Source organism: Emydura macquarii, unplaced genomic scaffold (assembly GCF_026122565.2).
Source record: "Emydura macquarii macquarii isolate MOO-44397 ecotype Brisbane River unplaced genomic scaffold, CSIRO-AGI_Emac_v2 contig_2988, whole genome shotgun sequence".
NCBI lineage: Eukaryota > Metazoa > Chordata > Testudines > Chelidae > Emydura > Emydura macquarii.
Window position 1 is genome coordinate 5,910,137 of NW_027133125.1, and position 136,124 is coordinate 6,046,260.

The 136,124-nt window shown below is 64.2% G+C and overlaps 5 protein-coding genes across 6 annotated transcripts; 3 read left to right on the forward strand and 2 right to left on the reverse strand.

Moving 5' to 3' along the window:
• The first annotated feature begins 10,695 nt into the window (after positions 1–10,695).
• Positions 10,696–24,147, forward strand: LOC137167825 (dnaJ homolog subfamily B member 2-like). The gene is made up of 8 exons (XM_067570127.1): positions 10,696–10,760; positions 14,326–14,435; positions 17,445–17,498; positions 18,134–18,250; positions 21,337–21,447; positions 21,862–21,967; positions 22,828–22,898; positions 23,544–24,147. The coding sequence occupies exons 1-8, from the start codon at positions 10,696–10,698 to the stop codon at positions 24,059–24,061; spliced, it is 1,152 nt and encodes a 383-aa protein (XP_067426228.1). The 3' UTR covers positions 24,062–24,147.
• Positions 24,148–29,538: 5,391 nt separating this feature from the next.
• On the forward strand, positions 29,539–43,231 carry LOC137140793 (dnaJ homolog subfamily B member 2-like). The gene is made up of 11 exons (XM_067529426.1): positions 29,539–29,636; positions 32,093–32,208; positions 32,745–32,850; positions 34,034–34,037; positions 35,137–35,190; positions 35,970–36,086; positions 36,926–37,012; positions 37,388–37,493; positions 39,742–39,812; positions 40,494–40,715; positions 42,457–43,231. The coding sequence occupies exons 2-11, from the start codon at positions 32,144–32,146 to the stop codon at positions 42,465–42,467; spliced, it is 843 nt and encodes a 280-aa protein (XP_067385527.1). The 5' UTR covers positions 29,539–29,636; positions 32,093–32,143; the 3' UTR covers positions 42,468–43,231.
• A 798-nt stretch (positions 43,232–44,029) lies between these two features.
• Positions 44,030–86,834, reverse strand: PTPRN (protein tyrosine phosphatase receptor type N). The gene is given in 24 exon segments (XM_067570126.1): positions 44,030–44,979; positions 45,351–45,424; positions 45,671–45,735; positions 46,158–46,211; positions 49,311–49,477; positions 49,653–49,772; positions 50,217–50,294; positions 50,556–50,629; positions 50,964–51,111; positions 51,867–52,076; positions 52,795–53,007; positions 61,479–61,543; positions 62,127–62,206; positions 62,413–62,499; positions 63,207–63,529; positions 67,686–67,720; positions 67,999–68,115; positions 72,500–72,697; positions 72,700–72,847; positions 73,306–73,549; positions 75,238–75,337; positions 75,553–75,666; positions 76,149–76,199; positions 86,673–86,834. Coding segments are annotated over 24 exon segments (2,928 nt in total). The 5' UTR covers positions 86,764–86,834; the 3' UTR covers positions 44,030–44,907.
• Positions 86,835–93,661: 6,827 nt separating this feature from the next.
• DNPEP (aspartyl aminopeptidase) lies at positions 93,662–105,979 on the reverse strand. 2 transcript variants are annotated; one of them, XM_067570118.1, is made up of 15 exons: positions 105,883–105,979; positions 105,440–105,530; positions 104,435–104,523; positions 104,143–104,256; positions 103,461–103,586; positions 102,853–102,983; positions 102,282–102,366; positions 101,903–102,007; positions 100,534–100,611; positions 100,196–100,279; positions 98,667–98,827; positions 98,423–98,462; positions 97,842–97,943; positions 94,346–94,513; positions 93,662–93,784 (listed from the first exon to the last, which is right to left on the reverse strand). In XM_067570118.1, exons 1-15 carry the CDS (start codon positions 105,940–105,942, stop codon positions 93,734–93,736), a joined length of 1,485 nt encoding a protein of 494 aa, XP_067426219.1. In that variant the 5' UTR covers positions 105,943–105,979; the 3' UTR covers positions 93,662–93,733. The 2 variants fall into 2 exon arrangements, with proteins under 2 accessions (XP_067426219.1, XP_067426218.1); XM_067570117.1 differs by having other exon boundaries at positions 101,903–102,010.
• Positions 105,980–121,664: 15,685 nt separating this feature from the next.
• On the forward strand, positions 121,665–130,703 carry DES (desmin). The gene is made up of 9 exons (XM_067570069.1): positions 121,665–122,297; positions 125,475–125,535; positions 126,112–126,207; positions 126,569–126,730; positions 127,132–127,257; positions 128,051–128,271; positions 128,503–128,546; positions 129,022–129,104; positions 129,681–130,703. The coding sequence occupies exons 1-9, from the start codon at positions 121,756–121,758 to the stop codon at positions 129,720–129,722; spliced, it is 1,377 nt and encodes a 458-aa protein (XP_067426170.1). The 5' UTR covers positions 121,665–121,755; the 3' UTR covers positions 129,723–130,703.
• The last annotated feature ends 5,421 nt before the right edge of the window (positions 130,704–136,124 follow it).

Here is a 136,124-nt window from a genome sequence, read left to right on the forward strand (position 1 = left end):
CCAACCCAGGGACCCTGTAAGCAGCAACCATATGCTGCTTCCCTGAATAGTTGCTGCTGTGTTTCCTGGGCCTCTGCCCCCCTGGCCTCTCTAACTGTGCATCACCTTGGATTGCGCAGATGTTCAAACTATGACTGTGCATATCTCAGCGCTCTCTGCAGCTGGCTCCCCCGTGGAGGGAGCTGAATAGACCCAGAGGCTCTGCCAGGCTTTTCCTTGACCAGGGAAAAAGGAAGTGGTGGCATCTGCCCAAGTTCCCAACATCATGCATGTCTGACATTACCATGTGACCCTGCCCTACTTGGGATGAAATAGTTAATGGTGACATTTAAATCATCACAGTTCATGCCTGGCATTGGAGCTAGCACTCCCCTCAGATGAACAGGACCGTTGACACTTCTCAGAGCTATTGGCGCAGGCTCATCTGCATTGCACACACTCAATCACAGTTTTGAAGTTTTCTGCCCAACCATCACTAGAGACTTAATTCTTTTTACAGACAGCTCAGGTCCTGGAGACCAAGACAGCAGCTGGGGAGAGGTGCTGCTGTGTTGGACCGACACATACTAGCTCAGGCCAAGGCTTGGGAGACAGGCTCACAGGATGGAATAGAGGAGTTAAGAGAGAAGTCAGGAAAGAATGGCAGCAATGAGGTTCAGGGTGGAAAACGGGGGGCGGAAAGGAAGGTGAATGTTACAGTGGAACGGAGCGAAGGACATGGTGATGGAGGAGACTGTGAAAGTGGAGATTTTTGGAAGGCAGGTGAGGGCAAAGATGCAGTGAGGAGGACAGGAACTGCCATGCCAGATCTATGTAGCCTAGTCTCCTGTCTCTGACAGTGGCCGTTAGAGACTCCTAGTGGCCAGCTATGGTATAAGATGCCCATAAGGGAAGTTTCAGCCTGAACTCACCCATCACTTAGGCTCTGTCTACACTACCGCAGCTATAGTGGGGCGGCTGCACCAATGCACCTGTGCCGCTGTAGTGCTTCTGGTGAAGACGCTCTAAGCTGATGGGGGAGAGCACACCCCAGAGCAACATAAATTATACCAAAGTAATTTGTAGTGTAGACATAGCCTTAGTGGTTGGCTTATGTTCCGATGCAGGGCAGTTGTTGCCGCTGTTGTTTTAATCCTGTCTGCATGTAACTCTTGATGTTCTCATGATCCAGATAAATATCTCATCCTTTTTAAATCCAATGTAAGTAATCCTCTCAGTGATTGCTGTGGCAGGGCGTTTTGCAGGTTACTTGGGCAGCAGACATTTGTAGTTTTTATCTTTGGCTGTCATTTTTTCTGGACGTGGCAATTTGCCGTTGAGGAAGCAGAAGTTGAGCAAGGTAAATCTGGCAGGAGCTGCATGTTTATGAATTAAGAATATTTACTAGATTATGACCTGCATTTCTAATGTACCCTTCACACTAGAATCTGGATGGACACTGAATATATTAACTAGACATCAGATTCCCCTAAAGTCCAATTTTCAATGTAGGTTTCCCCAAAAGAAAGTGAGTCCCCTGAAGTCACTTGAAGGTGAATTTAAGGAGATGGGCCCAGTGGACAAGTGAACTCGGGGTCCCAGTAGTAGGGCCCAGGGTTCAATTCATGTGGAAGAGCTGGAATGGGCAGAAAGGCAGCTGGATGGGCAGGAAAAAAACAGATGGGACAGCTGGACCTGTAGGCCAGTCCCAGTGACAACACGCAGCCTCTCTCTCAGGCTGCACCACAATCAGGGCTGAACAGAATCTCTTCTTCACTCATTTGTGGAAGGAAGAGTCTCTCCAGCTCAAATATCTCCCCACAAGCCTAGGACTAGATGATCAAAGTAGCCCTTGCGATGACTTCTGAGCAGCCCACAAAATTCATACACTGCTTCCTATAACTCATCCATAGATGTTAAGGTCAGAAGGGACCATCATGATAATCCAGTCTGACCTACTGCAAACACAGGCCAGAGATTCTCTCCCAGTAATTTCTGCATCAAGCCCATAACTTCTCGTTGAGTCATAGCAGATCTTTTTAGAAGACATCCAGTCTTCATTTAAAGACTTCAGGGGATCCACCATGTCCCCAAGTAAATTATTCTAGGGCTTAATAACCCCCAGCATTAAACAATCATTTTCTAGTTTACATTGTTCTAGTGTCAGCCCGGGACCGCAGGATTTTTTTCTGCTAGATTAAAGAGCCAATTACTATAAGAAATCTCTTTCCCAGGTGGGTTACTTATAGACCATGATCGAGTCAGCTCTGAACAGTCTCCTGGATAAAGTCAGTACGTTTCATTAGTTTCTCTCACTAAAAGTCATGTTTTCCAGACGTAGACCATTCCTGCTGCCCTTTTCCAAACTCTTTCTAATTTATCAACATCCTTTGTGAAGAGTCAACACCAGAACCAAACTCAATATCCAGTAATGGTCTCACTAATGCTGTATTAGACTCAGTACCATCTCCCTGCTTCTACTTGATGGTCTCCTGTTTACACATCCAAGGATCAGAGAATCATAGAGTTGGAAGGGACCTCAGGAGGTGTCTAGTCCAACCCCCAGCTCAAAGCAGGACCAACCTCAGCTAAATCATCCCAGCCAGGGCTTTGTCAAGCCACAGCTTAAAAGCCTCTAAAGGATGGAGATTCCACCACCTCCCCAGGTAACCCATTCCAGTGCTTCACCATCCTCCTAGTGAAAAACTTTTTCCTAATGTCCAACCTAGACCTCCCCCCTGCAACTTGAGACCGTTGCTCCTTGTTCTGTCATCTGCCACCACTGAGAACAGCCTAGCCCCATCCTCCATGGAGCCCCCTTTCAGGTAGTTAAAGGCTGCTATCAAATCCCCCCTCACTCTTCTCTTCTGCAGACTAAACAAGCCTAGCTCTTTAAGCCTCTCCTCATAAGTCTTGTGCTCCAATCCCCTAATCATTTTTGTTGCTCTCCGCTGGACTCTATCCAATTTGTCCACATCCTCCCTGTAGTGGGGGGCCCAGAACTGGACACAAGACTCCAAATGTGGCCTCCCCAGGGCCGAATAGAGGGGAATAATCACTTCCCATGATCTGCTGGCAATGCTCCTACTAATGCAGCCCAATATGCTATTAGCCTTCTTGGCAACCAGGGCACACTGCTGACTCATATCCAGCTTTTTATCCACTGTTACCCCCAGGTCCTTTTCTGCAGAACTGCTGCCTAGCCTGTCGGTCCCCAGTCTATAGCTGTGCATGGGATTCTTCTGTCCTAGGTGCAGGACTCTGCACTTGTCCTTGTTGAACCTCATCAGATTTCTTTTGGCCCAATCCTCCAATTTTTCTAGGTCACTCTGTATCCTAACCCTGCCCTCCAGCGTACCTACCACTGCCCCCAGCTTAGTGTCATCTGCAAACTTGCTGAGGGTGCAATCTACCCCATCCTCCAGATCATTGATGAAGATGTTGAACAAAACTGACCCCTGGGGCAGTCCATTTCTTACCGGCTGCCAGTTAGACATCGAGCCATTGATCACTACCCATTGAGCCCGATGATCTAGCCAGCTTTCTATCCATTTTATAGTCCATTCATCCAACCCATACGTCTGTAACTTGCTGATAAGAATACTGTGGGAGACCGTATCAAAAGCTTTGCTAAAGTCGAGGTATATCAAGTCCACCACCTTCCCTACATCCACAGAGCCAGCCACTTCTTCATAGAAGGTAATCAGGTTGGTCAGGCATGACTTGCCATTGGTGAATCCATGTTGACTGTTCCTGATCACCTTCCTCTCTTCCAAGTGCCTTAAAATGGATTCTTAACTAGACTTGCACTGGCACTCATGTTCAGTTGGTTATCTACCATGACCTCTACATCCTTTTCCATCACTGCCTTCCAGGATACAGTCTCTCATCTTATAAGTCTGACCTACCTTCTGTGTTCCTAGACGTCTGGGCTTGCATTTGACTGTGTTGAAGTGCACTTTGTTCAAATGAACCTACCTGACTAAATGGTCCAGATCAGTCTGCATAGTTGACCTGTGCCCATCATTATTCACCACTCCACCATTTTCTGTGCTAGCTGCAAATTTTACCCGCAGTGACTTTCTGTTTTCTGCCAGATCCCTGCTGCTGACTAGCACTGGGCCCAGAACTAAGCACTGAGGACCCTCCTAGAAATGTCCTCACTCGATCATGATCCCCCACTTGCAATTACTTTTAGTGATCTATCAGAACTTCGGCAGAATCACGAGGGCTTGGTTTTACACATGCACACACGCAAAAGTTGGAGTCCAATTTGATCGCTTCCTCATAAGCTCTTGTAATGCTAAAATCAACCTTAGCCATTGACTGTCCAATCACTGCGAACCGCTGAGACTGAACATCAACATCAGTCAGTCTATCCGGGTCACTCACTCTGTCTCCTGGGTGCGCCTCTTCCTGTCTCTCTCCAGGTTCTGTTCCTCTCTTCTCTTGTTCTGGAATCCTGGTCTCTGTCCCGCTCTCTGTTTCAGCATCACTTTCACTCCCGGGGAGTTTCCCTCTCGCCCCTTAGTCCTTTCTTTCCGCTTGTTATTTCTCTCCCTGCCTTCAAAACTCCCTTCCCCCATGCCAAATTTCTCCCTCATTCTTTTTTTTTTAAATCATCCCCCCATCTCTTCCTCCTTCCGCCCCCAGTCTCTCCTTCCTTCCTCACTGCTTGTCACACACTAACACACACCCAGGTACTCACCCACCTGCCTAATCCAGCCTCTGATGTAGCCACACGTACTCCCTGCCCCTCCGTTCACACCCACGGCTTCCTGCGTTTCCTCTCTCTCTCTCTCATGCACCCAGCCACCCCACTGTCTCTCTCCCCCCTGCGCTCCGGGCTTGTCGTCACTGCAGAAAGGTGTGTCTTTACCGCAGGCTGGCTTTGGGAGCGGGAGCGCTAAGGGGGCAGTTATCCTGCAGGAAGAGCACCGGGGAGACAAGGCACTTCTCTCTGGCCACGGGGCGAATCGGCCCCAGGTGGGGGGCGGAGGCGATAGAGCTGGGGCCTCGCCTAGCTACACCTGTCTCCCACGCCACACATGCCTCCCTCACATGCCCCTTCCTCCCTCCCGGCCCTCACCCCAGCCCTCCTCAGGCTTTCCCTGGGCCCACCCCCTAGGCCTCCCCCATCCTGTGGGTTCCCCCCAAAGCCCCTGTGTTGGGGCGGGGGGCCAGACAGAGGCTGTCCTCCCCCCGCACCCACAGCACCATGGCAGGCCAGGGCCACGGTGCAGCACTTCCCCTCAGCTGCAGGGGGCGCCGCTCCACCAGGCCCCGGCTGCAGGGAGCGATGGGTAGAGCGGTGCTATGCTGGGTGGCGCTCTAGCCACATCTCTATGGCCATGGGTGGGGTGGCGATGGCACTCTAGCCAGCGTCTCTATGCTCCTGGTGGTTGCTAGGTGGGGCAGTTGCTAGGTGGGGCGGTTGCTAGGTGGGGCGGGAGGGGCCTGTTGGTCAGACAGTCTAAAGCAAAGGTCCCATGGGGTGGAGGGGCAGGTCCGTAGGGTCACACAGCTGCCACCATGCTGAGCTTGTGAGCAGGGCACTGGCCTGGGGCACAGGACTCCTGGGTCCTTTGTGCCTGCCTGCCCCTGCCCTGCCTGACAGTCAGTCAGTCCTAGGTGCTCCGGCCAGGGGGATTAAACTAACCCCGAAGACAATCTTCATTCCAGGCCAGGAGCTGTCACACACGGAGCGATTCCAAAACTGCTGTTCCGCTTTCAGTTTACACTCTCCCTTAGTGCGAACTACATCTCGGGGTCACCAAGACCTAAGTCGTGGAGAATCCCCCCCTCCCCCCCCCCCGTTACTGGGAAGCTAGGTCAACAGCTAATTAGCCTGACGCTCATTTGCACCTGGAATGTATCTAGCTTCAACTGTGCTCTGTCTGGGGAAGAGCCCTGTACAGCAGAGGTACCGATAGACTGTGATCAAGGCACTTCACCTTTTCTTCCATAAGCCAAAGAGCTGGAGTTTCTTTAGTCTCTCCCTGAAGAGCAGGTTCCCCCGACCTCAGATTGTTCCGGCGGCTCTTTTCTAAACCTTTCCCCCTTTCCCAACCAGCTTTTTAAGTGCTGACACCAGAACTGGCCGAGCTGTGAGGCTCAGCAGTGGCATTGGTAGGGGCCATAGGAATACCTCGATAGATATTCTAGGGCAGGGAGTCTCAAGCTTTTCCACTTGGGACCACAAGATCCCCTTCGCGGCGACCCCATGCCCATTAGCGATATGGAAAGGGCAGGGTGGTTTCATTCCTCACCCAGTTGGAGATTCCCCTTTCTAGGCCACTGGCAGGGTGAAGGGACAACGCTCGATGTCAGGTCAGAGTTGGGACCTGCTGGGCCCTAGGCTGGCTTATGGCTACATCAAATGCTAGGTGGTGTCGCTTCCACATTTTCAGATAGAAGAAGCTCCCCAGCTTCACTGCTGGTTATGCTGCCTGGATTCTGTGCTCTGCTCCCCAGTGGTGCGTCCCAGGCTGCCAACAGGGGATCCCACAGCAGGGGACAGCAGGAGTCTTCCACGTCTTCAAGTTTTGTTTCAATCTTTAAGGTGCCCGTGCTTTGCAAAGTATCCCTGGGCTTGTTATTATTTAGTTGTGTTACCACAGTGCCCCTTGCTGAACAAACCCGCAGTGAAAGAGTCCCTGTGTGTTAATGCTCAGAAGAGAGGCAGAGCTGAAGTCCACCACTTTACTGCCTTCTGGCTCTGATTTTAAGCATGGGGAGGCATTTCACATTCTCTGCCCAGGATTCCTTGGGCTACATCGAAGAGCACATTACCTAGTGGTTAGAACAGGTCCCAGCATGGGTAGTTATTACATTTTCCATGTGGATAAGAGCTGGCTTCTCCTCTCAGCACAGTTCCCTTTTATGGGCTTGGCAAGGGCTGCAGAACAGGAGGGAGTCTGGCTTTGGGACTCCTCAGGAAGTCTGCAGGAATGGAGATTTTCTCCTCTGAGGGCATGCAGGTGTGCTGCACCCAGTAAAAGACAAAGAACAGGGAAATGCCTCAACTCTTTTCTTTTGAAGTATTACAGTCAAAAGTGCGTTTCAGTGGGGTCCAGCACATAGCCCTGAGAATACCAACTTCCCTTAGAAAAATTCTACCCCTTCAACAAATAGCCCCTGCTATTAAGAAGTCTGAAATGAACTGCAGGGATGCAGCCAGCCCCCTGGTGTGTAATCTCCCTCCCTCTGTTCCCCCCTGCATTTGCTAGTAGTGGAAGGTCTTTGTGCAGGGATCTGTCTGCTCTAGGACACGGCCCCTTCACACTCAGACGCTACAAGCTGAGAAATGGTCATGGGCAGAGATCACAAGCATCTCCTGAGGAAAGCAGTGTGCTACGGCTTAAGGAGTGCCAGAGTGATGCTCCATAACCCACAGCTGGGGTTAGGATCACTAAGGGGGAAGCTAGCAGAGAGGAAAGTGGCAAATCTGCCTCCGCACAGAGCCAGGCTTTCTAGAAGGGGCTGGGATGCTGAACAATTGGGAGCAGAGGAGAAGGAAGTTATCCCAACCCTCCACAGTGATACATGCCCTTAACCGAATTCCCCTCTCCCACCACAACTTTAATACCCCAGTACCACCTCCCAGACCAGCAGTGGGCTGAGACTGGTGTTTGCAGCCTCATAAATGCAGAGCCTTGACATCACAATCAGCCTGAGCTTTCCATTGGCTTCAGCAGCTGTTAATCAGCAATGGAGGAAGGTGATGGGCTGCCGATGGACTCCTGCCCGCCCCTCCTCCTCCAAGCCGGCAGCAGGTGTGAAGTGAAATAGGAGCGATTGGATGACTGGGACCATGGTGCAGTGGAGGCTGTCTCTCCTGCAGCAATAAGGTACGGCTGAGGCTTTGGTAGCGGGGCAAAGCCCCTAGGCAGGTGGTGAAGAGGAGCATGATGGCGAGACCCTCGCTCAGAGCAAGCAGAAGCAGAAAGACACTCACAGTTAGGTTCCTTCGGCTGTCTCTTTCATTGGGGTACCCCCTGCACAAGAAGGACAACTGAGCATTTGAAATGTTAAAACGAAAGCCTTATTTTACAACATCCCTACTTGCCTGTAGCTGGAGAGAGATCCCTGTGTTTGACAGTCTTTTAGATGGTATCACAGATGGTAACAATTGTTCCTCGGGGGAAGAAGTTAGCCGAGATGGGCATGAGGTGGAGCAGCGTGTTGCTGTTAAAATCTGATTCTGTTTCCGAGAAGCCAAAACACACACGAGAGAGGAAAATCAAGGAGAGTTCTGTGGCACTTTAAAGACTAACAAATTTAATTTTAGCAGGCATGAGCTTTCGTGAGGCTCAGCTCACTTCCTCAGATGCGAGAGAGGAAGGAAACGAACAGCAAAGATGAACAATGCAGCTTCTGTGTCTGGCCGTGGTGGTCACTTGCACCCTTACTGCTGGAAAAACACAGGCCTGGCGCGCGCCATATCAGCCGTGCCAAGACCTGGCAAACGCGTATCATTGGGTTATTAGGGCATTGCTTTTAGCTGCCTCCTTCTGGCCACAGGCTCACAGCACTGCTGCAGAATATGCAGTCTTGGCCAGCTAAGCCAGACTCTTATTAGACAGAAGGAAAAAGGAAAGGGAGAGAGAAGAAATAATTGGGAGGAAGAAAAGACACATAACGGGTGTGGGGGGGGGGAAAGACATCTGCCAGCTCTGGCTCAATCCCAGTGGGTCCCTTGTTTTGGTCTGGTTTGGTCAGGACATCCCTCAACCCCAGGATGAAGATGACCAGGGTCCCAGGAGACAGTGCGGGTGGCAGTCCTGGTGGTGAAGTGCTCTGCAGCAGAGAATTTTTTCCCTGCAAATTCTCTAAGGACCCCAAAAGTGAGCAATGGATGGAACAGCCCAGCCTCTCGCTTTGTCCCCCAGTTGAGTCTAACCTCTGACACACCAGTTCTGGTTCATTAATTTCCAGTTCCACGTTTCCTTGTTCACCAGGCCTGATCTTAACACCAGCCTTGAGTTAGATCAGGAGGCCTCTGATTCACGGTCTCCCTTTCATAGCTCGTCCCAAGGTTTATTATTGTTATTGTGATGTTCCACATCCCTTTGACAGCTGAGCGCACAGTTAGGGTAAATTTGTAGGCCCCATTATTACTACAGGGCAACCCCAAAAAGAGAGCACCCAGAATCCTGAGACCAACACTCCTGATCCTTCCACTCACCGTCCCGGCTTGGGAATAGCTGTTAGCTCTGCCTCGCTTGGGGGGCGGGGGTGAGATAGGCCTGGAGGGTCTGTGGATAGCACTGCTGCAATGGGGCCTGGAGGGAGAGGAAGGGAGGCTGAGCCAAGCACCCCCATCCTTTGGGCAGGAACCAGAGCGGCCTGCATTTTCAGTAATGAACCTGTCATTGACTCACCATCGGGGAGCACCTCACTGTGCTGAGAGCCAGCATCACAGTCCCTCTAACTCCAGCTCCCTCCAGACCCTGCAGTGAGTTGCCCTCCAGCCAGGCCATCCAAAGGGTCTGCCTACCCCACAGCTGGGAGCGCGCTGCCCAGCCCAGACAGACAGGCACACGTGAGTTTGGCTGATGCTAGCGTGCTAAAGATAGCAGGGGAGCCAGGGGGAGCCCAGGCAGCCACTCAGGTTTGCTGCCTGGGCACATTCCCAGGCTCAATCCTCCAAACCCTCCTCGCCCAGGCTCTACAAACCGCCTCCTCGCTCCGTCACCCAGCACTGCCTCCCCAGGCTCTCTGCCCTCTCGCGCCCTGACCCTCGGGCAGTGGTGTAGCTACGGGTGGGCCTGGGGAAAGCAGGAAAGCAGGCCCACCTGATCGGATTTTAAGCAATTCATCCCACGTTTTTATCAGCCTCTGTTTCGCTTGTGCCCACCCAGGTCAACCACAGGCCCTGCCAAAAAATCAGTTCCGGCTACGCCTCAGGGTTTCTCCTGCTTTAGGGGTCTCTTCCCTGCAGAGACAGTCCCAGGGTGCAGCCACCTTCCCAGACACCCCTACGGGCTCCTGTCCCAGTGAGCGGACGAGGACTCAGCTCCACTCCCCATAGCCCTCAGGCCTTCCCTAATAGCAGGGGTAGACAAAGGTACCGACTCTCCACTCCACTGGGCAGGATCCTTTAGCCCCCTACCCTGCTGCAGGCCAGAGCATCGAGCTCCCCCCCCCAGTCTGGGTGGTGGGATAAGGGGCTCCACGAGCCACACCTTAACTCTAAAAGATCCATGCAGCTGTCCATCCCTCCCTTATAGGAACCTCCAGGCTGGTTCTTCGCAGCTGGAGCTAACCCTTAATTAAGGGCTAATGGGACTTCCCCTTTAACCTCTCCCTGCCCGTGTGGGTGGGGTTCACACACCCCCTCGCAGTGTCTAGGACACGCTGGTTTTCTCTCACATACGACACTAACGATGCAGAGGACAGGGGACGCACCCGTGAGAGAGATGCGGCACAGGGGCTGCGCCGAGCGGCAGGGGGGTGAGAGAGAGTCAGGTGTGGATTTCTGAACAGTGGCTGAGTTGAGGTCAAAACCTGTGTGAGCTGGACAAATGGACAATGATTTGGGACAGACAGACTGTGTTAGGATGGTGTGGGGAAGGTCGTCTGCTGGTAGTGAGGTACAGGACTGAGAGAGGTGGGTGCCTCTCTCCGAGACCTGCAGGCTGGCCGCTCTCACTGCCTTTCATTGCCTTTCCCCCCAGATTCCCTGCTGGCCTCGGCACAGGACCCACACCCGCCATGGTGGAGTACTATGAAGCACTGGGCATTCCCCGCAGCGCCTCCTCAGATGACATAAAAAAGGCGTAAGTCCCGCTTCCTCGGAGCAGCTGCAGCCACATCCCCACACATCCCGATTGCCCCGTTCCTCTGCCTCTCTCTGGGTTTGCCAGCACTGTCCCGCAGGGCTCCGGACACAGGGTATCTAGCGATCTCCATGGCCCACCCCAAGGAAGAAGGCAGCGTTGACTCCCACCGTCCTGTAACAGGACCGGGGACAAACACGCTTTGCCGCAGGGACCATGCTGACCTCTCGGGAAAGGAGCAGTTCTCGGGCTTGTGCTATGCAGGGCTCAGACTAGATGGTCCCAATGGGCCTTGGGATCTAGGAATCGATGCTAAGGTGGCTCAGGCCAGGATGGTGGGGTCGGTGGAGAGGGGTCGTCTGCCAGGAGCTATCTGTAGTGTGAGCTGGGACACATGTGAGGGGGTGGCTAGAAGCTGGCTCATCAGTCATGCCCTGTGCTGTGCATAAACGTCCCATCAGGGGCCGCCCTTTCCCCACTAAGCTGTGATAGAGACGGGGAGGGAGATGGGAGGGCAAAGGTGACCAGACGCGGCGCAGCTGGAGTTACTGTGCCAGCCCTGCCTTTGATCCGAGCCTGCTCCTCCTGAAATCAGTGTCAGAACACCCATCAGCAACAGGCGCGGCCCTGCGCAGCAGCAGGGCTGTGGCTCCATCTCACCACCGTTCACTCACGGCCATGCTGGACCCTGAGAGACTAGCAGCACACGGGGGAGGTGAGGGGACCGGCAGGTGTTTGAGGGGAGAAGGTCCTCCTTCCTGGGTAGGTCCTGCCGTGGTGTCCGGCACTAACCACGGCTGGGGTGGCACCATGGAAGGTGCTGGGGTGTGGCATAGTTATCGCCATTCCTTAAAGCAGAGGTTCTCAAACTGGAGGTCAGCCCCCCCTAGGGAGGGCATGGAATGGATGGGGGGAGAGGGGAGGAGATGCTTTAGAGAAAAAACCTCACTGCACACATTTTACCCACAGCGATGAATAGGCGTCTACTTACATCACAGAGAAATTGCACATTTTTTGCAAGCTGGTTAGAGCATAAAAAGCAAATGTCACGGCTGGGTTCGTACAGTTGAATACTGCATGCCCCCTGCACTTCTGTGCTGCTGCTGACAGCGGCGCTGCCTTCACAGCTGGGCGCCCAGCTCTGAAGGCAGCGCAGAAGTAAGGGTGGCAATACCGTGACCCCCTTACAATAGGCTTGCGACCAGTTTGAGACGTGCTGCTCCAGACGGCACTGTGCATTTTGACGGATTTCTGTTAAGTCTGCCTAGCATTATACAAAGTCATTGCCCTCTCTACGTTAATCCGTTTGCTCCGACGCGGTGTCATTTAATGGTAAGCATTGACCAGTGGCAGTTTTGCTTTTGCTGTTGTTACGTTGGATTGTTGGCTCATTCGTGCAACAGAAAAAAAAACCACTGAAGTGAAAAACAAAGAAGCCGAAACTGACTCAAGTGAAGCACCGCCACCGACAGGAGATATTGAGAAGCAAGCCACACAGACAGTGAAAGGTGGTACTGATAAGGCCGTAACACAGCATAAAATCAAGCAGAGGAAATATCGAGGGGAATACACACAAAATACACTGACAATATGGAGCACCCACAGTGCGCTTTATGCTCAGAAGTGCTGCACAAGCTAGCTTAAAACCCGTAAAACTGAAGAGGCATCTCATCTGCAGAGCAAACCTGCCATGCATGCTGATCAGCCAGCAGAGTATTTCCAGCAGAAAGAATGAGAACTTAAAGGTCAATGGCATGTTATGAATAAACAAACAACCCGGCAAAAGCACTAATGGTTTCCTACCACGTTTCCTACCTAACTGCTAAATGTAAAAAGCCACACACAGTGGGTGAAAGGCTCATTCTCCCTGCAGCGCTGGCAATGTGTTGCATTATGCAGGGTGACAAATTTGCAACTCCACTTCAAGCCATTCTGTTGTCCAATGCTGCAGTTGCCCCATGCAATGATGATATTGCCAGTGACATAAAGGTTCAGCTGATGGAATATGTTAAACAGAACCCCAAATACGCCTTACAACTCGATGTGTCTAAAGACGTAGTTCATTCAGCTCAGCTACTTGTGTACGTGAGGTACGGTTAGGACAGGAAGCTGCAAGAAGATTTATTTTTTTGCAATTCACTTCAAGGAAAGACAACAGGATAAGAAATATTGTGCAATCCTGACATCTTCATGCATGAAGAAGGGCTGGAGTGGTCATGCTGTGTATATACGGATGGGGCCAGAGCTAGGGTGGGAAAAGAGTTGGACTGAAAGCAAAAGTTCTTGAAGTGACTCTGCATGTTGTTTTCATACATTGTGTTATACATAGGGAAGCTCTGGCTTCCAAGACATTTGAACCGGAACTTAACTTGTCCTGCTCACTACCCTCCAACTAGTGAACTTTGTTAAGTCTCCTCCTTGGAATTTGAAATTGTTTTCAAGGTTATGTCGAGAGATGGGATGAGAACGGCCGTCGCTGTTTTTACATACAGAAGTCCGGTGGCTATCTCAAAGAAAAATCCTGATGCATTTATCTGAGCTGAAAGATGGACTCTGCTTGTTCCAGCTTGACACCGGATCACCTTATGAAGAATATCCTGTGATTCAAAATGGCTTTTGAACCTAGCCTATTTAGCTGACATTTTTGAGACGCTGAATGAGCTGAATGTTTCACTTCAAGGTCCCAACGCCATCAATCTGCTGTTAAACTGATGGCTTCAGGAAGAAACTTAATCACTGAAAGGAACAAGTGGAAGGTGGGATTGTAGAAACGTTTCCAGTGTTTGCAGGGTTTTTTGAGGATAACGAGCTTGAACTTGAAAAGATAAAACCAATAATTGCTTGTCATCTCACAGGCCTCGATAGCTACAGTATCAGTAGCTCACTTAAAACTGACATGACTACGTACCGGAATGGCTCTGTTTGAGTCACTGCCTTACAGGTTTTAATATTTAGTGAGAGTTGCACATTGATTGATTTTTTTATCGGGATACATACTTGTTTGGCAGGGTGGAGGGCGTAAATTACTACAGGCATGTGGGGGGGAGGCGCAATCAAAGAAGTTTGAGAACCACTGCCTTAAAGGAGGCGTGTGCCCCTCCTGGCACTTCAGTGAAAACCCCACAACCACCATCAAAGGAGAAGCTCGTCCAGATAAACCCCAGAGCAGGAAACAGGCCCAGAGCAGGGAAGGCCCTGAACCAGGAAGCGCCCCTGCGCAGGCTGCAGAGTCTGTCATGGATGGACCTGCGTCCGGCCATGTCTGAACGTAGCAGAGGTGATGTCTATGTCGGACACACGGGTCAGCTGGGCAAGGCCTGGCTGGAGACATGGGGCAGCTTAAGGGATGGGGGTGGTGCTGTGCTTGTCGAGGCTTCCCTGAAGCGGACAGCTCTCGAGGAAGATCATCCCTGCTTCCCAGGGCTCTGGGAAAGTGTGAAGTAGCGCTCGGGGCAGGCGTCCCTCTCTTTGGGGAAGGAGGGGACAAGTGGAAGGGGGTAGCCCCCGGTGACGGGCACAGTCAGGGATCGCTGCGTACACTGTCTTTCATTTGGGGTCTCTGCAGGTACAGGAAGGCGGCGCTGAAATGGCACCCAGACAAAAACCCGGGGAACAAGGAACACGCCGAGCGGAAGTTCAAAGAGATCGCGGAGGCGTATGAAGTGCTGTCGGACAGTAAGGGGCTGGCATCTCCCCTCCCCGGCCCTGCCTCCCTCTGGCTCCGTGTGGGCCCCGGCAGTGGGTGCGCACTCGTGCACAGGGTGGGGTGGCTGTGGGTCAGAGCAGGCTCTCATCTCCTCTTCCTGCACTTTGAGACGTGTCAGCGGCTCCTAAACTCATGCCCTCTCGGTTGCCCGCTGGGTCCCTCCCAGCGCTGTGTGTCTCACCAGTAGACAGGGGACAGCTTGTTACTGCCTGGCCCTGTGTGCCACCCTCCTCTCATCAGCCTCGTGGGAGTGGACCCTGTCGCTGGCCCCATGTGCTTCCATTTCTAGCCATGGCTCCATGGGGCACACGCCTGGGCTCAGAGCTCTTCCCACCCATCCAGCCATCCTAGACCTCGAACAGTCTCGGAGACCTCCTGAGCCCCCTGTGTGCTCACCCACCCTCCCTCCCTCACCTGGGCATCCCATTCAGCCCCTTCGGGGACAAGGTGGCAGGAAAGCAAAGAACGCAGGCGGCGCAAGGGAGTTTATAACCCACTGGGGAGAGTCACAGATCCTTGGAAATGACAAAAGTCCTGAGACACTCACTCCCCCAGGCTGAGCTCAGCCCTGTGGATCCAAGGTTCATCAGCATTTCCAGCAGGACCGAGTCCCTCCCCTCCCCTCTCTCTGCAAGCCCGTCCCTGCTGGGGTGACGGTCACCCCCCTGCACAGAGCCGGACCCACAGCGGCCCCTTGGCTCTGCACCATGGGCTCAGACTGGAAAGGTCCAGCTCCACTAAGCAGGCAGGCCCTCCGTTTGCAGCCCGTGTAGGAAGGCCAGGGTCCTCTGGAGGTGGGCCAGGCTCTGGCCCCCCTGAATGCGGCAGCTGCACTGCTGTCGTGTAGACACTCCATTGCTGTGGTAATCCACTCCCCGAGAGATGCGTGCTAGTGTAAGCGGGGCAATGGGCCCGCTACTGTGGGGAACTTTCCTTGCTTATACACTACCCCGCTGCAGTTGGCTAGCAGAAGGATCTGAGTCCCTGTTCCCTTTACCCAGAGCCCCACCTGACCTCGAGGGCTCCCCTCCCACTCTCCTGTGTGGTGGGGTGCCTGTAAGCCCGACAAGGCTGGGCCCAGGATTCCTGGGGCTCAACCCCCAATCTTGTCATGGTCCCTTAGGGCAGGGGCTGGGGTGTCCCCACTCTGGGGTCTAACTCTGCACTAGGCGCGTCCCTGACCCACTGATCATTGCACACAGTGCAAAGCAACACAACGTGTTACACAAACAGCAACCAAACATCAAATACAAAATAAGAAAAGAGGAGAAAGGAGAAAGGAAAACACCCAGCACTGACTGCCCCTGGCCCGGGGCACCACACACAGTGTCTCTGGGGTTCACAGTCTGTGTCACACGTTGCAGGCCCGCTGTCCAGGCCCTGGCTATGCTGCAGGGATGCAGAGAGTCAGACACGTGCTCTGCCAGTAGCCACACGCCCCAGGGTCCCCCTCGCTCTCCCCAGCTGCTCACCACACCCGGCTCCAGATGGCTCCAGCCACAGCTCCTGCTCTGCTCTGCTCTGCTCTGCTCTGCTCAGTACAGCTGCACTTGGCTCGGCTCGGCTCGGCTCGGCTCGGCTCAGTTCTCTGGGATGTCCCCTGGCTCTGCTGCTGTGGGCCAGCTCAGCTCAGCTTTCTGTGCCCCTCTTCTAGCCTCCTGGCCACCAGCTGCTCTGTCCTTAGCTCTGCCCACTCTGCCCAGGCAGCTCCAGCTCACAGGCAGGGCGGGGCTCCCCCCACCCTCCTGGCTCCCTCACTGGCCGGCCCGCCCTGTCAATCAGGCTGACCTGAGTTGGCCTCTCCCCACTGGCCCTGGGGGCTGTGTCTGTCTCAGGGTCCTGCTTCCTCCAGAGATGCCGACCCCAAAGACCTGCCCGGTCCCAGTGAGGGGCTAACAGACCCTGACACTAGATTACTGGGATAATTCTACCCTGGGCCTCGTGGTGTCTGTGTCGGGGCTTTGGTCGGCTTAACTACGGCTCTGGCTCTTTCACTCCCCCAAGGACAGAGCTGGGTTGACTGAGGCTCTAGGTGCGGACCGGTCAGCCAGAGTTGAGGCAGCGTGAGGCTGACAGGGAAGGCCCTTCAGTGAGCAGCCAATGCCTGTCCCGGGCCGGGCAGCTGTCTGCAATGCAGAACCACAGGCTGCTCCTGCACCAGCCCAGCTCCTGGGGCCACCCTGCCCACATTTCAACCCCGGCACAAACCAGAGACTTGTTACCCGCTGCCCGTCTGTCCCCTGCCCCTCCAGCTCGCTCTCTGCCGTCGCCCCCACTCTGTCACCGCTGCAGCCCCCCAGGGATGTGGCAAGGTGCTGGGATGGTGAAGGGAAAGACCAGCAATGCCCCGGCACAGGAATCCCTGAGTGTGACAGCACCCCCCGACTGGACCGCGGTACCCTGATCCCAGGCAGCTACTGAGCAGGGCGGGGGAGCCGGGAGCCCTGTGACGACCCTAGCCCATCTCCTGGAGATGCAGGATTGCTCCCCTCTCAACATGCCCAAGTGTAGTGCCCCAAAGGGGACAGCCCAGATCCCAGCCCCACGCTCAGACAGGAGAGCCACCATCCATCTTCGTACCTTGTGCCTCCCAGTCACAGCCCTGGGACACCCTAACCCCTGCCTGCCTCTCCCCAGCATTTGCCCTCCATATACCTGTCGAGAACTGATCACTGCTGCCCTACCCCCTTGGGGTCCCTTCCACGGGAGACCTGCTCTCCCGTCTCTGACTGGGCGGGCAGGGAGCCTTGAGGTAGGCGCTGGCCCAGGAGAGCCTGTAGCAGTCCCATGTCTGTCCTTCTGGCTGCTTCCCCAGTTGCAGTGAGGGCTGAAGCCCCTATGGGCCCCTGAGGCCCCCTATGCCTCAGCCCTATGGGCTGGGGTGGGGTGAGCCTGGTGGAAAGGCCGCTGTGTCTGCTGTGAGACCCGGACCCGGCTGGAGATGGGCTGGGTGACTTCTCCCTCCTTCTCCCCTCCAGAGAGCAAGCGCGACCTCTACGACCGCTACGGCAAGGACGGGCTCACGGGGTCCGGTGAGTGACCCACCCTGGGGAAAGGCCTTGCCCAGCAGACTGGCACTGGGTTCAAAGGGACCCCGTCTATTGGGGGTGCGGTTTGCCAGCCCGGGGGCTGTAGCAGATCAGACTGGATGATCACAGCCGCCTTGGAATCTGTGCCCAGCAAGCCCTGGCATAAGGCAACCGCCTTCCCAGCTGGGCGTGGAGCACCCGTAGTGCCCAACCCCAGCCACTCCGCTGCAAAACCCTCCCGAGGGACAGGACGGTCCTGGGACTGTGACCACCATTTTAGTGGGGCACACCAGAAAACCAGGCGCTCTCCCTCGCGCGGTGCTGAGGACACTGTGAATTGAGGGGAGTTGCCCAATACATCCTGGCGTGGGCCCATCCCCCCCACAGACAGCGGCGCGTAGGGGGCGGGGCGGGTGGCTCCAGACCCTCAGGAGGATTCTCCCCGCCAGCGTTAAGGGCTGGTTAGAGGTGTGGGGAAGCTCTCCCAACCAGGGCCCTCTGGGGACCACCTAGGAGACGCACAGGCTCCCATGCATTGCATCCTGAGATCTGGGTGTCTTTTCTCCGGGCTGCAGCGCTCTGGGCACCCCAGCCCCCGGGAGGCAGGTTTGTAATGGCCATCTCTGGTTTTCCCCCAGGAACCGGGGATCCCCGGGGCGGTGCTGGAGCTCCGGGCTTCACGTTCACCTTCCGGGGCGCGGATGAGGTCTTCAGAGAGTTCTTTGGGGGACGAGATCCTTTTGCCGACTTCTTCGGTGAGCGTTTGCCCCGTCTGGAGTCCTCCTGAGGCAAGGCGAGCCCAGTCATCCCCACGGCTCATGTGCTGCTCTGGGGGCGTGCGCCTGGGGGGCCTGACCCCCTGTCTGGGCAGGTCCAGTCAGCTGGATTACAGCCAGAGGGAGAAGGAGAGCCCATCCCTTCAGCCCCGATGGGAACTCCTTGGCCCAGCCCCCAGCGTCACAGCCCCTTGGGAGAGCCTGGGGGGGGCTGGGATCCCACCCTGTCAGGCTCCAGGGGACTGATGGCTTGGGTCCCGCAGCAAGCCAGGCCTCACGTTACCAAGGCAAACCAGCACAGAGGCAGAAAGGCCTGGCCTGTAACTCCTCCGCCCGGCTGTGCTGTGGGCCAGGGCTGAGCCCCTGCCAGTAACCGTTTGCTGTGGGTTGTTGTGACACAGGAGAGATCAGGCTCTGCTCCTGAGGTGGGAAACGGGACTCCTTTCCTCCACCACGGAGCTGTGCCGCAGCCCGTCCCACGCCACCGCCCTGCTCACCTGCCCCAGCTGGGGTTGTCACGTTCATTACAGCCCCGGTGGGATGCTAGCGGCCTGTGGGCGCCCCCCACGACCCTCAGACAGGAAACACAACACCAACATTTTGCCACTGCCCCTTGTTTCACCCTCAGCCCTGTTTTGTGCCCTCCCCCCGCAGCCAATACTCTTTGCTTTTTGTGCAGGTAACATTAGAAGCGCCTCAGGGCAGGGACCTTGCTTTGTCCTGTCTGTGCTTCTCTGTGTGTAGCCCTAGACACATGCTATCATGCTGGGAAGAATTAGCCAGCAAATGATTGCGAGCTGAGAGACTATGCAGCCAAACCACTCCACCTCGAAGCCATCAGTCGGTGGCCATCTCCTTCTCTGCCCCTAGTCCCTGCTCAGGGGCAGACACCTTCTCCCTGTCCCTAGCCAGCAATCACAGGAACACCTCTCAGGATTCCCTAAACCTGCCCCTTAGACATGTCTCAGAGACGCAAACAAACGCAGCTTCGGCATCCAGCTATCAGCACATGCCCTGCGAGACTCCCAGGCTCCGTCCGGTCGGAGTCCTCCCAGAGCAGGGTCACATCCTGCCCTAAGCACCTCCATGGAATACGCTCCACGAGGGAGCGCTGGCACACACCGGCCCCACGCCTCATCTGAGCCATTCACAGCCGTCTGTGTGCACAGGTTTCTGACTCTGCAGCGCTGTGCCCGTCAGGACCGTTTTACCGTCTCTGCCCCGGGACAGAGAGCTGGGAGTCAGTATCAGCTCCTGGCCCTACAGTGCAGGGTGTGTCTTCAATCATCTGCCTTCTCAGCTCCTCTTCCTGCGGGCTATCTCCGGGATGCAGGCCCACAGCTGCCTCATCAAATGTCTGCAAAGCAGCCCTTGAATGTGCAGACGAGAGATCTGCGAAACAGACCAGCTTGGAGCGAAGTAGAGAGGAGGAGGAGAAGGCTCTGACAGCCCCAGCTCCCTGCTAGCTTGGATTGTAAGTGGAGGGGAAAGAGGCCAAGCTTCCCTGGGAATTCGCACCAGACAGGAAAACATCTGATGGTCTTGGATGACCAGAATGGACCTTTGCCTGCCCTCCTAGTTATCACGCCCATCAGTGCTGCCCTGCACAGCCCCGTGGAGTCACGGGTAGGTCAGCACCGAGATGGGAACGGGAGTTCAGCTAGCTGAGACCTCTGTGATCCTGCCCACGAAGGCGGAGTGAGATCATAGAACCATACAGTTGGACGGGAACTCAGGAGGTATCTAGTCCACCCCCCTGCTCAGAGCAGGACCAACCTCAGCTAAATCATCCCAGCCAGGGCTTTGTCAAGCCGCAGCTTAAAAACCTCTAAGGACGGAGATTCCACCACCTCCCTAGGTAACCCATTCCAGTGCTTCACCACCCTCCTAGGGAAAAACTTTTTCCTAATGTCCAACCTAGACCTCCCCCCCTGCAACTTGAGACCGTTGCTCCTTGTTCTGTCATCTGCCACCACCGAGAACAGCCTAACCCTATCCTCCCTGGAACCCCCTTTCACGTAGTTAAAGGCTGCTATCAAATCCCCCCTCACTCTTCTCTTTTGCAGACTGAACAAGGCCAGTTCCCTCAGCCTCTCCTCATAAGTCCTGTGCTCCAGCCCCCGATCATGTTTGTTGCCCCATGGACTTGTGCATGTCCAGCCTTTCTAAATAGTCCTGACCCTGTTCCTTCAGCACTGCGGGATGTTCACCTCCTCCCCATTCTGTGCTGCCCAGTGCAGCAGTCTGGGAGCTGACCTTGTCTGTGAAGACAGAGGCAAAATAAGCACCGAGTGCTTCAGTTTTTTCCACATCAGGTTGTCTCTCCCATTCAGTTAGGGGCCCAAACTTTCCCTGACCTTCTTCTTGTTGCTAATATCCTCTGGCTGAGGTGAAGCGAGACAAATTCGGAGGAGAAGAAAGATGCAAACGTTTCACAGTGCGGGGAATTCACCCTGGGGCCAGCTCGGGCTCACCCAGGGATGTCATTTGAAGTCTTTAATACAAGCCTGGGCCTCTCCAGGAGATAGGCTGCAGCTCAGCGAGGAGTGATGGGCATGACACAGGAATCTCTGGGCTCTGCAGGAGGTTGGAGTACGTGATCAGAATGGTCCCGTCTAGCCTTGACATTTACGAATGAAATGACACGCTCCGCCAACCAGCTCAGCCCTTCCCCTCGCCGACAGGACTGAGGTGCGTGGCCATCTCCCGGTTGGCTCTCAGCAGCGGCTTGTCCCTACCTGGCTGATGCCCTGTCGGAGGGTGGTATTAGCATTGATTCAGCACCACAAACCTTACAAAGCCCAGAGGCCAGGCCCCCGGCCCACAGAGTCGATGGATGAGGGGTGAGGAAAGGGGGGCAGGAACCCAAGGGCTGGAGCGGTGGCCTGCAGCAGGCATCTCAGCAGCTCTGTGCTACGTGTTTGGATGGATATGTTCTTGGCAGGGCGGGAGCCGAGTTCCAGGCTGGGCTCCTGTCACGGCCCCCGCACAGAGCTCACCCTCTCCCACTGCCACTTCCCGCTAGCTGCCGGGCTGCACTTAACCACCCACCTCCTGCTTTCCAGATGACGTGGGCCTCTTCTCAGATCTGCATGCAGGAGGCCCCCGGGGCCATGGACGGGGAGCCCCCTCCGTTGCCTACTCCTTCTGCTCCTACGCCTTCCCAGAGCAGTCAGGTAAGGGGCGAGGGGCAGCCGGCACACCAGCGTGCGGCTCCCCATCACCCAGGAGCCACGGATTCTCCCTCTGGCTCCAACTTGCAACCCAGCGCCATTGTCCTCCATTGCACCCCACCCTGTCCTTCTTCCGAGTCCTGGCCCTGTTTGAGCCCTGAACATCTAGATCCGTTCCCAGCCCAGCCCAAACCTCCCCCCGTCGGCTCCTGTGACCCAGGAACTGTCTCGCCCTGCGATCCCGGACAAACGTTTCCTCTCCGAGTTTCACACCCGCCCTGTGGTGCATCCCCGGCTGACCCATGGCCACCCCGTCACCCGCTCCCGCCCGGCCACGGGAACCGCTGCGATCCCGCGGGGCTCCCTGGGTCTGGGCTGGAGGAGGTTCTGCAGTGAGGCTGCCGCCCTGTTTTTCAGATTTCTTCTCCTCGTCCTTCAGCCCCGGCGCTGAGCCAGGAATCGGCTTCCGCTCGGTTTCCACCTCCACCACCTTCGTCAACGGCAAACGCATCACCACAAAGAGGTAGGGGGGCTGGCGCTGACTGGCCAAGCCAGCCTGTCTCCCAGCACCACGGCAGCTGCTCCAGACATGGGCGTAGTTTGGAGGAGCGGGGAGGAGGTTACCCCCCCAAACTGCAACCCTTGGGCAGGCGTGGAATTTCCCCCCCATGCGCAGCCCCATTGGCCTCACTGTAACTGCTCTCCCCAGTGTAGAAATCAAACTGTGTCTATGGCCCCAGGGGCCCGGATCAAGGGGCCAGCCAGTCCCATGTCCCATCACCTGCCACTCCAGACCTCTCCGTGGGGCCAGCCAGTCCCGTGTCCCACCACCCCAGAGCCCTCCGGGGGATCAGCCAATCCAGTATCCTGCTTTCAGCAGTGGCTCCCCGCCCCCTTTCAGGAGCGAACCTGAGCGGAGCTCCTGCACGGCCAGGGGGAGCCCAGCATCCCCTCCGAGTCACACAATTGACTGATTCTGGATCCATTCCCAGCCCCAGTCTCACTCTCAGGAGGGCTGCGGGGAGGGAGGGTCCAGCAGCTTCCCGGTGCGTGGAACCAGGGGTGAGCTACTGGGTCAGGGCACAGCCCTGAGAACAAGGGTGCGCTGGACACCCACAGCTGCACACTCTGAACGTCCCAGCAGGCTGAGTGGGGCCAGACCTGGCTGGCTTTCCGTTCCTTGCGGCTCAGGTCAGGGCCTCCCACTGCACATGGCTCGGACGAGCCTTCCAAGCAAGCAGCTCACGGGCCGGGAGAATGCGGGGTGTGTGGCACTGTGCAGGGGAGGGTGTTTGTGCGAGGGGGATGGGGAGGGAAGGGGTGCACGTGCGTGGGAAATGGGGGGCGGAGGGGTGCGCTGGACCCACACGCTCTGTCTCCCAGGATCATCGAGAACGGCCAGGAGCGGGTGGAGATCGAGGAGGACGGCGAGCTGAAAGCTACAGAGGTGAATGGTGAGGAGCGGCGCTTCGAGGCCTCTGGACGGGGGGCGCGTGCGAGCGGTGCCCGTTGGGAGGTGACGCTGTGCGCGCGCCCTGTCCAGGGAGATCTGGGGGAGGTCTGAGAGGAGAGGGAATCGGCCCAGCCGCCCGGGGCCCGGAACGTAGACTCTGCATGGTGCAGCTAACGGGAACCCGAGCTGTTCGTTCAGGAGCCGTGGCTGGCGTCCTGCCGTGCTGGGCGAGCAGAGGGGTGTCGTGAGCGCCTGGGCAGAGGGGAGCGTCCAGCTGCATAGACGGGGCTCCTGGGACACGGCCCCTGCACCCCACTCTGACGCTGACGGACAGGCAACCCCCCTGGCCATTGGCCACTGGCTGAGCTGGGGCTCGGGCCCAGTGACCCTCACAACGGGGCTGACTGGCCCCTTATTGGCAGTGCCAGCAGAGAGGCCTGAGGGAAATCTCCCGGCTGGAGGTGGGGGCTGTGGGGTTCGCCACGTGCCCCCACTGCGCCTGTCTGAGCACAGAGGGATTCACCGCGGATCCCTCCGACCAGCACAGCTGCTGCAATCCCGCGATCCAGGCCGAGCCTCATCTGGAGTCTGAACCTGGGCCCTGCTTCCCTGCCATCACTCGGGTTTGGGGGGCTCTTTCTTACAGACATAGCCAACGATGCGGAGCCCCAGGTGGGGCTGAGCCGCCAGGAACAGCACGACATCCTGAGCTCTGCGTCCGACTCCCCCAGCCCGCAGCGCCCCCAGAGCGCGGCCTCCTCCTACGCGCTCCCCGAAGAGGAGGACAAAGATCTGCACCGGGCCATGGCCTACAGCCTGTCGGAGCTGGAAGATGGGGGCCAGCACCGGGCAGACTCCCGCGGCTCCAAGAAGAGACGGGGCAGCACGCGGCGGACCCGCAAGGGGGCCAGCGAGGAGACGGGCGCTGCTCTGGCGCCTCAGAGTAGGGCCAAGGGAGCGGAGAGTCCAGGGGGAGGAGACAGCGTGAAGGAGGGCGAGGAGAGGCTGGCCGAGGGGCAGAAGGTGGGGAGCAATCCCGGAGCCACAGGAGGCGGGCTGCTGCCGGACGAGGGCGAGTTCACGCTCAGCGACCTCACGTCGGCGCTGGCTGAGATCGAGTCTGCGCCCGACGAGATGGAGTCGGTCGTGTGTGTCATCCTGTGATGCCAGCGGGGCCGGCCGCGGGGAGCCCCGGGCATCCACCGAGGGGGCACCAGGCAGCGGCGAGGAACTGTTAGTAAAAGTCACCATCAGCGCTCTGAGCCTGTGTGTCTCTGTCCCTCGCCGAGGGAGGAGCCGCTCAGGCAGGGCGGGAGCAAAGCCCTCCGGGCCGGGGCCTGTCTGGCCTCCAGCCCCATCGCCCGGGGCTGCGTGGAACTCAGGGCCCATCGCCTTTTGTCATGCATTTGTCGCCTGCTCCTCCAGGGACAGGAGGCCCCACGGGGTGCACAAACTGCTCCCCACGCTGCCCATCAAGCAGTTATGGCTCTTGGTTGCTTGCTGCTTGGCACTCTCCTTCTCTGTGCCACCTGCCCAGGGTGGAGATGCAGGGCTTCAGGGACCTGTAGTCCTGGGCGAGAGGGGTGTGCTGGTTAGTGCCCTCCGGGGCTCGGGGTTTGAGTGCATGCCCCTTGCGGAGGGGCATCTGTGGGCTGAATGCCCAGGGTTTTTGCAGGTACTCCCTGGAGTCAGGGGTCAGAAGGGTGCGGTCGGGGTCAGAGCAAAGCAACAAAAACAAGGCAGGGGCTGGAGCCATTGACTTAGGAGGAGCCACTAAAGGAAGTAAACCTGCAGCTTGGTCAGAGGAGAGCAGGGTGGAGCGAGAGCTGGCTCCAGGGAGCTGGAGGAGGCAACCCCGCTACCGTCTGGACAGTACAAAGGGGAATCACTGGGAGTACCAGAGTGAGACTGAACAGGGAGACGTTCATTCATCCTGAATATCAGGGAAAGCTTCCTGGCAGGCAGGTGGAACGGGCTGGGGGAGGCGGAAAGCCCGAGACACTGCCGTGCTGCACATGGGAGGAATCCAAATGCAAGCACGCAGCAGTAGGGTGGAGGACCGGGAGCCGCCTGACAGCCACACCGAGCGACAGCCAGTCCCTGCTCCCCCTGTGTGCCACGGCAAAGCAAGCGTGTTTCCTTGGCATCCTGGTGCCCTGCTTCCCACCCGCCTCCTGATGAAGGTGGGACTCTGTCAGGGGGTTAGCTGCTGCTCTCCCTCAAACACCCCGTGCGGAGCAAGGGAGAGGCAAGGAAAGCAGCTCATCTGCTGACTGGGGGGTCCCACTCCTGGCCATGGGTCGTGTGCAGAGGAGGGAGCATTCCACTCCTCAGATACATTAGGGCAGAATCAACATGCGTTTGTAAAGGGAAATCAGCTGTTTGAATTCTCTGAGGGGTCAAGAAGCAGGTGGAGCAGGGGATCCAGTGGCTGTAGCGCACTTGGATTTTCAGAAAGCCTCTGACAAGGTCCCTCCCCAAAGGTTCGTAAGCGAAGTGAGCTGTCCTGGGATAAGAGGGAAGGTTCTCTCCTGGATCAGTAACTGGTTATGACAGAAAACCAAGGGTAGGACTAAAAGGTCAGCATTCACACTGGAGAGAGGTAGATAGCGGGGTCCCCCAGGGGTCTGTGCTGGGACCAGTGCTGCTCAGCAGATTCACAAATGACCTGGGAAAAGGGGTGAACCGTGAGCCGTGCTGCTAAGGGCGCAAAGCTGGAATGTCCTTGGAGCTCTTCCAGCTACTCCGTGCTTCTGTGCCTGGCGCTCCGGTGTTCTCCGCGCTTGCCGGCTCATTCAGCGGACCTCGATGTGACTCCCAGAGACAGACCACAGCCACGGTTCAGGGACAGGGGCACTCGGCCAGGCATGGTCCTAGCACCCTGGCTTTGTGGTACAGTAACACACCAGTGCCCTGTGGCAGGGCATGGCTCAGTCTGTGGGAATTTCTGCTGTCCCCTTGGCCACAGAGTCAAGGTGAGGTACCCGACATTTACAGACGGAGACACCCAGCTGACGAACCACCTTCTGTGTGTCATGACATCTGCTTGTTACCTCCCCTTCTACCTTGCTCCAGATGTCTCGGGCAAAACATGCCTGTTCCTCACCTCTGTCCAGCCCTCTTGTCTGGTGCTAGGGCAGGATGTCACTGGACTCATCTTCTGGAGGGTGTTCACACGGACGCAGCATCTGTTGCTTCTCAGCAGTGCCGGTGTTTTAGCAACGCGAGCAGTGCCCTTGCCAAGGCCATGTACTGGAGAGTGAACTTGTCAGCAGCTGGTGCAATACAGGGCCTGACGTGGGCTCACGGCAGGGCCTGACTTTGGTGACTGTGCTCCAGGCCTCAGGTTTTACACCAGGCCTAGTGCGCCAGGCTCGCTCGCTCTCTCCTACAATCACTGCTGGCAACGTTTGTAGATGAAACACAATTACTGAAGACAGGTAAGTCCAAAGCCGGCTGCGAAGAGTTACAAAGGGATCTCGCAAAACTGGGTGATTGGGCAAGAAAATGGCAGATGAAATTGAGTGTCGATAAATGCAGAGTAATGCACGTTGGAAAACATAATCCCAACTATACCTACAAAATGGTGGGGTCTAAATTAGCTGTTCCCACTCAAGAGAGATCTTGGAGTCACTGTGGATAGTTCTCCAAAAACATCCACTCAATGAGCAGCGGCAGGCAAAAAAGCTACCAGAACATTGGGAATCATTAGGAAAGGGACAGATAATAAGACAGAAAATATCACAATGCCACGATAAATTCTTGGCACGCCCACACCTTGAATGCTGCAGGCAGATTTGGTCGCCCCATCTCAAAAAAGATAGATTAGAACTGGAACAGGTGCAGAGAAGGGCAACCAAAATGACTAGGGAATGGAACAGCTTCCATATGAGGAGAGATTAAAAGGACTGGACTGTTCATCTTGGAAAGGAGATGGCAAAGGGGGACATGACAGAGGTCTATAAAATCATGGCTGATGCAGAGAGAGTAACCAGGGAAGTGTTATTTACCCCTTCACGTAACACGAGAACCAGGGGCCACCGAGTGAAATGAATTGGCAGCAGGTTTAAAACAAACAACAGGCAGTATTTCTTCACACAAGGCACAGTCAACCTGTGGAACTCCTTGCCGGGAGATGTTGTGAAGGCCAAGACTATAATTGGATTAAAAAAGAACGAGAGAAGTTCCTGGAGGACAGGTCCAGCATGCTCTGGGTGTCCCTAAGCCGCCGCCTGCCGGAAGCCGGGATTGGATGGCAGGGGATGAATCATTCTTATGTTCCAAACCACCCCTGCCTGCTGCCGGGGCCCAGGCTCCCCACTGACCAGGATACCAGGACCTGGGCCGAGCACCCAGCTGGGTTTATATCCCTCCCCATCAGCCCCTTTGGGTCCTGGGACCCGCCTTATCTCCAGGCTCCCTGTGTCCCTAGCCGGAGGGGCTCAATGACAACATAGTGGGAAAATGCAGAGTCACGCCAGCTGGCACCGCCCTCCCAGCGGCTGCTTTCAGTCTGGCGTCAGCTGCTCTTTGCTCTGGCTCCCTGGGCAGCCGCGTGACAGCCAGAACAGCCGGTTTTCCAGCATTTGCTGTGGGCAGATCTGCTGACTGCAGCCAAAGCCTCCATGCTGGAAACCTGCAGCTCCCCTCCCTTGTGTTTTCATTCTTGGACACAGCCCGAGCCCGCTGGGGCTGGGGAAGCCCATGGCCCGCCAGGATCTGCACCTTGGCACACCAGTGCAAGGATTCAGGGTCTCAGAGCCCCCCACTGCAATTCCCATGATTCCCAGTCCCTGAGAGCTGCAGGATCCCCCCACCCCCCATTGTACAGTGCTGGCCTTCACACACCTTTGTGCACTCCAGTGCACTAGTGCAGCGTTCACACTCCCTGCCCCCGAAGGGCAGCGGGATGCACACCCTGGATCTGTAGTGCGGGGCTCATGCTCCCAGGCTCTGGATGCCACGGGTGGGCAATGCACAGCATCTCTGGTGGGAGAGGGAAAGGAAGGAAGCGACACGGAGCTGGAATCCACTGATCTCCCAGCAGACAGGAGCCCCCGGCAGGGCCGGGCAGGCCAAGCTCTCCTGACCTCCCCATCGCCCGTGGCTGCTGGCTTCTCTTGGAGGATCCTCTTGCCAAGGCCAGCCTGGAGTGCCTGCCTTGGGGTTTGACTCAGCCCTGTCTCAGTGGGGTGGTGCCAGCATAAAGCCCCCCTGGTCTGGTCCAGGCCTCTGCAGGAGCCACTCCTCCCACCTCGGCAGAGCAGACAGCCTCCTCGAGCACGTCCCGCTGCCCCTGGGAGTGGAACGTGGCCCAGGAGCAGTCCCCCAGCCGCCCTGAAAGGGCCAGGATGGGCCTAGCACCCATACGGACCAGCCGGGTCTCCCTGGCAGCCCTTGTGCATGTCCTGTGCTCTGCTGAGGAGGGGATGGCAGGGTCCCCTCCCCCAGGAGCTAGGCTGGGATGGTGAAGAGCTCGCACGGCTCCTCTTCGGGCTGGCTAGACCCCTCCTGCCGGTTCAGCACATGCCATCCCAGCAGCGGGGAGTTCCCCTGACACCGCCCCGGCAGAGCTCGGAGAGGGGGCTGGTGGCAGCACCGCTGGCTGCTGGGGTGGTGTCACTGGTGTTCTCCCCGCCCTCTGGGATGTGGGGGTGGCTTCCCCTCCCCCGCATGACCCTCCCCAGCTGCCTGGACCCCAGCAATGGCTGCTGAGATCCCCCTTACCAGGGGCTCCCAGCTGCAGTGGGCCAGCCGGCCGGCCCTCCCCATCCATGGATGCGCCCCACCTGGGGTGGTGTGCGAGCCTGTCTGGCGGGTGGGCGCGGTGGGGGGGCTGGGCAGTCTTTCTCCTGCATTCCCGGGCAGCTGCTGGCTGGTGGCATAGACCGGCGGGTTCTCCAGGGCCCCAGGGCACGCGGTGACCCCGCACTCAGGACCCTCGGCTCCGGCCTGTCTGTTACTCTGCGGCCCCAGGGGCTCGGGCGCGTCAGAAGGTGCCAGCGCCGGTGATTTGATAACCAGCCTCTTGGCATTCCTTGTTCTTCCCAAGCCCCCCACAGCTGGAGTCGGTGGCGGGCAGGTGGGAACGGAAGCTTTCCTTTGACAAGGGGCAGCTGCCGGTCCCTAGCCCTGCGGGTTGTGGAGAACGGCTGGACAACGGCCCCGAGGGACCCGCCATGGCTGCAAGTCCGGAGGGCCGAGGAGAGGAGCCGGCCTTGATCCTCTTTTCAACACCTCCGGGTCGGGAACCCGACTCCTGACGTCGTGGTGCCGGGGGCTGGCAGGGGCAGAGGCCGCGCTCACACCTCCCGGCTGTGCCCCTGGCTGGACCCCGCTGCTGTGAGCTGCCGCGCAGCAGTGCCCTGAACCCCCGCCTGGGAGCACCCCGGGAGAGCAAGCCGAGCTGGTGACCTCACGCCCGGCCCGGCGCTCGGCGCTGTGCATTGCGACAGGCCCCGCGGGGTGCATGGCGCCCATGGGGGGGTCCCTGTGTGGGCCGGGCGGGGGAGCCCCGAGGGGACGGGGTTGGGCCCGTGGCCAGCTGGCGCCGAACTTGTTTTGCAATGACCTCACGGGCGGAGAGTGCGCAGCTCTGACGTCACAACGGAGCCGAGCTCGCCATTGGCTGCATCAGCCGTCAGTCAGCGGCGGGCGAGCCCAGGCGAGCTCCTGCCCCGCCCCCCAGTTCGCAGCTGCGGCGCGGACGGGCCGGTGCAGACGGGCCGGGCGCAGCGAGGTACGGGGGGGCCGGGCCCCGCGGGGGGGGGGCTGCAGGGAAACCCCCGCCTGGTCCCGCGGCGAGCCCCGGAGCCCGGGCCGGGGGGCGTCCCTGTCCCTGGGGGTCGGCCCTGCCTCAGTTTCCCTCTGGCTGTGTCCCCGCACAGCACCGGCGGGGGGCGGGGAACGGCCCCCCCGTCACCCCCCGTCACCCCGGGCAAAGCGAGAATTGCGTGTTAAGGAAAAGCGAATAAAAGGGGGAGCGGGGCTGGGCTGGGGGAAGGCGGCGTGCGGGGGGCCGGGAGCCGGGGGGAGCCCCGTGCTGGGGGCCGGGACCCCCCGCGAGCACGGGCGGCGAAGGGCAGAAAAGGCTTCGCCCGCAGCCGGAGCTCGAGGCGGGGTAAGGCCGGGCCGGCCCCTGCCGTGCGCACCCTGGAGAACCAGCCTGGGGGACTGGCCGGGGCAGCAGCCGGCCGGGGGAGAAGGGGTGGGTGGGGGCGAGGACAAGGGAGGGCAGCCCTCAACCTGGCCCACAGCGGCGAGACAGGCCGGGGAGGGGTTCGGGGGAGGGGGGGGGGTCAGAGCCCTGGACCCGGGGTCATGATCTCAGCAGCGCCGGTCGAGTGGGTCGTGGGGCGTGTGGGGTGCGGGCCAGGTTGGAGCAGAGCAGGCTGCGGCCTCGAATTAACCTGTGGAACTCGCTGCTGCGGGGAAATGGCGGCTGAAGGGTTCAGACTCAGTAACTGGCCCCAGGGCCTCCATGTAAACAAGGGACCCGGTTTCCCGAGGAGCCCGGCGCCTGCGACCCCAGCCAGGATCGGCGGTGGGGGGACGTCCCTGGGCCGCTGGCTGCAGAGCTATTCTTGCTCCCCGTGTCAGCCGGATTAGGTGTTGATAGGAGCTGCTAAGCTCTTTGGGCTGTCGCCGCTGACCAGGGCAGGGCTGGGCCCCGCGTCCAGGGCTCCCAGGGGAGCTGGACAGGCCCTGCTTTGTCCTCACGGGAGCGTCCTTGTTCTCTTCTCCTGCTCACTACGCAGCCCGCAGTGGTCCTGGCCAGCCGGGGGGGGGCTTCTCTGCAGCCTCGCCTACGGGCCCAGGGTGAGACGCTTTGACCCGGGCCAGGCCTTTGGCCCCCAGCTCCCGAGGCCAAGAGCTGGGCTGCAGAGATTTGCCGAAGGGGGCGCTCGCCTTGTCCCTGGGTGTTCTGCGGGGCCAGGGCCCATGGTCTGGTGCTGCCGGCGCTGGCCGCTCCCTCTCCAGCCCGGCTGCGGTGCGGGTTCAAGCAGGGAAGTCACCTCGTCACCGCCCCAGTGCAGGAGCCCAGCCCAGGAAGGCAACAGGTGGGGGGGAGGTACGTGCCAAGGGGGTGCCCGAATGCTGGCCCCAGAGACCCCCACCCCAGTTGTTGCGGCGCTCACGGAAGAGATAAGCCCTGGGGGTGGGGTGCTTGAGGCAGCTGGGCGCTTCCAGGGACAGGGGGGGGGTGGGATAAACAGCCAGCCTGATCTATTCCCCTTTGCTGCTCCTGCCACCCAGCTCCCAGAAGAGCCAGCGGTGGGGGTGGGGGTGGGGCTGGCCCTGGCGTGTCTCCCTTTGGGCAGGGAGCCCCGTAGCGGAGAGAGAGAATGGGGGGGGGGGGGTCAGAGAGGGGCAGAACAAACATCTGGTGGGGAGGCGCCTCTCTTCAGCTCCCAGAGGGTGTGGTCCCTGCCCCACAGCACCCAGCAAGAGAGAGACACGGGTGTCCCAGGGGGATGCGGTGGCATAGACTGAGCCTAGCCCAGCCCTCCCTGCCCCCAGTGGCTCTGGGAGGGGTGGGGCCGTGTGACCCCATGTCCCATGTGCCCACCCTGCGGGGTGCCAAGGGGCAGGGTCCCTTTAAGAATCTGCAGCTGGTGCCGTCCCTGCGCACGGGCTGTGACAGAGGCAAGCGCCCTGCCGTGGGTGGCAGCCCGCAAATAACCCTCCAGCATTCCTGCTGCCCTGCCTGGGGCCAGGGCGGGGGCCAGCAGTGCCAGTGCCAGACCCAGAGCCAGCCGGGGGTGCGAAGGGGAGACCCCATCCTGGGGCTTAGACGTGCTGCTCGGTACAGGAGAGCCCAGCCACTGGGAGACAGACAGACAGACAGACCTGCAGCTAGGCAGGGACACGCGGATCCTGGGGCCCTGTACACAGGGGAGGGGGGGACACTGGAGCTGGTGGCTAGGAATCGGGCCCCAGTGGGTGTCTGGGCCGGGGAGCCGTGTGGCTGGGTGTGCCGTGCTGGGGCGAGAGGCGGGGGGGGTTGCAGAGTTGGCCCCTCTGGCAGGCGGCAGACGGACTCTGTCACTGCTTTTCGGGACCTGGAGACGGACGGGTGTTTCTGGCTGGTTGTCCCCCAGCTGCGTCCTGAGGGCATCAATCTGCAGCACCCGCGCCGTCCTGGGGGCTCTCTGCGCTCTCCACACCTGCGTGACAGTTGCCTTTTCTCCCCAGTTGCACCGCTGGCTCCTGCAGGCTGGACGGCCGGACGGACGGACAGGCGCCATGGTGGAGTACTACGACGTGCTGGGCGTGCCCCGAAACGCCTCCTCGGACGACATCAAGAAGGCGTAAGTCCTGGCCCTCCTCCACCTCCCGGCTCGGCCCTGCTGCCTGTGCCGGAGAATGGCCATGCTCCCTGCGAGCGCAGCGCAGCGCAGGCTGAGGCGTCAGATGGGATGCTGGCCGAGCGCTCGAGGGGCCGCGTGCTCTGGCGGGCAGTGCCCGGGACGGGTGCCGGGAGACATGGGTTCTGGCCCAGCTCTGCCACTGACCTGCCGTGATCTTGGTCAAGTCCCTTTCCCCCTCGGGCTCACTGCCACATCTGTGCGACGGTAGCAGAGGCTGCCTGCCTCACGCCCTGGCCTGCCCATCACCTGCCCCGATGCCCCCTCCCCCCCGATTTCGAAGGGGTATCTAGGGGCGACCACGACAGATCAGCCCCAGGCCTGGACATGCCTGGGGGCTTGGGTTAGAGGCGGTGCCGTGGAGCTGACAGACTCTTCCCCTGGGTGAAGCTGCCCTGGTGGAAACCTCGCGCAGTCGATGGCTCTCAGGGCGGGCTGGCCGGGGGTCAGTGTCACTGCCTGTCTCTGGGTCTGCGCAGGTACAGGAAGGCGGCGCTGAAATGGCACCCGGATAAAAACCCCGAGAACAAGGAAGACGCCGAGCGGAAGTTCAAAGAGATCGCGGAGGCGTATGAAGTGCTGTCGGTACAGGGCACCTGAAGTGCTGTAGGAAAAAGTTTTTTACGGGAGGGTGGTGAAGCACTGGAAGTGAGGTGGTGGCTTTGCTACAGGGCACCTGCTTTGAGCTCAGATGTCTATGATTCTATGTCTGGGGGGGAAGGGACCCCATGCAGTCGGCTCGTCCAGCCCGCTGCACGAGGCAGGACCAAGGAATCCTAGACCCTCCCTCAAAACCTGCAGGGATCGGGATTCCCCAGCCCCCCGGGACGGCTGCTCCAGAGCATCACGGCCCTGAGAGTTGGAACGTTTCCCCCGGTCGCTCACCTAAGCCCCCCCTGCTGCAGATTCAGCGTCTTTCTTCCTGTCCAGCCTTTAGTGGCGGGACAGTGGCGGGGCTGAGTCTACCCTGCAGTGTAAACCTGGGGCTGGGCGGGGGCTCGGTGTTTCTAAGCCCGTGCCTGAGCATCTGAACTGCACGGCAATCCGGGGCTCACCGCTTCTGGAGCCCGGTCTCCCAGCCAGGCTGCACCATGCAGACCTGACACGGCTCTGTCGCGGGGGCTGCGTCCACACAGCCGAATGACAGGGCTTGGACCCGTGTCACAGCAGGCCCAGCAGGGGCGCGAGGACCCCGGTCCCGAGGGCTTGCTGAGCCGAGTCTGGCTGGCTTGCGTGTGGCCGGAACGTGGGCTCGGCTCATGCCTGGGTCAGGGCTCGGCCTCGGCATGCAGCGTCCCCACCAGTCCCTGGCATTTGTCTCCAGGCTAGACGTGCTCGGTTTTCAACCTTTCCCCCGGGGCAGCTTTTCTGAACCTTTCACCGCTTCTGTCGCTTTCCTCTGGACTGCCCGATTTGTTCACCTCTTCCCTGAGCTGGCCGCAGTCCAGCCGCTGCGGTTTCCCCCGTGCAGAGCAGAGCAGGGCGATGACCTCCTGTGCCCTGCCGGCGACGCTCCGGTTTATACGCCCCAGGAGGCCGTCAGCCTTCCCGTAGCTGCGTCCCGTTGCGGACAGTTGTGATCTGCTAGGACCCCCCGGTCCTCTCCAGCCGGACGGCCCCCGAGCCACTGGTGCTCCAGTTTGTCGCTGTGCACGTCCGCGTGTCAGGGGAGCTGCTGTCCAGGGGACGGGGGGGCGGGGGGGGGGTGTCTCTGTCGATCCCAGGCCTGTGTGCGCCCCTGGGACTGGGGGAAGAGCTGACCTGGCAGGATGGTGATGGTGATGCTGCCACTGCCTTGTTTCCTTGCCCGTTAGAGGAGCAGATCCTGCGACGGCCCTTTGCAAACAGCCTCCAGCCGCTGTGCGTCCTGTGCTGGGTGTGGGGCAAGGGGTGCATCGTGGCTGCTCTGGCTCATGGCTGACGGGCCCAAGGGGCCCCTCCCTCTGCCCAGGATCCCTGGCCCGCAGTGCGCTCTGCCCCAGGCACTCTGCCCTGCACCAGGAGTCCCCATTGCACCCCTTGAGGAGCTCCGGGGAAGACGGGCATCCGGCCCTGTCTCTTCCTCGCTACGTCCCTCTCCCTTCGCAGGAGAGGCTCGCGTTAGCCCTTTGTTCTGTCGTCACACACCCCGGTTCCTGCTCCTTTGCCCCCCCAGAGGGTAGTTGGGAGTGGGCGGCTGGTTCATTAGGAGTCTCTGGCTTTGTCCACCCCCTGGCATTGCAGACGACTTGCTGGAATCATTCATTCCCCACAGACCCACTCTTACACCAGGAGTGCTGGCGGCCCTTGCCCCGGCCTGGCTGAGCTCCCGGGCCCGGATAGCTAGCCCGAGCTTCCAGGCTGGGTTAGTCCCAGACTCGAGATCACGAAGGTCCTTCAGGTCCCTGGGAGCCTTCGTGATCTGACGCTGAGCCCGGCGTGAGGCACCTGGAGACCTGGCGGAGGGACCGCTCACTGTCCCCAGCCCCAAGCGTTCCAGAGCCCCGAGACTGGCTCAAAAATCCCAAGGCTTTTCAAAGCAAGTGTTGGGTTCTCTTCGGCGCGCTCCTGTCTGAGCCCTGAGGGGTCGCAGTCTCAGGCTTTGCTCTGCAGCCAGGAAGGGGAGAAAGCGATGGCAGTGTAGGCGAGAGCCGAGAGTCTCGCCCCGTTCCATGACTCCGGGAGCTGGGGCTTTAAAAATAATCCCAGGGGCCTGGGAGCTGGCAGCGCTGCCTGCCCACGCAGGCCATCCCTCGCCTCCGTCTCGCTTTGCCTGTCGCAGGGAGGTGCCCCCCACCTGCACAGCCATGCTCCTGCCTAGCCGGGGCACGCCCCCTCTCCAGGCCTGCTAGCGCAGCGGGGCCAGCTAACACTCCCCTCTTCTCCCCGCAGAGGAAAAGCGCGACATCTACGACCGCTATGGCAAGGAAGGGCTCCTGGGTGCAGGTGAGCCAGCCGTCCGGGGGGCGGATCCTGTCCTGCTGCAGCTGAAATGGGGACCTGGCTCCTTAAAAACTGGGCAGAGGGACCAGAAACAGTCTGACAGCCACAGCCGGTGTTGCTGTGTGGTGTGCTCAGGCCCCCTCTGCAGCGGAGAGCGGCAGACCCTGCTTTGGCAGGGAGTCGAAGGGCAGGCGGCGTGTCAGGGACGGCCGCCCGCTGCCGGAGCCTGGGTCTAAATGGCTTTGGCGCGTTGAGTGAAGTGCCCCACGCGGCTGAGCGCCCCGGGCACGGACCCAGCCTGGCCCCCTACCCGCCCCAGCAGTGCCTCCCGTGTCTACACTGCGACTCCGTCGGCCTCCACTGCCTGCCTCAGCCTCGCGCTGCGGCGCACCCTGCCCCTGCACCCACGGCACCTGTGTAGACGTAGCCTGAGCAGCGCAGCAGGGTGGAATTTGCACCCGGGCCAGGCGCTGGCTCTTGGCTCGGGCAGATTTCGCCCACAACGAATAAGCGCAGAGGGACCCAGGCCAGAGCGGTGCTGGGGATGCCTCGTGCCCCATTGCATGCTGGGGCCTGTGGTTTCCCCAGGGCTCGTCTCAATGCCCCGGTAATGGGGGTTGCAGCCTGGGCCGGGCCCCCCAGGGCCTCCAGGCCCCAGTAAAGTGTTACCCTTTCCCCCCATGTGGGCGCCCGGGGGCCGGGGACCCCAGCCTGACTGTCTCTCACTCGGCTCCAGAGCAGGGTCCAGGCAGTAGCATCCTGTCTCTGCTTTTCCCCAGCAGGGCCTGGTGGATCCAGGGCCAACGCAGACGTCCCCGAATTCACCTTCACCTTCCGCAGCGCCCACGACGTCTTCCGGGAGTTCTTCGGCGGGCGAGATCCCTTCGCTGACCTCTTCGGTGAGCTCCAGCCCCCGGCTCTCGCGGGGCGCTCTGGGGGATGGAGGGGGGGCGGGCGCCCGAGCCGGCACACAGTTACATTCTTTGCAGCCAGAGAAGCGGGCGAGGGAATGTGACATGGGGATTGGCCAAAGATGCCTCTGCCGGAGACCGAGTTGTGTGTCACGGGCCCTGTACTGCTGAAAGCTTGTGGAGAGTCACCTTCGACTCAAGCGGTGAGGGGCTGAGTTTGAGCTGCCTGGTGCCGTGTGCTCAGTACGGGACCTTCTGCCGTGAGCGGCTCCCTGCCTGCCAGCGGGCGCAGCAGACCTCTGGCTTTGCTGCTCCTGCTTCCGCCTGTGCCTGCTCCACGGGAGCCAGGAAGGAAGTGATGGGGGAGCTGGCCATGCCGGCCGGGGACTCTCTCAGCGGGCCTGGTGCTAGCAGATGCTGGTCCTGCTGCTGCCAGAGCGATGCAGGGCTGGGAGCAGGGGAGGTGCCTGGAGATGCTGGTAAACAAAGGCGCTGCAGGGCGGATTGGCTCCAGGGCCGTGGGGGGAGAGCGTCCGGGGCGCTGCGACATGGGAGCAGTCCCCAGGGCAGGACGACCGGAGCACGGAGGGGCTGTTCTGCGAGGAAGGGTGAAGAGCCATGAGTCCTGCCTGGCCAGCCTGATACGGCCGTGTCGTGCAGGGAGGATGTGATTCTGCTGCTTAGCTCCTGGCTGCTGCTCTCCTGATGTGGTGGCCGCTGGTGCTAACTGCAGACACCCAGCGACCATCCCGCAGAGCCCCTTTGGTGCCTGCCCCGGGCTGGGCTGTCTGTGCTCCGGCGCTCACACCTCGCTCTCTGCCTTCCAGAGGAGATGCTGCCATTCTCAGAGCTGCGGGGAGCTGGCCCCCGACACCCCGGACCAGGCTCCTTCTTCTCCTTCCCGGCATCCTCAGGTAGGGGCAGCTTGCCCATCCCCGCTTCCCTCATCCTGCTGGCCAGCACTGTCCCCCCGCCAGAGAAGGCTCCCAGGTGGTCCCAGGTCTGGCTTTCTCTTTCTGCCCCCCAGCCCGGCCCAAAAACCTCCTCGCCCTGGTTCCCACATCTTCTCCCCTCTCGGCTCCTGTGACCCAGGAACAGTCTCGCCCTGCGATCCCGGACGAACATTTCCTCTCCGAGTTTCACACCCGCCCTGCGGTGCATCCCCGGCTGACCCATGGCCACCCTGTCACCCGCTCCCGCCCGGCCATGGGAACCGCTGCGATCCCGCGGGGCTCCCTGGGCCTGGGCTGGAGGGGGTTCTGCAGTGAGGCTGCCGCCCTGTTTTTCAGATTTCTTCTCCTCGTCCTTCAGCCCTGGCGCTGAGCCAGGAATCGGCTTCCGCTCGGTTTCCACCTCCACCACCTTCGTCAACGGCAAACGCATCACCACAAAGAGGTAGGGGGGGCGGCGCTGACTGGCCAAGCCAGCCTGTCTCCCAGCACCACGGCAGCTGCTCCAGGAGACCAGGCCACGGGGCCTGCCAGGCTGGGGTCCCACCACCCACTGTCGGTCCAGGCTGCTCCCTTCCCCCAGGGCATGGCCAGGACCTGGCACCTGCTCTCCTCTCCTCCGAGGCTGCTGAGTTGGCGGGAGCCGGAGCGTGACCCTTCCCAGGGTACCCAGGGCTGTGAGGCGCCTCGCTCCCCCCTGCCCTTAGGGGGAGGGAACCTGGGTCATGCCTGCCCCAGCCCGAGCCTTGCCTCCCAGGCTCCCGCAGGCCTGGCCCTCTCCGCATAGGTTAGCAACAGGCACCCCGTGCCCCGGAGCATCTCTCTGGAGTGTCCAGCCCCTGCTCCGCCGGACACTCCCAGGGCTCGCAGATCCTCTGTTCCCGCAGGGGCAGCACCACCAGCTTGCGAGACTCCCCCGCTCAGCGTAGCGTGCAGGCCTCGCTCCCCTTGGTTTCGCCACACACGTGCGGGAAGGATCCAAGAGCAGCGGGACATTCCCCCTGCAGTCCGGACTGGAGCACGCATGTTCCTGTCCAGCGCATACCCAGCGCCCCACGTCTTCTCCGGCCCCGCAGCGGTTGTGAGGAGCCGTGTGACACGGCCTTTCAGCAGAGGCCCCATTTGGTGAAGCAGGGGGTCCCTGTACCTCTCCATGCAGCCAGGGCTCCTTGGGTCATGCTGAGGCCACGTCCTCCCGGCTGAGGCTGGTGCGAGGCGCACGGCTGTGGGGAACGTGTGGGTGATCCTGCTGCAGACCCAGCCCGGCCGAGGTCCTGGCAGATAACAGCGAGGGCAGTGCCGGGTGGGGGCCATGCCCACTCTCGCCTTGCGGGGACGCTGCTGCAGCCGGTCTGCACTGGGTTTTCCCTCTGGATCGGAGGAACCCCCCACGGTTCACATGGAGAACCAGCACCTAGCTACAGCTGCTGGGTGGGGGGTGTCCTCGCTTCCCGCAGAGCACCCCCTCTTGGCCACGCACCAGAGGGCTGGGAAGGCGCCCTGCCCCTGCCCCTGTCTCGGGGTCCTTTGGCACACTCTTGGGCACAGGCCCGCTGACTAGCACCCCCTCCTGAGAGCTGCCCAGCCCCTGGGACCACGCTGACCCCTCAGGCGCCTCCCCTCAGGAGCCCTCGGGTCAGCTGGTGAGTGTGGCATAGGTGCCTGGTGCCATTGCTCTTGTGCTGACCTGAGAACGGTCGCACTGGGTCAGCCCAACGGTTCATCCAGCCCAGAGTCCAGGCCTCCCACTGTGGCCAGCGCCAGGTGCTGCAGAGGGAATGAACAGAACAGGGAACATCCCGTCACCCATTCCCGGCCTCTGGCAAACAGCAGTCCCTGCCCAGCCTGGCTAATAGCCATTGCTGGACCTGTCCTGCATGGACTTAGCTGGGTCTTTTTTGAACCCTGTTATAGTCTTGGCCTTCTTAACATCCTCTGGCAAGGAGTTCCACAGGTTACCTGTGCCTTGTGTGAAGAAATGCTTCCTTGTGTTCGCTTTAAACCTGCTGCCTATTGATTTCATTGGGTGAGGCCCTGGTTCTGGTGTCATGGAAGGAGTACATAACACTTCCTTGTTCACGTTCTCCACACCAGTCATGATTTCGTAGCCCTCCGTCATGTCCCCTTAGTTGTTTCTTTTCCAAGTCGGAGTACTCTCTCCAGGAGAGCCCAAGCACATCCAGATCAGAGAGAGAACAGGAACCCCTGACTGCAGAGCCCCTCGCTTGCCCCCCCTTCCTGGGCTCCGGCTGTGTTCAGGTGGGGTCCCCCTGGCTCCCCCTGCACCAGCTGAAAACAGCCAAAGACCCAGCCCAAACAGCAGCTTCTGCCCTTCATAACCTCCCAGCCCCTCCCTCGGGTGACACCCTGATCGGCCCCAGCCTGGGCACCCAGAGTCCTAGCTGGGAGCTTGGTTGCTAGGTGACCCCTCCCCTGTTACAGCCCTCAGTCGGTTGTTCCATTTCAATGGGACAGCCCTTTAAATCAACCAGCCGCTTGAGTTAACCTGGGCCTGCGCCCCCGGGAGCGTAGCTGACGCTGGAGGGCACAGGACCCCGCGGTGGGGCAGAGCCCCCCCCGCTCAGAATGGGGAATTCCTGGGCTGTGCGCCCAGCGGGTGCAGGGGTCCCCGGCTCCCCATGGGGGCTGCCCCGGCGGGCTGGGTGACCCCTGCTCCCTCGCGCTCTCCCCAGGATCGTTGAGAACGGGCAGGAGCGGGTGGAAGTGGAAGAGGACGGGGAGCTGAAATCCATCCAGGTGAACGGTGAGGAGTGAGGGGTGCCTGGGACATGCATCCAGCTGGGGGGGGGGGGGGGCGCTCTGGGGGCCCTTGTGTGAGAGGAGATCTCTCTGTGGGTTGGCAGAGCCCTGCCCCCTTGGAGGTGGGTCAGGAGGTGGGGGCTTCTTCCCTCTTCAGACAGCGGCTCCCAGACAGCTCACATGACTGGCCTGGGGGCAGCCGGGGCAGGAATTGAACTCGGGTCTCTAGGGCCCGATCCAGTGCCTGGGCTGGGCCTTTGCTGGTCTAAGAGATGGAGCCATGGGCCCAGCCAGCTCCGCCCTAGTGGGTCTCACACTTCAACCCCTCATAGTGGGCCAGGGAGTCCCCAGGAACCCTGTCTCCCCTGGGAGGTACCTTGCTCCAGCTTCCTTCTGCTGCCTGGGCCAGGGGTTTTCTCCTTCTGCAGCTGCAGAGAAGCGCTGTGTCCTGGCCTGGCCAGGGGGACGTTTCTCCTCCAGCTGCTACCAGCCTTCTGGCAGCTTCCTCCTCCTGTGCTTTTCCCCTTCCCTTAGGGAGGGCAGGGTTAAGTACACCTGGACTGGCCCTTCATTGGGTCCAGGTGTCTCTAATTGCCCTGCAATCACCTCTCCCCTGCTTGCAGGAACCAGGCTTTTGGCCTTCCAGGGCTCAGGCTCTGGCCTGACTTTATCCCACTCCTCCCAGGGGTCCCTGACGATCTGGCGCTGGGGCTGGAGCTGAGCCGCCGGGAGCAGCAGGCCCTGCCGGGCCGGGCCTCGCCCTCACACTCGCCCCGCGCCCCGCCGCGGCCCCGCAGCTCGTCCCCCGTCTGCCTGTACACGGACAGCGAGGAGGAGGACGAGGACCTGCAGCTGGCCATGGCCTACAGCCTGTCGGAGATGGAGGCCGGGGGGCAGCACAGAGCAGGTGCGCGTGGTGCCGGCAGACAGCCGCCCGGCGCCCAGCCGGCAGCGGGCCAGGAGGCGCCGGGGGGGGGCCAGGTGCCCCGGACCCCGCCCGCGGGCAGCCAGGGAAGCAGGAGAACGCGGAGCCCGGGGGCAGGGGCAGGGGCAGGGCAGGAGGGGGCAGAGGCGGGGCAGGGGCCCGTCCCCAAGCAGAAGCAATCCCACTGCTGCCTGCTCTGAGCCGGGCCGAGAGGAGCCGCCGGGGAGTCCCGCGGGCCGGGGGGGCTCAGTAAACGGCAGGAGCGGAGCCTCCCTCTGTCCTGGTGTCATTGAGTGAGGCAGGAACAGAGCCGCCAGGGCCTGCCCGGCCTCCCTGCCCCAGGGAGGGCGTGGGGTCCCATTGCCCCAGGCGCCCCTCACCCCTGCTGCATCACACTCAGCTGCCTGTTCATGCCATGCATCCCCCCCCTGGCGCGGCTGGGCGTGCGGCTGCCAGGCCTGGCACGGGCTTACAGCTGCCCCAGCCCCTGGGTTGCTCTTGGCTCTGCTGGGGGGGAGCCTGGTGCCGCGGGGGGGGTCCCAGCTTACACCACTCACGACCAGGGTTCAAATGGGAGCAGGGCCCCAGTGCCAGCGGTTTGATGGGCTGTGGGGGGCCAGCCGGGCTGGGCGTGGCCAGGAAGCTGTGAGCTGTGGGGTGCAGATGGGGGGGGGGCCAGGGCTCCCTGAGTCCCTGCCTGGAAGGGGGGAGCCAGGCTGGGGTGTCGCTGCCCCGGCCAGGCCTGGCTGCACGGGGGCTGCCCTGATGCTCCGGGCATAACTTCTGTGTCCCTCCTCACCCCAACCCCCTGCCCAGAGCCAGGCTGGGGTGGGGTGTGGGGCAGGGTCTGCGCTGGGGGGCTCTGTGGGTGGGACCTGGCCTGGCACTGCCCGCCGTAGGCCCAGCCTCTGCTGGGCTGTGAGCCAGGGGCAAGAGGCCCCCGGGAATGGGGCAGCCCCTTCTCCAGCCCCTGCCAGGGGGGGTGGGGGTCAGCCTGCCCAAAGGTCTCCTCCCAGCAGCCCCTCTCCTGGGCTGGGCCCTTTCCCCCCTGCCCCAGGGGGCTGGGGCCTCCCTGCCAGCGAGGGGGTGGGGGGCACAGGGCATGCGCGGGGGTGGGGCAGAGGGCCCGTGGGAGGCAGGTAAGGGGGTGCTGGGGGGGCGACGTGCTTTCACTGTCACCGCTGTGCATCCTCCGGCTGCAGCCCTTGTCTGGGCCCTCCATGGCGATGGCCAGGGCACCATCCACCCGCAGGCCGGGGCAACCCAGCGGGGAGTAGCGAGGGGCTGGGCGCCCTCCCTCCAGCTCCTCCCCCTCCCCCAGCGGGCGAGACCCCAGGGGGTGTCCTACACCCCCAATCTATAAAGGGGCTGGGGGGCAGGGACACCCCACCCCCCACCAGGGTTTCCAGGATGGGGGGGGCGGCTCAGCTCCGGTGATGCTGCTCGCTGGGCCCAGCCCCTGTGGTGCCCAGGGGTGAGTAGGACCCGCTCCCCTGTACCCCGAGCCTGGGGGCTGGGGGGGAGGTCATAGACCCTGCCCTGAGCAGCTGCCCGTTCACCCCCTCCTTGCCCGGTCCAGCCCCCGGCGGGCAGAGCCCCGGGCCAGGCCGGGCCGGGCCGGGCCCCGTGGGGCGATGGTGTCCTCACCTGCACGCTCGCTGGCTGGCACATGCTCACGGCGCTTGATTCATGCCCGTCCCTGTCCCCTCTGCTTCTTCCCCAGGTGTGTTCTGAGGCCGCGCCGCGGGGCCTGGTGCCAGGGAGGCTGGTCACGCCCGGACGTCGCTCTGTTTCCGCACTGCCCCCCCCCCCCCCACGAGCACCCCCGCGGTGGGTGGGGGGAGGCTTCCCTTCCCTTCGCTGCTGCCCAGGGTGTAGGCGGCTGTAGCTAGGGGTGAGGAGCTGGCGCCAGCCCCAACGCACCTGTCGGTTCTGGCCCGTGCCCCGGCGCAGGGGCCTGGCGCGAGGGCAGCCCCAGCCTGTCACCGCTGGGTCCCTGTCAGCGCTGCAGGGGCTGGAGCAGGGGGCCCTAGGGTGGGGGGCAGGGGCTGGAAGTGGGGGGCTGCTCCTGCTTCTCCAAGTCACCCCTGGGGCGGGTCTTGCGGGAGCTGCTGGGATGCTGCCCTGTCCTGGGCAGCTCCTGTCCTGCCTCCCCGTCTCTGCTGCGGGGAGCAGGGTGGTTGGCTGAGGACTGATTGTGGGGTGTGGGGGGGGCCCCGTAGCCCATCCTGGGCCCGTGGGGGCTGCAGCTGGAGGAGACGGAGCCTTGGGTTCCCATCAGCCCCGCCCAGCTTTGGGGAGAACAGCCTCAGCCGCTCGCCGCCGGGAGGACCCGCTCTAGGGCACAGGACACAGGGATGGAAGGACCAAGTCGCTCCCTGTGGCCCCTGCCCCCCAGGTTCTTCCCGCCCTGGGGCTGCGCCCTCCCCGCGGGACTGCAGGGCCGAGCCACTCGCTGGGTGGGGAAGCCGCTGTCAGTCAATAAACCGTTTGCAATAGCTGCAGTGTGGGGGTGTCTTGGGGGGGTTCCTAGGAAGGGGCAGCCGTGCCAGGCCTGGGCAGTTTCTTGGGGGGGTTCCTAGGAAGGGGCAGCCGTGCCAGGCCTGGGCAGTTCAGCCTAAGGCAGGAGGGGCTGCAGCTGTGGGGGGGTTGGCTCAGTCCGTGATGGCTCCCAGCCCCCGGCCGTGCTGCCCCCCAGGCAGGCTGGGCCCACGCTGGTCCCACTGACGGAGCTGGCATTTGCTCTGCAAGTGGCCCGCGCCCTCTTGAACCCCCCACCCCCGGCTCCCTGCTGGGGGGGGCGGGCTGGGCTCTGAGCCTGGGGCCCGTGTGCAGGCTGGGCTCAGTCTGTGCTGCCCTCCTGCCCCGAGGGGGGGCAGGGGTGAGGGCTTAACTCTCAACAGCCAGAGCCAGAATTGCCCCCCACGCACAGGAGCAGGGAGCCCCATGTACCTCGCGCCAGCAACAGCCAGGCCCCTCTGTCAAGCCAGATCCTACCCCCCCCTCGCAGTGATAAAACCCCCAGAGCCAGGCCAGCAGGGTGCAGTGAGGGGCACAGGCCCCCCGGTGTAGGGACAGGTCAGACCAGGGCGTGCTCTGAGGGGGGGGACCCCCCCCCCGGCTCCACCTGCCCGTCGCAGCACAGAGCCCCTCACCCGGCCAGGCTGAGGCAGGGGAGTGCAGGGAGGGGCGCAGTGCCCCCCAACGCACGGAGCACTCACTTGCATCTCCAGGCTGGGGGTGATGCACCCCCCCCCCCCCCGGCCACTTACACACAGAGACAGGCCAGGCCGGGCTGCAGCGGCACAAACGCGACACAAGAACTTTATTCACAGCAAGATACAAAATTATATTTCTCTAGAAATGTCTCTTCTCACCAGTGACCCACACGGGGCGGGGCAGGGGCGTGGGGTGGAGGAGGCGCCCCCGCAGCTCCCACTGTGCAAGCAGCCTCTGTGCTGCCCCCCCAGGCCATGGGCAGAGCCCTGAGCAGACCGAGCTCACCCTAGAGGGAGGGGCCCCGGGGGGCGGTGAGCCAGGGAGGGGGAGAAGTGGGGCAGGACCCCCACCCCCATTCACTCCCGTGGGCAGGGCTCCCACAGGCAGGGGCGAGGCAGCCGGCGGGCAGGAGCAGCGCGGGCACGGGGTGCTCGCAGGCCAGTCCCAGCCCAGCGGCCGCCCTCCTGGCTGGCTCAGAGCCCCTGGTGCTGGGTCTATCTCCCCCCATGGGGCTCAGCTGGGGGACATGGGGGGGGAGACCTGCAGTGTGGGCCCAGGGTGTATGCGGGACTGTGCAGGGCCAGGGTGACTGGACACACACACACACACACACAGCCCGGGCGTGTCACACGGGGGGAGCCCCCGAGCGGGGCAGTGTGTGACGCAGGGGCGGGCGGGGGGTATGAGGGGGCAGCAGTGGGTGGAGCAGGGTCCGTCTCCGCCTCTCAGGCAGGGCAGCCGGTGCAGCCCCCCAGCCCAGGGTCCGGGCCACCTTGTGCCCCCGCGGGCAGCGAGACCCTCCTCCAGGCCGGGCCGACCCACTCCCCACAGCCCACCGCAGGCCTGGCGGAGCACGGGGGCGAGGGGGGCCCGGGGGACACGGCCAGCAGCACAGACATGACGTTACGCGGGCGGGCGCTCGAAGCAGAAGGGGCGGCGACGGGCACGGCGGGGATCACTGCGGCAGCGCCTTCAGGATGGCGTTGACCTCCTCGGCCACGGCCGTCAGCGCAAACTCAAACTGGTCCTGCCGGGGGAGAGCACGGGGTGAGAGACGCCCCCGGGGCACCCGCCCTGCAAGGGCGGGGTTGAGTCTCCCCCCGGCTGCCACTGCCCCCCAGCTCACGGGGCAGGGCCTGGCAGCGCCAGGGACCTGCTTCCTCGAGGCTGGCCCCAGCCGCACCCCTGAACCCACGGCTCCCGGGAGGGGCTGCCCCATGGTGCCCGCGCTGCAGAGGGGGAGGGTTGCCCAGCTGGGCCGGATGCCAGCAGCCCCGGATCTCTCCCGCCTTAGAGCACCAGCCCGCGGGCCCGGGGAGCAGCTGCTGCCTGGCTGCAGAGATGCCAGCGGGGAGAAGGGGGGCGGGGGCGGGGCCTGGCTCAGGGAGGGGGGCGCACCTTGGTCTGCACCATGCCGGGTCTCTGGTCACGGACGTGCTCCAGCGTGGCAGCGATGTCGATCTCCTTCACGCCTAGGGCAGAGCGGGAGAGGGGTCAGAGCCGGGGGGGGAGGCTGGGGCGCAGAGCCGGGGCTGGGCACAGGAGCACATGCGGGAGATGGGAGGTAGGGGGGCAGAGCCAGGTGCCCAAGGGAGGGGAGCAGGGAGAGGGGCCAGGCCAGGCGACAGGGAGCAGAGGTGGGGGGGAGCTGGCCGAAGAATGAGCCCCCGGGGGCTGTGAGGCCGGGGGGGCTCAGGGAGGGGCCGGGCAACGCTCACCTTTGGCCATTCGGTTCAGGACCATGTCGATGAGGATGTAGGTGCCGGTCCTGCCCGCCCCGTCGCTGGAAGAGACGCAGAGATGCTCACCGCGCAGGGCCGCGCCCTCACCCCTGCCGGGGGGCACCCAGCCCCAGCAGGGCACAGGGGCCGTGGGGAGGCAAGCGCCACGGCTGGCTCCTTGGGAGCTCAGGCCTGGCGGAGAGGCCTCAGGGCCGGGCGTCTCCCCCTTTTGGGGACCCCCACGTGCCGCACACGCTGTTGCACTGCCACCCGGCAGGGAAAGGGGCCCCAGGCCAGCCCCAGCCCCACGGGAGAGCAGGAGCTGGGCGGGAGCAATGGCTGGAGCATGGAGGGGACACCGTGCCTGAGCCCCTGCCGGGATGGAGCCTGCCCCAGGCCAGGGTGGCAGCGGTGGCTCCCCGGGGCAGGGCAGGGCGGGGCCCGGCTCAGTGCGGGCAGGCGGGCGGAGGAGGCGGTTCGTTACCTGCAGTGCACGATGACAGGGCAGGAGCGACCCCGGTAGCACTTGTTCACCTTCCTGCAAGGACAAGGAGAGAGCGGGTGAGAGCAGCCAGCGCCCGCCCAGCCCCACGCAGCCAGTCCTGCCTCAGGAGCCCCCCGGGCGCTCGCACCCACAGCCCAGCCCCACGCTCTGCAGCTGTGGCGCCGGCCTGGCACCAGGGTGGGAAGGGCCTGATTCCCAGGCTGCCGTCCCTGCCTGGTTGGAGCCGGGGCGCACGCGGGCGAGCGCTGCCCACGATGGGACCGGCGATGCTCTGCTCGCCGCTGAGCCAGCCGCCTCCTCCCCCTCGTGGCCGGCCGTTCCTGCAGGGGCAGGGACACACACACCTGCCCTGGGCGAGGGCCCGGCCGGGAAGGGCACAGAGGGCAGGGCTGGCTATGGCATCCCTGCAGGAGGCCTCGCCCAGGAGAGGATGGCAGGGCATTCACAGATGGGCAGAGCGGGAGTCCGGTGGGTGCGGGCCCCGAGCCGGGCACCCGGCATGCTCCATGCAGCAGGCACGGCTGCCAATGCTCACTTTTGTGACTATGCAACTGGACCCAGATTACTAGCTGCAAATCACAAAAATGACGCTGGCAGCTGCAGGAGAGAGAGAGAGAGACAGAAAGCGAGAGGGGGGAAGAGACAGCGTGAGTGGGGCAGGGAGAGCACGCGGAAATCCCGGCTGGGCCGGGGGCCCTGCCCCAGAGGGGCCCGAGGCAGCGCAGACGGCCACAACCAACATGAGGCTTCAAAATACAGCCTCCCGCCCTCCCTCTGGGGACAGGGTGGCAGCAGGAGGGGGAGGCATGAGGGGTGTTCCCTTCCTCTCCGTTCCAGCTGGCGCTGCTATGGCAGACGCCCCGCCCCACCCCCCAAGTATGGGGTGGCCTGGGGACGAAGCGGCATGGACAGGCGTTAGGGCCAGAGGGGCTGGCTGCAGACCCAGCCGCTCCAAAGGCAGCCAGCCCGGCAGGGAGCCAGGATCACTGTCACCACCATGGGGGTGCCAGGGAGGGGGGGGGGGGTGCCTCAGATAAGCCCTGCTCCCCCCAGCGCTGAGAGCTGTCGGCTATGCCCATTCCCCACACCCAACGCCACAGCAAGCAAAGGGGGGGAACCCACCCCGGCCCACACTCCTGCCACGAGCTAACCCAGACGCTCAGCACCGGTCCTCAGCACGGCTGGTACGGGAACCGGGCCTGGCCTCTATGAGGAGACACCCCCATGCCCACGTATCCGCCAGCCGCGCACCCAGCGCCCAGCCTGGCTGTGAACCCTGCCCAGGAGCTGTGTGAACAAAGCCGACGCAGACCCTTGCTCTAGTGTGTCCGTGCGATACAGACAGAAATGTTTCCTGCCTGGTCTGGTAACGGCGCAGGCTGTTCAGTGCGGCAGGAGTGGATCCATCCTGTTAGCTTCGTGCAGTGAGCTCTGTCCTGAACCCGGTGCTATTGAACCTACAATACCGGGATGAATTCTGTGTGTGTGAGTGAGGAATGTAGGTGCAGGGCATGAACAGACCCAACCTAAACTGCTCTGAGAACAGACGGGGAGTGAAGACACCGACTGCCCCGTCCTGACCCTGGCGGCTGAAGAATAGCTACCAACGACCCTAACGTGCAAATAAACGCCCTAAAGTACAGAAGGATCCGCCCTGGGAACAGACAAAGCACAGAAAGAAGAGACGAGTCCTGCCTGCAATTAGCTGGTGATTAACAACCACACTGAGCCTGGAGGCAGCATGGCACAGCCAGGCCCAGAGACTGACACCAGAGCAGCAAGTGTAAACGGTGGGTAAAAACATGGAAACTGTGGGTCTCGCTCTGCAATTGTCATCTTGGAGCATCACAGGCCCGGCTCCCTCCTCGGGCCCAGCCTATTTGGCCACTAGGCTGGCTCGAGCAACGCATAAAAGGACCGGTCGTTATATCACACCAGCGTGTGTGTGTGTGTGTGTGTGAGTGAGAGAGACGGCTCGTTGATATTCTTACATGCACAACAAACGCGGTGTGTTGCCTGGCCCCCCTGAATAAGACCCTGCTCGTCTTTTCTTTGACAAGCAGAGCATGGCTGTCGGGCTGGAAATCACCTCCCCGCGGTCTGAGCACGTTAACTGCCCTACCCGCTGAGACCCGCCTCGCTGCACTTCTAGCAGCAGGTCTCCCCGGGGGCCAGGGCCGAGGTGATCCTGACAGCCTACTGCCCCCACTCCTCCGGATCCCAGCAGTGTGCATGCTCCACTACCCCCTTAGTCCAGAACCCTTGCTGACCCCCGGGTCTGGAGAGCCCAGCGCCCTGCCCCTCCAGCAGCCCCCACTTGGAATCCCCTCCCTCTGGCGGGGTCAGCAGAGCCCTAGAACTGGGACTCGCTCCAGGCTGGGAAGCCCCTGTGAACGGCCCGGGTCACACCGGGCTTTTGGCTCCCTTCTGCAGCTGCAAACCGCAGTCTCCCCCTCTGCCCCAGGGCTTCCCCGAGGAGCGGCTGGGCTTCTGCACTTCCTGCCCAGCTGCCATAGCTGAGCCTGCATCCTAGCGACTCCGGGCCTTCGTCCAGGGCCTGGCTTCTCTGCCAGAGCCCGTCCCTGTTCCGCAGCCCACGCCAACGGCAGGGCAGCGTGTCCCCCCCGAGGTCCCGCAGTGCTGGCCAGGCCAGGACTCTCGCCAGGCCCTTCGACCCGAGCTGCTCAGGCACAGTTTGCCCCGGACGTTCAGGGACTTTTGCCTCCGCCGGATCCCCAAGGGCTGTTTGCAGAGGCTGCGACGAGGGCCATCGCCGGGGTCCCTCCCCGTCTCCAGCCAGCCCCTGCTCCGCAGGTCGGCACATTCGCGCCCCTGCCCCCCAGAGCCCCGAGGGACTGGGAACAACCTCCAGAGTGGGTCTCAACGCCCCCAGAGCCTGCGCATCCTGCCCTGGGCTCCCCCCCAGGCCGCCCCACTGCAGGGCTGTGCATCAACCCCTCCCTGAGCCACCCCCGGGGCCTGGGCCGGCACTCTGCAGGAGGGAGGCACCTTCCCTGACAGTTCCCATCTGCCCTGAACCTGCCGCCCGGCCCCGGCCCCCGCCCCCAGTCCCAGCCCCCAGCCCCAGCCCGCTCCCAGCCAGCAGCTGCACTGGGAATGGCTGCCCCTCACCTGCGGAAGTCCAGGAGCGGGCGGGTGGTGGTGGGGATGCCCTCGGCTGGCCAGCTGAGGAAGTGGAACTGCGTCAGGGTGCGGGTCTCCTGCGACTGCACGTTCTTCAGGTAGAAGCTGCGCACCAGGAAGTCCTCGCACCAGATGTGCTCGGAGACCAGGTTCACCTGCACGGAGAGGCCCAGGGTGTCAGGGCCCAGCCGTGGGAAGGCCCTGCTCCCATGGCACGGCTCCCCCGTCCCGGGGCTGCACGCTCAGCCGGGCCTAGGCTCTGCCCGCTGCTCCCCACGGGGCCGTGCCCCCGCCAGGCCCGAAACGCGGCCACCCGCCCCCACCGCTTGCCTCGTAGATGTGGTAGAGGGAGGAGCCTTCGTCGGGCCAGTAGCGGTCGCACTGCTTGACGCTGTCCTCCACCAGCGGGCTCAGCATGACGATCACCGTGCAGCCGTTCTCCCACACCATCTGCACCAAGGCACAGGCCGTCAGAGCAGGCCGGGACTCGGGACTGCGAGGAACCCCGCTGGGGGCACAGCCAGCCCGTGCCTACTGAGCCAGGCCGGGCTGCACGGGGCAGGTCTCTGCAGCGCTGGCAGAGGGGATCCGGGGGAGCTTTGCAGAGGGAGCTGGGAGGGGACGGGGCACCTCCCTGCTGCTTCCTGCCCCGGGCACAGCGAGGTGCAGCCTAGAGGATGCCCGCCCTCCTCAGACACACCTGCCTGAGGCCCCCTGACCCAGCGCCCCGGGGAGCCTCCGGTCTCTCCACTGATGGAGCCCTGAGTCCCTCGCAGGCCGCGCAGACAGGACAACACGCTGCTGCGGGCACCTCTGTGCCCCCCATGGCCAATGCCTCAAAGCCAGGGCTGGGGAGGTACCGGCTCCAGCGCCTCCCCGCAGGCCGGCACTCACCTGCCAGAAGTCAGCGATGGTGTGTGAGAGAGGCCCCTGGGTGGCGATGTAAGCCGGCATCCGCGGGTCGTGCTCGATCTGGGCCAGGAGACAGCGCGTCAGACACTCCCCTGAGCAGCGCGATGCCCCCCCAGGAAATGGACGCGTGTGTCAGATGGCACTGGGGGAACGGGCGCACGTGAGTGTCTGTACAGGGCGAGGGAACGAGCGTCTACACGAGCGTCACCCAGAGAAGCCCCCACTCAGTGCCAGTCGCCCCGGGGGAGGTGGCTGGGGAGCAGGGCAGGCAGAGGGGGGCCCGGGCAGGCAGAGGGGGGGCCCGGACGAGCTCTCACTTACAATGGGGCTGGCGTTGATGAAGTCGCTGCGGGACGGGTTGCTCTCGGCCTTCAGTCTGATCCGCGCGTGGTCGTCTGGGAAATCGCCACACAAGGGGAGCCGTGAGCGAGCAAGACAGGGCTGGGGGTACAGCCCAGCCAGAGCCAGGCACCCAGAATCTGCCGGGCCTCAGCTCCGCCCCAGGGGAGCCCATTCCTGGGGGCGAGGAGAGAACTGGTTCTCCCTGTCCCAGCCATCCTGGACGTCACACCCCAGCCCCAGCAATGGAAGCCCCTGGCTGGGCTCCCCCAGCCTGTATGGCCCCCTCCAGCTATGGGCAGATCCCAAGGGCCCTGGGTGTGGAGCCCACTGGGCCGCCTGGCTGACCCTGTCCATGCAGGGAGGGGGTCCCAGGGGCAGGGCACTCACAGGGTACGTAGTCCGGGTTGCGGTTCTTCTTCAGGTTGGCCTCGCTCTGGGCGGCGGCACAGACGCTGGGCTCAGCCTGGTACGCGCACAGCGCCTTCCACTCCTTGGCCAGCCGGTCGCGGTTCCTCAGGTGGTCCTCCATGTACGCCTGCTAGGCCAGCACGCGGGTCAGCGCCGCCAGCGAGCGCTGCAGGGCTGGGCGGTGGCCGCGCGAAGGGACGTGGGGAGGTAGTCCCCTGGGGTCAGATGCAGAGACGAGGCTGCACGGGCAGGTGAGGGGGCCCCTGGCCCAGAAGCAGGCGGCTTTCCTGAGCCCAGCACCCGGCCGGAGACCACGCAGGTCTCCGGTCACCAGCAGGGACAAGCGGTGGCTCCCTCGCCTGGGCACTAAGAGCGAGAGCCAGCCCACGGGTGGCTGCTGCTTGGCCGGGGAATCGCTCTGGGCTGCCAGAGTGGACCATGCTTCACCCTCGGTGTCTGCGCTAACCTAGGGGCTGCCAATGCTGCGTTCCAGTGGGACACTGAACCCTCCTCTGCTGAGCAAACGTGCGGGGGGGGAGTCACTGCACGTCCCGCCTGGGCACAGAGGGCGAGTCTCTGCCACCGTCTGTCTCCGCTGGACTCTGCCCAGTGCTCTCGGCGTCAAGCAGGAGGCAGGGAGGCCGCGTGGCCTGCCCCGAACGAAGCTGCCACTCCAAACACAGGCCTCGGACCCAGGAGACCAGAGAGAATCGCCATCAGAGCCAGCATCGTTAGAGCTCCTGACACGGAAGTGGGCGCACCCCGCCAGCAGGAGGCAGCGCACACACACACACACACACACACACACACACACACACACACCAGGGCACACACCCTCCAGCAGGAGGCAGCACCCCGTCCCCACCTCCAGCCGCAGCTCACCAGGATCATGTGGCCGGTGGAGATGTCCATGTTGGATTGCACGGGCTCCTCGCACCAGGACGGCGTGCTGCTGTGAGAACTGGGGCTGGCCTGGGGGGCGTCGCTGAACTGGGACGAGACGCTGCTGACCCGGGAGTTCTCTGCCGGGGCCGGAGGGGCTTCCGTGCGGCCGAAGAGCGACCTGGCAGCCATGTGCTGCCGGCACAGATCCTGGGGGGTGCGAGACCAGCGCTGCCACCACCGCCCCCCTGCCCAGCAGCACAGGGGCCCATTCCCGCAGCATCTGGGGATCCAGGCCAGGGTTTCACCAGGACCATTACCTGAGGCTCCCTTTGCACTGAGGGAAGAGCTGGAGCCGGAGCTGCATGCCCTGGATTGGAGTCTGGGTACCACTGCTCAGCAGGGCATGTTGGGGCCCTGGGATGCTGGCTGGGTGCAGGTGGGGAAAGTCTCCGAGCCGGCTGCACATGGATTAGCCACCCTGTAGGTCTGCCGCCCGGTGGGATGGGCCCTTGGAGGGGATGGGGGGCAGTGTCGAGGGGTTCTAAGAACCCTGCCCCCCCCGCTGGTCAGGCGACTGGAGAGCACTGTGCCCCCTGGAGCAGTGCAAAGCAATGCCCCGAACTCAGGGCAATAAGACAATGTGCTGGCCCCAGCCCCAGCCCCTCCCCACAGCACCAGCCCCAGTCCCACAGCTCCAGCCGTGGCCCATTGCCCTCAGTGGGGCAAGGGTCTGACTCTTAGACAGCACCCAGGCTGGGCACCAGCCAAATACGGTGCTCAGCACTGGGAACTCCCTCTGGCTCCGGGCAGCGAGTGCCCCCGGCTCGGCTCGGCTCGGCTCGGCCCGGCCCAGCGCTCCCTCCAAGACAAGCCGTGGCTGATTCAGGCCCGTGGTGGGCCCCCACGCCCACCCCCCGGCACCTACCTGGTACTCGAAGGTGCTGTCGCCGGCGCCCTCGGGCCCCAGGGCCGCCAGCCGGTCCTTCTCGCGCTGCCTGGCATGCTGGCGCAGGCAGAAGACGATGGCGGCGGCAATGACGACGCCCGCGACGCAGGCCAGGGCGAGGAAGGTGAGCAGCACGGAGTGGAAGGTGTCCCGGAAGTGCGAGGGGCGTGGGGACGAGGCGGCATCGTTGCGCTGGGGGCAGAGGGCGCGGTTAGCACATGGGGCCTGGGGTTCCCGCGGAGAGCAGGGCCGGGCGGGCGGGCGGGAGGGACCCAGCCGGCAGCAGAGTCAGGAGCTGAGCGGGGGTGCACGGGGGGGTGACCCTGAATCAGGAGACGCCCCAGGGCCGAGCTGGGCAGTCTCCATGAGCCCGGGTGCCACAGAGAGCTCAGAGCTGAGACCCAGCCGGGGGCAGGCCTGGAGCCCCCCGCTCGCCCCACACGCTTGTGGCTGTGAGGCTGCATTCGCCAGCGGGGAGGAGCAGGGGGGGGGGCACCTATTGTCCCTTCGGCTCTGGCCCGGTGAGGTAACCATGGGAACCGGCAGGCACGCACAGCGATCCCTGGCTCAGCGGGGCACCGGTGAGCAGACCGGGGTTACCGTGGCAACGGCGCGATGCCAACCACCGTCCTTTTGGGCATGCGGGCGGCGAGGGGCGTGCGGCTAACGCTGGGGCAGGACCGGCCCTCTCCCCTCCCACCCACAGCCCTCCGGCCTGGGGCGCCCCCTCTGACTGGGGGACCAGAAACTGCTGCTCGCGGTCACCACACCCCAACCCCGCCCCACGGAGCCAGCCAGCCCCCCACCCTGGGGCCAGACGCGAGCTGGTGCCGCGCGGAAAGGCCCTGTGCCCCATTCCTCAGCCCCCGCCAGTCCCTCTCCCCATCTGCTCTGACTCCTGTCTGGCTCAGGCTCTCATTCGCCCCAGGCAGCAGGCTGTGGGGCAGCAGGCTGTGGGGCAGCAGGCTGTGGGGCAGAGGGAGGACCCATGCGGCTGGCCTCTCCCCACTCCCTGAGCTGCCAACCTCTCCGCTGACAGCTCCCGTCAGCCCCTCCGTCTGCCAGCTCCTGGCCACGTCCCCTGCCAGCAAAATCCAAACCCAGCTCCCTCTGCCCACCCTGCCCCCCTCAGGCTCGGGGCATCACACCCTGCCCCCCTGAGACTCCTGCCCCACCTCAGGCACTGCAGCCCCCCCTTTGAACACCCACAAACCACAGCCCGAGGCATCGCCCTCACCCTGGCACCCGTTCCAGGCTGCCTGCCTCTCTGCAGCCTGCCCACGCCCCATCTCCATCCCCACTTCCCCCCCCAACACTGCACCCAGTGGTGAGGTGCCAGGCATCCGCTGCCCCCCCCCCTCCCCGTGCCCTGACAGAGCCCAAGCTCCCTGGGGGTGGGGGTCCTGTACCAAGCTATGGTGCCCCCAGTGTGAGGGTTACCCAGCGCAGCTCGGGTCGCCGGGAGCTCCCCCTCTCAGCGCCTGCTACGTGGCTTCCCCTCAGGCCAGGCAGGACCTGGGGTCCCTGAGCCCAGCTCTGTTTGGGGAGTCGGGGGGCGCCTGGTGCACTGCCAAGGTAGTTCAGGCACCAGCTCTGTGGGGGCAGCAGGGGTACAGCCGTCAGCCCTGAGCCCAGCCTGCAGCACCCCCAGCCTTGCTCACTCCCCTCTCGTGCCCCTGCCCTGGGCGACGTGCAGCTGCCGGGTCAGCCGTGCACACCTGTAACACGCCAACACAGCCCCTGCTGCAGCCTCCTCTAGGGCCTGGGCCACGGGAGAACCGCCACCTTTAACAGAGCCACTTCTTTAGCGCAGGGGTCGCGCGCTGCGCTCTCGGTGGGGAAGGTCTGGGGTGCACACCCCACTAATGACCCAGACAAGGGGCTGCCGCATCAGCCACCCCAGCACCTCAGGACCTGCCCAGGGCACCCCCACACCGAGCCATCACCTGCAAACCCCCTCCGGGAATCTGGGGCTGGGCGGGGGTGGCCACCCAAGCCAGCGACTGGGACAGACAATGGGCATCCCCCAACCGCAGCTGCCTCTTTTCCCAGGACAGCTGGTCTCCCCACCGCTGGGGGAGAGGCCGGGCCCTGAGCTGTGCCTCCCCCGCCGGCTGGATGAAGGGCACCAGTTCATTACACCGGCAGGGCAGGGGCAGCTGGGGATGGGGAGCCGGGATCTCTCCTGGCTGCCAGCCGGGCTCCCACTGCCTGCCCGACAGCCCCGTGTGTGCATGGCACAGCCTGGGAGCTCGCAGGGCCCGAGCCAGGAAAGGTCACTGCAGGCTCCCCCAACACCTGTGCATCCCCCCGGCTGCTGGCCAGGAGCCCCTCACTCCCCAGGGAGCTGGCTCTCCACTTCCCTGGGCAGCGTGGCTCTCCGTTCCCACGCACACGCCGGCGCGCTCGCCTTGCTGAGGTTCAGGTTGTGTCGGTGATTTGTGGTAAAAGTCAGGGCAAAGATTCATAGAGCCATGACCCGGCCCTGACGTTTACTTCAAATAACTGTGACAAAATGGGGCTGATGGGGGGGATGCGAGGCTGAGCCCCACGGGGGGTGTAGTGGGGAATCCAGCACCTGCTGCTGCGGCTAAACTTGGGGGCCCCACAGCCCATGACAGCTGGGAGCTCTGGGTCTGGCTCAGAGCTGCAGGGGTTGGGAGCGCTGAATCTATAGGAACCCCACACACACACATTGCAGACCCTGGGAGCTGTGGGGGCCCCGCTGGCTGACAGCTCCAGCCCACCTGCCACCAGGTTGAGGAAGCAGAAAATGTCAGCGGTCTCTGGAAGTCACAGAATCTGTGACATAATCTTACCCTTACTTATGGCCCAGTTCTGGAATAACCTGTCCCGGGAGGAAGTTGCTGGAGCCCTGTCAGAAGGCTTAAAGCCTTGGTATCACCATTATTTAAAGCTTCGCTCTGCCGCGGGACACCTCGCTCCCCAGAGAAACCTCCAGGCCATTACTAGACTCTGCAGAGTGCCTGGCCCCAGCGTTTTCTTGTGGCTGGGAGTTCCACAGGACATGGCTCTACAAACACACCCCTGCGTCTGGTTCTCCGCTTCAGAGCAGCTGCCAGTCGGTCTCAGCAGCTACCCCGCTGTCCTGGGGGGATGGCAGCACCTGCTCTGCTTTCCCTGCTCTTCAGTAGCATGCTTCCCCTTCCCCCCTCACATCCCCACTCTCCGGGTCTAGGGGGACTGATGGTGAGGGCAGGGCCGAGGGATTCTGTGATGTGCCTATTTTGAGTGAGTAGCTGGGGCTGACCCCGGCAAGGTGACCCCCTCCCCTCGCTGTCTCCCTGGTGCCCCGTAGGACAAGCTTGGGGGGCTGCCTTCCGCAGACCTGTCTCCCTCACTCGGTGAGGCAGGGGGTGCCCCTCAGGGACCCCGAGCCTGCTCTGTGCGTTTCCCATCCTGCACTGGGTGACACCCCAGCTGGGCCTGTGTCACTGCAGGGCGCCAATCCTCAGGGCGGCATCCCTCTGGGAGCAAAGACCATCCCGCCGCACAGACCCTCCCCCCCCATCCCACATGGCCAGGGCTTGGACCACAGCAAGATGCTCAGCTCATTCATGTACCTCCCCGGCAGCCAATGAAACACAGGAACCACACATGACATCATCACACTCCTCTCTCATTGGCTGGGGCCCAGGGGCTGGAGGTGGTTACCTAGGTGCTTTTGGGGGGGCTGCTGTGTTGGCTCAGCACCACACCCCAGGGGAAGATGGGACCCTCTGCTCTGCCGGCAGGGCTCAGACCATCCAGCACCTGTGCGTGCTCCTCCTGGGCCCAGGATCGATCCTGCCTGGCCCACTTGCCTGCCGGGACCACGGGCCCTGCCCGCTGCACCCACACACTAGGCCCAGGCTTCGTCCCCCGGGAGTTGCTGAGTCCCATCAACTGATGGCCCTGGACCCGAGTGCTGGGCACAGAGCAGCCCCCCAGCCCGGGCAGCTGCCTAGCGCTGAACCCGCAGCACCAAGCTGGGGGCTCTGCACAGAACCACACCCCTCCCGAGGCTGGCAGGCAGGCGGGTCCAGGGCTCCCCGGCCCGGGCCACCCCCGCTGGCTGGGCTAATGGCACACTGACAACCACTGGCGGTACAGGGGTGCCCGGCGCGGGCGGGCGGGAGGGGTTCCGGACTAGCTTCGCTTGGTCAGCTTGCGGGAATGCCCCCAGCCGGCAGAGCAAGCCTGGCCCGGCCTGGCCTCAGAAGCAGAGGCCCAGCAGGCAGCAGCACAGGCGCAGTTTGACTGCTATATATGGGGGGGCCCACCTGCGTGCACACTGAAGACAGTGGGGGTGGATAGGGGGACTTAACGGGGGAGCCTCAGCTGCTGCTACGGGGACACCCCGCCCCTTCCCCTACCCCTCACGCTGCACCCCCATCCGGTCTCACCCCCGCCATTCACCCTGCACGCGGAGTGGTGGCGATGGCAGCAGCAGAGGCTGGCACCCTCCTGCCAGCGGCCGCAGCCCGCGTGGCGCAGAGAGGGGAGCAGCACGTCCGGCTCCCCCCCTCCCTCGGTGGCTCTGCTGCACCCTGTACTCTCAGCCCAGGCCTGGCTCGTGGGAAAAGGGGCCGCGTGGGAACGAGAGTCCGGCCCATTCCTTTCCTCCCCCCGGCAGCAGGCCGAGCAGAGCACGCTCTGAGCAGCTCTGCACTTGCAGAAATGGGGGGGCCCAGTGGCACATGACCCCATGTGACCCTCCCACCTCTCTCCTCAGTTTGGGGGGGGCATCGACCCCTCTTTCCCCCCTCCCCCTGCAAACTGTGCCCACAGCAGCGGGACTGACTCTGCCATACCTGAGCTAGATAGACCTCAGTGCCACTGCTCCCGTTGGGGGGCAAGTCTCCTGCCGGTGTCCTAGTCAGGTGAACTCACAGAGGGGGGCGCTCACGGCCTGACGCAGGGGGGCTGAAGGCTCTGAGGTGTGGTCCCAGGAGGTGGTGAAGCCCAGGGGCTGACCCAGTGACAGAGGGACCCTAAGGGGGCTGGCGCACTGAGGGGTCCTGCCAAGGACTGCCCACCCCAGCTTCCCTAAAAGTGGGGGAGCTAGAGATCCTGATGTCCCACCTCACAGCAGACAAGGGGCTCACACTCAGCACACCGCGGGAATCCCCCACACCTGTGCCCACCCCTCCAACTCTCACAGACCCCAGGACACAGCCAGGAGAGCTAGTGAGCCCAACGCACAAAGCGGGGACACACTAGGTCCAAACAGCTACACCGAGGTCTGTGTGGGCAGGAGCAGCAGCCAGCTGTCCTGCAGGCAGCCTCCTCCAGGGGAGAGCAACAGGATCTCTGAGCTGCCGTGTCATCCCTGGGCCGGGGACTGGATCCTGTTCGCAGAGTCGTAGAGTTTAAGGCTAGCTGGGACCTTGAGATCATCTAGTCTGACTTCCTGCCCAGCCCGGGCCCGGGGATTTCACCAGTCACCCACTCTGAAACCAAGAACCGGGGCTTGGGTAAAGCATCTTCCAGGAAAGCCACCACTTCCCAGGGGACCAGAGTTTGTCAATCACCCCCCCTGTTAATGTCGATACCTAATTTCTACCTGGAATTGGTCTGGCTTCACCTGGCTCTCCTTCAGTCTCTCTGCTCTCTCGTGTTCTCCACCCAGTCTGTGTTGCAGTAACAGATGGGTCGGGCCTAGGGAGCATTCAAAATCCACAAAGGCAGCCGTGCCGTGTCCCAGTTCTGGTTCCCTGTGTTTGTCGCTGGGCAGTGGCTCTGGTTCGTTTCTCGTGCGTTTCTCCCTGTATTAGTGTGCAGGCTCCTCCAGGGGAAGGAAACCGCGGAGCTAACGGACTCTGATCTGGCGGAGCCAGGCAGAATGAGAGCCGACGGCTGGAAGCTGAAGCTGGACAAATTCCAGTGGGAAATTCGGTACAAATTGTTACCCGCGCGGCTGATTAACCCCTGGGCCAAGCGCCAGGGCAGTGCTGGCTTCTCCGGCTCTTGACAGCTTCACATCCAACCTGGATGATGCTTTGGCCTAACAAGCGACTGGGTGGCCGCCTGGGTCCTGCGCTATGCAGGAGGGTCTCCTGGGCCTGCTGGCCTTCGACTCCACGGATCTATGGAAAGACCACTAGACCCATGCACCCCACCACCCAGCACAGGAGCCCTGTGTCCGACCCGCACCCAGCACAGCAGGGCCAGATCGCTGCCCAGGGGCCGCCGCCTGACGAAGGGTAAAGCACAGCACCAGCGTCCTGCGGCTGCAGACAGGCCCCACCGAGCCCCTTCGCCATCTCGCTCGCCACCCCGCCCGGCATTGGCTACGCCAGCAGCCACAGGGGATGGGCACCTAGGAACGTGCGCCCGTCACACAGTCACAGCAAGCCCCGACCCGCAGGTCACGAATCAGGGCACTTCAGAGAGCCGGAAACCCACGGAGACGGCAGAGCCCTGAGCGCAGAGTAAACCCAGCTGGGGCTCGGGCAGCAGGAGAGCTCGGCAGGCAGCCTGGCCCATCCAGGAAGCACCAGGGACGCAGCACCCAGCCCGGGGCCACGGGACAAGAGGGAGGCCTGGGGCCGGCTCCAACCACTGACCCCCCACCCCTGCAGCAAGAGACAGACTCTCCCACCTGGAGCAGAACCGGGCTGGTCCCCTGCCCCACACCTGCCGGGCCTTGTATTTCAGCCCGTCACAGGGGCTGGCGCAGCGCAGAACGGCCCCATCTCAGTCTCTTGCGGCTGGGGGGCGCCGGGGCCCCCCTGATGGGGGTCGCTGGGATGGGCCCCACTCCCCGCTCCCCACCGGCACCGCAGGGCAGGGGGGCCCGGGCGGCCGCCAGCTCTTGCAGTGCCTGTCGTGTTGTCATGGCAACGCCTCCCCATGCAGGCTGCCTCCATGGCCAGGGCCCCCAGCTCAGCCCCGGTGGCCCCCCCTTCCCTACTCAGCCCCCCGCTTCACGAGAGGTCCCAGCCCAGCAGCAGGAACCAGCCCCCCAAACCCCTTCTCGCCTCCAGCCGGCCACCAGCGTAAACGGGGCTGGTGGGTGGCCTGGCCCCCCCCGCACACAGCTCCACATCCACCCCAGCTCACACCGGGTCCGTCCCAACAGGGGGCAGGAGCCAGAATGAAGGGGGCAGCTCCATTCCGCTCCCCAGGGCTCAGCCCCTTCCACCCAACGCCCCCCCCACACCCCGCCCAGGGGCTGCCTGGGACCAGTTTGGGGATCCCCGGTTTCATGCATCCAGCAACCCCTGAGCCGCGGGGCTGGGAGTTAACATGCCATTGAGGTGCCTGCGGCAGCTCCCCCCATCTGAGCCATGGACTGTCTCTCTCCAGGCTCTGGTAGGGTCGCTGCATCGCTCACAGTCAGGGCAGCTCCCCCTTGCCACAGCGACGGGCCCAGGCTCTCTGCAGACTCAGGCAGCATCGCTGCGCCAGTCACACGCAGGGCGCGGCTGTGAGCTTTCCTTGCCCACCACGGGGCAGGGAACCTTTTCTTTTTACAGGAACGCTGCGCTTCTCCCCTCACTGCACGGCTCCCGGAGCTGGGACCCGGCCGGGGCCTTAATCCTGCTGTGGGGGGAGGCGGAGGGATTCAGTTCACCAGGCAAAGGTGACGGCTGCCATCTTAGCCGACACTGGGGGGAGACACAGAGCAGAAAGCCGGAGCCGCTGGAGCTAGCGGGCCCAGCCCGGGAGCCGGGGCGGTGACAGACCCACGTGCCCCGTGGACGAGGTACAGCAGGGATACGCACACTCTTGCCAGAGACCCTGCAGTACAGCCACCCGGCGTCCCCCATGCTGGGGAGCCAGCGTGTCACCGTGAGGTGCTCTCCTGCTTAGGGAAACCCCCGTGGGGCCAGGCCAGGGATCGGGGATGAGGGAACCCCAGCGGGGGCTGCCCAGAGTGGGTGTGACAAACACTGGGTGGGATGGGGCGAGAACCGGCCTGTGACCCTATGAACACGACGGCACCAGGGCCTGGCGTCAGCCCCTAACAGCACAGTAACCTCAGTGCAGGGACAGCCCCGCCCCGGGGCCCGGATGTTTCCCAGCTGCTAGCCACGGGAGAACCTGCTGCGCCTGAAGCCAGAGGAGCGACAGGCCTGGGCCCTCCTGTCCTCAGGGGAGACCCAGCGCCAGCCCCTGGGGTGCCGGGGCCGCAGCAGTGACGCAGCCCGGGGCGCGTGCAGCATGGCTGGAGTGTCTCCTGTGTACAACGCAGCCCGTAAGGCAGGACTCTGCCTCCCCACAGAACGAGCCCCGACCCCACACCGCCCCACGCCATTGCCACACAAACCGCATTTCCATCCTCCAGCAAGACCCTTCTGGAGAAAGGCACCGCGCCCGGCACCGGCTCCCCTGGCCCAGGTCCCCACCGCAGTCTGTTACCGGCTCACCTGCGAGGATTCTGCGTCCGGGGGTCCCAGCCCAGCCAGCCCCAGGGACGCACAGGCAGGGGGTCTGACCTCCTGGCATGAAACGAACCACCCTGCAGTGGAGAGTCGGGATCCCAGCGCCGGGAGCTCCGGCAGCAAGCCGGCGAAAGGCCCTTCTTCGCTCTGCTGGGTCTCAGCACCCCCAGCCCCTCCCCTTGCCACACCCCAGCCCCCAGGACCCCCAGCACTGAGACATGGCCATGCCCCCAGTCACTCAGACACAGCAAGGGGGAGTCGTCTCCGCCTTACCTGCCCCACGCCCGTCTGCACAATCTTCAGCCCCAGCTCGGCCTCCAGCTTGGACTTCACCGTGGCTGCGGAGAGGGGAGAGGTCAGGGCGGGACACGTACAGCCGCCAGGGCCCCGACATGGGTCAGCACAAGGGGGCGTATCTCCTCGGGCCTCCCCCAGGTCACGGGGGTGTCACCCTGCTTCCCGCCCCACATCGGGGTGTGGCCACTTCCCCCACTGCCTGCCCTACAGGGAGGGGTCCCAGCCCTTTGGTGCAGACCACAGAAGGCACTCTGAGCGGGGAGGGGCTGTCACACTTCATCCTCCCCCCCCAAAAAACCACCCCTCAGGGCAGGGCTCATGAGCATCATCCCAGGGGTGAGCAGGCTGGGCCCTCCCCCGATGAAGCCAGGGCCCAGAGGCACTTGGGGTGCAGCCGGAGAAGGTCACACATGGGCGTAGGGACAGTGCCGCAGGCCCTGATCCTGGGGGGGCAATGGGGCCGTGGCCATGTGTGAAGGGACTGGGGGGGGCATTCAGGGATCAATGAACTGCTCCCCCCAGAGCCAGCCCCTGACTCCGGGCACCGGAGGCCCACGCAGCCTCCCCTCACCGCTCGGTGCAGGTCTAGCGGGTTCCCGGGCCTGATCCGTTGCACCCACTCACCGGCCTGATTGGTCACGTCCGCCAGCGACAGGTTCTGCTGGTTCTGCCGGACCCGGAAGGTGAGAGCGGGGCCCACGACGCTGCAGAGAGGAGAGAGACCCGGGCGTCCGGCACAAGACAGGGAGGGGCCAGAGCCCAGCCCAGGGGGCCATGCCCCCCTGCCCAGACCCCACCCCGGATCCCTGTGCCCTGGCCTGGCTACCCCCTCCCAGGATGCATTGCTCTCCCCCCACACGCTCTATTACCCCCTCTCCGAGGCCGCCCCGCGACACCACCGTGGCCCCACCTGATGTTGATGAAGCTGGCGGTGGACAGGTGGACATGCTCGGCCAGCATCTCCAGCAGCCGGACACCCGCGGCAAGCCCCAGCGGCCTGGAGGGGAGCAGAGAGGGGTGCGGCTCAGCTCTGCGGGGAGCCCCGGGGAGCCCCTGGGCTCCCAGCTCCTGCCCCCACCTGAGGCAGGTGGAGGGCCCGGCTGGAGGGCTGAGCAAGCCCGTGACAGGGCAGGTCCCAGCACCAGAGGGGGAGGCCCCAGCCCTGCCGTGCAGAAGAGCTGGGGGTTCAGGAGGGTCATGGAGCAGTTCAGTGGGCGCACCAGGCGGGCGGGCGTGTGAGCCAGGCAGAGGGAGAGGAGAGTCTGGTGCGTGGGCGTGAGAGCTGCAGGGTGAGGGGCATTTACCCATTTGCACGCGTGGCCATCGTGGGCAGGAGCCGCTGCAGGCGTGTCGCACACGCGGCCCTGGCCCGGCCTTTGGGCTGCCCCCGGCAGACAGAACCAGCCGCCCTCCCCTGTGACCCCCAGCCCTGCAGAGCCACCTGCGGGAGGGCGGGACCAGGGGCCACGGCCAGGACCAGTCAGTCAGAACCAGCTGCCCACGGAACAAGGTCCCACCTGCAGCCGCCCCAGAGAATCAGGCTGGGGACCGGTCCCCAGGGCGGAGGATGGGGAGATGCTGGCCCCCCCTCCCCACCACGGCACAAGGCACGGGCACCATGCAAGCTCTGCTGCCAGGAACCACGTTGTCTGCCCCCCCCCCACACACACACGCTGCAGTCCAGCCCCTGCCCCCAGCTCTCACTTCTGGTCCGTGACGATGTAGCCATACTCTTCGGTGGGCCGGGCCTCCGGCTGCTCCCCCATCCTGCCACGGCCCCCCGGCTCCGGGTAGCTCTTCTTCTCCACTGGCACTGGCCTGTCAGGGCTCAGCACCGCCCCTCCGGCGGGGTCCCTGGGCCCAGCCTGCCCCGGGGCCTGCGGCTCAGCTGAGGACAACGTAGGCCTGGCACTGCCTTGCACCGGCCCCTCCGTGGAGGCAGTGGCAGTGGCTGGATTCTCAGGGGGCGGCAGGGTAGAGGGGGGCGGCTCCAGCTCCTCTCCGTGCTGCATCTCCCCTTCGGTCACCTGGGGCAGAGAGCTGCACGTTACCAAGGGGGCAGCCAGACCTGGCTCGTAGCGGAGTCTGCCCCACCAGGGGAAATGAAATGACCCAGCCCCTAAGGGGGGGGGAATGGAGCCTCACAGCTCCTGCCATTCGCCTTGTGACCCCCCGTCACCAAGGCCTGGCCAGAATCAAATTCTCCTGGTTACTTTGCAATGCTTTTTAGCGGAGAGTGTCACGAATGCAGTGCAGGCCTCATCCTGCCGTTCTGCTGAGGCCCCTCAATCCTGGCCTGCAGCCCCCCTTCTGCCTCCTGTAACCGCGGGACTTCTCCCCTACGGGTGCCGATGAATATTTGCAGATGGGTAAAGCACACTAGCGCTAGCGTGTTCCCAGCAAACCCGTTCCGTTTGCACCCTGTGATCCGGCCTGGGCCCAGCGGACTGGCCCCTGGGGCACCAGACCGGGTAGATCTCTCTGAAGAAGGAATGGAGGGCTGCACGGGACACACCTGCCAATGGCTGCTTGGCCCAGCCTAGATGAAAATTAAGCTTGCTGACAAAGAGCTCTCCAGCTGGCCAGGGAAGATGGACAGTCCTGGTCAGGGCGTCTATACCGAGAAGAATGGAGAGAAGAATTCTGGAAGGGACAGGCGGAAAACAGGACAGAGTGCTGCCTTCCCACAGCCGGGACGGGAGGTGCCCCTAAGATCGGACAGTTTTCTGCAGCCCACGGAACAATCCGCACGAATGAGAGGATGGGGCTAGGCTGTTCTCGGTGGTGGCAGGTGACAGAACAAGGAGCAATGGTCTCAAGTTGCAGGGAGGGAGGTCTAGGTTGGACATTAGGAAAAAGTTTTTCCCTAGCAGGGTGGTGAAGCACTGGAATGGGTTACCTAGGGAGGTGGTGGAATCTCCATCCTTAGAGGTTTTTAAGCTGCAGCTTGACAAAGCCCTGGCTGGGATGGTTTAGTCGGGGTTGGCCCTGCTTTGAGCAGGGGGTTGGACTAGACACCTCCTGAGGTCCCTGCCAACTCTATGATTCTATTCTATGATTATACGGGACCTTTCAGTTCCACGAAGAACATCTGAGCGAACTCCTCGGAGATCCTCCCTGCCCTACGAGCGAAGGGAGACAAGACAGACGATCCTGGGAGCAAACTGCTGGCTAAGGCAGTGGTGTACGCTGTTTGGCTTTGTGGAACACTGGTCCTCCTCCTACAGGGAGAGGGAGCTGTACAGTTTGGCTGGCCTCCACCTCCGTAAGAGGGGCCCATCTCCACAGGGACAGGCTGGTGAGAGCAGCCGAGGGGGGTTAAACTAACAAAGGGGAAGATGGAAATGGGGGGGAAACGAGCACTTCTCCAGCACAAAATCCTGATGCTGAGAACAGTCTCATCAAGACACCGACGGACACGAAGAGAAGAAATCCTTGAACTGCCTGGACACCAATGCTAGGAGCCTGGGTAGCAAAGCAAGAGGAAAGGGAACGACTCCGTTAGGAGCGTACGTTGGATCCAGGCGGTGTTACTGGCAGGACGATTTCCACGATTGGCATGGTAAAAATCAATGGTTCTGACCTACTGAGGAAGGATGGAGTGGCCAAAGGGGAGGGGGAGCGGCATGGTCAGCAATGGCATTGCCTCTTTCGGAGTCTCAGGCAACCCAGAAGAAAATGATCTCGAATGTTTATCAACGTCCTAACAGGTAAAGCACAAGAGGGGGTATTAGTTGGTGTCTGCTACAGACCACCAGATCCCACTAGGAAACAGGACAACTGGCTCCTAGGAACCCATATGGGATGTGAAGGAAAAAGAGCAGCATGATCATGGGGGGACTTCAATTCGAGTGACACACACTGGCTGTCTCACGCTGTCGCATGGCGCTAAGACATCCTCACAATTTCTATACATTCTAGATGACAATTTCCTAACTCAAGAAGTGCTGAATCCAGCGGGGGAGAACGCTGCATGAGACCTCGATGGGACAGATCAGGAGGCACTGATCAAAGATCTAAACCTTAGTTGTCGCTTAGGTGCAAGTTATGACAATCACATTTGTTATGTGCAAGCAGAATAAAGTCTAAACCGGTAATCCATATATAGCCGGTGGTTTAAAAAGGGACAATTTCATAAAGCTCAGAACAATTATGAGCCAGTGAATTATGAGTTGGGAGGAAGAATTCAAACGGAAAAGTATGAACGATAATTATGAATTGGTTAACAACGTTTTACTAGATGCTCAAAAAGCCACAATTCAAGGAACAAGGCTGAACTGGTTAAAAAAAAACAACCTGGCTTAGAACAGAAGTGAAGGCAGCTATAAAAAAGAAATATAAAAGAGGGAAGATGATAGTAATGACTATAAATCAGAAGCTATGCATATTATAGTAGAAAATGGATAAGGGAAGCAAAAGAGACACCAGGAGTAACATATGGCTGGCAGAGTTACGGACAATAAGGCGTTTAGGTATACTAGAAACAAAGGAATCCTAACAATGATATTGACCCATTTCTAAATGGGAGCTGTAGAATTGTCAATAATGCAGAAACTTCTGTTCTGTATTTAGGGGAGGGAAAAAGATGATGTAGTCATATCACATGATGATGATGAAATACTTTCCATTCCAGCAGTAACTCTGGAGAATGTTAAATGAGAATTACTAAAGTCAGACATTTTTAAAATCAGCCGTGCTGGACAACTTGCATCCAAGAGTTTTAAAAGAGCTGGCTGAGAAGATCACTGAACCATTAATGTTGATTTTCCATAGCTCTTGGAACATGGGGGACGTTCCAGCAGACTGGAAGAAAGCAAATGTTGTGCCAGGATTTAAAAAAGAGTAAGTGGGATGAGCCAGGTAATTATAGGCCTGTTAATCTGACATTAACCCCTGGCAAAATAACAGAAGAACATTTGATAATTGGATTTCATCACTATAGAATTGGAGGAGGAGAATATAATGTCATGAATGCAAATCAGCATGGGTTTATGAAAAAATACATCCTACCAACCTAACTTGATTTTTTTTTTAGCTGATATTACAAGTTTGGTTGACAAAGGTAATAGCACAGATGTAATATACTTAGCCTTCTGTAAGGCATCCGATGTGCTGCCACAGGACATTTTGATGAAGGAACTAGAATGACACAAAATGAACATGGCACACATCCCATGGATTAATAACTAGCTAACGTTTAACCGTTTTATAAATGACCTGAAGAAAAACAGAATCACTTGATAAAGTTTGTAATGGACACAAACTGGGGGAGGGGGAATAAATAATGAAGAGGATGGGGCACTGATACAGAGCGAGCTGGATCACTTGGTAAACTGAGTGCAACAAAACAACACACATTTTAACACGGCCAGAGGTAAAGTCAGACATCCAGAAAAAGAAGGCAGGCCGCACTTACAGGAGGGGGGATTCGATCCTGGGAAGCAGAGACTCTGGTGGATGATCAGCTGAACACAAGCTCCCAGCCAGTGCTGCCAGAAGGACTAGTGTGATCCTGGGACGCACAAACAGGGGAATCTGGAGCAGGCACAGAGAGGCTATTTTACCTCTGTCTGTGGCACTGGCGTGACCGCGGCTGGAATCCTGGGTCCAGTTCTGGTGCCCACACTTCAAGAGGGATGTTGATAAATGGGAGAGGGGTCAGAGAAGAGCCACGAGGATGAGGGAAGAAGAAAGAAGAAAACCTGCCCTACAGCGCCAGACTGAAGGAACACAATCTCTTCATCTTACCAAGAGAGGATGAAGGGGTCACCATCTGTAAGCACCTCCATGGGGACAGATATCTGCCAAGGGCTCACAGAGAAAGGCCTAAGACCAGCCAGTGGATGGAAGCTGACGCTGGATGAATTCAGACTGGAAATAAGACACCAGTTTTTACAGGGAGGGTAATTAACCGCTGGAACGACTTCCCCGGGGCCAGGAGGGATCTCCATCACCAGCAGGATTCGAATCCAGGCCGGCTGTTTTTCTGAGCAGACCGGAATGAAGCCAGGGCAGGTCTCTGGCCCGGGTTATGCAGGGCTCAGACGAGGTGACCACAATGGTCCCTTCTGGCCTTTGAATCGAGGGCTCTGGGGAGCTGCGGAGCCTCCAGCATCAGCATCATTAAGTCTCAGCGTGGCCCTGGGGCCGTGGCCCAGCGGGGCTGGGGAAGATTGCACTTACCCGCTTCGCCTCCGGAGCCGCCTGGCCAAACCCACCTGCCAGGGAGAGAAAAGGACATTGCGTGTTGCTCAGCTGAGGGTCACGAGCTGCTCCAGGCACCAGGCATGCACACAGGGCTGGGGTGTGGGGGGGAAATCAGGCAGGTTCCAGGAGAGGGTAACACACCCCCCGCCCCCAGGAACAGGCAGCACGTTCCAGGGTAGGACATGTAGTGCTGGCCTCCCATCCGTCTGCACCCCGCCCATCCCGCACCCCACCAGCGGCAGCCGTACCCTGGCCCGTCTCGTCTCCCCGCCGAGTCAGCAGCACTCACCGGGGCTCTGGAGCAGCTGCAGCAGGGCGGAGAGGCTGCTGAGCTGCCGGGGACTCAGGTCCTGCAGCCCCACGCCGTAGCTGGCCAGCATGGCCACAAGCCTCTGCAGCATGGCCTCTGCGGGAGGGAGACAGAGTTTGTTTAGGGACCTGCACGTGGAGGGACAGACTCGGGGCAGCCGGCAGCCCAGCGCCGGGCACCCTGCCTCTTAACAGCCCGCCCGGGGGTTGATCCTCCCGCCCGAGTCACTGCAGGACAGCTTGACAGATGGGTCCCCCCCTCTCGGCAGGCAGGCTCAGCCCAGTCCCCCTGCTCGAGAACAAAGCCGGGGAAGGTGGGCGAACAAGAGCCAGCTGCTGGAGGAAGTGGGGGGCTCTCACCTAGGCGCTGACCCCGGTCAGACAGAGCCGGAACATGGGGTTCGCCACAGCCTGGCTGGGCTCTGGGCTGACTCGAACGGGCTTAACCTTCATTTCTCTGAGCTAAGCGAAGGTTCGGTCCGGTGCTGCGTCCAGCAGATGAGAACCCGACTACTTCAACACCGCTGTGCGAGCGTCACTGCAAATACTTGGCCAAGGGCACTAATCCCTGGGGACCAGAGTCTCTCTCGGTGGGACTCGCGGACCAGAGGTCAGGCTGAAAAGCAGGAGGGCTGGAGCCACAGAGGGTCAGCCTGCGGTGGCGGTGAAGACGTGTGGCTTCCCCTGGAGGGAGAGAGAGACCCTTTGGGGTTCTGGCACACTCCCGGGGTGCCTTCAAGAGACTGTTCCGAAGCAGGGGCAGGGCCCCGATCCTGTGGATCTGGGACAGCAACATTTCTTGGGATGTTTTGGGGACAACTTTGTTTCAGAACGTGGAGGAAGCAAGCAGGGGAAAGGCAGTTTTTGTCTTGATTCGGAGCGATATGGAGGAGTTGGCAGCGACTGGGAGGGCGGAAGGCGGCTTGGGTGAAAGTGACCGTGAAATGAGGGAGTTCGTGACTCTGTGGAAAGGAAGGCGGGTGCAGCGGAGTAAGGACAATGGAGGTCAAGCAGAAAACTAAACCTCAGGGCACTGGTAGGTGAGGCCCCGTGGGAAGAAAATCGAAGGGAAAGGAGTTCAGGAGAGCTGGCCTTTTTTCCAGGAGACAATAGTGAAGTTACAATGCAAAGGAAAGACAAAGAACAACAGGCCCCTCTGGCTCCATCAGGGGCTCTTCAATGGCCTGAAAATCCAGAAGGAATCCTACAAAAAGTGAAAACACCTGGCCAAGTTGCTGAGGAGGAGCATGCGTCAGCAGGGTCTGAACGAGCTCTCCCCTGACCGCGGGCTGGGAGGGGGAAGGCTTCGGGACCAGGCCCGAACACACAGGAACAACCCCCTGCCTGGGTACCCAGCAGACAGCTGTGTAGCTGTAGCGGCCAGCCTTGGCTGGGGTTGGGTTACAAATGCAGGGGAAATGCAGTGTGGTTAGCCTGACTGCATGGACAGCAGAGCTGTGCTTAGCCCAGCCTCCATCAGCTGAACCCACCTTGCTAACCGGGGGCTACGCCAGACCCCGTGGAAGGGAGAAGGGGTGGGGACACGGGTCCCTGCCAGGAGGGGGGGCTCTGCCTGAGAGTCCTAGGCATGGTTTAACCGGCCCCTCCCCTCTGTTCAAAGAGCTAATTAAGGCTCCATTGGGGTCGTTTGTCCTGTTAAATGATCACTAGCTGTGAAATCACTGGTTGTGGGGCAGCACTGAGAGCGGACGATCCCTGAGAGCCGGGTGGCGCCTCAAGAGACCAACGCGCAGAGGGACAGGAGGAGCAGGTGGCAGCGGGTGACGGCTGGCAGGGTGGCCAGCGAAACGGCGTGGCCAGCAGGGCAGCTGGTGCAGGGAGCTGAGCAGCAGCTGGTTGGCAGGATGGCGACGCCGGAGCAAGCGCTCGGATGGCAGAGTGAGCAAGGTGCCTTCCTCCCTCCCCCGGGTGGGAGGTGAATTCACACCCCCGTGCACCTCTGAGCTCTGGGTCTTCACTGCCCAAGGACAGCACGGTGAGTGGGGCGTGGCGGGAGGAGACGGGAGTGGCGCACTAAAGGAACGTTTGGTTGCAGAACTCAAGAACCTGGGGCAGAGGACAGTGCCAGCGTGCGCTGGGTGGGCGCGTGGCTCCCCGGTTGATCATTATGAACCTGCTGGTGACGTCCCTCCTTTCATTGAACGCTTCCTGTCTACACCCAGCGGGTGGGGAGCCATTGTCCCAGGTTACTGGGTGGGGGCTGGATCCAGTTCTGGGCTCGTTTTTCAAGAGGAACCCCTAGATACCGAACGCAGCCCTGGCTGCTGCCGCCTCCACCCGGCAGACGGGCTCCGTCCAGGAGAACAGCCAGGCAGGCAGGAACACAGTCAGAATGGCTCAGGCACACAATGGCCTACCCCTCGCAAAGGACACAACAGGCGGTTCTTTAAATACACTGGGAGCGAGAGCGAGACGAAGGACAGTGCCGGTCCTGCCCAGTGGGAGGAGGGCTGGTAGCGGGTGACAGCTAGAAGGCCGGGGTGTGTCATGCCTGATTTGCTGTAGTCGTCACTACGAAGGTTAACGACGAGCAGACACTGGACACAGGGAAGGAAGCGGGTAAAGAACATGAGGAGAGTACGGCCACATCTCCGCTACACACCACTTTGGTGTAACTTGCGTTGCTCGGGGCATGAATAATCCACCCCCGAGTGACACGTGACACCAACCCCAGCGCCACCGCGGGCAGCAGTCTGCTGGCAGGAGAGCTCCTCCCGCGGACACAGCGACCACCTCTCATGGAGGTGGATTTATTATGCCGACGAGAGAGCCCCTTCCCACTGGCAGAGCATCTGTTCTGGCAGTGCTGCAGCTGCGGCCGTGTGGACACAGCCTTAGACGTGTTGGAGTTGGCAGGGGCTGACGACGTGCATCCTAGGGTACCTAAGGAACTAGCTGACACAGTCTCAGAACCCTTAGCAATTATCTTCAGGCACGCCTGCAGGACAGGGGAAGAGATCCCAGAGGACTGGAGAAGGGCAGACGGGAACAAAGAGCACCGGGCACTACAGAGCAGATACCTGGACAGACGCTGGCAAACACTCTGTGAGCACCCGGAGGATCCTGGGCTCTAAGCAATAGCCAGCATGGGGGGTTGTCAGAGCAATCCTGCCACACCACCGTCATTTCCCTTTCTGACGGGGGGACTGGCCCGGCAGATGTGGGGACGCAGGAGACATGGATGTATCTTGAGGGCAGTGAGGCTTTGACAGTCCCACAGGACAGTCTCACAAGCAAACTAGGGAAACGTGCGGTGAATGAAATTACTCTCGGGGGCACACGACCGGCTGAAAGGCCGAACTCAAAGAGTCGTTATCATCAGTGGTGGTTGTCAGACAGGGAGGCTGTATCTAGAGGGGTCCCGCCGGGGTCACTCCTGGGTCTGGTCTGGTACTATTTAACATCTTCCTTAGTGACAGCTAATGGAGCGAAGGGCATGTTTATAAAACAGGCTGGGAGGGGTTGTAATCACTGGGGAGCCCAGAACTAAAACTCCCAACAACTGACAGATTGGAGGACTGGGCTGAAATCACCACGATTTCAATAAATTCAATGAAGACAAACGCAAAGTACAACAGGTAGGAAGGACAAGTCAGATGCACGACCACAAAATGGGGCGTAACTGGCCAGGTGACAGCGCTGCCGGCCAGGGTTCGAGCGGATCACAAACGAACACGAGCCAACACACCGCTGTGCTGGCAGAAAGGCTGATCTCCTTCGTGTGCGAGAGACGGGAGGGAAGTGCTCTGCTCTGCCCGGCAGCGGCAGGGCTGCGTCCAGCTCTGGGCGCCGCACTTTAGGAAAGACGTGAACAAATCGGAGAGTCCAGAGGAGAGCAACAAACCTGACGGAAGGTTTAGAAAACCCGGCCGGCCGGTGAGGAAAGGTTAAAACCGGGCGTGTGTTTAGCGGTGAGAAACAAAGGCTGGGGGGGCGGGGCTCTGACACAGGCCTCACATCTGGGATGAAGCGGCCAGTGACCAGCTGTGCTCCATGGCCACTGAGGGCAGGACAACCTGCAGCAAGGGCGGGTTAGGTTAGAGACTGGGGGAAACTTTAAGGCCTGGTCTGCGCTGAGCGGGAAATGCGGCGGCAGCCGACGGGAGATACGCTAGCCAGGCGGAGCCGCGTGCGTCTCTCCCGTCGACCTCCTAACTTCTACCTGCTGCGGTGGCCTCACGGCGCTGTGCTGACGGGAAACGCGCTCCCGGCGGCCCAGCACTGCTCCTTTCCCGGAGGTGGTTTTATTAAATCGACTCCCAGACCAACTGAGCGGGTCTTCCCTTGCGCTCAGTCGATCTGACGGTCCCTAGCGCTCAGGGCGGTTACGCTGGGGGGGAAAGGGGGGCTACAGAATCCCCGTCATCGGAGTGTTTGGGAACATGTTGGACAAACCTCTCTCTGGGCTGGTCCGGGTTTACTGGGAGGCTGCGGGCGCCGGGCTGGAAGGCAGGGGTTACCTGGCTGTGCTTGGAGATCCAGGACGGGCTGCTGCTGGCTGCTCTCTTCGGCGGGCTCGGCGTAGTCCCTGTAGTTCTGGGGGAGCCCCTGGCCATGCTGGGCCCTTGTGCTGGCGGGGGCCGACCGACTCGCCTTCTCTCTGGGCAGGTAGAGCGTGCCTAGGTCCTGGAAGAGATGCCCCCCATCTGGCCCTGGCTGCCCCCATAGGAAGGGATGGGGCTGACCCCAAAGAGGGCATGTGAATCCTGGGCAAGGGCTCTGTCAAGGAGAGCGGGGGGCTCGGGGCTCTGCCTGGCCGAACTGCCCTGGATAGGGCTCAGCTGCCGTGCACCGTCCTGGTAGCCAAACTGTAACCAAAGCACAGAACCATCGCGCCCTCAGTGCCACGAACGGACACCCCAAGAGCAGGCTATGTCGGGGTGCGGTGAGGACAACCCTCCTCCCCAAAACCCAGAAAAGAGGGACCCCCTTGCCGGCGCTGAGATGCAGCCACCTCTGGGGTGGGGTGTGGCCGCTGATTAACAGCCGCACTGCACAGCCGTTTACAGACAGGCTAGTGACACAGAATCCCACGTCCACCAGGAATGCAGGGAGGAGGGAAGGGATGATCAGCCAGTACACCCCAATTGCTGGGGGCCCCTCCAGGGAGCCAGATGGAGACAAGTGCTCTGCAGAGCTGATATTGGCGTCTCCGCCAGGGCTGGGCCTGCCCAGGGGTGTCTGTCCGTCCCGCTTCTGCCACGCCCCCCCAAGGCCTCATGGCCCCGTGCCAGGGCTGGAGGAAGGCGGCCCTCCCCTCACTCACCTTGTGGTACGAGTAGGGGTGCAGCAGGGCTTCCTCGTAGCCCAACTCGGGCGGGGGGCCCAGCAGCAGGAGATCCAGGTAGCGCTGCAGCAGGGCAGGAGGCAGCTGGGCCTGCGGTGCCAGGCGCGCCGCCTTCTCGGTGCTGGCGGGCGGCGGGTACTGAGCCATCTGCAGGGCGCTGCCTGCCCGGCTGGGCTCTGATGGGAACAGGGCCCTCCGGGGAGCAGCGCGCAGCGGTGACAGCCTTCGAGACAGAACAGTCCGGGGGAGTGACCCGGCAGGGGGCTGGCCTGGGCTTCCCCCCTCCCAGTCCCGGGAGGCAGCAGCGCAGGGGCCAGACACCCAGACCTGGGGCGCCCGGAAACAGGCCACTGGGACAAGACCCACTTGCGCCTTCCCCGCCCCAGAACCGCTCCGCATGGAGCAGCTGGAGCCCCCCTCGAGCCAGCACTCCTGCCCGGCGCCCGCTGCACCCCGTGCTGGGAGAGGCCAGGACAGCAGAGCGGTCTCTGCAGCCAGCCTCCGCCGAGCAGGGAGTGAGGCGCTGAGGAGTTTTTGCCCCCGTTGGCTGTCAGACGGGTCCCCAGGGCTGAGCCAGGCCTTTTCCACAGCCGTGCTAGGACACCCAGCCAGCCTCCGGCGGCTGCCGCAACTCGGGCGGCTAGAACAGCCCGTGCAATAGACAGCCCCGGCACAGGAACGCAGCTGAGCCCTCGGGCTCCAGGAGTCGCCCCCAAGGCTGATTCGCAAGTGCCCCATTTCAGCCTGCCCAGCCAGCTCCCTGGATCACACCGGGAGGAAAGGGGTTGGCTTTGTGGGTGCTGGGTGTGGCCCTGGGGCAGCCCCCCAACTGTCCCCCGGTCTGCCCCCCCAGAACACAGTGCTACCAGCTGAGAGCCCAGCACCATGGCAGACCAGCGACAACACGGGCAACGGGGCAGAGAGACCCAGCACCCCGCAGCTCCTGTGCTGCGTCCCCGGCCTGGCGAGGGGCCCCGGTTCTGATGGCGGGACCTACGCAACGTGTGCAAAGCTGCGCCAGTGCACAGCCTGCTGCTTTCTGCTGGGCCCACGAGAGCCCTCGCCCCAGGGACCAGCCGAACCCGCCGGGGGGCCGGGCTGGCTAGTGTTGGGGTGAACGTACAGACCGGCAGCCGGGCCGGGGCCCCGCGGGGGGAGAAGGGAGCCTGCTGCCTGGCAATAGCTCCTAGGCCTGGACGAGGGCCCCACCCCGCACAGGGACGTCTGCCGGGGAGATGCGGCCTCCTGCAGGTGACTTCCCCCTGTCGGGGCCCAGGCCTCTGCCCTGAAGGCGGCTGTGTCAGCACAGAACAGCCGCGCGGGCCCCTCGCTCGGCCAGCCACAACCGGGCCCCAGGAGCCGCCCTGCCTCAGCCAGTTCCATGTGGCCACGAGCCTCTGGGCCAGGAGGCGGGGGAGCCCCTGGGGGCTGCTCCCTGCAGGAGCCAGCTGGGGTAAGCCAGATGCTCACAGGACAGAGGGAAGCCGGGGATGCCCCTGCCATGCCCAGCTCTCCCCAGGGGCGGGTCCAGCAGCTGCTCACGCGCAGGTGACCTGAGGCCAGGAGAGAGGCTGCTCCCCCCCCGTCCTGCAGCGCCATCCGCAGGTGAGAGCAGGCTGCGCAGCGTCCAGCCAACAGCCCAGCCCCCAGTGGGCCCCGGGGCACCGGCCGCGGAGGAAGCATCGCGTCACCTTCAGACCGGAAACAGCTTCCCCGGCGGGCGCCAGTCGTTCTCTCGGGCGCAATAACCGTGGGGGGGAGGGGGCTGCTTTGTGCCACCCCGCTCAGGCTGCGCATGGGGTGGGGGCTGCTGGGAGGGGCTGGCACAGCACAGGCCCTGGGGGGGCTCCCTGCTCGGGGCGCACTGGGATGGGGGCGGACGACTGGACATCCTGCCCGGCCCAGCCCTACCTGTCCTTGGCCACTGGCTCCAGGGCCGGGCGCAGCCGGGGGATCCGCTCCATCTCCTGGGAGATCACGTACTGCGTGACGCCGTCCTGCCACGACAGCCCTGCCCGAGGAAAGAGAGAGGCAGCCAATCAGAGCCCAGCGGGAGCCAGTCGCCCCGGAGACGCTCGGCGCCGTTCTCACGGCGAGAGGACACGGGACAACCCGGCAGGGCACCGGTGGCACCAGCTGCCCCTGCCCCGGGGGGGGGGCCTGACCCCCAGCCGCTGGGACCGGCCAGCCGGCGCACAGCCCCCCCTGCCCCCCGCCCGGGCTCACCTTGTGCCATGAGGTGGCGCAGCACGTCCTGCAGGCGCTGGAGCACGGGCAAGGTGACCTGGAAGCGGGGCCTGTCGCGCACGGCGCCCTCCTGGCACTGCCCGAACAAGCCATCTAGGAGCAGAGCAGAGCAGAGCAGAGCAGAGCCAGTGCCGGCCGGGGCCGGCCAGGGGCTCGGGGCCAGAGGAGCCCGCTCAGCTCCCGCGGGCAGGGGAGGCGGCACTGTTGGCCTGGCCGCCCAAGGGACAGCGGCTCCGGAAGGGGACGCGGCAGCCAGCACTGCCCCAGAGAGCAGCAGGTGCCGGGGCAGCACCCAGTCACGGGTGGGGGGGGAGCCCCACAGCAGCGTTACCCCTCGGACTCCGTAACCCGTCTTCCACCTGCCCCCTCTGCCCCCCCCCCCCACACACACACCAGGCGCCCCAGCCTCGCCAGCTCCCCGGGTCATCACCGCAGTCAGGCCCCGGTCCTGGCAGAACTCAGCCTCACCCCATCGAGGCAGGGCACTGCTCTGGGGGGCTCCTGCCCCCTCGCCCCCCGCAGAGCAGGAGCTGAGCCGGCCCCTCCCTCCCAGGGCTCCCCCCGTGGTCACTTACCCTGCACGCAGACCTCCTGCTGGGAACAGAGCCTCCTGTCGAACAGGCAGCCTGGGACAGACACAGGACAGTCAGCGCCCGCCCGACAAACAGCCAGCGTGCAGGCACCCTCCGGAGGGAACGGGGGCCCTCCCAAGGCAGCGCCCCTCCTCACCATGGAGGTGCAACCCACAGGGACTCCATCCCCCAGCATGCACTGCAGCGGGCACGCAGCCGGCACGTGGCATGCTGGGCCCCGTGGCCCCCAGGCCTCCCCCTCCCCGCCACTCCACTGGGTGCCTGTGACGACGCGGGAATTTTCTGTAACGTTTTTATGACCCTCACGTGTGCCTCGGTTTCCCCTCTACGCTGCGTTGTTACCCAGTGGTGGAAAAGGACGGTTTGCCCTCAGGGCAGGCTCAGCGGCACAGGGGTGGGTGTGAGCCAGTTTTCCGAGGGCTCGTCTACACGGGCGTTTATGCCGGCAAAGCTTTTGTCGCTCAGGGGTGTGAAAAAACCACCCTGCTGCACAACGCAAGTTTTGCCGGCCTAAGCGCCAGTGTGGACAAGGCCTGAGCCACGTCACAACCGCAGGTCGGTGGAGCAGCCCAGACGGTAACAGCCAATCCAATCGCCGGCAGGCTGCCACCCACAGCCAGCACCTCGGGGCGGGATGGGGTTCCCCACCTCTCGGCAGGGAAGTGGGACGAGCTCCCCCAGCTGCAGAACAAAGGAGGGGCGAGGGGGTGTGGGTGTGCGCACGGGGGCGGAGAAGAACAGCTGGCTGCGGGATCGGGCCAGGGAGACAGACAGCGCTTGAAGCGAGGGGATCACACGGCTGGGCTGGGTTCTGGGCTGACCAGAACGGACGCAGGTTCGCACAGAGAAGTGAAGGTTAAAGCACAGCCCAAGAACATCCTAGGCTCCGTCCATCTCGCGAATAAACCCGACTGTTTGGACAACGCTGCCAGGGTGTCCCAGCCAATGCTGGCAGAGGGACACCAACCCCTGAAGAGTGGGCAAGTCTCTACCAGGGTCCATCTCCGTGGGACTCGCTGAGCAGAGCTCGCAGTGGGGAGCAGGAGGGCTGGACCCCCAGAGCTCCAGTCGCAGGAGGCGGTGAGGCTGCGGGGCTCACCCTGAAGGAAGAGAGAGAGCCCTGGGGGTCTGGCACACTGAAGGGGCTCCTCCAAGACTTCCGAAGCTGGGTGCGTAGCCCCGATCCTGCGGATCCAGGACGCTTGGTGGCAGCGGTGGGATGCTGAACACACCAGCAGCATTTTGCAATAAGTGACGTGCGGCAGTAAGACAAGGGCAGTCAAAGGAGATGGTCTAGAACCACTTCCCTAGAAGCGCATGGTAAACCCACGCAGGGGAGAGGGGTTAGCACGGCGAAGCTGCACGAGGCACAGCTGATTGCACGGCTGCGGAAGGACGGTCAATCCAAAAGCAGGTTCCAGAGCCAGGTGGGTCCGAGAGGCGCAGAGGCAGCAGCAGGGCACCCTCCAGCCCAGACTCCCCATGGATAGACGTGAAGCGGAGAGCAAAGGAGCGAGCCCACCGAGAGAGGCAATGAAAGCATGAGAAAGAACAGCAGCACCAGGAGCCTGACCTGGAGATGGAGAAGGGGACAGGCAGGACCCACAGAGGAGCAAGTGGGGAAAGACCCCAGGATGCCAGTTCCTCAGGGAACCAAGACACAAGCTGCTGCCCCAGTTTCAGGCGGGAGGGGGATAGAGATGCCGACCTCACCGGCTTGTGATCTGAACCAGGCTGACGGTGCGGACTGGCTCCGCTGTCTCACCCCCTCACTCAGACCCAAAGTGATAGAGGTGCACGGACGGACGGATGGACGGAGTGGAGCCTGGGGACTACGGACAGTTCAGTAAGGCTGCGCTGCTGAGGTCTGACTTGACCCCGGAGGTGCACAGGGACCGGCTTTGGGGTGTGCAAAGACCCAGGGCGAGAGATACAGGGAAGCCACCCGCCGATGGGAGAATCTCTCCACCCATGGGCAAGGGGCATTACACAGGACTTGTGTGAGCTGGCTGGGTTGGAACAACTCTAGGAGATGGGTCCCCACGAGATGAACCCATGGCTGGCGGGCAGAAAGGCCAAGGACCTGCGCAGGGCAGGCGGCTGGCAGAGGAGTTTGTGGTGAGGTCTGGGATGAAGAGAGACCTGGAGCAGGCTGGCCCGAGTCCGGGTCTGGGGAAAGGGACCAGTGCTGGCACTCCAGACCTGGGAGTCAGGGAAACCCAAGTGTGGGGAGCAGCTGGCCCTGGTAAGCCTCCTGCAAGGGGTCTCAGATCCGGGACATAACGTCTGTAGGCGGCCGGGGCATCAGTGGGCAAAATGCCCCAGGGCTGATGAAAGTGGCCCAAGGGGACGCACCGAAAGTTAACTTGGAGAAAGCCCCGCACAGAGGGGCTCACTCGTCCTCCGCCGGCCACGGCAGCCTGTCACTCGGGCCGAGCGAGCCACGGGACCAACCTTTGGGGAAGCAGCCACCCAGCCAGCTCCTGGGGGCACAGCGGGGGACGGACAGACGGGCTCCCACGCCAGGCCCCAGGGCACACGTCCCGTTGGACTCCCCTGGGCTCAGGCTCACCGGACCCCGGGGGGTGGGAGGTGTTGGTCAGTGGGGAGCCGTTCCCGGGGTGCAGCGATTCTGGGACAGAGACACCCCTCGTCAGCCCGCGTGGTGCGACCCCACCACAGGCTGGAGAAGGTGAAGCAGCTGCTGGCCAGGGACACCTGGCGAGAGGGAGGCTATGGCGGGTTCTCACCCAGGGACCCTGAATCAGCCCCCGGGAGAGACCCGAGTCCAGGCAAGGGCAGCAGGTTGCCCCCGAGAGGGAGAGGGGCTCCTGGCACAGGCACAGCCCTGGGGTTCAGACAACTCCGGCGGGGGCCTGCCGACGTGGGGGAGCCCCTGCACCCCAGTCTCCCCACTCCGGGACGCCAGAGCCCCCGAGACAGGGCTGGGGTGAGAGCAAATGCTCACGGGGGAGACACAGGGTCAGCAAAGGGAGCCGGTGGGGAGGGGGCTGGGGGCCTGCGGTCCCAGCACGGCGAGAGGGGCCTGCGGTAGCGGGGATGGGGCGTTACAGTGCACCAGCTGCCCCCGCCCAGCCCCTACTGCCCCCTCACGACAGCAGCCTGGAGCCGGGGGGGGCACAACACGGGCCTGGGGGCAGATCCCCTCCCCCCGCCTGCTGCTTCCCTCAGCCCACCAGTGGCAGCCATTGCCAAGACGCGGAGAGCAGCAGCGGGTGACTCAGCCACAGCGAGCGAGCGAGGGAGGGAGGGAGGAGAAAGCCGCCGGAGGGAGGGTCTGGCCGGAGCAGAGCAGAGCAGAGCTCAGCAGGCTGGAGCCGGGCCCTTGGCGGTGGAGGGAGGAATGGGATGGGGCTGACCGCTGCCCGAGGGGCACCGCGCACCGCTGAGCAATGGGGAGTTCAAGCGCTCAGCTGCCAGGGACATGGAGCCGGCTGGCAGTCCCCCCGGAGAAGGGCTGGGGCCCCGCTGCACTGTGCCAGGTGCCGGAGCCCCCGCCGGGCGGCTCACCTCTCTCCCACAGGGCCCCGCCCACTACTCCCAGCAGGGCCCCGTCTGCCCCAGGCAGCCCCAGCCCTCCCCGGCCCTGGGACGTCAGCGCCCTCGCTGTGGGGCCGGGGAAGAGAACGAGGCGACACCCGTCATGGCAGAGGGCACAGCCCTCCGCCCCGCCCCCACCCCGGCATAGACCAAGCGAAGCCGCGGGCCCCATCCTGCCAAGTGCACAGGACACGGGGCCAGGGCGGATTCCAAAGCGCTGCCCACGATAAACTGTCTAAACGCAAAGGAGACACAGTGCCCCCCCCACCCCGCCACCGGGAGCTGGCCACGGTGCTGAACCGCTCAGCTCCCTTCCCCCAGCAAACAAACCACTGCGCCGATAAACCTGGCCCCACAAGGCCCCATGGACCCAGGCAGGACGCGCAGGGCAGGGGGTCCCAGGCGCTGCCACCGCCCCCGTCACCACACAGCCACCCTGAACCTCGGCAGGAGAGTCAGCGAATGCCGCACCCGGGGCAGGGGAATCGCAGCGGCCCCTCTGATTCCAGGATCAGAAACCACCAGGATCCAGAGGGCTGACCACCAGCAGGGGCCCGGAGACCACCCGGCCTGACCTCGAGGACGCCACCCGTCCCCCGCGGCACTGGAGACCCTTCCAGACGGAGAGTCCACCACTCCCAGCTCGTTCGTTCCAGGATGAAATCCATCGCCCGCCCTGTTCACTCCGGGGCCTCCTTTCTAACCGTGTCCGGCTTCAACTTCCAGCCGCCGGCGCCTGCTCTGCATTAAGGAGCCCGTCAGCACCCGCCAGCTTCTCCCGGCGAAGGCGGAGGCACCACAACCAAATTACTCTGCCGCCCTACACTGCCCAGGCTTCTTCACACTCCCACCACTGGGCCTTTCGGCCCGTCGCCATCATGGCCCTTTCCTGCAGCCTCTGCAAAGCACGGCCCGTGGAACGGACACAGGATCCAGCATGGGGCCCCCTTTATACATCCAAGGCTCGCATGGCCCTAAATCCTCTCCAAGGTCCCGGCCCCACTCCACGGGGATGGCTGCACCCTGCAAGGAGCAGCCCAGTTTCTCGCGCCGGGCCCCACACACTGACCCCCTGCCCCAGAGAGCTGAGAAGGCACAAAGGGCGGGTGAAGGGATTGTTACCCCATTGAGCTCCATGCAGGGAATCACCTGGGAGCCTGTGGTGGGGACCTGGGAACCGAGCCCAGCTTCCCTCCATCTCCATCAGCGTCTGAGACAAGCCCAGCCTGGCCGTACAGCACCAGACTCCAGGGGTGGCCAGTCCAGATCTGCCACCCGCCTGCAATTTACTACGGGTCCTTACGACGGCCGAGCCAGGTTCCTACATCCCCATTAATGCAGCACCCCTCCCCGCCCCCCATCACAGCACACGCTGCACGAGACCACAGCTCCAGGTGCACACGCTACGCCACGACTCGCTCCAGGGGGATTCGGTCGAACGACACAGAGAACAGCTTCGGGGGAGCCCGGGCAGCCAGGGTCCCCGGCAGCTTCTCCAGAAGCCAAATGGCCAGGCCCACTCTCTGGGGAACCAAATCCAGCAGCAGGACCTCAGGTGCAGGCAGCTGCCCGGGATCAAGAGGGACTGACTCAGCCCTGGACCCCCCCAAAGGAACGCCCGGTCCTACACAGCCCCAGGCAGGACCATCCAGGAGGCCCCCGGCACGCCTGCCTGCAGGCAGATCTGCTGCTTCCAGCAGTCCCACGCCCAGCACGGCCCTGGCAGGAGCCCCGGGCAGGACGAGCGGCTGAGCACTGTGGGAGGAAACTGCTCAGCAGGGGCTGGGAGAGCGCGACCCAGCGATCCACTCCTGCCTCCTGCACCAGGACCGGCCAACAGGTGCCCCCGACGCATCCGACGGAGCCTCCCCGCAGCGTCCCCTCTTCCCCAACGCGGGTGCGGCCCCCCAAGCCTGCAGCTTGCCATGCTCCTGCGAGATCCACTCAGCCCGGGGCGCTGGATACTGGGGGCAGAAATCTACAGGCCCCAGCTCTCCGGGTGAGAGGAGGGGGCTGCAACGGGGGCGGTCCTGGGGCTCCTCGCCGCAGCCCTCAGCTGAACACAGCGCTGCCTGTGCCAGGCCAGGGCCCAGCTGCCTGCAGCCCCCAGCCCGGCACCCCCGTCCCCAGAGAGCTGGAACACGAGGGAGGCACCGGCTGCAGACCCAGCAGTGCAGGAGGCTGGAGAGGGCCAGCAGCTGGAAGGTGGCCATGGGGACAGCCCGTGCAGGCCCCGCAGGGAGACAGGCATGGTGGGCCCCCCGGCAGGTGTTCCGTGGCTGTACGGTTGTCTCCCTGGGGTGAGGAAAGGCCAAGCCAGGAGGAGGGAAATCCCCAGGCAGACGGGGAGAGCTGCCCGCCCCTCCTGCCTCCACTGCAGGGAGGGAGACCCAAGGAGACTCCACAGGACGCGGAGTCCCTCAGGCAGCTGTGACGCCTGGGGTGCAGCAGGGATCTCCCCTTACACACAGGGGCAGGGGCAGCACCTAGCCCCTTCACCCCCCAACCCAACCAGCCCAGAGACCTGCCCACTTACCCCCGCGCACGCCCCAAGCACAGCACCACGGAGCCAGACCAGCCAGGTATCGCAACGGACCCAGGGGCACCGAGCCCAAGGCAGGAGCCAGAGCAAAACACCAAGAGCCACACGCCCAGCCCAGCCCAGCCCAGCCCAGCCCAGCCCAAGAGACCCCGCCCCAGCTCCCAGCAGGGCACTGCCGCACACCCCCAAGAGAGCCCCCAGCACCGAAACCCCAAACCTCTCCCTAACCCACCAGTAGATGCACAAGCCCCTAGAATTCAGATGCACCCCAAGTAGTCAATTGCCCGCTCCCCGCCCAGGGAGCCGGGCGCATGGCTCGGCAACATTAACACCCAGCTGCTCAGTGCCAGGCAGGTGCTCAGGCGCTGCGGGAATGGGGCAGCCTAGACATGGACACAAGGCCACACAGACACAGGCCCAGCCACGGGGGGGCAGGTGGTAGCACTGAGGCTCCGGTGGAATAGGAGGTGGTTACCCCACATGAGGAGTTAGTCTGCAGAAGAGAGGAATGAGGGGGGATTTGATAGCAGCCTTTAACTACCTGAAAGGGGGTTCCAGGGAGGATGGAGCTAGGCTGTTCTCAGTGGTGGCAGATGACAGAACAAGGAGCAACGGTCTCAAGTTGCAGTGGGGGAGGTCTAGGCTGGACATTAGGAAAAAGTTTTTCCCTAGGCGGATGGTGAAGCACTGGAATGGGTTACCTGGGGAGGTGGTGGAATCTCCATCTTTAGAGGTTTTTAAGCTGTGGCTTGACAAAGCCCTGCCTAAGATGGTTTAGTCGGGGCTGGCCCTGCTCTGAGCAGGGGTTGGACTAGTGACCTCTTGGGTCCCTTCCAACCCTCATCTGCTAGGGTTCTGTAAGGAAGGCCCAGGGCAGCAGCTGGCTGGGGAACGGGCAGGTCCCCCTGGGCCCATGGAGGGAGCTGGCCCCGTACGGGCTCCGATCGGACCCAGGACCGCTGAGTCCCCCCAGCCCAGTGCGAGCAGAGCCGAGTGCCGAAGAGCAGGACCGTGCTGCATCCCGGATGGCTGGGGGCTGGTGAGTCACAGGCAGACGCAGATGCACGGCAGCGTCAGCTCTGACATCCTCAGCAGCGTGAGTCAGCGGCCTCCCAAGGCAGGAGAAACCACGGATGGCAGCCCAGGGTGGGAGGGGGCTATGGGGCAGCCAGGAGGACTGTGCTCTGCACAGACACCCTCCCCACCTCAGCATCTCTGCGAGGGGAGCAACGGGGGCTGACAGCTGCACTCTGGCATGTCCTCCCCCAGGGACGCTGGCTCCAGCATCCCCCCACAGCCCCAGGGACTGCGCCAGCACAAAGCCAGAGCGCCAGGACGCACCAGAGCCAGACCCGAGGAGCTCTAAAGGGGAGGCTGGCGGGACCCAGAGGAGACACCCCAGTTCTAGTCCCAGCTAGCCGGGGAGGAGCACGCAGCCCGGCCCCCTCGGGAGCTGGCTGGTCCCAGCGCACAGGCTGGGTCCACTGATGGAGGATGCCAGTCCTCGGAGCCGTGCAGATGCTCGCTTCTATTCCCCAGCCGGCCCTGGACAGTCATCTGGCCAGCCCAGCCTGCAGTGCTAACGGAGCCCCACCGCCCTGCCGTGTCTCTAACACAGCACTTCTCCTACCTCCGTAAGCTCCACTAGCGGGGGGGAAAAAGGGGGCACGTTCTGGGGGCCCTGCGTGGAGACGGGGCCTCCTGCCTAGAGTCCACAGCATCCTCCGGGCTCCTCTGCTCTTAGCTGCCCCGGCGAATCCCCCCCCGACACACCCCAGCCATCCGCAAGGGGGGCAAAATCATCAGTTTCCACTCCCAGCCCTCTCCGCAAGCCAGCTCCGCACTACAACCCTGTGCCAGCCACCCCGCGTAACCGCTGGGCTCAGCACACCTGCCGTGCCAGGCCCTGAAGGGCCCAGGACCATTGCCACTACAGCCAGCGAGGCTCGGTCCCACGAAGGGAGGGAGAAGGGCCCCAGAAGACGCTGTGGGGCAGAGCAGGGCCCGGGGCAGGCACTGGGGTGACACTGCCTGGAGATGAGCCCCGGGCCTGACTCAGACCAGCTGGAGCCTGCAAGTGCTTCGTGTCGAAAATATTTGGGTTTTTAGAGGCTTCAAGGTCCCGGAGCAGGAAGATAAAGCGCAGGGCGCTTTGGTGCTGGCATCCCGGACCCGGGGCCTGCCCACGTGCTCCCTGCTGAGGACAGGGGGCTCCACATGGCACCTCCAGTGCCCCAAACCCTCGCCTCCAGCTGCTTCCCCGCCCGCGACCCCAACCCTGCCCCGAGGAACCACCGCGAGCAATGCCTGCGCCTCTCGCAAACCCGCTGCATCCAACGCAGAGCGGCCCCCGGCTGCCAAGCACGGATTGCCCCCCCCCCCATCCCCGGGGAGGCAGGAGCTTCCCCATTGTTCTCTGCTCCCCTCCCCTATCAGTCCCCCCATGTTCTCCCCACAGGACAAGAGCCTCCTCCCCCGCAGCTCTGCCCATCTGACACGGCCTCCCTCTGGCTCGGGACCCAGGCATCCCTGCCCCGCTTCAGAGCTACTTCCTGGGCAGCCCTCGGGGGGAGCGGCTGGGCTGGGGGAGCCCCCGGCACCCACTGGCCAACGCGGTACAGGAAAAGGCGCCAGCAAATCAGGGCAGGAAAAAAGCCCGTGGGGGCCCAAGTGAGAACCGGCCCAGAGAGGAGGCACCGCAGCCCTGTGGGCAGACGGGGGAGCTTTCCCTCGAATCCATCCCTGCTGGGAGGGGACCCTGGCTCAGCCCCTTTCAGCAGCAGGCTGGGGGCAGGGGGGGGGGGAAGGACTGGCTGCTCGGGGACAGGAGCAGAGGAGGGGGCATCTGGCACGTCCCAGGAGAACAAGGGCCAGCGGCCGTCCCCAGCGCTGCATCAGCAGCACCTGCCATGCAGTCCCTTTGGGCTGCTCATCAAGGGAAGGGGCCAGCCTGTGTCCCTCATTGCCAGGGTCCCATCTAGGCCCCACAGCTGACGAGACACGGGGGGGGGGGAGCCTTGGCAGGGGAGACGGACCCTTGGCAGGAGGGGCGAGCGAATGGGACACCTGCCCAGCTGCTATAAACCCAGGGGCGGGCGGTTCCCCAGCTCCTCCGCCTCCGAGCCCGGAGCAGGCAGACGGCTGTCAAAGGCAGCAGCTGGGATGGCGTAAGCAGAGAAGGGGAGGCATTTACCCAGCACTGCCAGGCAGGGCCCAGGGACCGAGTGACGTCTGCGGCCGAGCAGAGGAGGAATAATGCCTGAACCAGGAGATTAGCGCATCGCTAAGGAGCGTTCGAGAGATGGGGGGGGGGGGGGAGCGCCATGACGCGCTTCGTGACAGCATCGCTCTGCTGGAAGAGGCAGGGTCCAGCTAGATACGGGGGAAGGGGGGGTCTGGGCCCTGTTTGTGCTCGCAGCTGCATATTCCTTGGGTGTTTGTTTGCAAAGCCCCAGGCTGGATCCCGGCCCCCGGCCTCCGAGCTCAGTCCCTGACCGCACTGCCGATCCTCCCACCGCCTCGGGGAAGCCAGGTTCAGGGTTTCCAGGGGCAGCCCCTGGGGTCACCCCTGCTGGGGCAGCCAGCCACCTCCCAGGGTCTGCCCAGACTGGGCCGGAGACAGGCGTGGGCGTGCAGTGAGGCTGCGTGCAGACCCCAGGGGTCTGGAGAGAAAGTGCCCCTCTCCCACCCCCATCCCGGCATCGGGGACAGGAGAAAGAAACCACAGCCAGAGCGACCCCCCCTTCCAGTGCCCCCCACCGCCTGCTCCCCGAGGGGAAGGTCACAGACGTGCAGGGGGGCTGGGGAGCGGATGGGGACTCCCAACACGTCACAGAGGGGAACCACGCGTCCACACAGCGACCCCCACCCCGCCGCGCCCCGAGGCAGGGCTACAGCCAGCGCCCCCAAGCCCAGGTGTGCAAGGCGGGCCTGTCGGCTGCAGCTGGTCCCCCCCTCGCACTGCCGGGAGGCCCCAGGGCGCGGGGGTGGGGGACGGGGGGAGGAGTGGGCGCCTCTCCCCCCAGACTGTAGGGTCGGGGTCCGAGCAGCAGCAGCGCCCCGGGCAGCGGGGTGCAGCCGGGAGGAGACACTCGGGTGCCCAGAGAGCAGCCGCACCGGACCCACACACAGGCCCCACCGGCTGCAAGCCGCTCCCCCCAGCCCAGGTCCCGGTCCCACCGCTCCCTCCCGGCCACCCCGACGCGGCTCCCCTAGCCTAGCTCCCCGCATCCACCCCAGGACCGGCCCCCCACCGTGGGTCCCGGCCCCCCCCCAGCTCCTCCCGTGCCCCCGCCCCCCCCAGCTGGTCCCGGCCCCCCCGCGCCCCCCAGCTGGTCCCGGCCCCCCCGCGCCCCCCACCGTGGGGGCCCCCCAGCTGGTCCCGGCCCCCCCGCGCCCCTCACCGTGGGTCCCGGCGCCCCCGGCCCGCAGCAGGCGGCCGGAGACGAGCAGGAGGCAGAGGAGCGGCCGGAGCAGCCGCCGCCCCAGCCCCATCCTCGCCGCTCAGCGCCGCACCATGCCCAGCCCGGCCCGCCCGGCCCAGCGCCAGCCGCCCGCCCGCACCCGCCGCGCCGGCCCGGGACACGCCCCCGCTCGAGGGGCCAATCGCTGCCCGCTGCTCCGACACGCCCCCAGCAGCGGAGCCAATTAGCGCCCATCGCTTGGACACGCCCACCCCGGGTAAACTCGCCGGTGTCGAGACCCGCCCCTTTACACGTAGCCACGCCCCCTGTGGGGCGCACCAATCAGCAGGCGAGCCAGAGATTCGCCCTTCGACACAGGGGCCAACCGCATCCTGCAACCAGGCTGAACCCCGCCCCCTGGAGCCCCGCCCCATGTGGGCTGCATCAATCACACTTGCTCGTAGGACACGCCCCTCTCCGAGGAGCCACGCCCCCTGCAGATCGCACCAACCACAACCCAGCGGGAGGGCAGGTCCCTTCCAGAGACACGCCCCATATAGAGCGCACCAATCACAGCCCAGCGCCAGGCCACGCCCTCACACCTGGGACATGTAGATTTACGGACTGGTGGGTGCAGGGACCTGTGGGGCCGCGCAGAGCGTGGGGCAGGGGGAGCCATGGTCCATGGCTGGCAGTGGGGCAGGACAGATAATGGGGGGTGGGGCAAAAGAGCAGGGCAGGGCAGGTCAATGGGGTGGGACAGTGTGGGGGGGGTCAGACAATGGGGCAGCAGGACAGACGGGGGGGGCAGGAGGGGGCAATGGGGCAGGACAGATAATGTGGTGGGGCGGGGCAAAAGAGCAGGGTGGGACGACGTGGGAGTCAGACACTGGGGCGGGGCAGGGCGGGGCAATGGGGTGGGGGGGTCAGATCAGGGGTGCAGACTCCGGTGAGGTCTCCTCGGGCAGCGTTTCGCCCCCTTGGCCCAGCGGGGCCGGTCAGCGCCTATGGCTGGAGATGCTTTTCCGGAGGGGTGGGCGTACCCGCTGAAATCGGCCTTTGCCGACCTCTTCCGACCCCCCTCTAACCCCGCCGCTCCCGGCCAAGCTCCCCACCCGCAGCGCTGGGGATGCCCTGCCCTCAGTGCAGCCACAGTCTGCGCAGGGGCCCGGCTACACCACCCCACCCCGCGCCTGTCCAGGGTTTAGGCCAGTTCCCTGCTAACGCGACGTGCTTCTCAGGCCGGCCACACGTCCTCCTGCCTCCTCATCTCCATCCAGCAAAGCTCATTCTCCTGGCCCAGCACTTTCACCCTCCCTTTGCACCCCTTCCCGGCTGGAAGGTCCCTCGCTACCAGCGGCCCTTGGGGTGAAGAAGCCACATCTGTGCCGGCCAGGAGTCAGCCCCGAACCTCACCAGCACTGCCCTCCAGGCTTCCCAGGCCCTGCTGTCCCTCTGCCGGCTAGCCGTGGGCACAGGCTGACCCTCGAGCCCTGCCAGGTGCACTGGACAGACCCGCTGCTCCCAAAGGAGCCGTGTGTACCAGCGTGTCAGGGACGCCGCAGGTCACTGCTCCGTTTGGCGCACAGCACCTGGCTCGGGCTGGCATGAAAACAAGAGCAAGTGACCTGACCGCAGAGCAGGGGTTTTACTGACAGCAAGTGGAACGATCGGATCCAGCTAGTTCCAGGTGAAATAAAACCATGACACGCAGCCTAGCGCCCAGGCTTACGTACCCAGCTACCGTCCCGCCCAGGAGTGCCGCTCAGCCGCGGCAGCTGGGCTCCTTGTCCATGCCCCAGCCACGCTCTCCGCCCGGTTCCCCACCACAAGGACCCGCGTGTCTCCGTGCATTCGCCGGGCTAACTCCTCCCCTTAGTCGTAAGCAGGGTGCCCTCCTCTTGCATTTTTCCCCCTCGCTTTTGTGATCTCTTGCCCGCTTTGCAAGTTTGATTAGCTGGTGGCTGCGTCCGTGAACAGACTGACATTGTGGGGCGCGCGGGACGCAGTGACCAGGGCGATGAGTGTCCCCTGCCCCTGCCTGACCGGACCCCGGGGACCCGTCTGAATTTACACACCCGAAGAGCAGTTTTCAGCGTAGCTACAGAACGGTTTAAACCATGGCCCTCCCCACATTTCACACTGACTGTGGTGCCCACGGCTTTATTGGCTCTGGGGAGAGCCCTCCCACGCCACCCTTGGGCGCACGGTTTGGAAGCCATCAGACCCAGAGGACACCTGTAAACCCCTGTGCACCCCTCATGCCCCCTGCCCAGGCAACAGGGCTCCCGTGGTCACAGAGGTGCACCCCATAAACACCCACAAAGCCACCTCCTTATCCAGCTTCCAATCCGTCCTCAAACCACTGCTTTGCCCCGAGGCGGACAGAAAACGGCACCGGCCGGCGTGCTGAGACCACGACCTGCCCAGCTGCCCAGCGCTGGCTCATTGCAAGCCCCATCTGTCGGCTCGACTCCCCTCGGATTGTGAGCTCGTTGGGGCAGGGACCGGCCTTGGTTCCCCACGTCTGTTCGGAGGAAGGGGGGCCTGCAGCGTGACGAGGGCTCCTAAGTGCCGCGGTGAGAGCAGTAAATAGCCACGGCCCGTTAAACCATTACTAGCACAGACCAGCTCATGCCTGTCTCTTGACACGGATCCTGCCAGCTCACACACCCATCGCAGGCCGGCCCCTTGCCCACTGCAGGAAGGGCCAGGCCTCATTTGCCGATTTCTGCCCTGGGGCGGGTTTAAACTCGCAGCACAGGGGTGCAGTTCCATAGCCACAGCCTGTCCACTGGTGCCACCAAATTACCGTGACAAGGCCCTGCCTACAAACTCTCTCGCCGGGGCTTGGGGCACAAGGGCCTGCCAGCTTTCAGCCCGTGCTATTCTAGAGACAAACTCTTCCCTGAGCTGCGCTTTCCGGCGTGCTCCCAAAGGGGCGGCTGGGGTCAATGCTGAGTGACCCGAGACCACCCGGGGCCATTGCTGGAGCCAGAGTTTGCGCTCCAGCCGTGTGCACCAGCCAGGACCCGTTGATTTGGTAACAGGCTGGGTGTAGGGGAATGCATCTCAGAAACCCCTGGCTCCAAGGACCCCAAATTTGGCCCCTAACCTGCACCCCTGGGCGGTGCTGCCGTTTTCAAGGCAACCTGACTCAGCAGGAGGATTTCAGGGCCTGAGACAGAAAGTGCTGCTCCACCTCCCCGGCCCTTTACCAACAATAGTGAATGGTGCCCCGCCATCAGGCCCAGCCCCGCAGCCAGCGGGATGCTGGGGCCCGGGGACAGGGCTAGCACAGTCCGTGGCAGAGGCAGGCTGGGCGGCCAGGCGTTAACGTTTGTACGAACGCTGGTGCCTGGCTGGAGGCAAGTGTAGCACGGTGGAGCGGCTGGCCGGAGGTTCCTGGCTGGGAGCGATGCTCGGGGTGGGCCGAGCCGGTGGCCTGTGCTGGGAGGAATTGCTGCAAGCGGCTTTCTTCCGACACGGCCAGGGAACTTTGTTAGAAAAGAGGGAGAGGCTCGGCCCACAGCTGCTCCCTCCCACCCCTGCTGCCCCACAGAACTTCTGCCCAGCCCCACCTGCAGCCCCGCCCCACTCTGCAGGGTGCAGGGAGCAGGAGCCAGCTGTCCCAACCTGCCTCACAATTAACAATGAACAGCAAAGAATAGATGCGGGCCAGGCCCAGCCACTTAGCCCAGCCAGATCGCGTTGCCGCTGACCTCCAGGGGGTCCCAGCTCGCTGACTCTGTGTCAGAGACGTAGGCTCGCCCCATGAGGTCCTTGCCCACCCCAGAGCTGTGGGGCCAACACCATTCTACGTGCCCCTTGTTGCAAACTCAGCAGTGGGGCCAGCGAGAGATGCTGCCTGTTTTTCTGCAGCAAACGCCTGCATCAGGCTCTGCCATGTGGGCTCCCGGGGGGATGGCAAAGGGGGCGGAGGCGAGAGCTATGCCCGGTGCCAATGGCTGGTGGCCAGTCATGGTGCCCGGGTGAGGGGCACTGCAGCAGTTAAAGCCTGAAACGTCTCTCAGCACCCGTGCACTGGCTGCTCCGGGCTGTGCTGAGCTGGGCTTGCTCTGGGGACCGAGGTAGGGGTCCACCCCTCAGCTCAGCAGTTACCTCAGACCCTCGTGGCTGGAGAACACTCCTGGCACGTGGCAATGCTGCCTCTGGCTGTGCAGCCCCCTGCAGCTGGGCTGCTGCCAATCTGCATCCCCGAGAGCCTGGCGCCGGCCCTGGCCGAGTGGGCCATTGCTCGGGACCGCTGGTGGCAAACGGCACCCAAGGCAGGATGCTCTTCTCTGCCACAGCTGGGTTTGTGCCTGAAGACAGCGGGTCGCTAGCCATTCCTCTCATGGTCACCGTGGTGCCCTGGCAGCTGGGAGCTCTTGGCACAGCCCATGCAGAAGCCAGCGGCATGCAAGGCGCTGTACACACAAAGCCAGGCCCTGCCCCCCAGAGCTCACTGGCCAGGCGTTTGTGCAAGGCGGGAGGAGCTGAACCTGTCTGCTTCAGGACACAAGGCAACTGCCAATGCCCTGAGGTTGGACGAAGGAGAGCAGCTTCTCCCCAAAGCTGCCGCTGTCTGTCTGCCTGCCTGCTTCACGGCAGAGCGTCTGCACAGCCCCTTCCGCAGGCTTCCTCCTGCAGATTTCAGGAGGACACCAATCAGCACAGCCCCATTCAGATCCCCACAAGGCCAGGCACAGCCCAGGGGGCGGCTGGAAGGGTCCTGTCGTTCTACTGGGCAGGGAGCATCTGCTGAACTGCACATGGGTGACGCTGGGCCATGGCAGGGGAAGCCGCTACCTGGCTGCCATGACCCCCGAGCTCAACCTGTGGAGACAGATTTTTAAAAGACCCAAATGGTCGATTGAGCCGTTCCTTGTAACCAGCTCGCAAAGCCCCCCTGCACAGACCAGGGCCGTGCCATTTAGACGTGTGTGGTCAGGAGAGTGCTAATGGCTCGCCCGGTCCGTACCGACCCACGGTCAGCGAGGGAACCAGACAAACAGCTCCCGTCTGTCTCTGCAGCTGGTCAGTGCAGAAACCAAAGACGATATTAACATTCAGATGAAACTTGGCTGTGGCTTTGTCACGGTTTTCATCCCTCCGCCGTTTGTAGTAAGGAGCTGGGTATGGCTGGAGACACGGATTGTCTCACGCTCCCGGAGCTGGTTACTGGTGCACGTAGGAACTAGGATACTCCAAAGCCACAAGTAAACCGATAATGCACTCAAGGAAACACCCGCTGTCAGGATATCAATAAACCGGCCCAGGGGCTAGACAACCATCCTAGGGGCCTGATCCTGTTTATCTCAGATCTGCTGGGGGGTGGAGGGGAGACACATCAAGTTGCAGGATTGAGGTCTCCAGGGGTAGCCTAGATCATCCTGTGGTTTCTCATGGAAGAAATGACACAGGCTCTAGCCGTGAGCTGTCTGTTGGATTATAACCTCTGGACTGATCCTGAAAGAAACGCCTGCAACTCAGCTTATCACCTCTGCAAAACTGACCCCTGGACTTTCTCTCACCTGTGCGTATAACGACCTGTAACCAATGCACCCCCCTTCGCTTTAAACAAATATTAGTCGAGTTAGGAACCGGCTGTAAGCGTGTGTTGGGTAAGAGCTGGAGTATTCGTGGACCTGGTGCATAATGGGCCGTCCTCTGGGATTGGTAGAATATTTCTAGATGGGGGCAGGATTTCCAATAATCCCCCTCCCCTCTGACCGGGCTGTCTGGGGGGAAGTCTCAGGCCTGGATGGCTTTAAGGGAACGGCGGGGGAACCGGTCAGGCAACCAGAAGCTGTTTTGTTCCTGGCTGGCTGAATCAATTACTAGAATAACCACCAGTTTGGGGGCTTGCCTGCCCCCTGCTTTGCAGTTTGCCCCAATGAAGCAATCTCAGGGTGGCCCCCCCTGGAGACCACAGCCAGAGCAGCTCTGGGGGGGGGGGCAGGGACGGGAAAGCAGCCAGCCAACGAGTCTTCACAGCGAGCCACGACCTGGGGCTCAAACCTGGCGGCAAGAGGCCAGCAGGGTCAGGGAGTAGGCAGCCAGCTTCCTGGCCTGCACGCCGGGCACTGCGGCTACCAGCCCCAAGGGCTGTGGGGCCCAGAACTCACCCGCCCTAGCGCCGTCCCCACCAGCCAGAACCAGGAGCTGGGGCCGAATGAAGCTGGGACGAGAGGGGAGCAGCTGCCTGCAGGCAAAGGCCCAGCTGAGGCTCACCACGTCCCTGCCCACTCATGGCTGGAGACGCTCCAGCTCCGCTCACCGGCAAACCTGCCTCTGCCCAGCCTGAGTCTGTCCAGCCTCGGCTGGCGCTGGGCCTGCCTCTGCCCCAGCAGGCTCTGGGGAGCGGATGGGCTGGAGTCTCCAGCGGGAAGGCAGGGGGCCCTGCACGGCCCCTTGGGGCTGCGGCAGCCAGAGGGGAAGCCCCGGCCTGTGCGTGCCGGCCACGTCCCATTCCCTGCTGTGCAGAGCTCAGCGGAGGGAGCCCGGGAGTAGCCTCCCTGCAGCTTGTGCCCCCTGGGATTGGTCGCGGGGGCAGGTTCTGACCCTTGCAGCCGTGGTCCCGCCAGTGTGGCCAGCTCACAACGATGTTGGGTTCAACAAAAGCTCAAATGCTACAGAAGACGCCGAAATCCATAGCCCGCCCCCCCCAGGCCCGGGACCCCTGCGTGAAACGAGCCCAGAGAGCAGCTCAGCTCCACATCAGCCACACCAGGCTGACCCCCCCACCGCAAAGGGGGGCCCCAGGCTCCTGGCCGGGTGGGAGGGGGTGTCCCTGCTCTGCACCCAGGGTTCAGAGTCTGAGGCTAACCCCCCCCAGTCCCTCCCCACTGCTGGGGGCTTGCAGGGAGGGGCTCTTCTCCTTCCCAGGGGAGGGTCTGTACTGCTCCCCTCCCTGCCCACGCTGGCTGGCTGTGAGCTGGGCACCCCAGCTCCTGCCCCCCGCCCCCACAGAGCCACATGCTGTGGATGGAGAATGCACTTTAATAGCCACCCCAGGAAAAGCAGGGTTCAGCCCCCTCCCCGCCCCCGGATGCCGCTCAGTCGACCAGCAGGCTGCAGTCCAGGTCTGGGAAGAGGCTGAAGAAGCCCTGGAAGGAGAGAGGCAGAGATCAGGGCTGGGGCCAGGGCAGGGGGGGGCCCAAGGTGGGTGGGAACAGCTGCTCCCGGTTCAGTTACACAAGCGTTACCACGGCAGCCAGCTAGTCACTTACTGCAGGATGATGTTGCCATAGTAACCACTCACTGACTCAAGGCCACTGCAGGTTGCTGTGGCAACCATTCAGGGATGAAACGGGCCAGGGAGGGGCTGGAGCAGATGGGGAGGGGGTGGGGGGGTGGGAGACCAGGGAGAGCAAGGGCAGCAGGACCCGGCTCTTACTTGTCCACAGAGCGTCAGCCCGTGGGGGGGGACCCCGAGACCTGGGGGTTGCAGGGGACCCCAGCACTTACCTCAAAGCACCCTGAGATGTAAGGAATGCAGGGGGGCTCTGTGCAGGGGACCCGTGAGAGGGCAGAGGTGTCCCGTGTGGGGTGCGGGGGCCAGGGTTCATGGTCTCCCCTGAGGGAGGGTGACGCGCTGCAGTCCCTGCAGGTGCAGAGGGGGGGACAGGGGGATGGGGGACGGGAGGCAGGACGGGGCAGGCTCTCACCTGGAAGAGGGTGATGCTCTGCAGCACACTGGAGGTGCAGCACATCTCGCGGATCGAGTGCATGGCCAGCTGCGGGGAGCCGATGTCCAGGACCCGCAGCCCCAGCCGGGAGGCCAGGATGGGCCCGATGGTGGTGCCGCACGGCACGTCATTTCGCACCATGAACTCCTGGGATGGGCAAAAGGGCGAGGATGGGCGGGGGTGTCAGGCCATGGCCCCCCCCACAGCCTGGTTCCCTCGGGGCTCAGCGCAGACCTGATGCCCTGGAGCCAGGGAGACACCAGGGCCAGTCCCAGCACAAGGCTGGGAGCCCCTCAGTGCCGCCCCCTCCCTCCCTGTAGCTCCGGGATCTGGGCTGAGCCACCCCGTCCCACCGTCCCCCAGGAATCCAGCCCCCGGGGTGGGACAGCAGAGCAGGGTGGCACAGCTCCCTTGCTGCGCAGCCATTCATTTAGGGGGCGTCCCTGGCCTGTCCTGGTGCCCGAGTGACTCTGGTGGGGGGAAGAGGGGACACTGCCAGCCCTGTTTGCCGTGGAAACCCATGAGCCAATGGTGAGCGAGGGGGAAGGTGATGGGGGGGCAGGGTGAACCAGCCCCTGGGGGACAGGGCATCTGACCCTACCAGGTCACATCTGGCCCCATCTCTCCCCTCCCTGCCAGCCCTCGGCTGGGGCATCCTCTCCCTCGGCCTGTGTTCGGTCCTGGGGGATCTCAGCTCTGCAGCCAGCATTTCAGGGCATCCCAGGGGTGTCAGTGGAGGAACCAGCAGCACAGACACCAGCGGCTGAGGGGGTCCCTGGGCCCTGCAGTTCCTGGGGGGCAGCAATGGGCACACGCCAGGGCACTCGGTGACAAGTGTGGGAATTTTTTGGAGCGTGCTCTAGGAGTGATTAGGGGCTGTTCTCTGGCCTGTGCCAGGCAGGGGGTCGGACGAGATGGTCACCTTGGTCCCTCCTGGCAGGGAATCTAGGAATCCTATTGCGTACTATTTGTCCAGCTCTGCGCCTGTCACCGTGGCATTGCCAGCCCCCGGCGGGACAGAACTGAGGCTCTGCCTGTGACACGGAGCCCAGGCCAGGCGTTCCCGACAGAGCCAGCACACCTGGATAGAAACCCCAGGGCCTGCACATTAGCACCTCTGGCACGGGGCAGGGCAGAAGCCCCAGCTGGAGAAGAAAGGCAGGAGGTGTGAGAAGAGATGCTAGGCAGGCCGGGGCGGACAGCGAAGGAGGAGCCGAGGGAAGCGGCAGGGGGAGCTATGGCTGCCATCAATACGAGCTCAGGAAGAATCCTACAAAAGCGGAAACAAACCAATGCTAAGGAGGACGGAGCAGCACACGGAGGTCGGACAAAATCCGCAAGAGGAAGCACACGATGAGCCACGGCTAGCCGGGGGGACAAAACGCAGCAGGAGGAGGGTCTTTACATAGAGGAGGAGCACAGGGCAGCTGAAGGAGTGCGCTTAGCAGGACAGCACGCCAGGGAGTGATGACAGCAAGTGCTGCATGTCTATTTCGGTTCGGTCTCTACCGCACAGGTTATGGTGACCGGACACTCAGCCCACGCAATACACAACGGGGGAGGGACGCGGGGATCGAACGGATCCGTGACCATTGAGAAGAGTGAGAGCTAGCCGAGTCAGCTGGGCCTGATGAAATCCGTCCTCGGGTACCTCAGGACCCAGCTGCCGCAATCTTGGAACCGTCAGCAGCTATCTTTGAGAACGCCAGGAGGGCAGGAGAAGGGCAGGCACAGCACCTGGCTTTCAAAAGGGGACCAGGAGAACGCAGGGAATTCTGGACCAGCCAGCCGAACTCCAGCAGCTGGACGCTCACTGGAACCGGTGGTGAAACAATCACTCGTAAGCGCCTGCAGGATCCTGGGGCTCTAAGGAATAGCCGGCACGGGTTTGTCAAGAACAGATCCTGCCGCACCAGCCCCATTCCCTTCTCTGACAGAGGTGCTGGCCCAGTGCCGGGGGCAGCCGCAGACATGACACATCGTGATGCTAGTCAGGCGTTTGACACAGCCCCATATGACAGTCTCATAAGCAAACCAGGGAAACATGGTCTGGATGAAACTCCCATCAGGGGGTTCACAACTCCCTGAAAGACCGTACTCCATGGTTCCCGGTCACACAGGGCTAGTGGGGCCCCGCAGGGTCTGTCCTGGAGCTGGTGCCAGCCCGTATTTTCATTAGAGACTTGGATAATGGGTGCAGAGTATGTTTGCAGAACGTGCTGGGGAAGCCAAGCTGGGAGGGGCCGCCAGCACTTTGCAGACAGGGCTAGGATTCAGAAAGCCCTTGGAGAACTGGTCTGAAATCAACACGCTGAAATTCAAGAAAGTGCAAAGCACCTCACTTCGCAAGGGAGACCAAAGGCCCAGCTACAAAAGGGGGACGAAGTGGCTGGGGGCAGCGCTGCGGGGAAGGATCTGGGTGTTACGGCGCATCAGAAACGGAATGTGCCAACAGTGCCAGGCAGCGGCAAAAAAGGCTCATCTCCCCCTGGGCTGAACAGCATTAAGTGCGAGAGACGGGAGGGAAGTGCTCTGCTCTGCCCGGCTGCGGCAGGGCTGTGTCCAGCTCTGGGCGCCGCACTTTAGGAAAGACGTGAACAAATCGGAGAGTCCAGAGGAGAGCAACAAACCTGACGGAAGGTTTAGAAAACCCGGCCGGCCGGTGAGGAAAGGTTAAACCGGGCGTGTCTGGTCTGGAGGAAAGACGACCGAAGGGGAACCTGATAACAGGCTCCAAATACGTTGCGGGCTGTTACACAGGGGTGTGATCAGTTGTTCTCCATGGCCGCTGAGGGCAGGACAAGCAGGAATGGGCTCGGGCTGGAGCAAGGGTGGTTTAGGGTAGAGATTGGGGGCAGCTCTCTGACTCCCAGGGCAGTTACGCTCTGGAACAGGGGGTTGTGGAACCCCCGTCGAGGCAGGTTTCTAAGAACAGGTCGGACAAACCCCTGGCAGGGCCGGTTGAGGTTTCCTTGGCTCAGCCCACAGCAGCGGCTGGACATGACGACATCTCGAGGTCCCCTCGCTGCTGAGATGCTGGACCTGCCGCTCTCACGCTGACCCAGCTGCTGCCAGGTGCCCCCTACACGGCCGCCTCGCTACCCCAGGCCTGCCCGGCGTCACCGCACATCCTGGCTGGCAGCACCGCGCCCCAAATGGGAGAACAATGTCTCTCGCAGGCGCCCGGCTCGGCTGGACTCACTGCAGGGGTCGCTGATGCCCGAAGGCCCAGTCCGGGGGTCGTGGAGGCCATGGGCCTGCCCTGCGGAAGTGGGGGAGTCCTTGGGCCTGGCGCCCTCAGGGGGCACTCCCCGGGGACTGGGCACGGCAGACCCTGTGGATCGCTGACTTAGAGGTTTCCTGTGCAGGGAGGCCATTCTGCCCGTGACCATGGGGCGTGACCCACACACGGCCACAGGTCATGAGAGCGGAGTCCCCTGGCGGCGCCCGTGCTGGCCGGAGCCAGGGCACTTACCTGCAGGGGGACACCCACGCGGTCCGCGATCTCCCGGATCACCGCCTCAGTGACGGCCGTGGAGGCGTAGCGCTGGTTGCTGTTCACCTTGATCACGGGGCCCTGTGCAAAAATCCCGACTCAGCCCGGCACTGACCCCCAGGTGGGAGGGCGGCGCCCCCGCCAGCGGGATCTGCCCCAGCGCCCAGCCTGCCCTCAGCCTCGCTGAGCAGGGGTGCGGCTGCAGGTAGGGGAGGCGCTGGTCTCCCCTGGCTAATGAAACCCAGCCAAGCCCCTGGGGCCCCCATGCTCTGCGACTCCCCCCCCACTGGGGCACAGGCCGAGCCCAGGAAGCCCCCCGGGGCTGGCTCGAGGTTCCACACAGGCCGAGGGGGCTCAGAGCGGCCTGCAGACGGGGTCTGCTCCAAGCCGGGATCTGGGCCTCTGGGCTGGGACCCCAGCTGGCCGGAGCAAAGCGAGCGCCGGGGAAGGGCCCTGGAGTGCCAAGAGCCCGGCTCTCAGAAGGGGGTGCAGGGAGCTCCCCCTCCAGTCCCCCCCAAGGGACTCCCCTGGCCCAGCCGCAGGGAAGGGGCTGCACTCACCTTGTGGAAAGCCGGCCGGTGATTCTCCTCGTGCTTGTCCCTACAAGAGAAGCTGCACATTACTTCCGGCGTGGCTGGAACCCAGGCCTCTCCCCCGGCCTCATCTGCTCCCCAGACAGCCCCGAGCCCAGGGGGCCACCTGCCCTCCCACCCCTGCTTCCTACGCGCGGCTCTAGCGGGCACGTGTCACAGCCTGCGGGCGCCAGGGGGGTGCCGCCGGGGAGCCCCCGGCCCGCTCACTCACACGTAGTTGGGGTGCACAGCGTGGGCCATGTCGGCGCTGATCAGGTAGGACTTGGCCATGGCCTCCTCGAAGGCCGTCAGGTTCTGGGACGTGGCCGAGATGCGGCGCAGCACCAGCTCCGTCAGCAGGGACTCAGCGCCCTGCGCGCTCTCCGACCCCACCTGCAGGGAGGGCCCGTCAGCGCGCCCAGCGGCAGGGGAGCCTCGGGCACCGTCCCCAGGGCAGCCCATCCATGAACTGCCCCAGGGCCACACAGGGACGACGAACCACTTCCCCAGCCCGGCCCTGCTCCCAGCCCCATCTCCTCGCTCCATGGGACGCGCCCTCCTCTGCAACCGCAATGCCAGCTTCCTGCTCCCGCCGGGGAGAGGGGCTGCAGCCTTCGGCTAGCCCAGCTCCCCCGGGCCCCTCAACCCTGACCCACAGCCCCTTCTGTCCCAGCCCTAGGGTGCCCCCAACCAGCTCTGCTGGTGCCCCTCAACCCTGACCTGCAGCCCCTGCTATCTCAGCCCAGGCTCCCCACACTTCTATCTCACCACAGGAGCTCCTCAGCGTGACAAACTGGGAATGTTCTGTAACATTTTTATGAGCCCTGGGTGTGCCTCAGTTTCCCCGTACGTCGTGGTGTCACCCAGTGGGGGGCAGGGCAGGCCGGTCGGCTCTCAGGGAGGCGCAGACACAACAGTGTGAATGTCGCCAGCTCTCTGAGCCGGGACAAGTCATTACGGACGGGCCGAGGCCGACCCCACATCAGTGGAGAAGCCCGGCAGACAACGGCAAAGCCAGACCCAGGGCCCTGACCCCCAGCGCCCGGGGGGATGGGTTTCCCCACCTCTCTGCTGGGTGCCATCCGCCGGCCGGGGAAGGCAGGGCGGGAGGCAAGTTGGCTGCTGGGGGAACCAGGGCTCTCACCGGGGGATTGCCCCAGCAGGGCTGGCACAGTCAGAGCCTGACCAAGGAGCTTCGACAGCCGGGCTGGGCCCTGCCTCCGTCTGGGATGACCCCAGGCCCTCCTCAGCCGTGCCCGGTCCAGGAACGAACCCGACTGTTCTGGCAGCGCTGGGCGAGGGGCATCAACCCACAGAGTGGGCACGTCTCCCTCAGGGTCTGTGTCCGGGAGATGCGCTGACTGGAGCTGACGGGGTGCAGCGGGGGCAGGCCCTGGGCTCCAGTCTAGGAGGCGGTGAAGCCACGTGGCTTCCCCGGGAAGGAGAGCGAGACCGCTCGGGCCTGGCCCACGGACGGTGCCCGAGCTGGGGTCACAGCACTGACCCTGTGGGTCTGACACACCCAACATGGGGCGAGCGGTGCAGGGACTAATCCCCCAGCTGCCCCACACTTCTCTCCTGGGGCAGGGAAAGGGCCCAGCTGTGGCTGCACTGGGAATCTCTGGGCACCAGGGCAGGGGAAGCTGGACTTGGCCCCATCTGCTCCCCGCCCTGCAGGGGGGACGCTGGGCTGTGAAGCGCTGCTGGAAGGGGAAGGGCTCAGTTCTCGGCTGGGGCACCTCACCGCCCCTCCCCGCTCACCTCCTCGTTGTCATACAGCGTGATCAGGCGGATGTTGGGCTCCTGGGAGAGGGAGCCGGGACCCTCGCAGGAGCTGATCAGGGCCTGCAGGGGAGAGACGGGGCCGGGACACGGGTCTGAGCCAGGGCAGGCTGGGAACGGGGCACACCTGGGCAAACAGCCCCTCAGCTCCGACGCGTGCCCAGCCCCGCTGCCGCTCAGCGAGAAGAATCCCCACAGGGTCCTGCCAACACGCCACCCCCCCGAGACGGGCACAGCCATGACCCCCAAACGGAGCACAGGGCAGGGTGCACCCGCTGTGCCGGGGGGAGATGGTCCCCCCACGCAGCCCCGCTCACCTGCAGGGCGCAGTAGCAGCTGTGCAGATTGTCCAGCCGGGCGGAGAAGATGAACTCGTCAAAGGCGCCACCCAGCGTCTGAAAGGAGACGAACGGGCTGGGGAATTGGCAGGGCTGGGGAATTGGCAGGGCTGGGTCCCGGCAGGGGTCTGGGCCCAGTTCCCACCAGCGCCCCGCGCGGGGACCCTGGCATGTGCGCACAGAACCAGGCGCTCCGGCAGTGCTTCCCTGCCATGCCCTGGGCAAACGCCACCCTCCAGGAACAGGACTGCAGGGCTACCAGCGCTGAGCCCCCCCTTGCCCTGGCGCAGGTAGTCAAAGGTGACGGCGAAGCAACGGCCTGCAGCCCCCGCCCGGCGCAGGGCGAGAGGGGTACGCGTGGGGAAGCCAGCAAGGGGCAGCCGCCGGCAGGGCCGGAGAAGGATGGTCGGTCGCGCTGCAGGTTCCAGGCCCAAGCGGGACACCACGTGGGTCCAAGTGACGGGGCAGCAGCGGGGCGGCTCACGACCTGGCTCCCACCAAGAGACTGGGAGCGGTGGGAGTCAGAGCTGAGCGCGAAGCAGCTCCAGCTGGAGCAGCAGAGACTGGAGGACGAGGATGGGGAACGGGCTGACTCGGAGACGCAGTGACAGCACGAGCGGGAGCTGGAGACGCCGAGGGGTAAGTGGGGAAAGGCCCCGGGTTGCCAGTTCCGCAGGGAGCCGAGATACCAAAGCGTTGCCCCACTCTGGGGGCAGGAGGGAAGATGCAGTTTGAACCAGGCGGACCCTGCGGCCTGGCTCCGCCGTCGCACTCTCTGCTCGGTCCAGAGCCAGAGAGCCCCACGGCCGGACGGACGGAGGTTCCTGGTCCCATGGTGCCGAGTCCCTGCTGCCGCTCTGGACCTGGGGACAGGCTCCCCACGACTGGACAGAGGGCCACCCCGCTCCAGGATGGGGCACATTCAACCCCAAGCCCCAGTGGCCTGTTTCACAGCCACAGCCCCTGTGGACCCCGGGCTGGTCCCTGGGCACCGTAGCCAGGTGGCTGTTGTCTCCTGCGTCCGTTCCTTGGCTCTGTGGCGCCCCAGGACCAGCTGCTCCGGCCCAAGGCACAATAAGGGTGGTCCCTGCTCCGTCCAGCCTGGCCAGGTCGCCGCCTGGCTGGGACTAGGTGCAGATCCATCGGCGTGCAGCCGGGCAGGTAGCATTGGGACAGGTCCCAACGCCACTATGTGCAAGACCCCACCGGGCCAGGGCAGGGACCCTCGCAGCCGCTTTGAACCTCAGCCCTGTGCCGGGCACCCTGAGGCCAGAGAGAAAAGCCGCTGCCTGGGCTATGCCCAGCCCCCTGCTACCAACCCTGAATGGGCCAGGCCCCGGGCACTCACCGCCGGCTGCGTATCCACCAGACACAGCTCCATCTCCACAATCTGCTCCGGCTTCACCCCCAGCTGGGAGCTGAGCAGGGACAGCAGGACGGGGGCATGCCGCTCCTGCTGGGGAGACAGCAGAGCCCCCCAGGGCAGGTGAACATCACAGACAGGGATGAGACTCCCTCCCCCCCTCCCTCCCCCCCCTCCGGGCAGCACCGCCCGGCTGCAGCCCACTGGACTCGCCCAGAAATATGCAGCTCTTGGCTGGGTTCCCCACGTCCCCAGGTCCCCCCGGCATGGGGGACACAGTGCACAAACCCCCATGACGGGGAGCTGGGCTCGGACACACCCCGGGGCCCTCGGCATTCAGCACAGAGCTCCCCTCCTGTCTCACCTGGGTGCCAGCAGCGCAGGGAGCCCCAGCCTCGGGCGCCCCCTTCTCCAGCTCCTCCTGGATGGCAGTGGCCAGGATGGGGACCCTGCGGAGGAAAGGGCTCGTTCGGTCACCTGGGCGTTCCCAGCCACGCCCAGCTGCTCCCGCATCCCGGGGCAATCACCGGAGCAAGGCCCCCCCTTGGGCGCAGCCTCGCCCTGCTCCCCCGGGGCCCGCCAGCTGACGGGCAGAGAAAGGGGTGTCAGACACCGACAGGGTGATGGGGCTGCCAAGCGACCCCAGGCCTGCGATTCCCACCCCCAACACCTCTCTGTGCCCCCCACGTCCACCCCTCCCCCCGCCCCCAGACCTGGCAGCGTGTCCCCCGGGGGCTGCCGGGCTATGAGCCAGCAGGAGACTAGCCCAGCCTGCTGGAGCCCCCCTGCACACAGCCGGGCCAGGACCCCGGGGGCCTCTGCTGAGGCTGCGGGCGGGGCCGTTAGTGCCCACGGCGCGGGATGGGGACACCTGGGCCCAGCTGGAGCCCACCCTGCTGGGGGCGGCGAGGCTGGGGGCTGGCGGGGGCCCTCACAGGTGATTCTCCGTGTTGGGCCCGAAGCTCTCGTTGACGTTGCGCTGCAGGTGGATGGCCAGGTGCGGGATGCGCAGGATGGGCCGCTCCACCCACACCAGCCGCTGCTCCAGGCGCCCCCCGGCCGCCTCCTGGAAGCAAAGCAGGGAGGGCAGGTCAGCAAGCCCCTCCCGAGGGACCCCCGCACCGCAGGAGCCGGGGGCCTTGGCCCCCACGGGACTCAGCCCTAGTCCTGGCGAAGGAGCAGCCTGGCCCACAGCCCCACAGCCGGGTTGGGGGCTGGGAGGATCCAATCCACGGGGTGAGGGGCCTCCGCCTGGCTGGGGCATCCCTCCCCAAACCCCCACCAATCGGGGTGAAGAGGGCTGCAGTGTGAGACCCCCCCACACCCACGTCCCTGCAGGCAGGGGGCCCCACGCCTGGGGGGGGAGTGACAACCTGCAGACTGCCGAGGGGGAGTGTCGGTGCGACAGATGGATGGACAGACTCTAGGAGCATCAGGGTCCGGGACCCACGGACAGGAGCGGATCCAACCCCAAGCCGCAGCCCACAGACACGGTGTTCGGGACCCATGGACGAGAGCAGCTCCCAGCCCAAGCTAGACTCACCTTTACGATCACCCGCCCGGCCACAGTCAGGTCGCGGTCGAACCAGGTGCTCCAAATCCCCCCTCCATAGGTCTCCACGCCCACCTGCACCAGGCCCACCTGGCCCCGCTTGGAGCGACGCTTCACCTGCGTGAGAGCCAGGGGCCGTCACCAGCCAGCAGGGCCCAGCGGGACCCCCGGCACTGCCCACGAGAGGGCGCAACCAGCCCAGCTACAGCTCCCGGACCAGGCCACCGAGCTGGGGCTCCAGGGGGAATAGATGGAGTCAGGCGCCGGGTGCGGGAGAGCGAGGGTCCGTGCTGACCCCGACAGCGCTGGGCAATACGCGGCGATCCCTGCCCGGGCGAGGCCCCAAAGCCAGGCAGGGCTGGGACTCCAACGCCCGGGGCACTCCAGGGGAGCCGGGGGTTAGGGATCCAGACAGACGCCCCAGGCAGGGCCAGGCGGAGCAGGTGAGGGGTCAGCCATGGGCCAGGCCAGGCACCGTGGCGCCAGCTTGACAAGGGGTAGAGCTGGGAGCTGGCCTGGAGGCGCCCCAGGGGACCCAACGGGGGCCGGGCCGGGCCGGAGGCGCCCCAGGGGACCCAACGGGGGCCGGGCCGGGCCGGAGGCGCCCCAGGGGACCCAACGGGGGCCGGGCCGGGCGGCGGCAGTGGGCGTGCCGGGCGCGAGGGTAACTCACCCTGAGACAAGGGCTGTCCGTGTGGGCGCCGATGAGACTGAAGCCATTGCCGGGCTGGTACCGGCCCCCGACGGCGAAGGCGATGAGGGTGGAGTAGTTCCGGGTGAGGAAGTACTGCCGGGAAAGGGGAGAGGCGGCAGTGGCGGGGCAGGGCCAGGACCTACTCAGCCCTGGCCCGGGGGCGGGGAGTGGTCAGGCCTGGCCCACCCTCCACAACGCCCTGCGCCCCCAGAGCCGCAGGCCAGGGCACGAGAGCACCCCACCGCCCCGACCCAGGCAGCCCCGGCCCTACCTTGTGCTCGGGCTGGATGTCCCAGTGCTCGGCCTCCTTCAGCTCCCGGAACCCCGCCCGCAGCAGGCGGCTCCGGCACTCGGCCACCACTGCGGGGAGCGCACAGAGCATCACGCGGCGCCAGGGACCCGGACCCAGCCCCGCTGCCCAGGCCATGCCGGCCCCCCACCCTCTAGGGGCCACGGGGCACTGGCTGCAGGAAAGTGGCTCTGCTCCTCCGGCTGTCGGTGCCTCACCGGAGCTCCATGAGGGGTCTGTGCAGAGCATCGGGGCCCCTGCCCCTCTGCCCCCATCCCCATGGGGTGCTCGTGCACTCAGCAGGGCTGGGCAGCTGGTGCTGGGAGCTCCCCCAAGCGCGGGCAGGCAGGGCCCCGGTTCCCCCCGGCTTGCAATTCCCAACCTACTCTGTAACCAAACCTGCTGCGGCCCCCCACCGGGAACTCCACGCCGGGCCGCGTCCCACAGACGGGGGTTGAACATGTGGGGACGCGTCCCCTGCCTTGGTGCCAGCGGGAGAGACGCTCCCAGGAGCAGGCCCAGGCTCCGGGCAGCTCAGCCCGTCCTGGGAGCAGGCAGGGAGAGGGAGGCGGGCAGGGGGTGGCCCTGGTGGGGGGCTTCCATGGGGCAGGAGAACAGATCTAGCACCGCCTGCGTGGGGCAGGTGCTGCGCTGGGGCAGGGTGAGAAACGGGCCCGGGCCCAGAGCTGGGCTGGGCAGCCATGACCCGGGGTGACCCCCCCGGTGAACTGACCCCCGCCCGGCCAGCCTCTGCCAACCCACAGCCGCGGGGGGAGCCGGGGGGCACAGGGCGGGGTAGCTCCGCTGCCGGCCAGGGCAGGCCCTGCTGGGGGGCAGCCGTGGGGCAGCAGGGGGGCAGCCGGGGGGCGGCTCTCGGTTACTTTCGGCAACCCCCGGCTGGGGCAGGAGCTGCAGGCTCAGGGGCCCCGCTCCTGGGTGCAAACCCCCCGGCCCCCCAGCCCGGCCCCCCAGCTCCGGCCCCCTTACCGTGGTAGGGCGAGGGGCCCTGGCTGACGAAGCGCAGGAACTGCTGGGCTGCCGCCTGCACCGCCCGCCTCGAGTCACCGGCCACGGACGCCTGGCGGGGCGAGGGGGGGCGTTACCGGGGCGTAGGGACCGGACCCCCGGACCGGACCGGACCGGACCGGACCGACACCGCCCCGCCCGGCCCCCCGACACCCCCGGGGCAGCGCCCCCCAGCCCCGCCCGGCCCCCCCGGGCCACCGCCCGCCCCACGGCGCACTGCCCCACGGCGGGCCCCCGGGGGGGAGTCACCGCCCACACCCCGAGCCCAGCGAACCCGGCCCCAGTGGGGCGGAGCAGCGCCCGGGCCCCCCCGGCAGCGCCTCGCGCTGAGCCCCGGCCGCAGGGCGGGCAGAGCCGTGCAGGGGGGGTCTCTCTCTCTCTCTCTCTCCGCCCCGGCCCGGTACCTGCATGGTCGGCCCGGCCCGGTACCTTTGGCCCGGCCCCGCCCCGGACAGCGGCTCCATCCGGGCGGGCGGGCGGCGGCTCCGGGGCCCCCTGCGGGCCGGGAGGAGCAAACACAGCCCCAGCCCCATAGCGCCGCCCCATAGACCCCCGCCTGCCCCGTCTCTCCCCACTGCCCCGTAGGCACCCCGCCTGCCCCATACACCCCCCGCCTGCCCTATCTCCCCCCCAATGCCCCATAGACCCCCGCCTGCCCCATCTCCCCCCAATGCCCCATGTCCACCCCACTTGCCCCATGTCCCCCCTCTGCTCCATAGACCCCCCCTGCCCCATAGATCCCCCGGCCCACTCCATCTCCCCCCCACTGCCTCATACACCCCCCACTACCCCATAGACCCTCCCGCCTGCCCCACAGACCCCACCCCCAGCCAGGGAATGGGACACGGAGCTCATCCCCTCTGGGCACCAGCTCTGATCCAGCCCCGAGTGGGGGAGAGATGTGACAAAGTGGAAATATTCTTCATGTTTTCTCGGACTACGGTGCACGTGCCTCAGTTTCCCCTGGGTGTTACTCATGTTTGGGTGATGAGACCCGGGTGTGTGATCACTGCAGACAGCACTTGAGGGCAGGGAGGCCTCGCTCTAGCCACACGTACCCAGACCATGGCCAGGGACCCTCTGCCCTGCGCTAGCCGGCTGGACAGGAGAGGTGGCCACTCGGACTGGGGCTGGGAAAACGGACAAAGGACGGGGGAGGGGCAGGGGCGGGTGTGAGGCTGGCGGGGGAAGGGCCGGTCCCCGGTGGGGATCCAGGCTGGGGGCTCGAGTCGGGAACTTCCCCAGCGGGTCGTTGCTGTAACGTCGGCTCCATCGGCTGACACAGTCTGTGCTGCGCCGTGCGCCTGAGCCACTGACCCCGCGGGCTGGGAACTGTCTCTGCCTGCCAGCGGGTGCAGGGCCCGTGGGGCGGGTCAGGGCTCCCCAGGGTCCCACCCAGGGGACTCACTGTGGGGGGCTCCTGGCAGAGCAGGGGGGGGCCGAGCACTGCGAGACCGGATTTGGGAGGCGGCTGCACTGGTGCGAGGGGCCCTGGGGAGACCCCCCCGCTAGAGAACTGCCTGGCTGCCCCCTGAGGGGTTCAAGCCCCGTCCCCGGGGGACTCCGGCACAGTGGCCACAGAGGAAGGTCGGATGCACCCACAGCCAAGAGCTTCTGGCAGTAAATGATGGAGCCGTGAGGCAGAGGGCAGGGCGCAGGATGGAGCACCACCGGCTCCTGAAGAAGGACAGGGCAAGCGGGCTCCAGGCTGGACAGGGCACCACGGCTCAGCTGGTGGTGCAGCTGGAGGATGACGATGGAACTCGGGGGCCAAAACCCGCCCCAGATGCGGTTCCCGGCGGGCTGGGTGACACGCTGTACCCTGTGTACACCCTTGCGGTGTGATCCGCGTGTCGTTCGTGTTCACCCTGACAGTGTAAGTGTGCGCTGTCCGATGCAGAGTGTGCCACGCGAGCGGTTTCTGGCACGCTCAGGGCACACTGAACACTGCTGCGATGGTGGCGTGTTTCCAGCCATGTCACACACACACACACACGTGTGCAGATAGACTCTGCTGTGTCATGTCCCCAGATGTGTGTCTCGTGGTGCGAATAGATGCAGACGAACACACAGCTGTGTCCAGGCCCCGCAGAGGCCTGCACACAGGGACAAGGGACGGGCCTACGCACCTGTGAGCTCTTCGGCCAAGTGGAAGAAATCATGCCCATGGCTGGACAGGGCCGATCACCCGACCCCAGGGGGCTTTGGGGAAACTTGTTAAAAGCCGAGGTGTCTTCGTCTCTTGGCTCTTCCCTGGAATCCATCTTCTAAGCAACACCAAAGACTGAGGATCTACCCATGGGGGGGCCTGGTTGCACGAGGCGTCACAGCCAGCCTGTGTGATAAGCTGAGTACGGACCGACATGTTCGTCTTAGGTTAAAACGCGAGTTATCGTTTAGTTAATTCTGAGTAACTCCTTGACTTACTAATAACCTGACTTGGAATCACTTAAACTCCTGCTGTCGTCAATAAACGTGTGTTGGTTTTATCTAAGACCGTGCGTGTGGACTGCGTGTGTGCAGAGACCCGGCTCAGAGTGACAGAGCTGGGGCACATCCATTTCTGTGAGAAACTGACGGACACGTGTAAACGAGTTTGCAGGGTGCAGCACCGAACCCTGCCAAATGGCAGCTCCCGGGACTGCATCTGGGCCTGGGGGTGTTTGCTGGGGGTCAATCCCATGAGCAGCTGGCCAGACGCGCTCCTTCACTGGGCCAGGGACCGATTACTTACAGGAGGCTGGGCGTGGGCTGACCCAGGAGTGAGCAGTTCACACAGCAAAGCAGGGTAAGATGCTGTTAATCAAATAACAAATATCACAGGTTAAGGCAACAAGCCACGTTTATTGTGAATACAAAATCTGGTCAATAGTATCAATAATGTAAATACCAGATAAGTACCAGTATCGGCATGGTAACTGTAACAGTATCAATATTGCAACAGTATCAGCATGGTAACAGTATCGATATTGTAACAGTATCAATAATGTAACGGTATAAATATTGTGCTTTACCTAGTGAGTACAAATACAAAGACTCTTGCTAATAAAATACACTTCATTGACACACGTTTCAGTTGGTGCTTTCATTCACACTCACACACACTGACGGGCACACACAGACATGGAGACAGACAGACACACACAGGGTCTCACAGATGTTCTAGTTACCAGCCTCTCGGTGCTCGTGTAGTCACTGGCCAGGTGACTGTAGCATGAGAGTGAGGAGCAAGGTTCTGCCGATGGCACCGGTTCTCCTGGCTGGTTGGTGATGTAGACCCGAACCTCCAGCCTTCGTTTTCTGTCCCATTTTATAGGGAAAAGACCCCATGTCAGTCTGTGGGTTTTGCTCTGTCCTGATGCATCTGCCTTTGGTGTGATCCTTAATCACCCACATTGTTGCAAGCCTGAGCAGATTTTGTCTTTTGAAGTGGGCTGACTCCAAAGTTATCAGGGTGGCTCCTCTTCGGCCAGGTGAGTGGTAAAAGTGATTATCTTCGCTCCTTTCTTCCTCCCTCAAACGTTTGAGGTGAGGCTGGTGTTTTCTTCATCATGTTTCCACATCCCGTACTCAGACCAATTGTTCAGTCACTCTCCCTGTCTACACCCACCTCAATTGCTCAGCCATTCACACTCCAGTCACTCAGTGCCAGCTCCTAGCTGAAGAACTCACATGTCTTTTACAGCAAACATTATTTCATTGTTGCCAGTGTCTGTCACCGTTAGGTCGGTCTATTACATTGCACAAGGCGGCTTCTCATACTTAAGCACATATCAAATAGGATTTTTACAAATATTCTGAAAGTGGGTAAAATCAACAGAAAAAATGGTCAGTGGAGCGGTTTTACAATAGAATTATTCAAAGCAAAGACAGACTTGAATTATTACTGAATAAAAGGATTTGGAACCCTGTCAAACAGGAATGTAAGACGTACAGAGAACAGCTTAGACAAAGATCTGGGATCTCTTCTTCCAAGGATATGCAATAAATGAATATTTTAAAAAGACTGAAAAGGTAGAACGATACCAGTCAGCTGAGGTTTTAGCTTTTGATTAAAGGTGCAGTGTAACAGGCTGAAGTGCCTCCTGGTAGGAAGGGGGCGTGTTTGTGGCTCTGTTCTTCCACGTATTTAATAAAAACAGGATTGGGCCAACACCGGGGCCCAGGAGTGAAGAATTGGGGTGACACAGCTACACACCAGTCCTGATGGCAGGGGGGGAACTGCTGGCTGGGAGATGGCTGGAGACGTAATTGCGGCTGAAAGAGCTGGCAGACCCCAAGCGAGAACCAGAGCATTGGGAGAGACAGAGGCAGCATCATGAACTGGAGTTGGCCGAGTGGAGGGGTGGGGGGAGACCCCGGATAACCACTAATTTGCTGGCCCTGCTTGAGGAGGGAGGGGATATAGATGAGAATCTCGCTGTCTTCGAGAAGGTTTGTAACTTGCACCAGGTGGACCCTGCAGATCGGCTGCGGCACCTGTTACCCCTCCTGGGGCCAAAAGCCATAGGAGTGCTCAGCCAGACGGACGGACGGGGTGGAGACCGGGGACCATGCGTGGCTTAAGGAGGCTCTGCTGCTCAGGTTTGCACTGACCCCCGAGGCGTACCAGAAGAGACTCCGGGCCATGTGAGGGACCCCGGGGGTGACCTACCTGGGAACCACCACCCTGATGAGGGATTACATCCGCAAATGGGCCGGTTCTGTTAGCAGGGAGCACGTAACTGAACTGGTGGGTCTGGGGAAGCTGTACGAGATCTGCCCCCCAACCTGGACCTGTGACTGAGGGACAAGAATCCTAAGGATCTGCAGTGTGCAGGCTGGCTGGCTGACGAGTTTGGGCGAGCTGGTCAGGACATGGACTGGGTCCAAAGGGAGACAGGGCCAGGTTGGGGATACCACAGGGGAGCCCCCAATAAGGGCCCCCAAAGAGGGACCCCGGGAAACCTCCCTGCGGAGGGACAGCTAACGCTAGGAAAAACCGACCGGCCTCCAGAGACCAACCAGACTGGAAGTGCCTGTGGGCAGGAGGGCCACAAGTGAGTGTGATGGCCAAGGCTCAAGGACAGGAGGGGCCAGTCAACCCCTCAAAGGGTTAACTGGGGGGGGCTTCCCCGGAAGGGGAGCCCACACCCATCTAAGGGGAGTCGCTCCCTGGGCAGGGGCTGGCAGCAGCATCGGGTCTCAGGGGGGAGGAGGCGGCCAGACTCAGCCCTCTGTCCGCTGGGTGAGCGTGGGGCTGCCCCGAGGGAGCCAGAGCCACCTCATCCCCCTCAAGGTGGGGGAAGGAAGGTCCAGGTGACGCTGGCCCTGCCCGAGGCGGTGGGCCCAGGCCGGGTGGTGCCCGATTCCTACCTAACCCTGAGGGGGTGTTTGACCCCCCGCTCAAGGTAACCATGGCAGGGGGCCAAGGAGGGCCCCAAGGATGTTGGGGTGCACGATCGGTTGCCAGCCACGGTGCTGATGGGGGGTGACTTGGAGGACTGGCCAGGCAAGCCCCAGAGTGCCCTGGCCATTACCCGTAGCCAGAGCCGGAGAGTCACCCAGCCTGGCACCAGGGAGTCTACCCAGCCGGATGTGAGGGACCCTGTCACGGCAGGACGGGAGCTACCCAGGGCAGGGCTTAGCAGGGCTGGGACCCCAGACCCAGCCAAGGGGGGACAGGCTCCACCCCCGTCCCAGCAGCCGAATTCCAGACCGAGCTGCAGCGGGACCCCTCATCAGTGAAGCTGAGGGAACTTGTGGGCCACGGGGCTGGAAAACCCCTTGGGGAGACTGCAGGGAACGATCCCTGGGGAGAAGGGTTCCCGTCCCAGGAGTGGGCTCCCGCGGGGAGGTAGAACCGTGGGGAATCAGCAGACAGCTCATGGCCCCCCAGAAGTGCCACCACAGGCTATTGTACCCGGCCCCCGATGTCCCTCTCTCGGGGCAGCAGGGGACTCCACGCCCCAGGCAGAGGCTGCAGAGCGGTTACTGGCCGGGGAGCTCTGACGCGGGCCGGCTGCACTGCCGGGCCTGTGACCCTGCCGGAGGGTGGGGCAGGCCTGGGACAGGGGGAAAGCAGCCCTGCAGTCCCTGTGCATCCTAGAGGAACCTTTCCAGAAGGTGGCGATGGACGTGGGGGGGCCCCTGAGCAAGGCCCCCCCAGTCGGGAAGAAACACGTCCTGGCAGGGGCAGATTTTGCTACGCTGCACCCCGAGGCCGTGGCTCTGTCCTCTGCAGAGGCCGACACCCTGGCAGCTGCGCTGCTGACCATTTCCAGCAGGGCTGGGTCCCCCAGGGGGCCTTACAGCCCAGGGCTCCGATTTCACGTCAGCCCTGCTCAGTGCCTGGGGGAGACGTGTGGGTCCGGCACGCCTGGGCCTCGGCCTGTCACCCTCAGTCCGATGGGCCGGTGCCGAGGTTTAACGGGCCCTGAAGATGATGCTGAAGATTTTTATGGCCCAGCACCCCCAGGACTGGGACAAGTACCTGCCCCCTTGCTGTTCGCATACAGGGAAGTGCCCCAGGAATCCGAGTCGCTGTGTGGGAGGAGGGTGAGGGGACCCCTGGACTGGGTGAGGGGCGAATGGGAGGAGAAGGCGTCTCCTGAGGGGGAAGCGGGGATGGAGCATGCACTAGCTTTCCGGGAGCAGCTCATGGGCCTGGCCAAGGAAGCAGAAGGTCTGGTACGACCGCACTGCGCAGGGCCACTCCTACGGCACCGGGGACCGGGGGACGGGTCTCATCCTGGTGCGGAGGAATAAGTTCCAAGCCACCTGGGATGGGCCCTTTCAGGTCGTCAAACAGCTGAGTGAGGTGAAGGGTGTGGGGGAACTGTCTAGCGGGGCGCACAGCCACCGGGGGTACCATGTCAACATAATGAAGCTGTACTGTGACAGGGAGGGGCTGCTTCGGGCCATGTGTGGCCAGTGGGAGGAGGAGGGGGAGATCCCCTGGTGAGCCTCTTCCCTAAGATGGGAGCTGGTCTCCCACTGGAATCAATTCCCCTCTGACCGGCTCCCCCCAGCCCAGCAGGCAGAGATCTCTCACCAGCCCCTGTTCTCCAGCCGCCCGGGGCCAGGCCTCATTAACCTGGCTGCCCACGGGGTGCAGTCAGGAGCAAACCCTCCCATCAGGTGTTCCCCTTTCCCAGGCACTGGGAAAACAGCCCAGGACCGGGAGAAGGGGGTCCAAGATAGGCTGGCTCTGGGGGTGATCCAGCTGTCCACCAGCCCGTGGGCCTCTCCAGTGGTGCTGGCCCCCAAGAGAGACGGGAGGATTCGGTTCTGTGTGGACTATTGGAAGCTGAACGCCATTGCTGTGTCTGATACCTGCCCCATGCCCTGGGCAGACAAGATCCTAGACAAGCTGAGGGAGTGCGTTACCGCACCACTATGGATTTCACCTAGGGCTGCTGGCAGGTGCCCTTAGATCCGGCTGCTAGAATCTGTCTTCAGCACCCGCTAGGGGTCTGTGAATTCCTGGTCCTGCCTTTCGGTCTCACGGCGGCCCCAGCCACCTTCCAGTGCCTGGCGGGCCAGCTGCTGAGGGGGATGGAGAGCTTCGCCCTGGTGCACATCCACGATATTTGCGTCTTTAGCCGGACCTGGGGAGACCATGTGTCCCAGGTGAAAGAAACAGGCCCAGGCCTTTATCGGTGGGGTTTACCCGCCCCAAGGGCCTTGCACCCGCCTGCAGACAGAAGCAATTCCCAGCCCCCAGGGAGATCAGCAAGGGTTAAGTTACAACAACACCCATCTCCCTGGACTCCCCCACTGGGGGCTACCCCATCCCCTTCCTCCTGCCCAGCCCCAGACACCCTATCCCACCCCCGTTCCTTTCCTGGACAAACCAAGTCACCTGGGCTTTTGTTCTTCACACCTCCGACTAGTCCCAGTGCACCAGGAGCCTGTGACTGAGCATTTGGCGGGGAGCCCAGGGTGCTGGAGCCCCGTGGAGCTGGGTGCCCCAGACTCCCAGCCAGCATGCAGTGGTGCCCCTGCCTGGCTTCGGGCAGGGTGGCGAAAGCCAGGACTGCCTGTGCTGGGAACTCGCAATGGCTCAGAGTCACGCTCCTGCACCCCCCACGCTCCCTGCAGCCCCGCCGGCAAACAGCTGCTGGGGGTCTCAATGTCAACCACGGCCCACTTCAGGAAAACACCAGCCGCTGGCTCCTGGCCAGGAGTCGGGAATAGGCAGAGCAGAGACAACAGCTGGCCTGGCCCTGAGTCAGGGCCCAGCCCCACCACTGGGGGTGGGGGGGGGGGCTGAGGGCGGTGTAGGCCAGACCTGGGAGAGTTTGGGGGCAGCACTGAGTGAGGGGAGACTACAGCCCCCCCATGAGCCCTCACTGCTCTCTACAGCCCAGCGCCCCTAGTGCTATGGGGCAGTGGGGTCAGCCCTCCCTGGCTGCGAGGAAAGAGTCCCCCCACAGCCCAGCACCCCCCAATGCCACACAGACAAGAGCCACCAACGTCGGTTTCCTGCAGCCGGGGGGATCCCTGGACGTCTCCCATCCTCTACCCATCCCACCCAACCCCGCTGAATGGCCGGGATGTGATGGGTGCGGCCCCTCTGCCTCCCCCCGCTGTATCACCTGTAATGCCTGTCCCCCCTGTGCTCCCCAGCTCGGGGCAGCACGTCCCCTTCCCGGGAGGAGGGGCTGGGTCCTGTGAGTCCTCAGAAAGGGCCCGGATGGGGGCAGAGTTTGTGCTCCATGGGCCCCTGGGAAAGGCCTGGAGGGACTGGGCCCAGTGGGTCGCTGGAAAGGGGCTGTGGCTGCCCCAGGCCCGGACAGGATTAGCTGGGCAGTTTTCCAGCATCCCCCTGGGACGTTCTATTTCCAGCTGCCCCGGCTGAGTGGCAGCAGCGGGTGCAGCCCCGCCCTGCTTGCCCCCCGGCAGGGCACAGGGGCCCCCAGCTGGCAGCTATTCTGAGAGCAGTGGGGGGGGGAAGTCGGAGCTTCCAGAACAAGTCCCCCCCCCCCCCCCACGGCTACTTCCGACTTCTCCCTGACTCCCCCCAGCTGGCAGCCCCTGCACACTGCCCCCCACGTGAGCCCCCGTCCTCCCTCCTGTGCCCCAGCAGCTGCTCTCTGCCCACCAGGCGCAGCACGGCCTGGCATCCCAGCCCCCAGCCAGGCTCTGGGGCTCCCCCTGAGAATGCCCCATGGAAAACCCTCGCTGAGCCGGGGGCTGGTCTGAGGCATGGCCTTTGGAGCTGCGGGGCTCAGGGCAGCAGAAGGGTCCCTGTCAGGGCCGGGGGTTTGCTGGGTGGCTGGAGAGCTGGGCCCCAGCTGGGGCTGCCACCCCGGGGTGGGCCAAAGGCTCTGGGGCAGGCCTGACCGTGCCAGCAGGGGTACCAGCACCAGAGTGGCCCCCACAGGGTTACCGGCCCCACAGGGTTACCAGGAAGGGTTACCGGCCCCCGAAGGGTTACTGGCCCCACAGGGTTACTGGCCCCGCAGGGTTACCGGCCCCCGAAGGGTTACTGGCCCTGCAGGGTTAACCACACAAGCCACCCGGCCGAGGAGCGACTCCCCAGACACGTGGCCTGGAGGCGCGGGGCCAAGAATCCAGCTCATCTGGGCTGGGCGCCCACGAGGCTGCAGCGCGGGAGCTGTGGGGGTGCGTGGGCGGCGTGGGGGGGAAGGAGGGTCCAGCCCCCTCAGCCAAACACTGGAGCAGGGCAGAGCGAATTCACATGCACTGACGCTGGTCTGGGCCGGTGGCCACGATGCCTTACATGTCCCGTGCTGCCGGAGCAGGGCCAGGCCACAGGGCCGGTGGCTACACGCCCCCTCATCTCTCCAGCGTGGATGCAGCCGGCGCCTGGCCCTCTGACCCGGGTCCCCGCCAGCGCCCCCAGCCAGCCCCACGGGGGTCCCCTCAGCCCACATGGACAATCTAGCTGGGGTCAGCCCCACGCTGGCGCAGCCCAAACCTGGCCCCACAGAAAGCCCTGTGGGATGGGATGGGGGCGCCATGCCAGCTGGGGGTTAGCGGTCAAGGAGCCAGCAGCCCCTTTTCCCCTGGGGCCCACAGGACCCGCTTGGCTGTGGCCACACGGTGAGGGCTGGGCGGCGCTGCCTGGGTGCCCATTTCCAGGGCCAGAGGCCGCAGGCCGGCCACGGGCCAGCCGAGACCAGCACAATCTCCTATTTAGACAATAAGGCGCGGCTGAACGTGCGGGAAGGGGCTGGCGGGTTCTTCCTACGTAGGCGAAAGGCTCCTTGGTGCGGCATGGCTGTAAAAGGAGCGGGGAGCCGGCCGCCCTGCAGCAGACGGGCTGGGGGGGGGGACATATTTCCAGCCTTTGTCTTCATAAACGCTCAGCTTGATGGATCATTGGGAGGGAGCAAGAATGCGGGAGCAGGAGAGGAGAGGGGAGAGGCCAGTTCCTGCCCCTCCCGGCAGGGGATGCTGCAGGCAATGGGGCCAGGGGCACTGGGAATAGCTCGGGGCCCCACATCCGTGTCCTCTCGCACAGGGTCGCAGCGCCTTGGGCCGTGGGGGGCCTGGGGAATCAGGAAATCCACACTGCTCTCCAGGCCTGGGCTCGTGAGACAGGGTCCCCCACCCCTGCCTGGCCCTGGCCAGCTCCCACCCAGCCCCAGCAACTTCTCCACGAGGGGCTTCCCTGCACCTGCCCCCCCCAAACCGGGGGTGCCGATTTAGTCATTTTCCAACCCCCGGTAAATTCAAACCCGCCCCAGCTTCGATTCCTGGGGAGACACGGCGCAGCCCTCGTGGTCCAGGCCAGGCTCTGCACTCTCAGGGAAGGGGGGGCATGGACTGGGGCTATGGGAGGGGGGGCCATGGAGTGGGAGGCAGTGGCGTACCGAGGGGGGGCAGGCCCCCGGGGTGCTGGCCTGCAGGTGGGCGCCCAGCTGGCCCTTCACGATGCGCAGGGGCTGGGGGATGCAGGAGGCTCTGAGGGGCAGATCATGAAGGGCCAGCCCAGCCCCCCTCCCCAGGCCGGGGTGGGTGAGACCCATCCAAGCCGGCACCAGGCTGCGGGGCTGCGGCAGGAGAGGCAGGCGCGTGTGGCAGGTAAGTGCGGGGAAGAGGGCAGTGGAGCCAAGCCTGCATTTGCACCCCCCGTGCCTCACCCCCCCACAGGTACAGAATCCCCTTTCCCAGGGCAGCTGGGAGGCGGCACCAGGACCCCTCCTGCCCTGCGCGGGGGGCCCGGGGGTGCAAATGTAGGCTTGGCCCCCGGGCGCCAGAGACCCTCCATATGCCACTGTGCTTCTCCCATGTCATGGACGTGCCTTGACCCCTCAGTAACCCAGACTAAGTCCCAGCCCCCTCCCCCCCCGGCCCAGCGGGCTGCGTCTGGGCTGGGGCTGAGCTGCGGTTCCCAGGCGTGTACAGCTCTGTACAGCTCTATAGTGAGTCAAAGGGGGCCTGGCCCTGATGCAGGGGAGCGGGGCCTTCCCCTCCAGCCCCCTGCCTGGGGCTCGGCTGGGTGTATCCCCTCAAAGGATGGCCCCCCTCCCTGCCAGGACCTGCCCCATCGCACCCTGTGACACCCGCCTTTGGCCCCCCTCGACAGCTGTGTCCTGTTACCCCCCCACGCCCCGTCAATGTGAGCGTGCAGCTCCCCGGCGCCCCGGTGAATCCAGCCCGTCCGTCTCAGCACAGCCTGTGCTCGCCCCTCGCTGGGGCGGGATTCCCGGGGTGGTGCCGTGGGCAGCCCCGGGTCGCCCTGGCCGCCACCTCTCGTCTCTGGTGGAAGATGCTCCCCAGGGGCACGGCCACGTCCCCCGCTCCCTCGAGGGCTCTTTGGACCATCGCTCCAGGCTCGCCGGGGCCCTGGCCTCAGTGGGAATGTCCTGGCAGAGCGGCGCCAGGGAGACGGGCCCCAGGAGTCCCCGCCAGACCCTGCCCTGCTGCGGCTCTTCGGGGCAGAGCCCGTCTCTCCCTCCGTCCGTGCAGTGCCCCACACCACAGGGCCTGGCCCCCCGGCACGAGGGCAGTAACTCGGTGCCTTGCCGTGCCCGCAGCCTGTCCTCGCGCCAGGCGACGCCTTCCTGGCCCACTGACCGAGATCGACAGCTGCTGGTCGGGCAGCTGTGTGCGAGGGGACGGGCCGGCGCTGCCCACGGGGTCTCTAACGGCCCGCTCGGGCTGCAGGCAGGGACGGTGGTGCGGGCGCTGCCCCTCCAGCTCCGTGCATTGTTCCAGTAGCTCGCTAGGGACCCGGGAGCCCAGGAGCTCAGAGCAGAATGGGCTCCGGGAAGTGCTGGCTGGGAATTTGCTGTCCTGGCTGAGCCTGTCTGGACTGGGCTTTACCCTTCATGCCTCCCGGCTCACCAAGCCCAAAGCTTTCTGGGCTGGGCAGGTCCCGCTGCCTGATACACCCGCCTGCTCTGGCCGCGCTGGGCGAGCGTCGCTGCCGACGCTGGGCGAGGTGCAGAGACCCCTGCAGAGTCTCTGGGACCGGAGCTGACGCGGTGCAGCAGGGGGGCCGCCGGCCCAGAGTCCAGTCCAGGAGGCGGTGAAGCTGCATGGCTCACCCACTGGCAGGGCCTCCCAGCGCATGTCCCCGAGCTGGGCCGTGGCCCTGATCCTGTGGATCTGTGACACGGGGATCCCTCCTCCCTCCTGCTCTTAGGTCGGTGCCAGGGGTGTGATTTCACTGACTCCCTCCCGTGCGAACACTGTGAGGCATGGGGGTAATCACCAGGCTGTGGGGGGCCAGGGCTGGTCAGCCCAGCAGATCTGGGTCAGGCCGGCTGCTCCACTGATGCTGTTCTTCCGAGGTTCCCTTCGCCTCCCTTGGACTCTCCTCACAGTGGGTGGATCCCGAAGCGCCGGTCAGGGTCTGCACCCCCTTGGCTGCCACGATTTGGGCTCCCTCTGCCCTGGCTGCCTCCGCTGCCCTGTCTCCATCCCAGGCTGCCCTGGCCCTTGGACCTGTGACCAGCCCTTGGCAGAGCCCTCCAGCGAGCGCAGGCCCAGCCAGGCGCGTCAGGCTATGCTGCTAAGCCCAGAGCCGGGGGCCTCTGCTCTCTCTGGGCCCCATCCCCACCAGGGTGGCTCCAGCGTGACCAGTGGGGTCAGCCCTGGGCTCTGGTTGGGGTGAGCAGGGCACCGCTGGGCTGGAGGAAACATGTGTGGGGTGCAGCCGGGCTGGCGTCTGCCCATCACTGCGGGTTTTGCTGATCCCGATGGATGAGGCCTGCAGCCCGGGGGCCGGCTAGCTCCCTGCTCAATTGCTAGTCCCTGCTAGGCAAGGGGGCAGGCTGGGGGGGCAGGGAAAGGGATGTGGAGGGAGCAGGGGGGCTGGATCGTGGGGCGGGCAGGCAGGGGCAGACCGGGGGGTGGATTGCGGGGCAGGCAGTCCGGGAGCCGGGTGAGCAGGACGGGTGTTGTCCCTCAGACAGCTCGATGTTTTTCCATCCCCCCATCCTCCTCCTCCCCGTGGCCCGGGGATGAAACAATCCCCATCTGGAAATACCTTCCCTTTAAAGGCAGGCAGGCTCTGCCGGGCAGGGCCAGGCGCACTGGGAGCTGCGGCATTGCTCTATCTATCCGCTGCCCCCTGGGAGGGGCTCCAGCTCCGGGGCGGCTGGGCTTCCCAGGGGGTCCAGCTGGCACCATGGGGGTGTCCCTGCAGGGTGGGTCCCGGGGGAAGGGTTCCCAGGGGCGGGGATGGGAGAGGCTGGTTTGGAAGCAGACAGACAGACAGTCACCCTTCCCCCATGGCTGCACCACCGGCCGGGTGCAGGTGCCAGGGGCTCAGCGGGTGGCGGGGGAACCGGGATGCCCTAGCAACCGAGGCACAGACTATGAGCCCGAACTCCTGGGTTCTCTTCCCGGTGCTGCCGCTGACTCAGCATGTGACCTGGGGCTAGGCCCATGACCGCGCTGTGCCTCGGTTTCCCTGTAGCTGGCTGGCAGGTTCCAGGAGCCCGGCGTGGGCTGCAGGGCTCCTCTGCTGAGTTGCCCGACGCCCAGGGGCCAGAACAATGCAAGCGACTGAGGCCTCGTCACCAGCCAGGGCGTGGGGGGGTCGGAAACCGCCCTGGGGAGGGGGGGCTGCGCGTTGGTGTCAGAGCTCCCCTGGAAGGGGGGAGTCTGGGCTGTGTGCGGGGTGGGTTCCAGACACTCCCTGGGGAAAGGGGTAGCAGGTGGGGGGGACAGGATTGGGCCCCTCGGCCCCCTTGGCTGTTGGAGCCACCCCAGCTCTGGGCTCCCCCCCGCGGCGAGCAGGGAGCTCTGGCCCCAGGCCCTGCTGCAGCAGCCCGTGGAGGTGAGGGCCTGCATGCCACAGGGGTCGGCATGGAAAATCCCAGCGGGAGGGACAAGAAGCCCCCAGCCCAGGGGAGGAGCCGGAGCCAGGGGGCGTCTCGCTCGGGCTGAGTGCTGGGGTGCCGGGGGGAGGGACGTTCAAACTGAGGGCTGTTCCGGCGCTGCCTTAGGAGCTGCGTGGCCCTCTCCAGGGCGCTGGGACTCCTGGGTTCTTCCCCAAGCTCCACCACTGACTCCCTTCCCCGCCCCCTGCCTCAGTTTCCCCAGGGTGACCTGGGGACAGTGAGTGATGCCAACTGCCCCTCACCGGGTGCTGGGCTGGGGGTTCCCCAGAGCACGCCATGCCGTGCCCTGCGTCTCCCCAGTGCCCGGGCCGCCCGTTCCCAGCCTGTGTGAAGCTGCCGGGGATTCGCCGCGCCCTGTAACAACGACGGGCTCCACGGCTCCCACAGCCGGGCCCTGAGCCGAGAACGAGCGGGGCCAGCTCTTGGGACCCTGCCACGCTGCTTCGGGTCCCGAGGGTGCCCGGCCTGGCCCAGACGCCGCATCATCCATTCTCAGAGCTCCTGTCGGGAGCCCCGGGGGTTGGGGAAAGCTGAGGGGCCCGGCTGGGGGGATTCGCCCCCCTTGGCCAGCAAGTCAGCCGTGGAGCCTGGATAAGCCCAGGAGTCGCACGGGCCCGCCCTTCCCTCCACGCCGGGCGTGGTAGGGTTGCCCCGGCCCAGCTCCCCTGGGCCATTGGACAAGCCGCTCGGTCCCGGGAAGCAGGAGGGGTTAACTGGCCCCCTCCCCAGCGGTTTCCCGGGCTATAAATACCGCGCGTGGGGCCGGTCTGAGCCACCCGGCTATTTCGGTTCAGAGCCGCCTGCTCTGGGAATGTGCTGGCTGGGGAGCGGCCCCTGACGTCACCGGGCCGCTCTGGTCCCAGCCCACCAGTGCGGCCCCGCAACGCCTCTGGGCCCCACGGATGGGGTGGCCGGGGGGAGTCAGCGCCGGGGATGGCGTCAGGGCCCGCGTGAGGGCTCCTGGCACCCGTCCCAGAGTGACTCAGCCCTGGCAAGGGAGCAGGTGGGTCTCCGGCCCCGGCCCCATGCCCTGGCTGGGGAGACTGCTGGGTCAGGAAATGTGGGCCTGGGTGGGGCAACGGCTGGGACATGCCGGGCAGAGGAGACCCGGGCGGGGAAAAAGGGAGACCCCGGCCTCTCGGCCTGGCTGCAGTTGGATGCGAGGGGGCTGAGCCGGCCTGCCCGTGTCCTGAGGAGCCACCGGGCGCTTGGCGCGCTCCAGGGAGCTGAGAGCACGGCCCCTCATCGTGCCTGGGCCAGGGGGTCCTGCCAGCTCCTCTCCCGCCGGGGGCTGCATTAGCCACAGCGCCGACCACGGGCCCAGGCCTCCTGCACTGCCGGGAGCATGTCCCAGGGCCCCAGCCCGGCCTGGGTGGGGCAGCGTCTCCGGGCAGGGCGATCGCCCGGGGGGAGCCCCTCGTTTGGTTTATGCAGCACTCTGGGGTCCCCGTCCAGTCGCCAGACCCTCGGCGCCCCCCAGGCAGCTCCACCAGCCCACGGCCGAGAGGAGCACAGCGTGTGCGCCGGCTCTGCGCCCGCCGGCTGCGTGGGAGGGTGGCGGTGGGCACGGGCCCAGTCGGGGCGGGTGGGAGTGGTTGGCACCAGCATGTTCCAGACAAGAGCACCTAGGCGTGGGGAGACCCAGCCAGCCCCCGGCAATGCCCCGGCGCTCCCAGGGGAGCAGGGCAAGAGGGGCCGGGGGGCTCCAGGCTGCGAGGGGCTGGCGGGGCCTGACGGTAGCTCGGCGCTGTCTGGCCAGCCCTCGCCCCCCCGCCCCCGCTGGCTGGCTCCCCCCAGGAAGCTCCAGCTGTCTGGGCTGTCACTCGGGCCGGCGGGGCTGGGCCGGCTGATGTCAGAGGATACAAATAGCCGGAGCCTGGGTCCCTCCCCGACTCCTCGGCTCCCGCTCGCTCAGCAGCTTCCACAGCCACCCCAGCTCCAGCCTCCGCCCGGCCTCCTCCGGCCGCCACCATGAGCCAGTCGTACTCCTCCAGCCAGCGGGTCTCCTCCTACCGCCGGACCTTCGGCGGCGGGGCCTCCCCGGCCTACTCCCGCTCCTCCCTGGGCGGCAAGGGCCTGGCCAGCGCCGTCTCCTCCCGGGTCTACCAGGTGTCCCGCGGCGCCGCCCTGCCCAGCTTCTCCACCGCCCGCGTCACCCGCGTGGCCCCGCTGCTCTCCTACCAGGCGGGCGGGGAGCTGCTGGACTTCAGCCTGGCCGACGCCCTCAACCAGGAGTTCCTGCAGACCCGCACCAACGAGAAGGTGGAGCTGCAGGAGCTGAACGACCGCTTCGCCAGCTACATCGAGAAGGTGCGCTACCTGGAGCAGCAGAACGCCCTGCTGGTGGCCGAGGTCAACCGGCTGAAGGGCAAGGAGCCCACGCACGTGGCCCACATCTACGAGGAGGAGCTGCGCAGCCTGCGCCTGCAGGTGGACGCGCTCACCAGCCAGCGCGCCCGCGCCGACGTGGAGCGCGACAACCTCCTGGACGACCTGCAGAAGCTCAAGCAGAGGTGGGGCGGCTGGGGGAGGAGACCCACCCCGGTGACCGGCCCTGAGCCCCGCACACAGCCTGGCTCTGCCGTGCCTGCCCCACGGCCCCTCCCCGCTTTGCTCTCTCTGCCTGGCTCCGGGGTTCCCAGCTCTCTCCTTTCGGGTGTCCCAGGCCCCAGGCCAGGCGGCGGGGAGCTTCCGAGCTCATCACGTCCCCGGGGGTCAGCACAGCCCTCCACTGGCAAGGCTGGGGCTGGCTGGAGTGGGGGCTTTCCACAGGGGCTCCCGGGGGCAGGCACCTTGCAAATCCGCTAGGAGAGCTGGCCCCGGCAGGGACAGGGAGCGAGGGAGCCAGGGCCCCCAGGGGGGTGGCTAGAATAACAGCAGCCTTGCAGACCAGGCCCCACGGCGCCAGCGGCTCAGCCCAGCTGCCCCAGTCTGGGCCAGCCCGGCCGGCTCTGGGTGCTGCAGACAGATGGGTACGACAGATGGGTGTTGCCAGCCCCCGCGTCCCACGGTACTTGTAACCCGCCGCCCCAAACCCCTAACCCTGCCAGAGCTCAATGTCCACCCGCCCCTGCATGGCACCCAGCCCTTGCACTCAGCACCATCCTGCCCCTAATGCCTCGGACCCGCCCCAGCAGTCTCCCACCCCCCGCCAGCCCCACCCATCCAGCGGGGTGCAGGGGGCGACGTGAGCCCTTCCCCCGGTGGTGACTGAGGCGCTGCGGGAGCCCCCTGCCCCCTGGGGCCGTCGCCCGCCAAGCCCAGCGCTGTCTCAGGGTGTCCGGCTGGCCCGTTCGCAGGGGCCCCAGTGCGAGGGGGGGTGTCCTGGGGTTGCAGGGAAGGGAGGGAACCTGGAGCCCCCTGCCCCTACCCAGGCTCTGGGCTCCTTGTCACTGGGCTGCTCCCCAGAGGCGCTGTGGGGAGGAGAGCGAGGTGGGGCCAGTCCCTGCCCACCTGTGGCCAGGCCGGAGGAGCGCAGCGTGATCTGCGGGGCAGCCCCTGGGTCGCTGGCCCTCTGCTTCCCCCGGCCCCGGGCATTTGGGGCCACACTCCCCTTCCCGGCGGCGCCTTTACACCGGGCAGGAGTGCAGAGCTGTGAGCAATGGCCCCTGCAACGCCCCCGGCGCAGGGGGTCCCCCCCACGGGCACAGAGCCGCCCCCACCGCAGACCCTGGCGCTGGGGCCATGCCAAGTGGGGGAGGCGGAGTGCGGCCCACCCCACCTTCCTGTCCCAGGCAGGGCCAGGGCCGTGCCTGCACAGCCAGACCACCAGCCCCACCGTGGCAGGAGTGTTGGCACGGTGCGCGGGAGCCGAGGGCGGCGAGCCCCTGGGCTGCGGGTGCCAGGCTCCGGAGGAGGGCCCCGGCATGCACCTCTGGGAACCAGCCTGCGCCTGGACTGACCTCCACAGCCACAGCGCAGGCGCCTGGGTGCCTAGGTCTGCCCCACCCGTTGGCTGGGGGGAGACTGGCCCGGCTGGGCTGCTGGAGCCCTGCTGCCCCCCCACGGGGCTCGGGCCCGATGGATCGGGCAACCATCGCCAGCCGGAACCGTGGGAACCCTGAGCTGGCGCCGGTCTGAGAGGGGAGACCAGGCCCAGAATGACTGGGACACACACAGGGAGCAGGGGGGCATGCTATGGGGCGTGGGGTGGAGCCCTGCCCTGTCTGCTATGGGGTGCGTGGGGGGACCCCTGTCCTGCCCGCTATGGGAGGAGCCCCACCCTGCCTGCTATGAGGCGGGGCAGAGAGTCCCACCCTACCCGCTATGGGGGGAGCCCCACCCTGCCTGCTATGGGGCGTCAGAGAGCCCCACCCTACCCGTTATAGGGGGAGCCTCGCCCTGCACGCTATGGGGTGCGTGGGGGGATCCCCGTCCCAGGACTTGGCTTTCAGAGAGCTCCATGCAGTCCCTGGGCTGCAGCTGGATGTGGCTGGCTGAGGCAAGACGAGCTCTTTGGGTGAACATCTGTGGGTCAGGGCGGGCACCCTGCCCCCAGGGGCATGGCCCATGCTCCGGACATGTTCTGAGCCAGGCCTATCCTGTCCCTGCTTCTGCAGGGCTGGCTGGGGTGCCAGGCGGGCACAGGCTGGGCGCACAGGGCAGGGGAGGGAGCGCCCAGGCCATGCCCTGCCCTGGCACCGTGGGGCTAGGCCAGGACCCAGGGGGTTCTTAGGCGTGAGCCTGGAAAGGGGCGGCAAAGGGGAGCCCTTCCGGGATCAGTAGCATAGGCAGCTTCCTGCCCCCATGGCACTGTGTGGGTCCCAGCCCCACACCCTGCGGGCACCACAGCAATGCCTAGGCCTGGCAGGGCGATCAGAGGGCAGAGCTGTGAGGGGGCTGGGTGGATTAACCCTGGGCGGGCAGGGAACCCCTCCCACGCGGCCGGATGATCTGTGATTGACCCCGACGGGTCCGTGCCCCCCCCGCCCCATCAGCCTCAGTGCGCCAAGACCCCCCAGTCTCATCCTCTGCCACCTTGCCCAGAGCCCCAGCCGGAGCATCCCTGGACTGGACCCACAGCTGCCTGGTCAGCCCCCTTTGCACTGACTGTAGGTCTGCCCCATGTACCCTCCAGCACCCCAGCTCACCGTCCGGGGTCTCTGCACCCCATGTCCCCCCAGCTCACCATCCGGGGTCTCTGTGCTCTGTGTGTCCCCCAGCACACCGTCTGGGGTCCCTGTGCCCCATGTGCCCCCCCCCTGCACACCGTCTGGGGTCCCTGTGCCCCATGTGCCCCCTCCTTCTGCACAGGAGTCCCGTGTCCCTGACTCTCAGCTCCCTGCCCCTCACCCATCCCTGGTCCTGTAGCCCCTTCGCCTGCCGACCCCCGGCCCCAGGCCCAGCTGTGCGGCGCTGCGCTGCGCTGCGCTGCATTGGCCCCGTCCCGTCCCGTCCCATCCGGAGGGTCGCGGCTCTGCCCCAGCCTGTTCCCCTATAAGGCAGGGGCTGGCGGGCGGCCCTGGGTGACTTCAGCCATTGTGCGGGGCTCTGGGCTTTGACTATAATAGGGAACGGGAGGATGGGCCGCTGGCCCCCAGCCAGCCCGCTGGGAATGCGGAACAAGGGGCCCCGTGGCAGCCTGTCTGCCCTTGCTTCAGCCCTCTGTCCGTCCGCCCGCCTGCCCCACGGACAGCCCCCTCCCAGCTGGCCCTGCCTGCCCCCGCCTGACGCCCCCTCTCCGCCCCCAGGCTGCAGGAGGAGATCCAGATGAAGGAAGAAGCTGAGAATAACTTGGCTGCCTTCCGAGCGGTAAGTGCCGCGGGCTGCAATTCGTGCCAGCCCTGGGGGGGCGGCCGCGGGCCAGGGAATTGGGATCCCTGCCCCCCTCCCCAGCAAGGAGTCCCCAGTCCAGAGACCCACCCTTGCCCGCTGTCTCCAGTGCCCCCCACAGCTCCCCCAGAGCCCTCCTGCACTTGGTGCTCTCCAGCGGGCCGGGCCTGCCTGGCACCCCCCTCGTAGCCCCTGGCCGCCCCAGAGCTCCGCTGAGCCGCACGGCGGCAGGTGGGGCTCCCGGGCCGCTCGCAGCGCAGCAGGGCCCCTGCCCCCTCCCAGCCAGCCAGCCCCAGCGGAGGGGCACCTGTGGGTTGGGCCGTGGCCATGCCCTGTGGGCACAGAGCAGCGTGGCTGCAGGGCCAGCGTGTGGGCACAGCTCTGCCCCCCCTCCAAGCACCTGGAGGCTGACCAGCGCCCCCCGCCCCGGCTCCAGGCTGGATGCCCCCCCCAGACATGGTGCCACCCACCCTATCCGGTGCCGTCGGCATCACGCGGCGCCTCTGCGTCCCCGCGTCCCCACCTCTGAGCCCGGCTCCCTCTCGGCCCCGGCAGGACGTGGACGCAGCCACGCTGGCGCGCATCGACCTGGAGCGGCGCATTGAGGCCCTGCAGGAGGAGATCGCCTTCCTCAAGAAGGTGCACGAGGAGGTAGGTCCATGGGGAGCCCTGCCCCCCGCTTACTGCTCTGGGTCCTGCCCCCCCAGTCATTCGGGGCCCTGCCCCACCCCCGGTTACTTCCTCGGGGTCCTGTCTTCCCCGGTTACTGCCCCCCGTTACTGCCCCAGGACCCTGCCCCCACCCCCGGTTACTGCCCCAGGCTCTGCCCCACCCCCGGTTACTGCCACAGGCTCTGCTGGCTGGGGCTGGGCCGCCACTTGGGACTGGCCTTGTCCTGTGTTCGCTGCTGTCCCGGTGCCGGGTGTGAGGGGCAGCGGGGTTGGAGCTGGGCTGGGGCTGGGCTGGGGCTGTGGGGCTGGGGTCGCTGCTCTGACGCTGCCCCTCGGCCCAGGAAATCCGGGAGCTGCAGGCCCAGCTGCAGGAGCAGCACATCCAGGTGGAGATGGACGTGTCCAAGCCAGACCTGACGGCCGCCCTGCGCGACATCCGCGCCCAGTACGAGACCATCGCCGCCAAGAACATCTCCGAGGCCGAGGAGTGGTACAAGTCCAAGGTGAGGCTGGGGGCAGGGCTGGCCCGGGGAGGGGGTCTGTGCTGCGCTGGGGGGCCGGGCTGGCCATGGGGGTGGCTGAGGGGGCTGGCCTGGGGAGGGGGGTGGGAGGGTCTGTGCTGTGCTGGCCTTGAGGGGGGCTGAGGGGGCTGGGCCGGGCTGGGGGCCTGTGTTCACACCACTTGCCCTGTGTCCCCGGAGCTGGTCCTGGCTCCCAGCCGCACCCAGTTTGTGCAGGGCCCCGTGTGGGGCAGGGCAGCGGCGCTTAGGGTCACAGCGGGGGCCCTAGGGCTGGGTCGCTGCCCGCCGGGGCCTGCTGCGAGTGCAGGGCAGCGCCAGTCCAGCGCCCAGCGTCCAGCGCCAGCCCAGCCCTCGCAGCTCAGCTGCTCTCTCGGCCCCCACAGGTCTCCGACCTGACGCAGGCGGCCAGCAAGAACAACGACGCCCTGCGGCAGGCCAAGCAGGAGATGATGGAGTACCGGCACCAGATCCAGTCCTACACCTGCGAGATCGACGCCCTCAAGGGCACGGTGAGCAGCGGGCAGGGCCGGGGCCGCGCCGGGGGGGGGGCAGGTGTGGACGGTCCCTGAGCGCGAGAGGCTGGAGCCGCGGCTCGGGAATCCCGGCTCTACCGGCGGGCACAGCCAGGGACGCCCGGCACCCAGCCCAATAACTCTGCCCCCCCCCAGCCTGGTGCCGACCCCCCCAAACTAGCACTGCGCCCGTCCCCCCAGCCCACTCAGCTGCACTGGGTCCCAGCAGCTCCCACAGGATTCAAAACGCCAACAGGTAACAACGTCCAGCCCCACCCCACGGAGTGACGACCCCCCCAGCCCTCTCCCTGTGCGGCGACCCCCCCATATACAGCCCCATCCCATATACAGCCTCTGCCCCATCACGGACCTGGAGGATTGGGGCCCCAGCCCCAGCCTGAGGCCCCATCCATGGGCCAGGCCCCGAGGGGTCTCGCTCTCCCTCCAGGGGAAGCCACGTGGCCTCACCGCCTGCTAGACCGGACCCCTGGGCCTGCCGCCCCCCCGCTGCGCCCCATGAGCTCCCCATCAGCTTTGCCCTTGTCCTGTGGGTTCTCCCCTGATAGGGGGGCCAGCCGCAGCCGGCCCTTTCCAGTGACCGCTGAGCCCCCGACCGCTGGCACCGTGTGCACCTCTGGTCCCCTGCCACGAGAGCAAACGGGCCCTTCCCCCGCTGGTAACAGTGCAGCAGACGGGAAACTGAGGCACGCACAGGCTTCCTGCAGCCATTAGGGAAAATTCCGGCCGTGGCCCCCTTCGGTGCCGGCTCTGACCCGGGCTGTCCGCACAGAACGACTCGCTGATGAGGCAGATGCGAGAGCTGGAGGAGCGCTTTGCCGGGGAGGCGGGCGGCTACCAGGACTCCATCGCGCGGCTGGAGGAGGAGATCCGGCACCTGAAGGACGAGATGGCGCGGCACCTGCGCGAGTACCAGGACCTGCTCAACGTCAAGATGGCGCTGGACGTGGAGATCGCCACCTACCGCAAGCTGCTGGAGGGGGAGGAGAGCCGGTGAGCGGCCTGGGCCCTGGGCCCGGCGGGAGACACGGGGGGGGCAGCTCTGCTCCGGCCCAGGGGTATCTGCAGCTCTGAGTGGAGGAGCAACATCCCATGGGCCCGGGTGGGGAGCTCCCAGCCTGCCCCTCAAGGCAGGGTGACCCCGGCCAGCCCACCCGGGGTTGGCAGAGCCCTGTCTGCGCCCGTGCCGGGGACTGACCCCTCTTCCTTCTCCATGTCCTGCAGGATCAGCCTCCCCATCCAGACCTTCTCTGCGCTCAACTTCCGGGGTGAGTGCTGCCCCCCAGCCCCGGGGGGGGGAGGTGTGTGGGGGGGGTGAGAGCAACGGGGGGCCCCACAGAGCGGACACGTCTCTGGCGGTGCCCCGAGCGTCGTGGGACGAGCCTCCCGAGCCCCATGGCAGGAGTGAAGCGCCCCTTAGCAGGCGCCACGGCCGGGGGGTGGGGGCGAGGCTGGCCCTGTGCCCCTGCCATGTGCTGCATGAGGCCCGCCCACCCCAGCAGGCAGCGTGGGAGCCTGGGCTGGGCGGGGACGTCACGGGGCAGGATCCGTGGGCTGCCCTGCGGTGGGGATGCCCGGTGTGAGCCATGGAGTGAGTGGGGGGATGCAGGAGGCGGCAGCTGGACCCTGCACCCGGGAGGTCCCTGTGGCTGCTGCCTGCCGGCTTTACCCAGGCCAGCCCGTGCTGGAGCCCCCGCCTGCCCCCCATGGCCCCTTCCCGGCTGATTCTCCGTCTGCCTGCAGAGACCAGCCCGGAGCAGCGCGGCTCGGAGGTTCACACCAAGAAGACGGTGATGATCAAGACCATCGAGACCCGTGACGGGGAGGTGAGCGGGCCGGGGGCTGGCTGGGAAAGGGGCTCGCGCTGCGCGGTGCACATGGGCCGGGGTGACTTGGCCTCTGGACATGGCTGTGGGGTGGGCGAGAAGGCCCCGCTCCCCAGGGGCTCCCCAGCAAGGGAGGGTGCTCTCGGCTCTGTGTGGGGCACTTGGATCTGCACTGGCCCAAGCCAGGGCACTCCTGGCTCCACGGGGGGTTTTTGGTGCTGCCCCGACTCCCCGGCTGGGACCCAGGCTTCCCGCAGCAGCGGGCTCCCTGCCCCCCATCTGCCCGGCCATGGCGTGGGCAGGCAGCTCGGCAGGCTGGGGCAGAACGGGGAAGAAGGATCCCAGGGGCAACGCCGGCTCGCTCAGCGCCCGTCCCAGCTACGCGTGCGATCCCTGGGCCAGTGTGCCCGGCCCCCTGGTCCCTGTGGATGGAGGGGATCTGGAGCCTGCAGGGAGGGTGGAGCTGGCCTCTTTCGCCAGCCTCCTGGGCAGCCTGGATCCCCCACCCAGTGCCTGGGGGTCCCTGCCAGGGCCCAGGGGCTCCTGTCTCACCGGGGCTCTGTCTCCCTCGTGCAGGTGGTGAGCGAGGCCACGGAGCAGAAGCACGAGATGCTGTAGACGGAGAGGGCCGGGCGGCTGCGGAGAGACGCGTGGCACCTTCCGTCCCCGCCGACGCCCCTGCCCTGCCACCCTCCTGCCCCAGCCCCTCCTCCATCATCCCCTCCACCGGCGCCGCCCACGGGCCCCAGGGCATCACTTCCCACGCGGCGGGGGTCCCCGCGTGCCCCATGCCCCCCACGCCCCTGCTTTCTCCTTCTGCTTCTGAGGTGCTGTGTTGGGAGCTGCCCGTGGGACCCCGGTGCCAGGAGCAGGGCTGGGCGTGGGCAGCAGGGGACGCACGGCCCCGGATGGGAGTCGCGGGCGGTGGTGGCCATTGCTTGCTCCCCTAGGAGCATCCCTCCCCAGTGCCCCCCTGCACTCACGCACGCCTCCCCCGCCCACACCCAGGGCACGGCCGCTGGGCCTGGCAGGGGTCTGTCTCCGCCCGGGCCCGGACCTCCCCGGAGCTGGCGTTTCTCCTGGGCAGATGGCAGTGGTGCCTGGCCGTGCCCAGCCGGGGGGCGGGGGAGAGCAGCTTGGAGGAGGGGAGACGGGGACTGGCCAGCCCCCCTCGCCCCCCAGCCTGGACCAAAGCCATGGAGCTGCCCCCAGTGGTGCCCACCCGGGGAGCTGGAGCCGAGGTGCGGGCCCCGTGGGATGATGGGGACGGGGGCACAGCAGACCCCTCCAGATGCTAGCGCTAGGGACAAGGCTGGGTGAGGTCTGCGGGAGGCTCCCCTGGGGTAGGACTGCCCCGAGGTCGGCCCCGCTGCATCCCTCTGCCCGCCAGGGGTGCTGCGGGGAGCCCCGGAGGCCAGCCGGGGGGCAGGGCGCGGTGGGACCCAGGTGAGACTAGAGAGGAACCGTGCAGGTGAAGGAAGCAGGAGGGAGAGCGAGAGAGGGACAGAGGCCAGGATGCCCCGCACCCCCCAGCTTGCCCCCGCCCCGCAGCGTGTACGTGACCCCCCCAGGCTGCTGAAATAAACAACGGAGCACGAACCCCGCCTCGGCGTGCTGGATTCCTGAGCCGGGCCAGCCTGCCCGGCTGTCTGGGTGCCCCAGGCCCAGCCCGCGCCGTTCGCCCGTCTCCGGCCCCGTCCCAAAGCGAGCCAGCCGGGTGGCACCTGGGCAGACGACACAGACTCTTCCCAGCAGGCTGCCCTGCCGGGCCCGGCGCTCCCGGCGGTGGATCGGCAGTGCCGGGGCGCCCGAGCGGAGCGTCTCCCTCCACAGCCCGGCCTGGCCTGGCTTGTCCCCGTCTCTGGTTGGGAGAGCAGCCCACGCTCAGAGGCCCAGTGGGCGCAGCCTGCCAGCCTCTCCCCCCCCTTCCCTAGGGGCTTTTTGCCTGATTTGCTCCCAGATGTGGCTGTGGGGAAGGCCCCTGGGGGGAGCCAGCTGTTGTTTTCTTCCCTCCTGGGAAGCTGGGTACCCAGGCTGGCTTAGCCGGGAATTGTTCTACCTCCCCCGCGCACCACAGCACGCTCGCGTCCAGGCAGGAAACAACCAACCCGAACAGGGAAACCGAGTCGTGCGCACCATTCCCAGCAGCTCGTCGGGCTGGGCGGGGTGCGATTGTTACCCGTCTGTGAGTTCGATGGGTAGCGGCGATGTGGATTTTGAAGCCTTTTTTAGCTTTCTATTTCAATGTTCAGCTGTGGGGATCAGCGGGAGTCGGCCCCCGGGGCAGACACTAATTACTGAGTGAGGTCGCTCTTGACAAAGCTTTAAAAGACGAATTGTCAGCATCCCATGTCAGAACACCCCAGGTAACTCTCCTTCAACCCAGCATGGCCTGTCTGGGGCGGGTCTGTCCGGCGAGGCCGAGCCGTGCTTGTGGTAGCAGCGATGGAGATGTGTCTCCTCGCTTTGTCAGTCTGGGGAAATCGACAGCTACCGACACTCACCAAGAAAAACCCAATCCTTCCACACCTACAGAGAACGTGGCAGGGCCCCAGCGCCTGCTCCACTCCCTGGAAGATGGGGCTGCCCCAGGCTGGGACCCCGGCAACAGACTGGGGGGATTTTTAGAGACCTTACACTGTAGAAGCCAAGAAAGGGGTATGTCACGGACCTGCAGGATCGGGGCCACGGCCCAGCTCGGGGACAGTCTCTGGGAGGCCCTGTCAGTGGGCCAGGCCCCCAAGGGGTCTCGCTTTCCCTCCAGGGGAAGCCATGCGGCCTTGCCACCCCCCGCTGCCCCCCATGAGCTCTGGTCAGCGCGTCCCACGGACACAGACCCTGAGGGAGACGTGTCCCATTCCAGGGAGCAGCGCGCCCTGCGCCAGCGTCTGCAGGGACACGCAGCCGGGCGGGTTTGTTTGTTCATTCGCTGGGCACAGCACAGGCAGTCCTTGGGGAGCCCAGAGAACTGCTGGTTAAAGCATCGTCCGTTCTGCTCAGCCCAGAGCCCAGCCCAGCCGTAGCGAACCCCGTGCTTCAAGCTCTGTCTGTCTGTCTGTCTGACCACCTTTGTCAGACTCCAGCTGGGGGCACCGACTTCTGCAGCAGCCAGCTCTTATCCCCAGCTGAGCGCCCACGTCTGCCCGTCCGTCCTTTGCTCTCCCTGGGCAGAGGTGGGAGATCCTGCTGATCGGATTTGCCGCTGTCTCCTCAAATGCGCCAGAGGCTCAAATGCTCAGAGGCTGCAGGCCGGCCGGGGAGCTGGCACCTGGCAACTCCTGCAGGGGCAGACTGGGAGGAAGCTGCCCGGGGCAGAAGGGGCAGCACACGGCTGAGGCAGAGGCCGTCAGACAGGCCAAGGTGGGAGCCGCCCAGGGACGCCGCGAGGGGTCATGGGGCGCAGGCTGGACGTGCAGGACGGCTGTGAGCTGTGGGTGTGCGGGGCACGGACCGGGCTGGCGGGCGGGAGTCGGGTTTTGTTCGGATTCCTTGTTCCCAGGCGGGGGGGCTCTGAGTGAGGGGCTGGGGCGCTGAGTCACAAGGGGGGCAGACGCTCAGTTGGCCCACGCTGGCACTGGTGGTGCTGTGCTGGGCACACCCAGGGGGCACACCCACCGGTGCTGGGGTCCCCGCGGGACCAGGGAGCACCTGCAGGGCCAGGCGGAGGGGACGGCATGGAAACACAGCTGGCGGGGAGCGAGCAGAGGCAGCTCCCCCGTCCACCGGCAGGTAATCACAGCCCAGGGCCTCACACTCCCTGCCCACCTCCAGCAGGTGCCAAGGTTCTTGGCCTAGGGGTCGGGAAAGGGCCCCTCCAGGAGCTGGCTGTGGGGCCAGACCAGGCCCCCAAATGGGGGGAGCAAGGGAGCCTGGTCTGCCAGCCCAGTGCCCAGCGCGGCTCCCAGCCCGGCTGCACAGGGGAAAGCGCAGGCCCATGGCACAGAGGCCGGGGCTCCGTGACACTGGCTCCATGACAGGCTTCGGGAAGCAGACGGATTTGATTTTCCAAGCGGGAGATCTGACAGCCCCTGGTCCGCGGGCCCTGCTCTGCCGAGCTGCCTGGCCAAGCGGCCGCCACGTGTTACCTTGTGTCTCTGGGGCACCCGGCGCAGGTCTGGGGAGCCCCGGGAGACGGGGCCAAGAGGGGGCAGAGACCCCGAGCAGGGCAGGGGCAGAGCCCCTGTGGACCGGCTGCCCGGGGAGCCGTGGGCGCGGTCGGCTGAGAGTGCAGAGCAGACGCTCGGCCACGGCCAGACAGACTCGCCCACAGCAAGGTGGCTGCTTCGTTTCTGCCGGCGGACGCGGGCCGCGATTTACAGCCGTGCTGCCAAGGGGTGAGTGCTTTGGGGGGGGCCTGGCCACAGGTGGCGGGGGCAGAGCTGCCTGCCTGCAACAGGTGGTTGCGTGGTACGCTGAAACCGCCCAGCAGCCGGGCTCGGCCGGTGGATGGACAAACGGCCATCGCCCTTGGAGCTTCAGCAGGGCTGACGGACGGGACCAGGGGCCGGGGGCTGGGTCCCGTTTTCCTCCTTAATCCTCCAGCGGGTTCCCTGGGCGCCTGGGAACCAGGAATCCAAACCGTGCAGCTGCTTTTCAAGCTCTGCCCGTGCCCCTCAGTCCTGACCCGCAGCCCCTGCCAGCCCGGCCCTGGGCTGCCCCCCAGCTCTGCCCGTGCCCCTCAATCCTGACCCGCAGCCCCTGCCAGCCCGGCCCTGGGCTCTCCCCTGTGGTGGAGTGGGACTTTTCTGTAATATTTTGTATGAATGCTGCGTGCCTCAGTTTCCCCTATAGGCTGCAATGTCACCTAGGTGGTGGGCAAAGGTTGTCGACTCCCTGCAGAGTCCCAGAGATGCAGGTGTGACGAATGCCAGCTGTGTGTGTGTGGGGGGGGGCCTGGGCCGTGTCCATGGGGAGTCTGAGAAGACAATTGCCTGGAGATTTGGTACCTAGCAACTAATGGCTCTGGATGGTCCCACCTGGGGTGCGCCCAGCTGGAGACGCAAGGACGGAGGAGGGGCCAGTTGGGGCTGTTAAGTGGGGGCGGCTGGAAGCTGCAGGTCTCTGGAACTGGGGCCAGAGGGAGGGTCAGAGGCTCGGGCTGTGCTGACTGAGATGCCCCAGGCTATCCAAGGGCTGTCTGCGCCCCCAGACACTGATCCCCCTGCTGCTGTTACCGCGCTGGCTGAGAGTCACTGCGGGCACTGGAGGTGGGGGGCACAGCTCCCTTTGGGGGTACACGTCTCTCTCAGCGGGACGTAGGGGTGCTGACGGCTCCGAGGTTCGGTCCCAGGAGGCAGGGAAGTCAAGTGAGCGAGGGACCCTAAGAGAGCTGGCGCAATGAGGGGTCGTCCTAGGGACTGTCCCAGAGCCGTGCGTGAGCAGCGGGCCTGGGGATCCGTGACACCTCCCTGAGCTCTGTCGGTTCCCCTCAATCCCGGCCCCTGGGGTGAGGGGGTTGTGGGGCAGGGGAGGCGGCTGCAGGCTGGTGCACAATGGGGGCCAGGTGCCCTTGAGGGCTGTGGTGCCTGCTGTGAATTATGCAGGTTCTGGTCCCTGCCATGCTGATGGCGTTATAGCCCCTCTGGGCAGCTTCCTGGAGCCCCCCAGACTCCCCGGGGACGGGCAGAGCCCATGCGACAGGGCCGGCGCTCCAGGGACGGCTTCTCGGCGGTGCAGGCGGCACAGCCTGGCTAGGGCCAGTCCCTGGCACTCTCCGTGGCCTGGGGGCCCCGCGGGGAGCTGGCCTGGCCCTCTGGAGGGGCGCGGGGCGGCGAGCGGGGTCTGACCGTCTCTCCCCGGCATTGTGGGATGAGTGGGGGAGGGCTCTGAGAGCGGCCCGCGTTTGCAGATGCCCGCTCTGCTCAGGGCGCAGCGGGCACGGCTGTTTGCCCAGGCGATCCGTTCGGCTGGTGCTGGGTCAAAGCGCTGCGGCGCTGAGCGCAGGGCTCAGGACATGTTACCCGGCTGGCACAAGGCAAGGGTGCGGGACAGTACGTGGCCCGCCCTGACTGAGGGGGGCCCTCCTCCCCTGAACCCCACTTGCAAAGCAGGGGCAGGGGTGCCGGTGGCTGGGGACAGGTGGGCGCTCGCTGCGGTTTGATTGGCTGACGGGACTCAGCTGCGGGTCCTCGTTAGGGTGGGTGGGTGATTTCCAGAGCTGACAACCCAGCCCAGCCCAGCAGGGTGCCCACCTCAGCCTGAGGCCTGCCGGGGCCCTCGCTGCGGCCGTGAAAGGCGGCAGGGGAACTGCGCCGACCGGGGGGCTCCCCACGCCCTGCTGAACTCGCCCAGAGCTGGGGGAGGCAGAGATGGCGCTACAGGAGCTGGGGCACAGAGACACTGGCAGCTGTGAGCCAGCGGCAGAGGCTTCCTGCTCCCCCGCTCCACCTTAAAGGGACGTTCGTTTGTTGGACTTTCCCACCGCAAGGTGGGAAACTGAGGCAAAGGCCACTGCCCACGCCTGGGGTCAGGTTTGTTGTGGCCACAGGCTGGTGAATGGGGCTGTGGGGTTTTCTCTGATTAACGCTGGGTTCCGGTTTCCCTTGTAATGAAAGCTCCCATGTGTTACACGCAGACTCCGTGCGGCGAGAGGGGCGGGGCCGGCTCCTTGGGGTGCCCGGGGGTGGGCTTCGGTCATTCCCAGCTGACTGGGGGGGGCTCGAGTCGCTGCTGGGCTGTGCTGTGAAGAGGAACCCCCGGCTAGTGCAACCGGCCCTTGGGGTTGCTGACCCCTCCTGGCAGAAGGGCTGTTCCTGTGCCCGTGAACGAGGCACGAGCCGCTCGGTCCCTTGGGTTTCAGGGCTGGTTCTGAGACCCAGTGCCGGAGTCCCCCGGGGATGGGGCTTGAACCCTTGGGGGGCAGCCAGGCAGGAGTCTAGCAGGGGGGTCCTCCCCAGGGCCCCTCCCTCCAGAGCAGCCACCTCCCAAATCTGGCCTTGCAGCGCCTGGCCCCCCTGCTCCACCAAGAGCCCCCCGCAGTGAGTCCCCTGGGTAGGACTCTGGGGAGCCCTGACCCGCCCC

Coding starts and splice junctions, on each gene's coding strand:
- LOC137167825 (XM_067570127.1), top strand. CDS start 10,696: ATGGTGGAGTACTATGAAGCACTGGGCATTCCCCGCAGCGCCTCCTCA. Junction 14,436..17,444: donor GTATGAAGTGCTGTCGGACA/GTAAGGGGCTGG, acceptor TCTCCCCTCCAG/AGAGCAAGCGCGACCTCTAC. Junction 22,899..23,543: donor GAAAGCTACAGAGGTGAATG/GTGAGGAGCGGC, acceptor TCTTTCTTACAG/ACATAGCCAACGATGCGGAG.
- LOC137140793 (XM_067529426.1), top strand. CDS start 32,144: ATGGTGGAGTACTACGACGTGCTGGGCGTGCCCCGAAACGCCTCCTCG. Junction 36,087..36,925: donor TCCCTTCGCTGACCTCTTCG/GTGAGCTCCAGC, acceptor TCTGCCTTCCAG/AGGAGATGCTGCCATTCTCA. Junction 37,494..39,741: donor AAACGCATCACCACAAAGAG/GTAGGGGGGGCG, acceptor CGCTCTCCCCAG/GATCGTTGAGAACGGGCAGG.
- DNPEP (XM_067570117.1), bottom strand. CDS start 105,942: ATGGAGCCGCTGTCCGGGGCGGGGCCGGGCCAAAGGTACCGGGCCGGG. Junction 105,531..105,882: donor GGGCCGGGCCGACCATGCAG/GTACCGGGCCGG, acceptor TCGCCCCGCCAG/GCGTCCGTGGCCGGTGACTC. Junction 97,944..98,422: donor ACCGGCCGGCTTTCCACAAG/GTGAGTGCAGCC, acceptor ATTTTTGCACAG/GGCCCCGTGATCAAGGTGAA.
- DES (XM_067570069.1), top strand. CDS start 121,756: ATGAGCCAGTCGTACTCCTCCAGCCAGCGGGTCTCCTCCTACCGCCGG. Junction 122,298..125,474: donor CTGCAGAAGCTCAAGCAGAG/GTGGGGCGGCTG, acceptor CTCCGCCCCCAG/GCTGCAGGAGGAGATCCAGA. Junction 128,272..128,502: donor CTGGAGGGGGAGGAGAGCCG/GTGAGCGGCCTG, acceptor CATGTCCTGCAG/GATCAGCCTCCCCATCCAGA.